We start from the raw sequence: 144,179 nt of genomic DNA, 5'->3' as shown, positions 1-144,179 counted from the left end.
AGGAAAAAATTCAAAAAAAGAAAAAATCCAAAAGAATCTATAGAACAAATCAAAGCATATGAATAATAAATATTTTTCTTGAGTCACTGCTGTCAGAGTCCTTTCCCTCCCTGGGAGCCACAGTCCTCCTCGCCTCCCTAGGATGCACTCTATCACTGTGCCGATCTCTGGACCTGCTGTGGGGGCAGCTCAGGTTCTAATTTGGTCCTACTCCTGTGTGTTCTTGCCTCCAGTGTCCACAACTATCAGAACTAGTGCATTTTCTTCTGTGGGAGCTCTCAATGACCTCTCATATATTCCACAGACACAGAGTCTGGCTAGTTGATCCTGTGGATTTAATCTGCAGCTTGTACAGCTGGTGGGAAGGGTTTGGGTCATCTTCCTTAGCCACGCTGCCCCTGGGTTCCAATTGTGGTTTTATTTCCACCTCTGCGAGTGGGTTGCCCACTGGGGTTTGCTCCTGAGGCTGCCCTGGAGGACCTGGGTTTGCCTTGGTGAGGCCCAGGTGTGGAGGTGGTGCAGCTGCTGGGGTCGTAGGGGTTCTGGCAGCACCAGGTAGGTGAGATGATGGCCGGGGCAGCAGGAACTATAGTGCTCTAGAAGGGTATGGCAACCAGTATTGGCCAATATGCTCCAGTATTCTTGCTGGGAGAACCCGCCTTCCTGACAGAGAAGCCTGGCAGGCCACAGTCTACAGGGTCGCAAAGAGTCGGACACTGCTGAAACAACCCTGTGCACATAGACACGAGACTTCCTTTGCCTGTGACAGCTCTGCCTCCGTGAGAGTTGAGGGTGAAGGTGGCACAGCTTCTTGGCTTGCGGGGACCCTGGTAGCACTAAGTATGCAAGGACACAGACTGCCTCCACCCCAGGGCCCTGTCAGAGCCTTTTTTCAAGCCTCTTGTGACTGGCGATCAGAAGGCCTCTTTGGCCAGTCTTTCTCCATAGCTCCGCCCATCAGGCACTTAGAGGGCTTCCTTGCCTGGGGTCCATCTCTGCTCTTCCATGCATCAGGCATATAGAGGGGACCCCCTGGCTGGGGTTCTACTCTATAGATCAGTGCATCAGGCATTCTAAGGGGCAGCTTGGTGGGGTCCTACTCTAGTTCAGTGCATCAGGCATTTGATGGGCCAGCCTCTCTACTGTTCAGCTGCCAATGCTGTCCTGTGGGGAGAGAGAGGCTATGGTGATGGCTCCACCCACTATGTGTGACTCAGCAGTATCACCTTGCTTCCATGGCTGCCTGGCTTTCCTCCACAGGCATGTCCCACCACAATCTCCTCCCTCACATCTCCTTGATCCATCTCTCCACAGTCAACAGCAGCCCTTGGCCTGGGATTGCTCCACAGTCCCTACACTCCAGCTCCCAGCTGCTGTGCCTTCCAGGGGAAGGCGTACAGGGTATGCATGTGTCCCTGTACAGGGTATGTATGGCTGTGGGAAGGGCTGTCTGATTCTCATTCCACTTAGGCTGCCATAGATCAGCTGTTTCACTCTCAGCCTTAAAGATTTCTCCTCTGACTCAGACAGTTGCCCAGATGTGGGGATCAGACCCCTGCTTCATTTGCCCTACCAACCAAGGGTAGGTCCAGTCCTACAGACACTCCTGTTTCCCCCAGTTCCTTCTTCCTACCGAGTTTTGCGTGGCTCTATATATTCTTTTCCTCTGGTAGGGTACTCCTGTCTGCTCTCAGCTGGTGTTCTGCATGAACTTCTGCGTCTGAAGGTGTATTCCTGATGTATCCGTGGAGAGAGATGTACTCCATGTCCACCTACTCCTCCACCGTCTTGTTCTCCGAATGTTGAGCTTTAAGCCAGCTTTTTCACTCTCCTCTTTCACTTTCATCAAGAGGCTCTTTAGTTCCTCTTTGCTTTCTGCCATAAGGGTGGTGTCATCTGCATATCTGAGGTTATTGATATTTCTCCTGGAAATCTTGATTCCAGCTTGTGCTTCATCCAGCCCAGCATTTTGGATGTATAGTATTATATCAAAGTTAATTTCTTAGTTTGGGCTATGTCCTCTAATAATGTAATGTAGCTTACATTATTAGAGGACCTTGCATTACATTACATTACAAGGGAATCTGAGTGAAGGATTTATGAAATCTATGCTGCTTTTACAACTCCTCTGTAAGTCTAAAATGATCTCAAAATAAAATAGAAATTAGTCACTAAAAAATAGGCAAATATTGTACTGAGTGCAGTTCACTGTATTCCCTTAGCTTACCTAGGATTAGACTTTGACTGAAAGGGATTAACTATAACTCTACTGTATATTGCCACCCTGCTTATTTAACTTATATGCAGAGTACATCATGTGAAATGCTGGGCTGGAAGAAGCACAAGCTGGAATCAAGATTGCCGGGAGAAATATCAATAACCTCAGATATGCAGATGACACCACCCTTATGGCAGAAAGTGAAGAGGGACTAAAAAGCCTCTTGATGAAAGTGAAAGAGCAGAGTGAAAAAGCTGACTTAAAGCTCAACATTCAGAAAACGAAGATCATGGCATCTGGTCCCATCACTTAATGGGAAATAGATGAGGAACAGTGTCAGATTTTATTTTTTTGGGCTCCCAAATCACTGCAGATGGTGATTGCAGCCATGAAATTAAAAGACGCTTACTCCTTAGAAGGAAAGTTGTGACCAACCTAGATAGCATATGGAAAAGCAGAGATAATACTTTGCCAACAAAAGTCCGTCTAGTCAAGGCTATGGTTTTTCCAGTGGTCATATATGGATGTGAGATTTGGACTCTGAAGAAGACTGAGCGCCAAAGAATTGATGCTTTTGAACTGTGGTGTTGGAGAAGACTCTTGAGAGTCCCTTGGACTGCAAGGAGATCCAACCAGTCCATTCTAAAGGAGATCAGTCCTGGGTGTTCATTGGAAGGACTGATGTTGAAGCTGAAGCTCCAATACTTTGGCCATCTGATGCAAAAAACTGACTCATTTGAAATGACCCTGATGCTGACAGGGATTGGGGGCAGGAGGAGAAGGGGACGACAAAGGATGAGATGGCTGGATGGCATCACCAACTCAATGGGCATGAGTTTAAGTGAACTCTGGGAGTTGGTGACGAACAGTGAGGCCTGGTGTGCTGTGATTCATGGGGCCGCAAAGAGTCAGACATGACTGAGCTACTGAACTGAACTGATTGGAGCATAAGATGTCAGGCTCTTGATAACTTTCTCACTACCCCTCTGAAACAGTAAAAGAACGAGACTTTTTACAATGGTGTGTAGGTTGGGATGATCGTTCATGTTGCTGTTGCTTTCATTTTGAGCGCACAGGAGTTGTGGAGAGGTTGCAGGGCTTCTGAGGCGCTAAAGTCAAGAGAAGGTGGTGTATCTCCTTTTCTTCCTCCTGTAGGGGCACTTTTAAAAATAACATTGATCTGGATTGAATCCAGAATCTCCCATTTGCTGATGTGTAGCTTTGGGGAAAGTTACTAAGTTTCTTCACCATCCTCCGTTGGAAAATATGGAGAGCAATGCAGACTTTATAGGGACTATTAGAATTGCATGAATGCACGTCACTGATTACTGATTATTATTATTAGTTGTAAGAATATGGAGAGAGCATAAAGAGCTTTAGTGAAAATAGGAGATCTCTCAGGGGAAATGCAGCCAAGAGTGCTTGTCCTGGTGAGTGAAGAGCAAGCTGGATTTTAGCACACACTTGCCTACTATCTACTGTCAGACAAGCACGGACATACAAAAAGGAGATGCTTTCTGACTGTGTTGTCTTAATGTCTCAAAAAATATATTAATAGAGCTATTTTAAAATGAGGTTCATAAGTGAGTCGGACAGGACTTTCCATTTATTTAGGCTTAATTTGCTTTCAGGTGTGTTCTGTCATTTACATTTTGATGTCTTGGGAATCGGTTATGTTTATTTCTTGCAGTCTGTTGCTTTTACTTAATCAAATGCATTGATACGTATTTTAACAACTTTGTTGAGGTGTAATCGGACTATAATAAACTTCCCGTACTTAAATGGTACTATTTCACAAGTTTTAACATATGTATGCAACTGTAAAACTATCACCACAGTCAAGATAATAAACATATATCTCGTCTCCCACAAGTTTTCCAGAATCCCCTTGTAATCCTTCCCTCTTGCCCATCCCCTTCCTGTCCCTAACCCACATACCAATGAGCTGTTTTCTGTCATGACATTAGTCTGTGTTTTCAGAATTCTACAAATGGACTCCTGCAATGCATGCTGCATTTGGGCCTTATTTCAGTATAATTATTTTAAGATGTATCCTTATTTCAATGTATGCCAATAGTTTATTCCTATATATTCCTAAGTAATATTCTATATCATACTGATACCATAATTTATCTATTTATTCTTTAATTAATATTTGGGCTGTTTCTATGTTTTGACTATTACAAGTAGGGCTACTAAGAATATTTGGTTACAAGCCTTTGTACGTGCATATGCTTTCCTTCCTCCTGGATAATACCTAGGAGTGGAATGGGTGGTTATATGATAAGTGATACATGTCTACATTTTAAAGAAATTGGCCAACTGTTTTCTTAGGCAGATGTGCTATTCTACTTCTCACCAGAAGAGTATGAAAGTTATCCCATGTCACTGTCAATACTTAGTTTGGTGTGGATGATCTGTTGTTTTAATGTTAGTCAACATAATGAGTATAGTTAGGTTTATCCTGCCTTTTTAAGAGTTATGCTACTTTCCTTTTACAAAAGATGTATGTTAGTACTTGTTTTCACTAACTGAAAGAAATTCAAATAGGATTTTCCCTTTTATAAAATCACCACACTAATGTGGGTCTTTCCAAAAAGCAAAATGACTGAACTCAAATTGTCAGAAAGCAGTGGATACTCTTTGCTCTATGCTGTTTTGACTCAGAAAAGGTTTCATAGGAATGTGCTGCTTTGAGATAATGGGAAAACCTACATCTCAACGTGGTTTTGCTTTCCCTTTCTTTCAGGAGTAACAACGGTGTGCTTATTTACCAGATGTGTACATTCTCTGATAATGTCTTTAAACAGTTTTTTGCTCTTTTTTTTTTACTGTATAACTTGTTTTCCTACTATGTGAGTATTTGAAAGATTGTTAAATACTATGAGAAAAATCTTTTATCATATATATGATTCACAATTGTTTTCTGGAAGGTCATATCTTGCCTTTTCATTCTCTTAACAGTGTCTTTCAAAGAATAGACCTTAATAACTTGATGAAATTCAATTTGTTCATTTTTTTTATTCTGCTGTATCTAAGAAATCCTTGCATAACCTGAGACCTCAAAGATGTTCTTTTATATTTTCTACCAGAAACTTTATACTTTTAGGATATATATGTAGATATATGATCATTTTGAGTTAATTTTAGTATATGCTATGAGATGTGGATCAAAGTTAAATTTTGCATACCCAAATCTAATTTTTATAAGGCATTGGTTGAAAAAATTGTTATTTCTCCTTTCAATTGCTTTTGAAACTTTGTTGAAAATCTATTTATCATATGCTTAAACTCACCCTCTTAAAAATGCATAGTGTGAAGTTTGTGGGTTAAAAATTATCTGGGGCAAAATGAGGACAAAGGCCCGGGAGACAGCATCTCAGAGAGCTCTTAGATACTGCTCCAAAGAGGTTGGGGGCGGTCAGTATAGCATGGGATTTTGGTGAAGGGGGAGTACACACAATAAGGCACATATTTTTTGCAGAAGACTTCTGATAGTCATGAGGAGCAGTCATCACCATGAATGATTTGAGAGCATTTCTATATAGGAGGAGATAGAAGAATTGTCCTCATAAAATCATCTCCTAAAACTATCTATCTGAAGACCTGTTCTGCCAGTTGTTCGCTGAGCACAGACTGCCTCGTTTTCTGCAGTCCACCCTGAACTCTTTTTAGGGGCTGTTGAGGTCAGCAGCTGCACTAGAGTGTGATTTTATCCTTGTAGAGGCAGATTGTGAGTGCCAATGGCAAATGCCAATATGTAGTTGACAGACCTATTTTTGAATTCTTTGTTCTGTTCCATTGATCTATCTGTCTACTATGATAGCAATACAACATTGCCTGAAACAGTGCAGCTTTATAATAAATCATGAGGTAAGATAGCTTGCTGCTGCTGCTGCTAAGTCGCTTTAGTCGTGTCCGACTCTGCCTGATCCCATAGACGGCAGCCCACCAGACTCCCCCGTCCCTGGGATTCTCCAGGCAAGAACACTAGAGTGGGTTGCCATTTCCTTCTCTAATGCATGAAAGTGAAAAGTGAAAGTGAAGTCACTCAGTCGTGTCTGAGCCTACCATGGACTGCAACCTACCAGGCTCCTCCATCAGTGGGATTTTCCAGGCAAGAGTACTGGAGTGGGGTGCCATTGCCTTCTCCATAAGATAGCATAAATGGTTCAAATTCATTCTCTTTTGAAGTTGTTTTGACTATTCTGGGTCTTTTAGGTCCTCTGCCTTTCCTTATAAATATAGAGTTAGTTTTTTCATTTCTAAAAGAAAAAAAAGCATGATGGGATTTTTGATTAATAGATGGAGAAATATACCATGTTCATGGATTGGAAGAATCGATAATAGTGAAAATGAGTATACTACCCAAAGCAATTTATAGATTCAATACAATCCCTATCAAGCTACCAACAGTATTCTTCACAGAGCTAGAACAAATAATTTCACAATTTGTATGGAAATACAAAAAACCTCTAATAGCCAAAGCTATCTTGAGAAAGAAGAATGGAACTGGAGGAATCAACCTACCTGACTTCAGGCTCTACTACAAGGCCACAGTCATCAAGACAGTATGGTACTGGCCCAAAGACAGAAATATAGATCAATGGAACAAAATAGAAAGCCCAGAGATAAATCCACGCACCTATGGACACCTTATCTTTGACAAAGGAGGCAAGAATATACAATGGATTAAAGACAATCTCTTTAACAAGTGGTGCTGGGAAATCTGGTCAACCACTTGTAAAAGAATGAAACTAGACTACTTTCTACCACCATACACAAAAATAAACTCAAAATGGATTAAAGATCTAAACGTAAGACCAGAAACTATAAAACTCCTAGAGGAGAACATAGGCAAAACACTCTCTGACATACATCACAGCAGGATCCTCTGTGACTCACCTCCCAGAATATTGGAAATAAAAGCAAAAATAAACAAATGGGACCTAATTAAACTTAAAAGCTTCTGCACAACAAAGGAAACTATTAGCAAGGTGAAAAGACAGCCTTCAGAATGGGAGAAAATAATAGCAAATGAAGCAACTGACAAACGACTAATCTCAAAAATATACAAGCAACTCCTACAGCTCAATTCCAGAAAAATAAATGACCCAATCAAAAAATGGGCCAAAGAACTAAATAGACATTTCTCCAAAGAAGACATACAGATGGCTAACAAACACATGAAAAGATGCTCAACATCACTCATTATCAGAGAAATGCAAATCAAAACCACTATGAAGTACCATTTCACACCAGTCAGAATGGCTGTGACCCAAAAGTCTACAAGCAATAAATGCTGGAGACGGTGTGGAGAAAAGGGAGCCCTCTTACACTGTTGGTGGGAATGCAAACTAGTACAGCCACTATGGAGAACAGTGTGGCGATTCCTTAAAAAACTGGAAATAGAACTGCCTTATGATCCAGCAATCCCACTGCTGGGCATACACACTGAGGAAACCAGAAGGGAAAGAGACACGTGTACCCCAGTGTTCATTGCAGCACTGTTTATAATAGCCAGGACATGGAAGCAACCTAGATGTCCATCAGCAGATGAATGGATAAGAAAGCTGTGGTACATGTACACAATGGAGTATTACTCAGCCATTAAAAAGAATACACTTGAATCAGTTCTAATGAGGTGGATGAAACTGGAGCCTATTGTACAGAGTGAAGTAAGCCAGAAAGAAAAACACCAATACAGTATACTAACGCATATATATGGAATTTAGAAAGATGGTAACAATAACCCTGTATACGAGACAGCAAAAGAGACGCTGATGTATAAAACAGTCTTATGGACTCTGGGAGAGGGAGAGGGTGGGAAGATTTGGGAAAATGGCATTGAAACATGTATAATATCATATATGAAACGAGTTGCCAGTCCAGGTTTGAAGCACGATACTGGATGCTTGGGGCTGGTGCAATGGGACGACCCAGAGGGATGGTATGGGGAGGGAGGAGAGAGGAGGGTTCAGGATGGGGAACACATGTATACCTGTGGCAGATTCATTTCGATATTTGGCAAAACCAATACAAGATTGTAAAGTTTAAAAATAAAATAAAATTTAAAAAAAGTAAAATAAAAAAAAAGAAAATACAATTTACAATGCCACTTATATTTGATAAATGGAAGCCCATGGCATCACTCACAGAACTACTTGATTCAAATCTGCAATATGTTCATGCTCTGTACTAGCAAGAACTTGTATGTTGTATTAAGGTCTTATTTTATACACTAGTATTGATCTGTTAATTATACTTGAAGTTCATGATTATACTGGATTTTGGAGACACATATCTACACACATAGATACACACAAATATTGAAAACAACAAAACCAGAAATCTAGCAAAAAAAAAAATGCTTTGAATCTATAGATTTAGGGATCATTGATATCTTAACTCATAGATATCATTTGATCAATAAATATGGACTATATCTACATTTACTTAGGTCTTCTTGAAGTTATCTGCAACCAACATCAGCAGAGGTTAAAAGAATGCTTAAGATCATCTAGCCTTCTTTTATTCCTAATCTTAGAAGGAAAGCAGTCACTCTTTTTGATTAAGTATGATGTTAAGTATAGATTTTTCATTGGAAGTACTGATGCTGAAGCTGAAGCTCCAGTACTTTGGCCACTTGATGTGAAGAACCAGCTCACTGGAAAAGACCCTGATGCTGGGAAAGATTGAGGGCAAGAGGAGAAGGGAGCAACAGAAAATAAGATGGTTGGATGGCATCACTGATTCAATGGACATGGGTTTGCACAAACTCCGGAAGACAGTGAAGGACAGGGAAGCCTGGTGTGCTGTAGTCCATGGGGTTGCAAAAAGTCGGACATGACTGAGCAACTGAACAACAAATACAGCAAAAGATTTTGATAAATGTACTATTGTTATAAACATGCTTTCCTTGATTTGAAGAAATACACAGAAGTAATTAGAATAAAGGACCACAACAGTCCCAGCCTACTCTCAAATTGATCAGAGATAAAATAACCTTTTGTGAGTCTCATACTTGGGAGTGTCTTGTGCTATCCTTGCAACATTTCTACAAGATGAAAATTTTACCCCCAAAAAAGTTATCAAAAACTCAAAAGAATAAAAAGAAAGCAATCAAAACCACATCCCCAAAAGAAACCATAACACAAAAGTCTGAGGTTTTTATTCTGTGTACCCAGAATACTACCTCTTATGTAGTTGCGCATTCGTATTTTTCAAAGAAAGAGCTTGAGACCTTGAGTTAAGAGGCCCAGAACATATAAAGACTTGTCCAAAATAGCACAACCATTCAGTGACAGAGCTAGCTCTCATATATAGGCCTCATCAAATCCCCTGCATCCCCCAGTTCTCCCTTATGTTCTTGTTACATGGCCAACCCCCTTTTTCTTCTCTTTTGGTATTCTCCATCCTGTAGTGTTTCAAATATTCAATTCCAAAATAAATACTGTCATTTTAAAAATATGTAGGGAGTTTATCTGCCAATAGATATTAATTTTCTAAATTCATTCATCCTGGTGCACATTTAGAAACCAGAAAGACACGCTAACTTTAATCAGAATCAGTATTTGATGACCATATAAGTTATCAGTTGGTGTCAGATTTCTGAGATAATTTCTTATCAAGATAACATTCTTGTCTAGGGGAGTTCAGAGTCTGAGGAACTAGGGCCAAGTTCAGGAAACAGAAAACTGGAAGCTGCCCACGGCACATGCTACAGGTGGGGAGAAGATGTTTAAGATGACTGCTGTATGACGCAGAACACTGGGTCTTTCTCCTTCATAAATTCCTTTGTGTGTGGATGAGAAATGACTTGCTGAAAGTACTTGGAACATCCTACCTACCTTGGAACCAATATAGAGGCTCCATAAGGAACGCTCAGCTGGTCAGGACGATTTTGTTTGTTCTTGGCTAATCCCTGAAATATGCAGACACAACACAGAAGGTAAAAGTTTGGAAATACTGGGGCTTCTCAATTTAAAATCCTGTGTTTGGGAATGTCTACAATGAATGACTTCCATACAATTTTGCAAACGAAGCAGCGTCTATCATTTCCACACTATCTGACTGAAACTTCCCATGTTTCAAAATCCAATCTCATAATTTCTGGAAGGTATTAAACTGGATATCATTTTTAAAATGATTCAGGACCTGGACAGGGTAAGCACTGTCTCCAGACTGACAGCAGTGTTCTGATGAGCAGTCTTTGCAAAAGTGAGGTGGCCCGTTGTAAATCTACCTTGTATTTCATAGCAGCCCCCACTTTGTTCCTTTCCAGGCCTACTTAAGAGTTAATAAATATTTTGAATCCTCACTAGGGCAGAGGTATTGCAAGAGGTCTTCTCTATTATCGCAAGTTTCTCTATTTCATCATCTTGTTTATTTCATTCAGAGCACTAATTACACGCTGTAGGGAGTTCTTTATTTCTCTCTAAGATTATTGTCTGCATTCTACATTAGAGGGTCATATTGCTGAGATCAGGCCTGCATCACTGCTTTACACCCAGAATTTAATACAAAGCACACCTTGGGCACTTAGTAAACCTTTGTTCAACAAACAGTGGCAGGACCATCTGTGAAAAGGCAGGCACTGCGTGTCTGTGAAACCGCAGTGCCGTGGTTAGCCGTGTTAGCCTCAGCTGCCTGAGGCTCAGGTTTAACTGAACTACTTTTCAGTTCTGTGGCTTGGATGATCTTCTGTTGGATATCTTTCTGTGTTTCAATGTATTCATCTCTGTAAATTGGTAATCACAATACTAACTTTCTTTTTCTCCCAAGATTTACTGAGATACTACTACCATAGGTGATGTTGTATTAGTTTAAGGTATATATCATATTGATTTCACCCACTTACATAATATAAAATGATGACCACTGTAACATGAGCTAACACATCCATCATGTCACCTGAATAACATTTCTTTTTTTGTGATGAGAAGGTTTAAGATGTACTCATTTAGCAACTTTCAAGTACACCATGTGGATATGAGGCAACCCTATGCACTTCCCTAGTGGCTCAGGTGGTAAAGAATCTGCCTGCAATGCAGGAGCCCTGGGTTCAATCCCTGGGTCAGGAAGATTCCCTGGAGAAGGGAATGGCAACCCACTGCAGTATTCTTGCCTGGAGAACTACATGGACAGAGGAGCCTGGTGGGCTTTAATCCTTGTGGTTGTAAACAGCAGCACATGACTGAGCGACTAACACACTATGCACTGCTGCTGCTGCTGCTGCTAAGTGGCTTCAGTCATGTCCGATTCTGTGTGACCCCATAGACGGCAGCCCACCAGGCTCCCCCGTCCCTGGGATTCTCCAGGCAAGAACACTGGAGTGAGTTGCCATTTCCTTCTCCAATGCATGAAAGTTAAAAGTGAAAATGAAGTCGCTCAGTCATGTCTGACTCTTAGCGACCCCATGGACTGCAGCCTACCAGGCTCCTCCATCCATGGGATTTTCCAGGCAAGAGTACTGGAGTGGGGTGCCATTGCCTTCTCTCTATGCACTGCTAGCAGGCACAAAAATGTGTTCAGCCAATATGCAAAACTGTACAGAGGTACGTCAGAAATTCGGGAACAGAGCTATCATTTGATCCAGAAATCTCACTCCTGGGTGTACCTCTAAAGGATATGAAAACAGGATCCAGAAGAGATAGTTGCATTCCCGTGTTTGTCACAGCATTATTCACAATAGCCAAGACGTGGAGACAACCAAAGTGTCCATCAACAGATGACTGGGCAAAGATACAGTAACATATATATATATATATATACATAATTGAATATTATTCAGCCATGAGAAAGAAGGAAATCCTACCATTTGTAACAACTTGGATAAACCTGAGGGCATTATTCTAAGTTAAATAAGTGAGACAGAGAAAGACAAATAGTGCATGATACCACTTGTGCGTGGAATCCAGAAAATGAACTCGTAGAGACAGAGTAGAATGGTAGTTATCAGGAGCTGGGAGGTGGGAGAAGCAAAGAGATGTTAGTCAGAGTACAGACTTCCACGTGTAGTCTCTTTTTATTTATTTTAATTGGAGGCTAAGTACTGTACAGTACTGTGGTGGTTTTTGCCATACACTCACATGAATCAGCCACGGGTGTACATGTGCTCTTGTATTATATACCTGATAGTACCTTTACCATGGAGTGATCTGATGCTTTACCTGAAACAGACGAAAGTGAAAGTGACGGTGAAAGTCACTCAGTCATGTCCAGCTCTTTGCGACCCCATGGATAGCCCATGGAATTCTCCAGGTCAGAATTGTGGAGTGGGTAGCCTTTCCCTTCTCCAGGGGATCTTCCCAACCCAGGGATCGAACCAGGACTCCTGCATTGCAGTCAGAATTCTTTACCAGCTGAGCCACAAGGGAAGCCCAACAATACTGGAGTGGGTAGCCTATCCCTTCCCCAGTGAATCGGCCCGACCTAGGAATCGAACCGGGGTCTCCTGCATTGCAGATGAATTCTTTACCAACTGAGCTATCAGGGAAGGCCAAAACAGAATGAATGGTAATAGATGGTTATCTATGATACAAGGAATGACGTCACTAGCTCAGGCTCAGAGATGAAGAAAGTGAAGTTGAGAGGGAGCAACTCAGAGGGGTGTCTGAACACACCCTCCTGTTGAGAGGCAGAGCCAGTGCTTGTACTTATGTTGGTCTGATGCCAAAGTCTAGGTAGTTTGTGCCACCCTCTGTGGTCTGCCAGCCTCCTAAGACTGAGAACACTGACCTCCAGCAGCTCAATGCAGGAGGATGTCATGGACACATCAAGGACTCAGTCACAGGGCAAGCTGCCATCTCTCCTGAAGAGGAGAAGGACTCCTGGCACTTAAAATAGTGAGGGAATAATCCCATGCAGGGGCTCCAGGAGTTATCTGGAAAGGAAGAGATTTGAACTGGTACAGGGGGAGAACCCTATCAAGTGCTTTTCAAAAATCAAGACTCTCTGCTTCCAAAACCATCCCCCATCCATCAGTCTAGCAACCCTATCAAAAACGGAAATGAGACTGTCTTTATAATGGTTTCCACATGTTCTCTTTTTATATGATTGTTAGGTGCCAAACCACAGGCATAGGCAGAGAAGTAGGATGAGGTCATCATTTTCATTTGCTCCTTTTTGTCTTTGCAGCTTGATTATGTGTCCATTCTGTATATAACTGCCCAGCATGAGTAGCCAGTGACAACTGTCCATATTTATTAAGCCTCTACCTATGTGCTGGGCACAGTTGTAAGATATTCATGTGTAGTAGCTCATTTATTCCTCATAACTACTAAATAAGACAGGTACTTAGTAGTATCCCTACTTCACAATGAGGGAACTGAGGTCTGGAGGAGGGTAGGCAACTTGTTAAGATCATACAGATAGACAGTAGGAACCAGGGTGTGAATTCAGGGAGCTGGCTGCTAAAGCCTGTGTGTGTAACCCTAAGCACTTTCTTCTGCCTCTGGTGAGCTCCTGAATCTTTAGGAGAATTAACAAATGCTCCTGAAGTTCAGTTCAGTCAGTTCAGTCGCTCAATTGTATCAGACTCTTTGCAACCCCATGGACTGCGGCACACCAGGCCTCCCTGTCCATCACCAACTCCCAGAGCTTGCTCTAACTCATGTCCATTGAGTCAGGGATGCCATCCAACCATCTCATCCTCTGTCATCACCTTCTCCTCCGCCTTCAATCTTTCCCAGCATCAGTGTCTTTTGTAATGAGTCAGTTCGTCACATCAGGTGGCCACAGTATTGGAGTTTCAGCTTCAGCATCAGTCCTTCCGGTGTTGCTGCTACTGCTACTGCTAAGTCACTTCAGTCGTGTCCAACTCTGTATGACCCCATAGACGGCAGCCCACCAGGCTCCCCCATCCCTGGGATTCTCCAGGCAAGAACACTGGAGTGGGTTGCCATTTCCTTCTCCAATGCATAAAAGTGAAAACTGAAAGGGAAGTCGCTCAGTCGTGTCCGACTCTAGCGACCCCATGGACTGCAGCCCACCAGGCTCCTCCATCCATGGGATTTTCCAGGCAAGAGTACTGGAGTGGGGTGCCATTGCCTTTTCCACCTTCCAGTGTTAGAGGCAAGCAAATGTAAGGAAAGTTAAGTCTCCTTGAAAGTTTCTTATGGTGGGACAGCACCTGTCCTTTCTTTTGGCCCCCTGTTCCTTAATCTTAAACAATGAGTTGACAATTCTTTGGGAGTAACTGAGAATAACTGAGAAAGAAAGTAACTGATGTGAAGAACTGACTCATTTGGAAAGACCCTGATGCTGGGAAAGATTGAAGGTGGGAGGAGAAGGGAACGGCAGAGGATGAGATGTTTAGATGGCATCACTGACACGATGGACATGAGTTTGCGTAAACTCTGGGAGTTGGTGATGGACAGGGAGGCCTGGCGTGCTGCAGTTCATGGGGTCGCAAAGAGTTGGACATGACTGAGCGACTGAACTGAACTGAACTGAACAGTTCAGTCTGACAGAGACAGACTTTGTATACTAGACACATTATTGTCTGAATCATCATTAGAATTTGCCCCCATTCTCTCACTCAGGTCACATGGGAATCCTGTAAGGACCAGCCTACCTGTTCATATTCAGTTTTACCCCCTCTAACTCATCCCTGAGTCTTCATTTGAGTTACAGCAAGGAACAGTTGACATACTCAAAAAATGACTTGAAAGTGAAAATGTTAGTCGCTCAGACATGCCCATCTCTTTGCAAGCCCATGGACTGCAGCCCACCAGGCCCCTCTATCCATGGGATTTTTAGGCAAGAATACTGGAGTGGGTTGCCATGTCCTCCTCCAGGGGATCTTCCTAACCCAGGGATCAAACTTGGGTTTCCTGCATCGCAGGTAGATTTTTTTTTTTTTTACCATCTGAGCCACCTGGGAAGCCCCACAAAAAGTGACTTAAAGAGAGTTAAGAGAGCAAGTATTTAGGGAGAGAAACCACTATACCCCAAGCCTACAGAGAAAGGGGAACAGAACATAGTTACTAGGATCTGAGGAGAGCTGTGGTTTCTTAATAGAGATGACCTTCCTAAAGCTGTGAGCATGGCAGGGATACACAACCACTGTGAAGACTGAGCACCTGTGGAGCAAGGACAAGGCAAGGGATAAATACCCCAACCTCTCTCTCTTCTCCCATATTCCAATGCCTGCTGGAAACCAGAGGGCCAGGAGCCTGATGAGATGGAGTCAGTAGAGACTGAAAGTGGAACTAGAGAGGCAAAAGGAGACTAACCAACAGAGGCTGCATGCGTGCATGTGTGCTAAGTCCCTTCAGTCGTGTCTGACTCTTTATGATCCTATGGATGTAGCAAGTCAGGCTCTTCTGCCCATGGAATTATCCAGGCAAGAATACTGGAGTGGGTTTCCAGGCCCTCCTCCAGGGGATCTTCCCAATCCAGGGATCAAACCCATGTCTCTTATGTCTCCTGCACTGGCAGGTGGGTTCTTTTCCAGTAGTGCCACCTGGGAAGCCCAACCAACAGAGGTCATTCCTCTTAATTTTTTGTTCTACTTGACTTCTTACAAAAAAATGTTATAATGTGGATCTTCGCATACTGGGCTTTTAGTTCTGCTAGATAGGTAATTACTTGTAGAATGGTCAACTCGGAGGGTGTTGGAAGTCTTAAATGTTTATAGTTGCTATCTAATTACCCCCCAAAACTATAGCAACTTGACAACACTGCATATGCACCATTATTAGCAGTAGATGCTTTTAATGCCTTAAATGTGTTGATCAGATGACACAAATTATTGCTTACTGTTTTATTCTGCATTCACTAGGTGACTAATGAGATCAGAAATGATGTCATAAGTATGCAATGGGATCACCTCAGTCAATTTCCTGTTTCTATTAGGGATATTTGGTTCCTTAATTGCCAATCTTTATTCAACTTGCCTTTCTTCTTTGTTTATGTAGCCTTTGCCATACTCTAGTTCGGGGTACTTTTTGTTTTTCTTACAGTCAGATTTCCAAAACATAGTGCAAGTGCGAGTCATTTAGTCGTTCCGACTCCTTTGTGACCCCATGAACTCTACAGTCCGTGGAATTCTCCAGGCCAGATTACTGGAGTGAGTAGCCTTTCCCTTCTCCAGGGGAACTTCCCAACCCAGGGATCGAACCCAGGTTTCCTGCATTGCAGGCAAGTTCTTTACCAACTGAGCCACAACATAAATCTGACCTTTATGTGAAGACTCAACCGTGGCTGCTACCTGCCTTCAGGATAAAGTCTAAATCCCTTTGCTGACTGACAGGGCTTTGAATGTTGTAGTTTCTAAAAGCCCCCAGTTTTATCTCTTGGTCCTGTGCACCAGCTCTGCATCCACAGCCCAGGTACAAGTACAAAGCCAGCATGCTCGTGCCCTAAGCCTCAGTGCACTGGCGTGTGCTGTTTTCTCTTCCTGAGATGACGATCATCACTTCCTCTTGGCCGGTTAACTCCTGTCCTTTCTCAAAGATTAACTTCCCCAGTGTCTCTTCTGCAAGGCTATGCTTGTTGCTTCCTCTGTTGTCTTCCTAGACTGAATCTCCGATGGCTGACAGGCATGGTGAACTGAATTAAAGGCAACTGATAAGCAGTATGCCAGGAGTGGAAAGTATCAAGATGAATAAGTCCCAGTACCTGTGTCCCAGAGCTGCACGGTCTAGTGGCTGAATCCTATCACCCACATGGAACAGAACAGCACTGGCAAAATACTAGCAGGGCTCTCTTTGAGTTTTCCTACTGGCAGTCTTTCCAGAAAAGACTCAAGGAGGTGATTGTTCTTGGAAAAGCCACATACCATTTGTCAAAGTCCCTTCATCATGACCTCAGTAGGCCAGCTGCAACATTTGAAGGTCACTCTAGGGAACCATGCAACTGCAATGAGATGTCCTCCAACCACCACTACCCAATATTACACTTTGGTGGCCTGGGATCTTGGGGATCCCCCATGACATAATGAACAAGGTTTTGCTGCATAAAGAAGCTCTATTTTCAAGCATCACTTTCTCAGCTGGCCCATTTCACCACTGCATGGTATGTAAATATACGCTGGACATTGTAGCTCTGTTTTTTATCCCTATTTATCTCTCCAGAAGTCCAATCCAAGCACTTCCTACCACCTCCACTTTAAACAAACCTCAGAATGAAAGTTCAGAGCAGTATGATATTCTTTCAAAATTAATTCAAATAAAAATTAATTTAAAAAAATCCTTCAAATAGCTAGTGCCCTATTACACTTAAACTAGGATTTGAGAAGTGCTGTGTCAAAGCGCACAATGAGAACAGCATGGGAGACCTATATAGATAAGGGGCCCTACCACTCTGAGCCTCAGTTTCCTCACCTGTAAAATGGAGATGATGTTTGCATTTCAGGACAGTGGTGAGAAGTAAAACAGCATGTTTATGACATACCTAGCACAGTCAGAGAGAAAATAGAAATAAACGGTAGACAATTATTTTTTTCATTGTTTATCTAGTTTCTACTTTCTCCACTATTCAATATGTGAAACAAGACACAAGAGTATCAGACCACCTGCTTTCTAGTCTCACTTTTGACATTCACTCACTTTCTTTATCTAACCTTTGTGTATTTAGAAGAATTTAAGATGATTCAGAAGCCAACAAGTAAGACAGTCCAGTGAGAAAATATTCATGTAATCAAATGTGGGCAGCCACATTTACCAAATCCTGCCTTGGAGAAAGTATTATATTTCTTAGAGAAAAAAAATACTGAAGAGCCCTGGGTGAGGTGGTTAACATGCCATCTATAAGATAAACACAGCTACCCATATTTAGTGAGTACCCTGATGGGTATAGGTCTGTATTTTGGAAGAGTGGTAAAAAGTAGAAGATTATGAAGTTGTTTTTAAATAATACAAAGGTATGAAAATTAAAGTTCAGTTCAGTCACTCAGTCGTGTCCAACTCTTTGCGACCCCTTGAATTGCAGCACGCCAGGCCTCCCTGTCCATCACCAACTCCCGGAGTTCACTCAGACTCATGTCCATCAAGTTGGTTATACCATCCAGCCATCTTGTCCTCTGTCGTCCCCTTCTCCTCCTGCTCTCAATCTTTCCCAGCATCAGGGTCTTTTCAAATGAGTCAGCTCTTCTCATCAGGTGGCCAAAGTATTGGAGTTTCAGCTTCAAAATCTGTCCATCCAATGAACACCCAGGACTGATCTCCTTAAGGATGGACTGGTTGGACTTGCAATTAAAGTTCAATTGGGACTATTATTGAAGGAGAATTAGGTGAAGAGAGTGTCTGAAAATTGTTATTTACTGCTTGCAAAATAGAATAAAAAGAAAAACATCCTGGTAGCGACCTAAAGGCAAAAGGACTTTGGGGAGAATAGACCTATATAATGAGAAATTTTGGGGGCTTCCCAGGTGGCACAGTGATAAAGAATCTTCCTACCAATGCAGGAGATGCGAGAAACGCAGGTTTGATCCCTGTCAGCAAGATCCCCTGGAGTAGCAAATAGCAACCCACTCCAGTATTCTTGTCTGGAGAATCCCAAGGACAGAGGAGCCTTAAGGGCTACAATCCATGAGGTCATAAAGAGCTGGACACAACTAAGCGACTAAGCACAATGAGAAGTTTCGGTCATATGCAATGTTTGTGTCTATCTTGAGAGCTTCAGTAAAGTCTACATCGCTTTGCAGCTGGAGAAGTCACGGTGGAACCCTGCTCCTGTCTGGTTTGGCATGGGGCTAAGGACAGCTGGTATAAATAGAGTAGTGGCCCCCTGAGAAAAGGGCAGCTGATCTAGGTTGTGTGCATTAAATAACAATTTACTGAGCTCATGTTGGGTCTCTGGCACTGTACTTGGGGTTTCAATAGGAGGGGAAAAAAAAACACAGTATGCTTTGATATACCATATAAGATATACAACAGACAAGATGCTCATCCTAAGGATGTACAGATGAGGGAAACATGTATTCTGTGTGGTGGTGATGATCCAGGGAGAGCTCCAGAGAGTAAAAGCATCTTACTAAGACCTAAAAAGATGAGTAAGAGTTTGCTTAAGCTGGTGTAGTGGAAAAAGACCAGCCTGGCAGAGGGAAGAGCTGGAGCAAAAGCAGAGAGCCTCACAAGTGGGGAGAGGGTGACAGAAAGACAAAGAAATGAGTCTCTCTGATGTGTGTGGAGACATGAGAAGGAGGAAAGATGCAAGAGTCATCCAGGGCTGTATTTTAAAGAGTTTTTCTCTGTTTGTTATTCTTTTTCTCCCCGCTCTGTTTTTCATTCTTACTCAGTAGGTCTGGAGACACAAACATTTTTTGAAGTTTGTTCCTTAGTCTAATCCTTTAGACAAATACAGCCAGTTTCTGATACATAACAATTATAAAATGTCTATGAAATTGAGCCAAACAAAGCCTTCCTGGCTCAAGGATCAATTTCCATGTGCACTTAAGCCATTTAAGATAGAGTTAATTGTCCCGTGGTCTTTGTCTTCACTCTGAGATGTTCCGTATGCCAAGACTTACACTATCCATCACTAGCCTCACAAGTGTTGTAATTCCCACCATTTTCAGGGTACCGATGGCCTCTGCAGGAGAAAGGGTGAGATGGGATGAAGAGAGAAGGGACTTCCTCAGGTCTTAAGAGTGAGTGAAAGTCACTCAGTCATGTCCGACTCTTTGCGACCCCATGACCTATACGGTCCACGGAATTCTCTAGGCCAGAATACTGCAGCGGGTAACCTTTCCCTTCTCCAGGGGATCTTCCCTGCCCAGGGATTGAACCCAGGTCTCCCACATTGTAGGCAGATTCTTTACCAGCTGAGCCACAAGGGAAGCCCCCTAAGGTTTTACAGGACTGACTGTTTTATAGAGCTCCGTGTCAACAGTTGTTGTTCATCAAGAGTGTATGGGAAGAGTGGCCGTAAACCATAGAAGAGAGGGATTATAGTTGTGTCTCAATGCTTGGGAAACAAAATACAAGAAGAAAATGTTCCATTGAGGTCATTCTTGGATAAAACAAGCCAACTCATGTGGTCTCAATTGCAGTAAACCTCTCTTTCCATTTTAAGAGAAAGAACCAGAGGTGACAGGTAGAGTCACAGAGCATCACATTTGAAGGGAACTTGGTCAAGGTGGTTAAATAGAAAGCATGTGAGGTTACGACTCCAAAAATGTAGGTTAAAAATCTCCATTTAAGAACATGCTAGTTTTTTTTTTTTTTTTTTAGGTTTTATAAATTTTATTATTTATTTATGTTTATTTCTTTCTTGTTTTTTGGGGACTGTTTTCTTTTTTTTTTGAGGTTTTATAAATTTTATTATTTGTTCATGTTTATTTCCTTCTTTACTTGGTGTTTGGGGACTGTTCCAGGTCTTCTTTGCTGCGTGTGGGCTTTCTTTAGTTGTCGCGAGGTGGGCTACTCTCTCGTGTGGTGCCCTTCTCACTGAGGTGGCTTCTCTTGTTGCAGAGCACAGGCTCTAGAGCACACATAGCTGTGGCGCACGGGCTTCGTTGCTCTGCAGACTGTGTCGTTTTCCCAGACCAGGAACCCATGTCTCCTGCATTGACAGGCAGATTCTTAGCCACTGGATCACGAGGGAAGTCCAAGCACGTAAGTGTTTTTAAAAGTATTCTGAAGGTCATCTGCTCTAGCTACAAAGTGGAAAGCAAAACAAGCTCTGAAAAGATATAGTGAAGGTTACAAATAAAATGAATAAAGGATCCAGTTCACGGTGGGCGTTTAGTAAAAGACAATTACTACTAAATTGACTTCTTCTATTTACTCTGTTCCAGGACTCCTCATCTGAGTGTAAATGTTGAATTACTAGGAATAAGTGCTCAGCACACATGGATCCTTTAAAAAATTGTTTAAACCATCTGAATCCCATGCAGATGCCCTATGTCACTTGGACTAAAAAGGTCATATCCCACACTACTGAAATGTTCCTTGGATTTGGTCTCCGTTGTAGGACAAGCACTTGGATTTTTTCAACTTTCATAGTCTGGACATCTTTTTAACCTTCTAAAGAACTTAAAATGAAAAATAGGTTCTGGGATGAATTTCTTCTTGATTTGTAAATATTGCACTTAGGGAAATAAGATTAAAAATGACCAAGTAATTAATCTCTTTGTTGTGCTAGAGTAACATAAGATCTATATGATCTAAACAACTCTGTTATAAGCATAATTTATCTGATTAACATTAATATTAACAGTTTGTATTCTTTTAACATTTTGCACTTTGCAAGTCATCTTTGAAATACATCTTAAGGAAAAACAAATATTTTAAAGAAACTCACTTGGACTTGCTTCACAAATCATAGAGCTGCATTATCTATAATAATACTTTTTCCTGTACATCTGGAAAATCTTGAAGTAAAATTTATTCTATTTGATTTCAGATGGAAAAAATACAGATTGATATCAAACAAAATGTTGGATTTAAATATTATCTTTTCCTCTGATGGATGACTATAACTGAGGCAGGTGATTTGACATCTGAGCCTCAGTTTTCTCATGGAAAATGAAAATAATATTCTCCATTTCATAGAATAATTGTGATTATAAAGCCCATAATACAGTATTGCATCTTAAGACAGGTTTCCTAAAGCACTGCTCTTTACACCTCTCACTTTTCCTTTGCTGTTTTCAGAAACTCTTTCTTGCTATAGACTAAAAATTCTGCTCCTTATGTGGCCTTCATATGCTCTCTATATTCTGACCTTGGCTATCTTTTTAAAAATTCTTATTTTATGTGTCCTATGTATACCCAAACTAAACTACTCACTCTCTGCCTCATATATCCCAGAAGGTCCTAACTCATGTCTTTGCTTTTTCTATTTTCTCTGACAATCATGCTCTATCTCCAGCATGTCAAAATTATGCCTAACCTTCAAGATTTAAATTGAAATGTTTCTACTTCCTTGACATTTTGAAATTTCCCCTGACATCTTCAGACTGAAAATTCCTGTTATTCTCCTCTCAACCCTCACAGATGTCAAGTCAGCAACCATTTATCATGTGCCAACTGTGTGTCCGGCTCTGTGCTAGTCACTAGATATATAAAGACAAGTAAGACACAATTCTTCTGTAATAATGAATAAGAGTTGATTTCACATCAAAGAACTTAAAAGAAAATCCTGACAATAACAACACATCACATTTCCCATCTTCTTATTTTATTATATATAATTGCTAATTACTGCCTGGACTGAGATAAACACATTTATAATATTAAAGTTAAACTTCTTCATGAGGAGGATTATTCCCATCTTAACAATGACAAAAATAATGTAAACTTCAGAGAGATTAGAAAACTTAACCTCTAGCTTTTATAACTGAGATCTGACTTCATGACTCATACCTAAACCACTCATATATGAGTTCATATTAAATATGAAGATGGCATGTTTTCTGGACTGAGGGAGAACTCATTTCATTACAAAGAAGGAACTGTGAAATTATGAGGTATAGTAATTTGGGAGCTACATTTAATTAATCTGTATATGCTTCCATAGCACTCAGTGCATATTTGATACTGGGTTAGTTAGTGAAAGTGAATTTTGGATGTGATCATTGTATTAGTTAGGATGAGTTAAGTTATGTTGCTGTAACAAAGAACCCCCAAATCTTGGTAGCTTACAGCAACACAGGTTTAATTTTGCTCACACTGCATGGTTGTTCATTATAGGCTTCTTCTGATCAGTACCTTGGTTGACAGAGTAACCACATCAGCTGCATGTTGTAGTTTAGGTATCAGAAGAAAAGAAATTTGGAAAGTTCTGCATTGAAAAACATTGGCCCTTTAAGACTTAGCTCATTCTTTGCTGTTGTTGCTGTTAAATAAGAACCTGTTGATCATCCATTGATCATGCCATGAATAAAACGGCAATCACTGGTGATAAAGCAAAAGTGCAGATGATAGTTGCTCAGTCGTGCCCAACCCTTTGTGACCCCATGGACTGTATCCTGTAAGGCTCCTCTGCCCATGGGATTCTCCAGGCATGAGTACTGGAGTGGGTAGCCTTCCCTCCTCCAGGGGATCTTCTTGACCCAGGGATCAAACCCAGGGGTCTCCTGCATCGCAGGCAGATTCTTTACCACTAAGCCACCAGGGAAACCTGATAAAGCAAAGACTAGAACAAACAAGGCACCTGCACGCCAGCAGATGAATTCAGTGTTAGAGAAATAGTTATCCTCAGATTCTTTATTACAATTGTGATGTTATGAAACAAATTGTGTGGAACCATAAAAGTATAGAATAAGGATACCTCATAGTCTGAGAGTTTAGAAAACAAGTGTCTAAAATCATATTTAATCTGAGACCTGAAAGAAATTAAAATAAGCCAGGTAAAATTGAAGGTGATGGGAGGGAAATGTAAGGAGAGTGAGGAATTTTAGAATCTTGCCCAATATATTCCCACAGAACTGGGTTAGTGTCCACACACAGCTATTGATATGTTCATAACCCATTGTTTCCATGTATTAGCATGTAACATATCCTATTAAAATGACTATTGCTAGTATGGTTGTTGGTCCCCCTACCCTAGGCTACATATCTTCATAGAATTTTATTTTCATTTCTGTATTTTCAAGGTTTGAGAGTCAATAATTTTCAGAAATCTTTGTCAAAGTGATAAAACATGATAGCTTGCTAGACCTGTAGAGTAAGCAGGTGTTGAATGAAATTTTAAATTTTTAAAAATATGTGTATTATATCATGTTGACACATAAAGATAATGTAATGTGAGTCAACACCAAAAGTTCCACCAGCACTTTACTTACCTGTCTTCATCTTGTTTCATTCTCCAATATATCCAATATTGTGCAAAAACAAAAGAATAGCTTCCCTGTTTATATATCTATCCAACTGTGGGCATCAACAGATTATTTCAGCTGTGTGTTCCTGCTAAGCAATGTCAAAATAAAATGAAGGTTATTAAGTTTTGAAAACGATTAGAAGGAAAGTATAAACTAAACTAACTGTATCTCTAATTTCCTAGGAAAAAAAGAGATCTATACTCAGAAATGAATAACTCGACCAATGAAAGACTAAACATATGAAATCAGTTAATGCTATTGAAAAGCTGGGGTGTTGAGCTATCAGGAAATTAATGTTCCACTCATTTATTTTTGAAAAGTGTTTGGTAGGACTTATTCCATTTATAGCAAGAGGAAAAGAGAGCTTACGCATTTCTGGCAAGAAAAGGGCTTCCCAAGCTGCAGATAAATATTGATATTGGCTTTAAGGCAGCAATAATCACATGCAAAATCAAGTAAAATAGACTATGGAAGATTTGAAAAACCTTGCAATATTGCATTCAGTATCTTTCCATTTAAGTTAGACTTTAATCAATATTTTTGCTGTTGAAGGTGAACCAAGCCAGCAATTTGGCTGTCAATTCAAGAAGCATACAGACTTTTTTTTTTTCTTAATACACATTTTTAAAGATAAAACTGAATTCTAGGAGATGCACAATCTTAAGTTACAATTCCATTAGTTTTGACAAATGCATCCAGGCATGCAACCTACATACCTATCTATAGAGTTTAACTGTCAACCTAGAATTTTCCCTTCAGTCTCTTCCCAGTTTAACTGTCCCCCAGAGGCACAGCTATTCTGAATTTTTCTTCAACTTAGATTAGTTTTGCCTATGGTAGGAATTCCTATAAATGGAATCGTGTATAACAGTGCCTTCTCTGTTGTGTCTGGCCTCTGTGCTCAGCATAATGTCTGTACAATCCAACTATATTACTGAATATACAAGTAAGGTGCTGGTGTTGTTACTTAATATTATTCCATTATGTGAATATACCACTGTTTGCTTATCCATTTCAGTTTTAGACTATTATGAATAAGGTTACTGTGAACGTTTTTTTTGCAGGTCATTTTGTAAAAACAGATTTTCATTTCCTTTGGCTAAACACTTAGAATTGCCAGGTCACACAGCAGAGGTTTGTTATAAGAAAATATCAAAACATTGTCCCAAAGCAGTTGTGCGATTTTACACTGCCGCCAGAAACATTTTAGAGTATGGTTCTCCCAACCTTACCGGTATTTATGTTACTGTTCTCTTAGTGGCACCTCATTGTGGTTCACGTGTGTGTTTATTTCCCTGATGATTAGTGGTGCTAAGATCTTTTCATGTGCTTAAGGCTGTTTACAGTTTAACCTTTGTTAGTACTGCTATTGGAGATGCCTTTAACATATTGATAAAGGTGTGTTCTATTCCTAGCTTGTTAAAAGTTTTTATCATGCATAGATATTAAATTGTTCAAAATAGCTCTTTTGAACTTCCTAAGATATTATTGGGCTCCAAGATGGCACTAGTAGTGAAGAGCCCATCTGCAGATTCAGGAGACATAAGAGACGTGGGTTCTCTCCCTGGGTCGGGAAGATCCCTTGGAGAAGGGCATGGCACCCCACTCCAGTCTTCTTGCCTGGAGAATCCCATGGACAGAGGAGCCTGGCAGGCTACAGTCCATAGGTTTGCAAAGAGTCAGATACGACTGAAGGAACTTAACATACAAGATATTATTAGTTTTCTCTTTTACTCAGTGTAATTGATATATGTTATATATTTATATATTTTATGCATATTAATATATATTAACAATGTAATTAATTTCATTGCTTGGTTTTTTAAATATGAAAGTGACAGAGGTCTTGGGACAGAGGTCTATTAATTCTTTTTATGTGTTTTAGATTTAATTTGGTAATGTTTTGGATGTTTCTCCTGGGTTCATTCCTGGAGGGCTTTAAAAAAAAACTGTTGAACATTGTTTTCACGGTTCCTGGTTCACTAGTTTTGAGGTGAGGGTAAAAAATTTTCATTTTAATACAGTCAGGTATGATATTGATAGCTCTGGTTAGGTGAGGGGCATAAAACCACAGTTTTAAAAGATAACTATTTAGTTGCAAATAATGCAACTGACAAGGGATTAATTTCCAAAATTTATAAACAGTTCATGCAACTCAATATCAAAACAAAATAAAACACCCAATCATAATTTGGCAGAAGACCTAAAGAGACATTTCTCCATAGAAGACATTCAGATGGCCTAGAGGCACATGACAAGATGCTTAACATCACTAAGTATTAAAGAAGGACAAAGCTAAGCTACAATGAGATGCCATCTCACACCAGTCAGAATGACCAACACCAAAAGACCTGCGAATAATAAATGCTGGAGAGGGTGTGGGGAAAAGGGAACCTTCCTACACTGCTGATAGGACAATTTATGGGAATATATGGAGGAGAATTTATAGGAATGGATGAAGGTTCTTTGATAAACTAAAAACAGATCTGCCATGAATGCTAAATTACTTCAGTCATGTCCCACTCTGTGCGACCCTATGGACTATAGCCTGCCAGTCTCCTCTGTCCTTGGGATTCTCCAGGCAAGAATATTGGCATGGGCTTCCATGGCCCCCTCCATGGGACCTTCTTGACCCAGGGGTTGAACCCACATCTCTTATGTCTCCTGTATTGGCAGGCGGGTTCTCTACCACTAGTGCGTATGACTCCTGGACATATATCCACAGAAAAACATGGCTCAAAATGATACATGCACCCCAATGTTCATCGCTGCACTGTTTACAATAGCCAAGGCATGGAAGCAACCTAAATGTGTATCAAAAAATGGATGGATATAGAAGAAGGGGTACAATGGAATATTCAGTTCAGTTCAGTCTCTCAGTCATGTCCGATTCTTTGTGACCCCACAGACTGCAATATGCCAGGCTTCCCTGTCCATTATCAATTCCCAGAGTTTGCTCAGACTCATGTCCATTGAGTCGGTGATGCCATCTAACCATCTCATCCTCTGTCATCCATTCTCCCTCTGCCTTCAATCTTTCCCAGCATCAGGGTCTTTTCAAATGAGTCAGTCTTCTGCATCAGATGGCCAAAGTATTGGAGCTTCAGCTTCAACATCAGTCCTTCCAATGAACACCCAGGACTGATCTCCTTTAGGATGGACTGGTTGGATCTCCTTGCAGTCCAAGGGACTCAAAAGAGTCTTCTCCAGCACCACAATTCAAAAGCATCAGTTCTTCGGTGCTCAGCTTTCTTTATGATCCAGCTCTCACATCCATACATGACTACTGGAAAAACCATAGCTTTGACTAGACGGACCTTTGTCAGCAACGTAATGTCTCCGCTTATTACTCAGCCATAAAAAGGAATGAAATAATGCCATTTGCAGCAACATGGATGGAACTGGAGATCATCATACTAAGTGAAGTATTCAGAGAAAGTCACATATCATATGATATCACTTATATGCAGAATCTGAAAAAATAGATATAAATGAACTTATTTACAAAACAGGAACAGACTCACAGACTTAGAGAATAAACTTATGGTTACCAGGGGCAAAGGGGAAAGGGGGCCGATAGACTGGGAGCTTGGAACTGACATGTACACACTGCTGTATTTAAAATAAAATGCCTTTCCATGGAAAAAAATACAGAGCTCTTTAGATTTCTTTTTCTTCTTGTATCAGCCTTTTACTAAGTTATGTATTTTTTTAAAGATTCTTTTTTCCCATTTCATATAAGTTGGTGAGTTTATTTACATAAAATTTTAATAATATTATTTTACTTTTTCTTCCCCATGTGGGGAATATTTAATGACATCCTCTCTCTTATGATAAAGAGAATTTATGTGTCTGTATTTTTCTTAATGAATCCTTGAGATTTATCAATGTTTTGTAATTTTCTAGAAAGCTACATTTGGCTTTATTAATTTTCTCTGTTGTTTTTCTATTTTATTGGCTTATGACCTTAATTTCATACACTTTTTTTCATTTACTAATTTGAAGTTTAGTTGTTTATCTTCTTAAGGTGGAAATTTAAGTAATTAATTCTGACATAAGCATTTAGTACTTTAAATACATCCTGACAATATTAACATGTGTTCCTTCTATGTCCTTTAGTTGATAATAATTTCTAGTTTTTCTCATTATTTTTCACTGGCCTATAAGTTATGTAGAAGCATGCTGTTTAGCTTCCATATATAAAGTACAGCATTAGTTATCTTATCTTTCAGATTCTTATTTAAATTCGCTGAGATCAGTGAATAAAGTCAGTAAGAAAGTGATTTCTTTCTATTTCATAGAGATTTTCTATGACCCAATACATTGTTTATCTGGGTGAACATTCCAAATACAGTTGAAGAAAATGTGTATTATGTAGTTGTTGGATGCAACTTGCTATAATGCCAGGCCAGTGGTGATTGACAGGGCTTGAATATTGCATAGCTTTAGTGATTTTTTGGGTCTAGTTCTTTTTTATTTTTTGATATTTACTTATTTATTTGACCGTGCTGGGCCTTAATTTTGGCACATGGAATCTTCACTCTTCAGTTGAGGACTCTTGAGATGCAGCGTATGGGGATCCAGTTCCTTGATCAGGGATAGAGCCCGGGCTCCCTGTAGGACTGAGGAGTCTCAGCGACTGGACCACCAGGGGAGGCCCAGGCTTTGTTCCTTAATGCTAAGGGAAAAGAGTTAAAATTCTTAAATCTAGTTGTGCATGTTCTTGCTTCCTTCTTCGGTACATACTCATAGATGAGTCCATGTTTTTCCAATGAACTGACCCTTTTATCATTACGAAGCATCTCTAATTCCTCTGGAAGTACTCTTTGCCTTAGGTTTATTTTAATATTTATATGACCACTCCAGCTTTCTTGTAATTAATGTTGGTAAGTTATACATTTTTTCCATTACTTTTTCCTTTTATTGTATAATTAGGCAACAATTTAACCTCACTTTCTAGCTTTACATGTATATACATTAGTAAAACCATATGGACTTGTTTTCCATCCATAGGTTTGGACATAGTATCCTGTAGACTAGAATATGCATCCAGCATTATTTTATCTATTTTTTGCTGCTCTGGACTGCAGCACACAGGCTCTCTAGGTACAGTGAGCAGCCTTCCCACAGCAGTGGCTTCTCTTGTTGCAGAGCCTGGGCTCTAGGGCTTCAGTAATTATGGTGTACATGGGCTTAGCTGCCCCATGTCGTGTGGGATTTAGTTACCAGAGCAGGGATTGAACCTGCATACCCTGCATTGGCAGGTGGCTTCTTAATCACTAGAACACCAGGGAAGTCCCCAACATAATTTAAAAATAATCACAATGATTTTATTAGAGTACATCCCCATCTATCATCAATCCTATTATATATGCTTTTACAGATTATTAGATTGTGTTTAGTACTGGTCCTCTCAGTTAAAAACTATTGAGTAGTTATTAACACGATATTCAGTTCAGTTCAGTTCAGTCACTCAGTCGTGTTCGACTCTTTGCGACCCCATGAATCGTAGCACTCCAGGCCTCCCTGTCCATCACCAACTCCCTGAGTTCACTGAGACTCACATCCATCGAGTCAGTGATGCCACCCAGCCATCTCATCCTCTGTCGTCCCCTTCTCCTCCTGCCCCCAATCCCTCTCAGCATCAGACTCTTTTCCAATGAGTCAACTCTTCGCATGAGGTGGCCAAAGTACTGGAGTTTCAGCTTTAGCATCATTCCTTCCAAAGACATCCCAGGGCTTATCTCCTTCAGAATGGACTGGTTGGATCTCCTTGCAGTCCAAGGGACTCTCAAGAGTCTTCTCCAACACCACAGTTCAAAAGCATCAATTCTTCGGCACTCAGTTTTCTTCACAGTCCAACTCTCACATCCATACATGACCACTGGAAAAAACATAGCCTTGACTAGACAGACTTTTGTTGGCAAAGTAATGTCTCTGCTTTTCAATATGCTATCTAGGTTGGTCATAACTTTTCTTTCAAGGAGTAAGCGTCTTTTAATTTCATGGCTGCAATCACCATCTGCAGTGATTTTGGAGTCCAAAAAAGTAAAGTCTGCCACTGTTTCCACTGTTTCCCCATCTATTTCCCATGAAGTGATGGAACCAGATGCCATGATCTTCGTTTTCTGAATGTTGAGCTTTAAGCCAACTTTTTCACTCTCCTCTTTCACTTTCATCAAAAGGAACTCCTTTTCACTTTCTGCCATAAGGGTGGTGTCATCTGCATATCTGAGGTTGTTGATATTTCTCCCGGCAATCTTGATTCCAGCTTGTGCTTCTTCCAGCCCAGCTTTTCTCATAATGTAGTCTGCATAGAAGTTAAATAAGCAGGGTGACAATATACAGCCTTGACGTACTCCTTTTCCTATTTGGAACCAGTCTGTTGTTCCATGTCCAGTTCTAACTGCTGCTTCCTGACCTGCATATAGGTTTCTCAAGAGGCAGGTCAGGTGGTCTGGTATTCCCATCTCTTTCAGAATTTTCCACAGTTTATTGTGATCCTCACAGTCAAAGGCTTTGGCATAGTCAATAAAGCAGAAATAGATGTTTTTCTGGAACTCTCTTGCTTTCTTGATGATCCATTGGATGTTAGCAATATGATATTAGGTGCTGCTTAAAGAAATTTATAAGTAATAAATTAATTTAACCCCTTTCCAACCCTATGAGGCAAGAATTTATAACTTTCTCTAGTTTTCAGTTGAGACACAGAGAGTATTGAGAAACTTGCCCAAGGTCACATATTTGGAAATGGCACAGTGGACTTTGGACCCAGACATTCTGGTTCCAGAACCTTCAGTCAAGACTTAGGGGTCATGGTGCATAATTCTTTTTTTAATGAATAAAGAAGAATGGAGACATATGAGACTGAAACGAAGGGAATAAAGAAGAGGAGGGGTGGAATGAAGCCAATGGAGCAAAGTAAGGAAGGAGAGAAGTGTCAGCAGCTGCCAATGCAACTGAGACACTAATCACATAGTAACAGAATGTTAGCCATTGGACTTGGCAATTGAAAGATGACGTTCATTAAAAAGTCTTGGTCACGTACAGGAGGAGGAGGTCCATGATGGCGGCATGAGGAATAAAGCAGAGGTGATGAATGCAGGGTGCAAGCTTCTGGGATGCTGGTGTGGAAATGTGTTTGAGGATGAATAGGGGTGGGAAAGGAAATTGTGGTTTGTGATCCTTTTGTTGAGAGGTGACTTAGCTCTTTTGTGTTTTAGAATGGGAGAAATGTGAGTGTGTTTATGGGCAAATGAAATGGAGCCAGCAGAGTGGAAAAGATATGTGCCTAAGCCCTATTACAAAATCATTGGGAAGACAACCAGAGCTGCCTAAAACAAAGAGAAAACAGCAGAGGGCTGTGCACAGCGGCAGAAGTGTGAAGCCACTTCACCTGCTTCTCTGCAGTTTCTCACAGGCCGCCTCGCCCTGGCATTCCCGACAGACCCCGATTCCATAGTCAAGTGCTAGAGGCACATTGGAATCTTTTTTCTCTGACAAAACTGTCTGCTGATGAATTAAGTGTGAATGAATCAGATGCAGATGGGGTGAGTTTCACTGAAAATAAACATGAATTACAAAACTGGAAGAGAAAAATGCCCAAAGAAAAATCACTCTGTGCCAAATGAAATTGTCTGGAATGTTGTTGTTTTTTTTTTTTTTACCTTGGCTCAATTTTCCCATCCACCCTTCTGCCGTCCTTTAACTTGTTCCCAATTTATCTGCAAAGATGACATTTTCAGTCCTTTGGGGACCTTGGGAACAGCTCTGGGGAAACCACGGAGGCCAGGACTGATGGGAAGCAGTGATACAAGATGTGTATAGGCATTTTTCAGCCAGCACGGGGCCAGTGGGGATGCTGGTGAGAAATTATTCTGGCATGCTTCAAGGATGCCCTTCCTCCTTTGCTAGACAGATTCAAATGTGGCAACACATCAGAATGGAAAACTCCGTGAGCTTCAGAGTCAGAATGACTCAGGTTGGAATGCTGGAAATGCCATGTATTAGCCATGTGCCCTTAATCAAGTGACTTGATCCCATAAGCCTCAGTTGCATTATTTGGAAAATGGGAATAACAAGTGATCTCTAGCTCATACAAATATTAGGCTTCAAGGAGGCTGTGGCTTCACAAAACAAACAGAATGCGCCTGAAAAATGCTATGAGTGCAGGAAGTATTTCCACCCAGAGGGGGATCACAGGGATCTCCAAAGGCATTTAAAAAGTGACTTTATACCTACAATTCATAGGTCTATTCCAAGGGATAAATGAAATAATACAGAGGGAGGACATTGACATCACTGACATTCAGTAAATGATGGCTTTGGTGTGACGATATCAGCAATTCAACTAAAACCATTAACAGGGAGTGGCCATGTGACTAGGTTCTAGCCAACCAGACATAAGCAGAATATTTGGTAGGGTTTTGGAGGATGGTCTTTAAAAGGAGGCTCTTCCCAGGTGGCTCAGTGGTAAAGAATCCACCTGCCAGTGCAAGAGACATGGGTTCGATCCTTGGGTTGAAAAGATCCCCTAAAGAAGGACATGGCAACCCACTCCAATATTCTTGCCTGGAGAATCCCATGGACAGAGGAGCCTGGCAGGCTATATAGTCCCTGGGGTCATAAATAATCAGACACAACTGAGTAACTGAGCACGCACACGAGATTTAAAAGGAGCCCACTCGGCCAGCATGTACCTTTTATTCATGCTCTTCCCCTCTCTGTCTAGGTCATGGTTGTATTACTGAAAGTGGTTCAGCCATTTCGGTGGGATAGCATGTGATAAAGAAGGGCTGGGGAAAAAGACAGAAGCAGCCTGTATTCCTATTGGCATCTCAAAATAGCTATAGAAGCCCTCGATTGCTGACTTCCAGATTTTTGTTGTTGTTGTTGTTGTAATATATTACATGTGTGCACGCTAAGTTGCTTCAGTCATGTCTGACTCTTTGCAACCATATGGACTGTAGACCACCAGGCTCCTGTGTCCATGAGATTCTCCAGGCAAGAGTACTGAGGTGGGTTTCCTACGTCCTTCTCCAGGGGATCTTAGAGACCCAGGGATCAAATGCAAGTCTCTCATGTCTCTGACTTTACAGCTGGGTTCTTTACCACTAACGCCACCCAGGAAGCCCTATATATACATATATCCTATTATATTATTATAATAGGAAGAACACATTTCCTGATTTATTTGTGACATGTGATTTTCAGTTTCTCTTACTAAAAACCAAAGCAAGTCTTATTACATGAACTGACACAAAGCCATAGAAAACACGGAGTTCAAAATACTATAGGATTAATACCGTATGCTGACACTTGTCTGTGGAATATAAAAAAGCCAAACTCATAGAAACAGAGAGTAGAATGGTGGTTACCAAGGGCTGGAGGTGGGAGAGATGGAAAGATTTTGGCCACAGGGTACAAACTCCCAGTTTAATAATGAATAAGTTCTGGGAAAGTAATGTACTGTATGATGATTATATTTAGTAAAACTCCAGTACTTTGGCCACCTCATGCGAAGAGTTGACTCATTGGAAAAGACTCTGATGCTGGGAGGGATTGGGGGCAGGAGGTGAAGGGGATGACAGAAGATGAGATGGTTGGATGGCATCACCGACTTGATGGACGTGAGTCTGAGTGAACTCCGAGAGCTGGTGATGGACAGGGAGGCCTGGCGTGCTGCGATTCATGGGGTTGCGAAGAGTCAGACTGAGTCAGACTCAGTCTCGACTGAGCGACTGAACTGAATTGAACTAAACTGATTATATATTTTAAAGTTGTTTATAGAGTACATCTTAGATGGTCTCACCAAAAAAAAAAAAAAATGGTAATTATGTGAAATGTTGGAGGTATTAGTTAATACTATAATGATGATTATTTTGCAACATGTGTTTCAAATCAATTATATCACAATAAACCTGAAAAGAAAGGAAAACACCATAGGATAGATTTCCCTATATATATTGGGACTCACCTTGTAAGACCCTGAAGTAGGTTGTTTCTGATTTCTAGATAAGGGAAATGACGGTCCAATGCTGTTTGACCCAGGCTGGCTTACACGTGAGTTAAGTACGAGCCAGGGACACAGTGATGGTCAAGCTCTGGCGTCTGGCTTTGGAATGGATGATGAGTAGAAGGCTATCCACTGGGGCCAGAGGCAGATGCAGCAGTAAGACAGATGGGTGCCTGAACAGGTAGAACGATATGGTGTCAGGAGAGTTATCAAGAGAGCATCCAGAGCTTCAAAAATTGGGAGAGGCAGGCTACTAGGTAAAAACTCTCATTGACTCAGTGTCTACATTGTTGAACAACTTCCACGAGAGGCCATGTGGCATAATGAGAGTCAGAGCATATAGTTGTGGGGAAAATGTAGACCCTGAAGAATATTCTAGACAAGTTTGCATCCTGGCTTACTCAACTACCAACAATACCAAGTGATACCATCTCTCTGTATTCTAGTCTTCTAACCTCTCAACTGACATGGCAATGGCTACTTGAGTGTGTCATTCACAGTATTATTGAATATGTATAAGCATTATATATATATATATATATAGGTTTGTATATATTGAACATGTATATACATACATATGTATATGTATATATATATGCCTACTTCATTATTTCAGAAACAGCCCTGAGTGCCTACTATTATGCCATCCATAAAGCTAGATGGTCTGACTTCAAGTAGTGTGGAGAATTCTCTAAAAAATGAGACACTGATATTTTATTTATTTATTTATTTTTTGGAAATCAACAAAGATCATTTATTATAAAACCATAGAAGATTTCCTTAAAAGATTGAGCTGGCAGTCACTCGAAAGGGACAGAATTAAGAACAGGTGCCCCCATCCCTACCCTCATTGGCATCTTTCATGGTGCTCACAGAACTGGATGGAGCCTTAGCCTCCAGACCTCCAGGTCAACATTCGCACAAGCCGTGCTTTCCCTGTCTTCTGGATTAGGGGGCCGGGGTCGGCCCCGCCTTAACCCTAGCGCCTCCAGGCCCGCGTAGAATTTAGCAGCTGTCTGGTCCGAGCTCTGGCTCGATTTCGGCAGACCCGAAGCTGGAAGCATATTGCCACGATGAGGAACTTGGTCACATACTGGTAAAGGGGCGATCCGATGATAAAGACCAGGACTCCACATCCTGGGACTGCGCTGACCACGAGGGAGACCCTGAACCACCCGTAGAAGGCCGCCAGCATCTCGCTGTCCTGGCCAAATAAAAAATCGAGACACTGATATTTTAAAATAAAATTCTGATCAATTCATACTTCTCAAGTTATATTGGGGATTCCTATTGTTCCTAGAATAAAAACATGAGATGCTTAAAGTGACACATAAGAACGTGTATGATGCTACGTTGCTCCTGCTTAAAATCAATCTACTCTAAAGCCACCCTCTACTATCTCACTCCAGCATCTTGGTTTTATATATATATGCTGTGCCTACATGCTTAGTCATGTATGACTCTTTCTGACCCTTTGGACTGTAGCCTGCCCGGCTCCTCTGTCTATGGGGTTTTCCAGGCAAGAATACTGGAGCAGGTTACCTTTTTCTTCTCCAGGGGATCTTCTTAGGGACTGAACCTGTGTTTCCTGCGTCCCCTGCGTTGCAGGCAGATTCTTTACCTGCTGAACCATCGAGGAAGCCGATATATATATATATATATATATATGTGTGTGTGTGTGTGTGTGTGTGTGTGTGTGTGTGTTTATGGTTATCTATTATGTTTGTCTCTTTCACTAGATCTGAGCTCTGTTTGGCAAGAACTCTTATCTGTTTCCCTGATGGCTCAGATTGTAAAGAATCCACCTGCACTGCAGGAGTTCCAGGTTTGATCCTTGGGTTGGGAAAACCCCCCAGAGGAGGGAATGACAAACCACTCTAGTATTCTTGCCTGGAGACTCCCACAGACACAGGAGCCTGGTGGCTATCTATGGTCCTTGGGGTTACAGAGTTGGACACAACTGAGCAACTAACACTTACTTACTTACTTACTTACCTGTTTCGCCTGCCAAAACCTTAAACTAAGCAGTATTCCTGATAGTTAGCAGCCAGTCAATAAAAAGTTCTTAAGTAAATGGAACAATGAATGACCTCTGAAAGCTACTACGGCAGATCCAGTTATCCCATGCAATGGGAGCATGGAGAGAGGAATGGCAAAGTCTGCTTTGGAAAGAGGAAATGGATAATCCTTCATGGAGAATAGGACAATGAACGTGGCTTTAAAGCACACCACACAAAAATTATCCAAGTAGAGAAGCTATTCGGTGGGAAAACTCCCAGAAGCTACTGATTGAATAAGCTTCATTTTTTTATCTATAAAATAAGGTATTTGATATCTATCATAAATAGAGGTTATGAGTATCAGCTGAGATACATGATGTAAAATTGTCCAGCCAGCATATATAAAGTATTATGATCAGTCTGTACTTTTCTCAGAAATCCTGCTTCATGAGTATCTTAAAAAACTGAAAAGTCTAACAAAAACAACAACAAGAATTACTCTGTTGATTGTCTACTGTGTACCCAATACTGGATATACAGTTTGTTACTCTAATCCTACAACAAACTCTCACAATAGCTAATATTTTCTTCAATTTAAAAGTAGAAAAGCTGATGTCCAGAGAGTGCAAGTGACCTATGTAGTACCACAGAGTACTGATATCCTCTGTGAGATTTCGTCTTAGAGTGAAGTGTTAATACAATGGCCAGAGGTAGAGGCATTCAACAAGTAGAGGTTCGTACATATTGTGGAGCAGTCCATTGTGCTATGAGCTGGGGAAGCAATGTATATAAAAAAGACAAACATTCTGCTTCCATGGAGCGTACCATTCACTGGGATAAAACCTATGGTTGAGATCTGACTGTTGCTGTTTGGAGCCACACCATCAGGCTGTCACCTCTTCTCTGCATGGAGGCCTATTTCTCCAGATTGACGGCCACTCATTTCAAACTGATGAATGTCTTGGTATTTCACCTTGATGCTTAATCTCCTCATGTCAAGAAGCCAGTAGGATAAAGGAGGAATCAGAACTGAACATGGTTAATTGGTGAGACCATTAGCAGAATGACATCCTCAATTCTCAGGTTGTATTATCCAGACAAGAAAGAACAAGGCTGGAGTCAGACCCAGATTGTGCACATTTCCTCCCAATCCATGTTCAATGAAATAGACCATGTAAGCTATATAAAACTATGTAAATTATGGGCTTCCCTTGTGGCTCAGCTGGTAAAGAATCTGCCTGCAGTGTGGGAGACCTGGATTCCATCCCTGGGTTGGGAAGATCCCCTGGAGAAGGGAAAGGCTACCCACTTCAGTATTCTGGCCTGGAGAATTCCATGGACTACAGTCCATGGGGTCGCAAAGAGTCAGACACAACAGAGCGACGTTCACTTTCTTTCAAATAAATTATAGTATTTATAATTTGTATAGTGAATGTTCTAATTTATAGAGCAAATGCTATGAAATTAAACTGACACCACTACCACCACCCTGAGCTGGTTTTAAACCCTGACCAGCACACCACTGGTGTAGCATCTCTCTTCAAGTCTCAGTTTCTCCACTTGTAAAAAGGGTAGAAGAATGAAATAATTTAAAAACCCCAAGAAGCCTGGGTGATGTATTTGGAGAAACCATGGTTTGAAACAGCACAGAACTAGATAAGTTCTAGATGCTGGCCCTGTGTTAACTATGGACATTCAGAGAGTCATTTGCCTCTCTGAGGCTCAGTCCCCTCCTGTGTAGAATGAGGCTGCTAACTCCCACATCATTAGGTTTTTCTGTGCATCAAATGTAACAAAACTTACAAAAACATGGGACCTATCAGTTTTTCAGTTCAGTCGCTCAATCGTGTCCAACTCTTTGTGACCCCACGGACCGCAGCAGGCCAGGCCTCCCTGTCCATCACCAACTCCTGGACTTCACCCAAACTCATGTCCATTGAGTCAGTGATGCCATCCAACCATCTCATCCTCTGTTGTCCCCTTCTCTTCCTGCCCTCAATCTTTCCCAGCATCAGGGTCTTTTCAAGTGAGTCAGCACTTTGCATCAGGTGGCCAAAGTATTGGAGTTTCAGCTTCAACATCAGTCCTTCCAATGAATATTCAGGACCGATTTCCTTTAGGATGGACTGGTTGGATCTCCTTGCAGTCCAAGGGACTCTCAAGAGTCTTCTCCAACACCACAGTTCAAAAGCATCAATTCTTCAGCACTCAGCTTTCTTTATAGTCCAACTGTCACATCCATACATGACCACTGGAAAAACCATAGCCTCAACTAGACGGACCTTTGTTGACAAAGTAATGTCTCTGCTTTTCAATAATAATAGAAGCTAATAAATGTTAGACTTTCCCTATTCCTGCCACCTCCATGAACTATGAATGAAAAATAAATGAATGAATATTTTTTCAGAGTTGCTTTGCTTCTTCTCTACTTTGATCACTTTTAATATATTGATTTTGCTTAAAACATACCCATCATTTACTGAGGATGTTTTGTTGTTGTTCTTATATGCTCTAAATTCCTGTTCTACAATTCTAATATTTTAAAGGATCTTCTAAACACAACAATCTGAAGCCAGTTTCCTTTGGAAGGGACAGGTGAACATGAATTTATGCAATAGCTATTTGGTAGCAGGCATTGTGTTGGCAGTTACATATTTCGCTCATGAAGCCTTCCAATAAAGAGAGAGATCTACATTTCAGAAAAACGTTTTCTTTGGGCATCTGCAGAATCCTCCTTGTACCACCAGGGAGCAGTAAACAGCCACAGTTGAGGATTTTGAAAACCAACTGCTCAGTATCAGATAACTGCACTTCTCTTGGGATACAATATGCTGACATACCTTGAGTAAGTCTCTCCTGGCCAAGTTGTCACCTGAGGGTAAATGATGAAGGTAGAGACCTGTGAGCCAGAACAAGGTCACTCCCAACCATAGACATGGAAACCATAAGAGCTTCAGGGAATTAAATACAATGTTTCAACTGAGAGAGGAGATGATATATACAAGCCCCTGTTTGTTAGAGAAGGGGAGACTGAGGCTCAGAGAGAAAGAGATATATTCAAGGTTATCCAGTGAGTAGACAGCAGAGCTGGAGCCAGAACCCATGAACCCATGTTCACACACAAACTTACTCGTTGACAAGTAGGTACGTATGTGTGAGAGATTCTGATACCACTCGTATATAGTATTATTAAAGAGGAGACTGCAACTTTTCTTCCTGGTGGGGCTTTCCATCCTGGGACTTTGTAAAGGACTTTGCATGTAGCACTTCCATCTGCATTGTTATTAGGCAAGCCTGGGTTTACGGCATCTCGGTAGAAGAGCCACAGATCCAGGTAACATAAAAATGGATCTACTAAAGGAAAATACAAATGTCTTTTTTCAGAAATATAATTCTTGTGGCCACAAATAAAGGCTCATCCTCATTTTGAATGTGATACACAGAAAGGATTCTAGCAGGAGATCAATGCACTCATTTATTCTTTTTCCTTTCATTAAATAATACTGGAGTCCAACTCTGCCTTAGGATCTATATTAGAAATTATGGAAATGAATACAAATAAGAAGTAATGCCTTGTGGCTGTACACGAGATATAGTTCCGCAACCTAGTGGCAAACCCTGGCAAGAAACTAGATAGCTGCAATAGAGAATCATAAATTTTGTTTTGTTAAGATACATCCCAGAGGTTACGTTTCTGTTTTCTCTTCTTTTCGCTAGCAAAATATCTACCAGGAGTCCATTTCGATTTCCCAAGAGTGGTCTCTCTTACAGGAAGTCGTGAGCAGAGTAAGGCACCTCGGAGGTATGGCTGCACATATAGATAGGTTGGAATCAATTGATTGGAAAGGCAGTCACTCCTGAATTACCTAGATTGCTGGTGTTGCTGCTGTTCAGTCACTAAGTTGTGTCTGACTCTTTGTGACTCCATGAACTGCAGCATGCCAGGCTTCCCTGTCCTTCACTGTCGCCTGGAGTTTGCTCAGATTCATGTCCATTGAGTCTGTGATGCCATCTAACCATCTCATCCTCTGCCACCCCCCTTCTTTTGCCATCACAAAAGAAAATTGGAAACTAAAGCACATCTCTTGGAAGGATGAGTGTGGAGCTTCAACAAATGGGGAAGGATAATCGGATCCTATGTACATGAAAAAAATCTACCTTTCTTCTTAAACTTATTCCCAGGAAAAGGACACGGGGATTCCAAAGTGGTGAAATATCAGATTTCATACTCAATTTGACCAGAATTTTTATGCATAGCTGATAACCTGAGAAGGGCTGAGTATGTACTTGAATGAACTTAGCATGAAGGTTTTCAAGCAGAGAGCCAGCCATGGAGCCTCTTGGCCTTGGCTTAGTTCAGAGGGTGAGAGCATGTTCTTCTTGCAAGAATCGTAGCAGGTGGCACAGAGTTTGGACAAGGGAGGGCTCATGAGAAGATTAGCCCAGGATGGCCTGTCAGAGTAGAGATAAGGGATTTCCCAAAGGAAAGATTCAGCAGCTCTGCAAACAAAAACGTTCCTATCTGATGCCACTCCTCTTATTTTTGTTAATTTTATTGAAGTATACAATGTCATGTTCTTCTTATTGGTTGTCTATGTTATTCATAGTATCAATAGTGTATACATGTCAATTCTAATCTCTCAATTCATGCCATGCCCGTTTCCCCGTTGGCATCCATACTTTGTTCTCTGTGTATGTGTCTCTATCAGTGCATGCATACTTTATTTCAGAAGCTAAACCGACCTGCATTTTGGATTTTATAAGCCCAAATTGTGTTTGTTTGTTGTTGCTGTTGTTCAATTGCTAGAGCATGTCTGACTCTTTGTGACCCCACGGATTACAACATGCCAGGCTTACCTGTTGATGTTATTGTTTGCTTATTTGGGGGAAAATAAGTCTTTGGGAAAGGGTATTCTAAAAAATCAATTCTGTGTAATAATGAAGTAATACTGGGTTGTTATAACATCTTATGGAAAAACCCTAGCAAACATTTTGGCTAACCCAATATAATGGAGTAGTATGCAGTAATGAATCAAATGGGGAACTGAGGGTCACATATGTGACCATTTTTTAACTTTGCATTTGAGAAGCAATTAGTAGAAGTTAAAATGATACTGAAGGTGCAGTTTGCTGTGGACATGTAAGGAAGGACCCCAACAGTGGCTGTACCACATGTCAGGAAAACCTTCCCAAGGAGAGAGGCCTGCAAATGAGTGCAGATGAACTCAGGAAAATTATCAAAAGGAAGGAGTTTGGGCGGTGAGTAGTTTTCCATCTGAAAATCAGATCCAGGTCTCAAGTCTTTTTCATTAACCTTGTATTGTTGGGGGGAATCAAACTTTTAGACTAGTGGAGAGTTTAATTCTATTCTGCTTGTTTGCTTTGTTTTGTTTCTGGCACACTAGCTTTGGAATTTTGTATGGCCAAAGCATAGGGTTCATGAGCAGAAAGAACAGCGGCTACTGGCCTTGCTCACTGGGTTAGAGTCAGAGGTTATCTTCCAGGCTGCGGAAAACACCAAAGTGGAAGAACCTCTTGGCTTCCAGAATAGCCTCCCCACCCCCAGAACATGGGGCACTGATTAGTATCTCCATCCTGTGCTGGAGACCTGCAAGGACAGAGCTGGTCAAGGAGTGCACCATCACTTTCCAGGCACTGTTGACTTGCTCCTCATCACCATCCAGGAGGTCAACAGGGCAGGGCTACTCCCCTTTGATGGGGGAGGAACATTCGCTCCAGAACATACTGTGCCTGGGAGGGAAGGACAGAACCCGGACTCACACCAGAAGCTGCAGGTGATAAAAGCAAACTGTGTTCGGATCATGCTTTCTGTCATCTCCCCTCTGTTATCCTTATTGCTTTCTTTAGTCTACTTCTCCCCTGGAGAAGGAAATGGCAACCCACTCCAGTACTCTTGCCTACAAAATTCCATGGATGGAGGAGCCTGGTGGGCTACAGTCCATGGGGTGGCAAAGAGTCGGACATGACTGAGTGACTTTGTCCATTTGGTTGCAGAATCTGACTCCAAGCACTTTCTCCTCCTGCTTCGTTTCCTGATACTCATACCCTGCCACCCCACTCCTAGTACCCCACCTAAGCCTAAGTCATGAATACCTTTAAAGTCTTTGCAACCATCAGGTGCAAATCCAGTCTTCCAACCTTAGCACATTTTCACTTCATCCAGAAAACAATCCTTTCCATTCCACATACCATTACTGGAGAATTCCCATTCTTTGCTCCAGTCTTGGGTTAGACATCACCTCCTCCAGAAATCCTTCTCCGACTCAATGAATAGACCTGCTTCTGCATCCTCCCTGTGCTTTCCTAGTGTGCTTCCTTCTTCCCTTGCACTTAACCATGATGTACTGGAATTGCCTGGCTATTTACATCTTTTTCATCAGAGAAATAGACTCTAGCAACTGTAGGGAGACCTCTCCTACTCTCCATCATCTCTCCAACACCAAGTGTGGCATTTGATAATCATGCATGTTCAAAAAGTATATATTGATTAGATGAGTAGATAAATGGATGAAGAAACTAGCACGGACAATTTGCAAGAATTTAAAGGGAGAGGGGAGGAGAAACATACCAAGTTTCCAGTGGAATACGCACCTGTTTCCATGGCAGCTTGGAGTGCCTCTGTTCTGTCTCTCACAGCCATGTTCCCACATTCTGCCCTTGCTCAAGGGGTCAAGCAAGGTCTACTCAAGAAAGAAGCCCGTTTTCCTCTGAAAAGTGTTCCCTGCTTCTACTTTGCATTCTTGCGTCTCTGATGTTGTCGGTGAAGCCAGGAGCGTCTGGGATCTCTATTAGCACCAGGCTGTGTGAACAGACTCCGGGCCAGAGCTGCAGCTGGGAAGAATGCCGCTGGTGTGCAGGGGCTGCTCTGAATACACGTGGAGAGAGCAGGAAGGATACGCAGGTGTAAAGGACAATGGATGAGAACCGAAGACAGGGTGCCCCTCAAACACAAGGGGACTCTGTAGAACAGTGAGCTTCGAGTGTGGAGGGAGGTACCCTTCCTGGAGTGAGAAGGCAGGTCTGCACTAACGATCAGGATGACCTTGGACAAGGGATTTATCTTCCGAACTCCAGCTTCTTACCTATTAAGTCAGACTAATCTCAGTCCCCAATTCTTAGGCATATTCAAAAGATGAGATGAAATGATTCCCATGGGCTGCTTCAGTGAGGGTTGAGTAGTCAGTAAGCTTGATCTGTCTGTCTCTCTGTCCATGTTCTCCAAGAAATAGAGCCAATGGAGCAAAGGGAAAGAGACAGAGACAGAGAGAGAGACTGATTATAAGAAATTGACTCATGTGCACAGGGAGCCCAAGAAGTCCAAAAACTGCAGGGCAGCCTGGTTACCTAGAGACCCAGGGAAGAACTGCTGCTGCAGCTCTGGTCCAAAGTCAGCCTCCTGGCAGAATTCTCTCTTTCTTGGGAAAGGTCAGTCTTCTTCCTTAAGATCTTCACTTGATTAAATGAGGCCCACCCACATGATGGAGGGTAATCTGCTTTAAAGATAACTGATCTAAACACCAATCTCATCTAAATAATACCTTCACAGAAACATCTAGAATAATGTTTGATCAAATATCTAGGTACTGTGGCCTAGCCAAGTCGACACACAAAATTAACCATGACCCTATCTATCTATCCAGCTATCTATCATCTATTTATTACATCAAATGTATGAATGAATGGGGAATCCTACATCCCTTAAATATAGTATGAGCCCACAATTCTTAAAATTAACACACAAAAAAGAACACAAGCAGGTCATTTGCAGAGACATAGATAAACCTAGAGACTGCCATGCAAAGTGAAAAGAGAAAACAAATATTCTATATTGACACATATATGCAGAATCTAGAAAAGTGGTGTGGATGATCTTATTTACAAAGCAGAAGTAGAGGCACAGACATACAGAGAACAGATGTATGGATGCCAAGGGGGAAAGTGGGTGCATGGGGTGAATTGTGAGATTGGGATTGACATATATAGACGACTATGTATAAAATAAATAACTAATGAGAACCTACTGTTTGCAGAGGGAACTCTACAAAAAAAAAAAAAAAATTAAAACAGCATCAAGGGCCTTCATTCTATTTTAATCTTCCACTGTAAATGCCCAGGAAACAGTGACTTTGGTCTCAAAGGCAGTGCCAAGCACTCATTGTATTAAAGGAGTCTATACATTACCTGTAGCCTGGCATGCTGAAGTCCATGCGATCACAAGAGTCGGACACAGCTTAGCAACTGAAGAGCAACAGCATCTTACCAGTTCTCTGCCTCCAAAAGATGCAGATCAGCATCCATTAAAAGAAATGCTTAATCTGGTTTTCTGGAAATGTAGGCAAGTAGCAGCCCATGCAATAATGGTGCCAATTACAGGCTCTCAGCTTCCAGAAATGGAGACATCAGAGAAACTCTGATTATTCTTTCTTCTCACCCTGCCTTCATCCAGGGAGAGTAGGCAGTAGTGAGATAAGGAAGTCAGACATGTGCCATTACCATGACTGCTGGTTGGAAAGCCTGGATCTATGTCTCCAGCAGGCAAGCCCAGTCACCCTCTGTGTTGGCACACTGTCGCCAAGGTACACAAAGTACATTCTAAGGAGACTCTACCTGCACTGAGCTTCCTCTTGGGCCAAGGCCGGGGGAGCGACCCTGGGTTGGCTGTTTATTTTGGACTTCGGTCCAGCAGCACACATCTTATCCCCGCTCTCTCTCTAGATGTAAATGGGGCCATACTTGACTTCCTAGCCAACTCAATGGGAGTCATTTCAAGTTTTCTGTGCTGCTAAGTTGCTGCTAAGTCACTTCAGTCGTGTCCGACTCTGTGAGACCCCATAGACGGCAGCCCACCAGGCTCCGCCGTCCCTGGGATTCTCCAGGCAAGAACACTGGAGTGGGTTGCCATTTCCTTCTCCAATGCATGAAAGTGAAAAGTGAAAGTAAAGCCGCTCAGTTGTGTCCGACTCTTCGCGACCCCATGGACTGCAGCCCACCAGGCTCCTCCGCCCATGGGATTTTCTAGGCAAGAGTACTGGAGTGGGGTGCCATTGGCTTCTCCGTTTTCTGTAAATCTTGCTAAAAATCTATTTTGCATCAGACAAGAGATATCCCTTAGATGTAGATATCAGGAATGAAAATCACTAGAAGTCCCCGTTTTTAGCTTATTGGGTTATTGTTGTACTGACACAAGCTAAGAAAACAGAGTAGGAACAACATACACCGAGCATGCTCTATTGTGGTATTCATATTTTTCTTCTACCCAGTCTGACTGTTCAACCCGCTCTGCCTGATAATGACATCTCTTCCTATAGTAAAAGTGTTCCTCAATCTATAAGGCCCTGGTGGAGGAAGGAACCTTTTAGCTCCCAATTACCCAGTCACAGGGAAGTCTAGGTTGCATCAGGAATAATACTTGATCTCCTTGATCAGAGAACATACCAAAGAGGGATGTGTATGTATGAGAGAGAGAGAGAGACAGGGAGACAGAGAGCAGAGAAGAAAAAGGAGGAGGAGGGGAGGTAAGGTGGGGGAGGAGAAGGAAAAAGAGGAGAAGAAAGGAGATTATTTAAGACTTAGAACCTATAGAATCTACCATAACTGAAGTCAGTTACACTCCCTGGACAGCACAGAGTATTACGTGTGTGTGTTGGAATTATAGATAGTTCATGTTTTCTTTGGCTTTTTAAAATTATTTTTTGAAAAATGCAAACAACAGAAAAAAAAAAAGGCTAAACTAAAGTATTCTGACAGAAGGAATTCAATGTTGCAATTCAATAAATGGTATTTGCAGCATAGTTAAAAATAATGATAATGGTAAAAAACACTAATAGGAGGAATCCCACAAATATAATGTCGAGGTAAGGAACTCAGACCCCAAAAAGTACATGATGTATGATTCCATCAATGTAAAGTTCAACAATAGACAAAATGAGTGGATTGGAACCTATGATATCAGCAGTGAGGAGGGTGATCACGCTGGTAGAAGTCCTGGAGGGATGTAGGAGAATGTAAATGGCAATATTCTGTATTTCTCCTGGCTACAGATGTGTGTTCCATTTGTGAACATTTATTAATCTGTGATTTGTGTACTTTTCTATACGTATGTTATATTTCCATGGAATCTAAAAACAATTTATTTTTTTAAGTAAACCTTTCCCTGAATTGCCTACATCAATTGCTTAGGAAAGATAGCTAAGTTATTCCCATAAATGTACGGTGATATAATACATATCGTTTTTTTAAAAAAAATTCTGAACTAGTCCTTACTGGTTTGAAAATTAATGACTTTTGCCCTTGCATTCTTCCATGCTTCCTCTCTTGCAATCTCTCAGTGGAATGCTTCTGAATCCACGCTTCTCACAAATTACCATGATATTAAAGGCATGTTTTTCTGGGCCTTAGCCATGCTCTGTGTTCTGAAAGGGTCAAGAGACACCAGCTCTGCTTTCTCTGAATGATAACATAGTCTTGCCTGTTTATGGAAGGAGGGAGCAGTAATTACTGTGCTGCTCCTTTATTTACAGAAAGCAAACTGAAATTCACCTATGCAAAACATTCCCAGATGTATTATGTGTATGTAACTAGTAAAGCAACATATTGTTGTTGTAGGAACCAGCACCATTTGCCTCTTTGGGAGTAAATTTTCTTTTATCAGGGAAAAGTCCCTTAATATGTGACTGTGATAGAAATTGAAGTACCAAGGGCCTTGACGTTGGCTAATTCTAGGACTTCAGAGAAAAACGGCAAAGTAGCCCATGGAAAGAATGGAACAGCAGTGGATTTGTGGTTCTTTAGAGAAAGAGTGAAAGCTCAGAAAAGATGAGAAGGTCTTTGGTGGTATGAAAGAATATTTTATTTCATTGGAAGAATATTTCTAAAATGAAGATACTCCTATATTTCAGTTCACTACTTGAATTAATCTCACATGAACCCTAACTTTAAACTCTACTGGGTCAATAGCTGACTTGTGTGAATATGGTTTTATGGAACCTGAAGATAGGGCTGAGTTTCTCATTTTATCAGAGAATCAGACCAGAAAAATAAGGAGTTCAGGAGGCAGAGGAGACCCTGAGAAAAATGAGCTGGGTGTCTACTGAATATTTGGTTAAGCCTTTGACTTCCATGGAAATACACAAATCATGGAATCAGAAAGGGAGGAAGATGGGGGTTCAGGCAGGAGATCAAGTGACAAATGAGTTATATAAACATGCATGCCTGCTTGTGAAGTCACTTCAGTCGTGAGTGACTCTTTGTGACCCTCTTGACTATAGCCTGCCAGTCTCCTCTGTCCATGGGATTCTCCAGGCAAGAATACTGGAGTGGGTTTCCATGCTCTCCACCAGGGGATTTTCCTGACCCAAGGACTGAACCCACCTCTCTTACATCTCCTGCATTGAAAGGTGGATTCTTAACAACTAGCGCCACCTGGGAAGCCGCATATAAATGAGAAAGTGAGTTACCTAGAAATTATGCTTCTCACCACATGGTGGGTAGAGTTTTGGGGTCGCAAAGAATCAGACACAACTGAGCGACTATCTCTTTCACTTACTGTAAATTAAATACACAAACAGTTCCCAAGTGGATCAGTGGTCAAGAATCCACCTGCGAGTGCAGGAGACACAGGTTTGACCCCTGGGTCAAGAAGATCTCCCGGAGAAGGAAATGGCAACCCACTCCAGTATTCTTGGCTGGGAAATGCCATGGACAGAGGAGCCTCGCAGGCTACAGTCCACGGGGTGGCAAAAGAGTCAGCCGTGACTTAGCAACTGAACAACAGCAAGGGTCCGCAAAACTTCTGTAGAAGGGAGAGTTTTGCTTCCTTTCACAAAAGTAAATGACGCATCACAGATTGGAGAACTTACAATTTTCCAAAAAGAAAAAGGTGTTGGGGATACAGTGATGAACAAATCAGACATGGCCCTGGCTTATGTTCTAGCAAAAGCAACAAAAATGAAAGATATTACCATGTAAGTGTCATGTTCTATTAGGGAATCAAAATCCTATGAAAGTCTGTAATAGGAAGCAAAAACTTCATCTGGGAAATAAAAATCACATCTTGAGGAATAAATCAAGAAGGCAGACAGTGTATATCAAGTTGCCCTAAAGACCAAAGAGAACTGTTAGGAAAAGGTAGATAGCCATTGATATAAATCTAATTGTCATCGATGTAAGATCTGATCTGGTTCCTCCTAATCCATCTTAGGTAACTATTCAATAACTTAATAGTCAGTCACATTCCTTAGCAGACCTGTCTTCATGGGTGTGTAGTGTTATACTTGACAAGTTAAAAAATTGCTCTAAAGTTTTATAAATAATTCTCTTGAAAAGTTAATGTCATTGGCTTTTTCTTTCTAGAAACAAAATGTTACTTTCAAAAGTGGTAAAGAGTTTCTGCCTGACTTAATATGAAGGTCAAATAAATAAAATACCATTTGTGTTCTTGCCTGGAGAATCCCAGGGATGGGGGAGCCTGGTGGGCTGCCGTCTATGGGGTCACACAGAGTCGGACACGACTGAAGTGACTTAGCAGCATCCTATACCTTAAAATCTTCCTATACCATCAAATCTTCTTATGAACAGATAAAGTAAACAAGATCTTTAACATAAATATGTCTATGTGTTTAAAGAGCTAAAAATATAACACTACAAAGAGATTTTTCCCATTAGAATGGCAATATTTAAAAATATAAAAAATAACAAATCATGGCAAGATAATGTTGAAAGAGGAACACTTGCAGAGAATTTAAATCAGTACTCTTTTTAAGAGGAAAAATATATTTTTAAAAATTTGCATCAATCCTTTTATCCAACAATTTTATTTTTAGAATACTACATAGAATTATTTTCAATATCACATACAGATATTCTTTTCTATTGTAGCATTTTTGTTATCATTAAAAGTGGAAAGACTAATTCTAAGAGTGGAGAAAAGTTTATATTGCATTAATCCTTAAGGATTCTTCCTATGAGAACAGTGCAGCCTTCACAGAGAAGAGAACATTTCTAAGATATAAGATTAACTGAAAAGAGCATGAATGCCAGTACTATGCATAATCTATGCACCCATCTTTCTGTTTTTCTGTTTCTGGTCCTCTTATCCAGGGAATCTCTAACTTACGTGAATCCATAATCGCATCCTGTGCATTCTGTGTGTGTGTGTCTATGTACTTTTTTCACACATACGAAAAAGCTCAGAAGGACAGGTATTCAGGGTTGCAAAAATGAGATGATACTTATGCTTTTTCACCTATGTATTTTGACAGAGTTGAAATTTTTTGAATGAGGATGTATTCGTGCTTTATCAGTTAATTGAAATGAAATACAAAGAAAAAAATGTGACTGTGTGTCTTGCCTGGTTGTCTTCATCTGCCTCGGTATTAAGAGCACTGCCCTGTTTGTGAGCCGTCACCTCTGTCTAGAGAACAGAGGTTGTTTTTTATCCTATGCCTAGAAGGCAATGGCACCCCGCTCCAGTACCCTTGCCTGGAAAATCCCATGGACGGAGGAGCCTGGTAGGCTGCAGTCCATGGGGTCGATAGAGTCGGACACGACTGAGCTACTTCACTTTCACTTTTCACTTTCATGCATTGGAGAAGGAAATGGCAACCCACTCCAGTCTTCTTGCCTGGAGAATCCCAGGGACGGGGGAGCCTGGTGGGCTGCCTTTTGTTGGATTGCACAGAGTCGGACACGACTGAAGCAACTTAGCAGCAGCAGCAGCACCTAATAAGGGCTCAGTGGATCCTTGGGGGCTGGAGCAGTGACTTCTCAGCATAGACTACATATTTCAAAAATATAAGGACATCCAGAAACAACTTAAATGCCTATCAATTTAAGAACTGGTATAATGCAAAGCATAGTTTATCCAAATATCCAAAGAGAGAATAACATGCAGCTGTTAAAAGCCATTTTATTTTTTTTAATTTAATTTTATTTTTAAACTTTACAATATTGTATTAGTTTTGCCAAATATCGAAATGAATCCGCCACAGGTATACATGTGTTCCCCATCCTGAACCCTCCTCCCTCCTCCCTCCTCATACCATCCCTCTGGGTCGTCCCAGTGCACCAGCCCCAAGCCATTTTATAAGAATAGTGAATAATCTGGCAAGGTGTTCCAAATAGATTAAGAAGTAGAAGTTCCAAGATAGAGCTCACAGCTAGAACTCAGGGTGGCAACTGAAAGAATCTCCCCTTTCCCTCATTCCATCCTTTACCCATGGGCCTTCTCCCCTTGGAGAATGCCAGCAGGAGCACTTTTAGCCTTTGCTGGAAGAAAAGTCTCTGTCTGTCTTATGAATGTAATAAAGAGTCTGACTCCACTTTTTGATGCTTGCTCATGGTGGGCGCTTTTCCCTTCCACATCTGAGAAGACTGATGAGAACACCTGGCACTCCCTGATTTGGGGCCCATGGAGAATTCGAACCATGCAAGCCCCTGTCATAGGGGGGCCTCACTCCAGCCCACCCTGTGACCACATTAACAACCCAAGCCAGTCCCCTTTGTCTGCACCTGAAGTTTATTTCCAGATCAGCCTAGGATCATGTTCTACTCTCCCCAGAAAACTTAATTCTGTGAGTTAAAAAATAACCTGTTGATACCTTCTTGGTGGGCATGGGACCATCAGCCTCTACATCAAAACCAGATTTTGGGTGGAGGTCTACCCTGTCTCTGCAGAATGGCTGCAATGCCAACCCTGGTGTCCATCTAAACCCTGAACTGTGAGTCTGGGGTCTGGATTTTCCAAGCCACACCTCCCCTTAGCCACTTCTCCTCCCATTAGGCTCTAGAAGCCGCCTTGGTCTGGGAGGGGTAGGCACTTATTCCTTATGGATGACTTACTTTTCTCGTTAGCTTCGCTCTAGCAATGACCCCTTGCCCGAGTAATGATAAGGATCTAGCTTCTGTATTTCCCCCACAACACAGTCAAGAGACAGTTTCATCCTGCACCCTGAGAAAGACTGGCTGCAGCCAGCCCTGCTCTTCTTGAGATCTAAGCCATAGATCTTTAAGTTCCTTCTCCAAGCTCCTGATATCCCAGTACCTGCTTGCCGGAGCCCACAGGATGGGATTAAGCTCAGCCTTTTCTCTTTGTGTCTCTCACTCTGGTATCTGTTTCCTACAGTTACTTTTTTATTACCTTATTTATTTAATTAGTTTTACTTTTTCCTTTTCCAATTCCCTCTATTAAATCTCTCTGTTAAAATGACTATTATGTTCTCTGTTTTCCTAACTTAAAAAAGAATATTTATCTGTGTTGCAGCTTAGGGTCTTAATTGCAGCTCACTGCATCTTCTTTGAGTCTCATGGGATCTTTTGTTGGGGCAAAAGTTGTGGTGCGGAGGCTCAGTAGTTGCAGTGCTCAGGCTTAATTGCTCTGTGGCATATGGGATTTTTGTTCCTTGACCAGGGATTGAACTCGTGTCCCTTGCACTGCAAGGTGGATTCTGAACCACTGGTCCAACCAGAGAAATCCCTGTCTACTTTCCTGATTTGATTCTTCCTGATGCAAATTGGAATCTACACCTGTGGGGGACAAGGTTTTGTACCACACTTTAGAAATAAGCAGTCATCTTTCTCTGAAATATTATTTCTCTGTTTATATTTGGAAGAAGATATGGGTTCCTCTTTGGTTTACCTGCTTTTAATCTAAGAAGACCTGGAGATGGACTGAGGGTCAGCCTCCTATAGATGAGCTGAAGGTACCAACATTCACCCATTTCCTCAGCTGTCCATTCTTTGTGAGGCAGATAGCATTTCCCGTGCTGCTAACTGTGTGAGTATAGTTGATGTAATTTTGCCCAGAGTAGCCTTGAAGGCACATGTCCCATGGACAGGCTACTTCAGACCTAAGATCCATTCTCCAATCCTGCCTTATAAAGGAGCCCTATAAATAGAGCCACTATTAAGTCTTTATTATTATTATTATTAGCTCCACATTTACTTCTTGAGCTTCTTCCTAATCTTCATTGTAACCTGGAAAGGAAGAACATTAAATGAGTGGTACCCTTAGCTTCCACAGGAGAAATGAATAGTAAAAATCATAGAGAGACTGTAATAGAATTCCCCAAACTACATGGAATGATCCCTGGATGATGTTTATAGCTCTTCTTTCTCTTTTATACCTCTCCACATTTCATTTATAGTGAATTTACAGTATAATTCTGCTAAAGGAAAATTATAATAAAATTCGAAAATGAGGATAAATTAAATCTAGGCAGAAATTATATGAAAAAAAATGAACTTTCAAAAGCATGAAATTTGTAATCAAGTGATGTTGCCTCAACCATGTCCCCAGTTTCTTGTGTGTTCTCCTGGCCACGAGGAGATGTGTTGGTCCAAAGGGCTGCCATTTCCTCCTCCAGGGAATCTTCCCAATCGAGGGATCGAACCCAGGTCTCCCGCTTTGTAGACAGATGCATTGCTGTCTGAGCCACCAGGGAAGTCCAAGAAGAAATTACCAAAGCAAAGGATGTGAAGGGCTCTTTTAAGAAGCATAAGGAAAGGAAAATGATCAGGTAGAGGATCGAAGGAGATGTGAGCTGGAGAAATGAGGGGTGAACAGGAGGAAGGAAAAAGCACAGAGTCGGCATACGGAGACATTCAATTCACCACCATCTATGGAGATTTCCTCTGAAAAGAGGGTTGGCTCCTGGCCCCAGCAAGCAGCGTCTCCAATCTAGCTCGCATGTCAGATGTCTGTCAGCACTCTGCGAGGACCACTGGAAATTAAGGCCATTCACAGTTTGTCTTGGACCTCGTCAAGTCCTCCCACCCCTACCAGCTACTGAAAAGGGAAGGGGAAAAAGTTATAAAGTTTCTCTGGCCTTGGTGAGAATAGCCAAAAAGGAAACGAGAAAAAGGCAGCATTAGCAAAGGAGGCATATTCCCAGGACTCCTCATTGTCAAAGTCCCCCTTTATTCATTCCCCCAAGTATTTGTTGAGCATCACTGCGTGCCAAGTGTTGCAGTAGGCACTGGAGACCATTATCAATGCCAACCTGAGCTAGGTGTTCTTTAGCTCGCTGCATGTTCTTCTCCCAAACAAACCACAGTGCCTGGACCTCAGCCTGCTTCCAAGCCCTCTTCAGATGTTTCCTTTCCCCTGAGGGCAGAAGGTAGATTGTACTGAATATGTGCCTAGATGTCTCAGGAGGGGAAACAAGACAAGGAGTTGCATCTCCAATGTCTTAGCTCCAAAAGGACACAGAGTCGATGCACAATACTGGATGCTTGGGGCTGGTGCACTGGGATGACCCAGAGGGATGGTATGGGGAAGGAGGAGGGTTCAGGATGGGGAACACATGTATACCTGTGGTGGATTCATTTCGATATTTGGCAAAACCAATACAATATTATAAAGTTTAAAAATAAAATAAAATTTAAAAAAAAAGGACACAGATCTGAGCAGCAATGCTTTCACCTGCTTTTCAGCTGACTCTGAAACTTTCTCCAACCTCAAAGTTGAATATGTAATCTAGGTGTCATTCTTCAAAAGCACATCCATATGTACCTGTTTTTCACATGTTAACACCTTTGTCCATGATGTTACCCTCTGGATTTTCCTTTATCTTTTTTCCTATTTGCTGGCAAACTCCTAGTCAATTTGTATTTATTTTTCCTATAAAATATTATATATATATATATATATATATTTAGTTAGTTAGTTAGTTCATTAGAGAAGGCAATGGCACCCCACTCCAGTACTCTTGCCTGGAAAATTGCATGGATGGAGGAGCCTGGTGGGCTGCAGTCCATGGGGTCACTAAGAGTCGGACACGACTGAGCGACTTCCCTTTCAGTTTTCACTTTTATGCATTGGAGAAGGAAATGGCAACCCACTCCAGTGTTCTTGCCTGAAGAATCCCAGGGATGGCAGAGCCTGGTGGGCACTCCAGTACTCTTGCCTGGAAAATTGCATGGATGGAGGAGCCTGGTGGGCTGCAGTCCATGGGGTCGCACAGAGTCGGACACAACTGAAGAGACTTAGCAGCAGCAGCAGCAGTAGTTAGTTAGTTGCTCAAGCTCAGTCGTGTCTGACTCTTTGTGACCTCATGGACTGTAGCCCGCCAGGCTCCTTGGTCCATGGAATTCTCCAGGCAAAAATATTGGAGTGGGTAAGCCATTCCCTTCTCTAGAGGATTTTCCTGACCCAGGGATCGAACCTTGGTCTCCTGTGTTGCAGGCAGATAATTTACCATCTGTAGCCACTATATAAATATATCTAATGCATGTAGATAGATGATAGATAAATGGATCAATCAAAGAAAATAAAGACCATGTATACTTCAATCAGCTTCAGAAACAGAACATTACAGAGCCTTTGAAGCTGCCTATGTGTCCCTTCCTACATGTATTTCATTATCGGTCCCTCTCCCAACCTCCAGAAGTGACCACTGTTCTAAATTTTGTGTTTTTTTGCACAGATTTTTCCCACCAATATATCCCTCTGTTTAGGCAGGGGGGAAGGTGGGAGAGGAAGGAGAGGGCAAGAGAGTAACATGGAAACATACATTACCATATCCCTCTGTTTATTGTGCCTGTTTTATACCATTACAAGGGTGGAATCCTACTGCATATATTTTCCTCATGAATTACTGTTTTCAATTAATCTGGCATCTTGAAATTAATCTGCATTGATTTTTTGTACTGTAGTTTATTTTCTTTCTGCCGCATGGTATTCTAGTGTAATGACTATGCTACAATGCATCCATTCTACTGATTATGGGAATTTGCTATTTTACAAGATTTTGCTAGTAAAATCAATATTGCTGGAATCATACTTACTGAATGTGTCCTGGAATACATGTACAAGTTTTTCTAGGAAATATTCCTAGGAGTATAATTGCTGAATTCGGGATTTTTGAAGTTTAATAAGTTATGCCAATTTATTTTCAGTGTGTTGGCTTAATTTACATTCCATCAGCCAGATATGAGAGCTGTTTCTCTACACCTTAACAGCAATCAGTATTATTAGACTTTCTTTTTTCACTAATCTCAAGTGTACTAAATTGTTCTCTTATGCCATTTTGGGAGCATCTCCTTTATAACTAATGAGAATGAGCATTTTTTCAAAAAGTACACTTATGTTTCTCTTTTCATGGTGTCTGTCCACATCTTTGTTCACTTTAAATGTGGTTTCATTTTCTATACTTTATATATTCTAGATACGAACACTTTTTATTGTTGCTAAATTTCATGGATAAGTTTTCCAATTTGTAGCTTTTTTTTCTCTTTCTTTATGATGATTTCTAGTAAACAGATTTTTAATTTTAAAATGTACTTAGCTTTATCAATCTTTCCATTTCTGATTTGTATTTATGTATATTTTTATACTTTAAGATCATATATATATTCTTTTCTAATATGTTAACATTTTAATTGATTTTTACATGTAGTATAAATGAATATGTTCTTTAATTTTACCAGTGGCTAAGCCCATTTATTATAATAATTATACATATTTTCCTCTATTGTTCAGCAATGTTGTTTTTGTCATAAACTGTTTATATAAATGCCTGTACTATTGCTTAATTTTCTGTTATTTCCATTAGTTTATATGTCTATATCTGCAACAACCCAAAGTGATTTAATTATATGGTTTCAAACAAGTCTTACCATATGCCCAGGCAAATTCCTCTCTCATTTGTCTTCTTCAGGAGTGTCTCAGCTTCTGTTAGCCCTTATATAAATTTTAGAATTAGTTTGTCAATTCCACAAAAAAATAGAGAAAATCATGCAGAGATGTTGACTGGTATTCCATTAAAATTATCTAGTCAATTTGGGGAGAATTAATTGGGGCTTCCCTAGTGGCTTAGAATCTTCCTGAAATGTGGGAGACCCAAGTTAAATCCCTAGGTCAGGAATATCCCTTAGAAAGGAGAATGGCCACCCACTCTAATATTCTTGCCAAGAGAATTCCATGGACAAAGGACGGCTACAGTCCATGGGGTTGCAAAGAGTCAGTATTTCTACCTGTGAATATGTCATATTGATCAACTTATTTAGGACTTTTAAGTATCTTTTAGTACAGGTTCTTTAAAAAAATTTTTCTACACAAATGTCATTTGATAGATTCATTTCTAGGCAACTTGTCTATTTGTTATTAGAAAATATTTTTAATTGAATTATCTAACTGTTCTTGAGAGAAGAAAACACTTTGATATCATTATTAATTTTATCTTAAGCAAATGTCTTATATTTTCTTATTCATTTTAAACATATTTGTCTATTTCTGATTCATATATAGAATATATGACGAGCACTTTTATTTCTTATTTACTAGTTTAATTGATTAATTGGTTAGTTAATGTTGCCTTTCTGAAATGACTAGGCTTGCTAGTATATCATTGAATCCTGTCTGGTTCTTGGTTTCATGGATAAAGTTGTTTTAATGTTGTACCATTAAGCATGAAGGTAGCTATATAATTTTTGTAGATTCCTGCATCATTATTTAGGGGCTTCCCTGTGGCTCAGACAGTAAAGAATCTGCCTGCAACACAGGAGAACTGGATTCAGTGCCTGGGTACGGAAGATCCCCTGGAGAAGGGAATGGCTAACCACTTCAATATTTTTGCCTGGAGAATTCCATGGACAGAGGAGCCTGGCAGGCTCATGGGGTTGAGGAGTCAGACGTGACTGAGCAACAAACACTTTACTTTTAGGTTTATACACATGATAAGGGGTTGAGTTTCCAAAATATGCAAAGAACTCAGAAATTCAATAGCAAAATAATAATAATACAATTAAAAAGCATGTTAAAGACTTGAATATTTTTTTCTAAAGAAGACATACAAATGGCCAAGTACGTGAAAAGGTATTCCAATCATCAGGAGCGTGAAAATCAAAACCACAATGAGAAATCACCAAAAGCCTGTTAAGACAGCTTTAATCAAGAAAACAAAAGATAAATGTTGGCAAGGATGGGGAGAAAAGGGAACCCTTGTGCACTCTGAGTGAGAATGTAAAATCAATACTGTCATTAGAGAAAAAAATTATGGACAGTTTTCAAAACATTAAAAAATAGAACTACTACATGATCCAGCAATCCCACTTCTGGATATACTTCTGAAGGAAATAAAATCAGTATCTGAGAGAAACACATGTATGCCCAAGTTCATTGCACATTATCTGCCATAGACAAGATGTGGAAAGAATCTAAGTGTCTGTCAATGAATGAATGTATAAAGAAAAATATGATACAGCTTTTATATATAATACATAATGCATTACATTATAATAATATTTTGTATATAATAGAATATTATTCAGTCATGAGAAAGGAAGAAATCCTGTCATATATGTTATGGGTGAAACTGGAGGACATTACGCTAAGTGAAATCAACCAGAGAGAGAAATACAAATACTGTATGATCTCACTTATTTTATTTCTGATTAAAAAAAAAAAAAAAGCCAAACTCATAGAAACATAGAGGAGAACGCCAGAGGGAGAAGGGTGAAGGGGAAAATGAGAAGACATTGATCACAGGGTAAAATTTTGCAGGTATACGATGAATTAAGCTCTGGGAATTAATGTACAGCATGGTGACTACAGTTAATAAAATGTACTCAGTTCAGTTCACTCGTGTCCGACTCTTTGTGACCCCATGAACCTCAGCATGCCAGGCCTCCCTGTCCATCATCAACTCCCGGAGTTCACCCAAACCCATGTCTATCAAGTTGGTGATGCCATCCAACCATCTCATCCTCTGTCAACACTTTCTCCTCCTGCCCTCAATCTTTCCCGGCGTCAGGGTCTTTTCCAGTGAGTCAGCTCTTTGCATCAGGTGGCCAAAGTACTGGAGTTTCAGCCTCAACATCAGAACCTCCAATGAACACCCAGGACTGATCTCCTTTATGATGGACTGGTTGGATCTCCTTGCAGTCCAAGGGACTCTCAAGAGTCTTCTCCAACACCACTGTTCAAAAACATCAGTTCTTCGGTGCTCAGCTTTCTTTATAGTCCAACTCTCACATCCATACATGACCACTGGAAAAATCATAGCCTTGACTAGACGGAAAATGTACTATATACTTGAAATTAGTTAAAAAGCTGGATTTGAGCATCTCACCACAGCAAACAAAAGGGTAACTATGTGAGGTGATAGACAAGTTAATTAACTGGATTGCTGTAATCACTTCATAACATATATGCATATCAAATAATCAAGTTTGTACACTTTAAATATATACAATTTTGTCAATTATACTTCAATAAATCTGAAAGGAGCAATAGGAAAAAAATTATTACTTTTTATTGCTTCTTGAAAATTGACATTTTTATTCGCTAGTAGAGGTTAACTTATACTGAATATTTTTCTGCCTTTATTGAGGCTTATTTTTATCCTTTAATATCACTATGATAAAGCATCTTAATAGATTTTATGTTGAATCAATTTTGTTGTCTGAATTAGAGTGTGTGTGTGTGTGTGTGTGTGTGTGATCGGTCATGTCCAACTCTTCGAGTCCCCATGGACTGTAGCCTTCCAGATTCCTCTGTCCATGGGATTTTCTAGGCAAGAGTAATGGAGTTGGTTGCTATGCCTTCCTCCAGGGGACCTTCACCACCCAGGGATCAAACCCGCATCTCTTGCATCTCCTGCCTTGGCAAGTGGACTCTTTACCACTGTGCCAACTGGGAAGCCCCCTGAATAAGAGTGATAATGGATTAATGCTGCGCTTAGATCATGACTTCTTCACAATGGTCATCAAACTGTATGGCTGAATGTTTACTTTTTTTTTTTTTTTAAGCCTACTGATTTACTCCCCCAAACATCTTGTATATCACTAGTATTATACATACCTCACATGAAATACTGGGCTGGATGATTTCCCAACTCAGTTTTTTTCTTTTTTTTTTTTGTTGCTATAAGACATGTAGTATCTTAGTTCCCTGACCAGGGATCAAACTTGCATTCCTTGCATTGGAAGCATGGAGTCTTAACCACTGGAATGCCAGGGACATCCCTTCCAACACAGTCTTGAATTTAAGAGTCCAGTGAGTGGTACAGATGAATGCTGAGTTCAAGAAGAGGGCTTTCTGGAGGTAGTGGGAATTCTTAGCTAAGTCAAATCCTGGGAATAGTAAAGAAATGAACTCTATATTCTCTGAGACTGTCTAGCTGAATTCTGGCCAATGAACAGACATAGTATTAGCAAAATAAATATTTATTTGATACTTAAGTTTGCCAGGAGACTTACATTCCTGAACTTTACTCTAGATTTTATGGATCATTAGATACAACCAAATAATCAATCTACATTCACAGTTAGTTGGCATCTGACAAGAAACTCAACATGAAACTTCTTGTGTGTCTGCTGTTACTGTCTCACCAATGTCAAGGTTGCTCATGAGAACGTAGTCAGGATTTTATGGTCGAGTCATCAGGAGCAAGACATTTCTCCAAATAGTGTAGTACTGCACAGGACAGTAAAGTGTGTCCTAAACAGCTTCAGTTCTTGCTTGCCCAGTAGACCCAATATTCGGAAACCCAGTGACCCACTCTTCACCTGGCACCGTACTGTCCCCTGTGGGTGGGAAGCAGTTTGCTTGGCTGTTTTTTCCCAGGAGAAGAAGACAGCTTGCTTTTTTCTGTTCCTGTTTATTTTGCAGCAACTGAAGTCTTTCCAAACAGCAGTTAATGAACATTTCAGAGACATCACCCCAGACTGTCTTGGAAAAGCTGTAAAATTCAACCGCCACCTGAGTTAAGACTTGAAGCATGTAAATAGCAAGCATGTCACAGTTTCTGAGGGGTGCGCATCTGATCCATGATGACCCAGCCAGCATCTCTCTGTGTTGCTCAGTAGGAGACATAGAACGGAAGACCTGGTCTTCTCGCAGCCTTGCCTATAAGGTGCAGTGATTTTTTTTTTCTTTTTTAAGTGGTTATCTGTTAATTTAAAACTGTATCTGACTCTTGAAAATCTGCTTTATAAGCCAAGAAAAAGATGATTTAGATATTAGCTGTTCACTTTTTACAAATAACCGCATATCTCTAGTTTAAATTATTTTAATTCTAGTCTCTGATTTGCCATTAATTTGCTATATTTCTTGGGTTAGTCAATGGCACCCCACTCCAGTACTCTTGCCTGGAAAATCCCATGGATGGAGGAGCCTGGTAGGCTGCAGTCCTTGGGGTCGCTAAGAGTCGGACGTGACTGAGCGACTTCATTTTCACTTTCACTTGGGTTAGTTATTGATTTGTCTGTCTCAGTATACCTATGACAACAAAGAATTAAAATAATACAAAACGATTACCACAAAACAAAAATGGGATTAAGTAATCAGTAGGACTGAAGCGACTTAGCAGCAGCAGCAGCAGGATTACTAAAGATGTGTAGTTCTTGATTGGAAACTAACATCCAACAAGTCTTTTTTTTTTTTTTTTTATTGAAGTCCAGCTGATTTATAATGTTGTGTTAATTTCTGCTGTACAGCAGAGTGACTCAGTTATACATATGTATATTCTTTTCCTATTTTTCCATTATGGCTTATCTCAGCATATTGAATATAGTTCCCTGTGCTACACAATAGGGCCTTGTTTATACATCCTGTATATGCTAGCTTGCATCTGCTAATCTTAAACTCCCCCTCTTCCTTCCCCACCCACCCTCCACCTTGGCAACCACAAGTTTCAACAAGTCTTCTATCAGCTATCACTCTCTAAACGTCTACTTCCAGGGACAAGTCTTCTGTGGGGATTGATTCTCAGAAACAGTCTCTGATTCATGCCCAAGACACGGGGGAGCTGCCTGATGTGAACACACATCTTGGGAAATTAGTGAGCCAAGTGAAAATAGGAAGTTGAGATATTGCCCAATTCCACCATTAATGTACCTCCAAAGCATATACATGAAAATAAACATCAAATTTTGAAAATTCAGATGTTCTGTCTAAACAGAGCAAGGGCAGTGTGAACAGCTTAACCAAGTAAACCAGGGGGCAGGGGTGGAGAAAGACTAACAAACTTGGGAGTTTCAGAGGAGAAAAAATCACAACTTAAACTTTAGAGGGCTGAATACTAGTCTTTGACTCTACCTTTTACTGGCTTTGTGACACCAGATGGGTTGCCTGACCAGGGCCAGCTTCATGGACATGTGCCCTGTGTAATCACAAAAGACCCCGCACTTAGAAACATCCTGTCCTTGGTTGAATGCCCTCCATTCTGCCATCTTGACATTCCCAATAATTTTTTTTAACAAGAAGCCATACACTTTCACTTTTCACTGGGTCCTGTAATGATTTAGCCAGTCCTGAGCTTAATCTTTTCAAAATGTAGCTTTTCCATCTCTTTTTTTAATGAATTTATTTAATTACAGGCTAATTACTTTACAATATTGTAGTGGTTTTGCCATACATTGACATGAATCAGCCATGGGTGTACATGTGTTCCCCATCCTGAACCTCCGTCCTACCTCCCTCCCCATCCCATCCCTCTGGGTCATCCCAGTGCACCAGCCCTGAACACCCTGTCTCATGCATTGAACCTGGACTGGCGATGTATTTCATATATGATAATATACATGTTTCAATGCCATTCTCTCAAATCATCCCACCCTCACCTTCTCCCACAGAGTCCAAAACTCTGTTCTTTACTGAGCTGGTTGGGAACTTTCATAAATACGTCACTTAATCCTTAAGAGAATCCTGGTGGCAGGGGGGGAGATGCTGTAGCTTTTCCATCTCTAAATGAGAATACTTGTTGTTCAGGATTCTCTTATGGATTAAACGATGTATTTATGAAAGTTCCCAACCAGCTCAGCATATGATGTGTTTGTTAAATACATGGTAAGTCTTGTTCTTTACTTTGATCCATTTTGAGACCTGCATCTAACTCTTCTTCTTTAAAAGGAGACATAAGACTAAGGGTTTCCTATTTCCTCCTCACTTTATTTTCACAGACTGGTGCAGTCCATATGTGGGAACGTAAAATCATCATGAATAAAAGTTGTTTTGGGCCAGCTCAGAAATATTAAATGCAATAAAACTTCTCGTGTGTTTATGACTGGGTCTGTGGCCTCACATGGACTGGTAGCTCTGATAAAGCTTCTGAGAATTTCAGCAGCACATGGCATTTCAAAAGTGCAACATGCCCCCAAAACAATTAACACTGAGCTTGACCCTTTGCACATATTTTCCAGACAAATAACCCCTTAAATGGCCAGTATCTTACTTCATTGAGTCTTCTTAAGTTATGGGGAAAATATGAGTTGTTACTATGGAGAAGTTGCATCATTTATTTCCCTTGAACTCTCCATTCTTGAGACATTATTAATTTTTAAAGAATGAGAATTCTTCGATTTTAGGAAAGGTCTTCTCTCTTCACCTCTTGATGAAGATATTTTGATGAATATCTTCCATTGTTTGATCTTGTTTTCATGTATACATTTTCTTTATTTTAAAATAATTTGGCATTATGGTTGTGTAGTTTCATTTTTACCTAGAATGGAGTAGAATTGTGCATGAGAGTCGAGGGATTTCTAACAAAATAAATAATAAAATCAGAATGATAAGCCACAGCTAATGAACTATGCACTAGTATTGTCAAGAATTTAAAATGCCTTTTATTCGGAAAAACTTATATATGATTATCTCCCACAGACAAATGCAGAAAATAGAGTTTAATGAGGGGAAGCAATTCGACTACAGTCACATTAACTGTAGCATGAGACTTGAATCCATGTCTGTTGAACTCCAGGGCCTGCATTTTAATCCTTATGATGTCCAAAGCAAAAATATCAGATCTGTGAGGACATATCATAAGGAAAGAAAAGTGCAAGTGAACTGTCACTCATTCATTCAAGAATCTAGCTGATATTCACAGAGCATGCTCTGAGTCAAACACTGTCCCAGGCCACGGGAACGCAGTGCCTACAGTAGAATAATCCTCACTTCCAGGGGCTTAGAAAGTGAAAGGCACAGCAGGCCAGGTAAATCTGCTGTTTGAGTTGTGCTAAATAGTATGAAAGAGAAGTGTAGGGTACTTGGTGAGTGTATAACCAGAGAATGGATCCTGATCTGGTATGGAAAAAAGGAGCTTTTCCTTGGGGAAGTGATAGCAGGGTTAAGACTTGAAGAATGAGTAGGAGTAGGTGGGAAATGAGGGTGTTCGTCTAATCACTCTGTCAATGGAAGTGCCATTACTAGGGTGGGGAAACCTAAAACAGGTTACAGTAGACACAACGGTCAGGGAGAGAAGTGGAGGGAGAGATCTCTTTTGCAGGTACGAAGCCTGAAATCCTTGTGATACAGCCAAGCAGAAGTGTCAAGGAGACTATCTTATATTCAGGTATAAAACTCAAATGAAGAGTTTAGGCTGGAAATACAGATGTGGGGCTAATTGACAAAGTTATTACAAAAGGGTGATATAGGAAGGGATGGACAACAAAGGTGGAAAGAGTAGACCTTTGAAAAGTAGAGGGAAACTTTATCTTGTGATAGTGGAAAGAGAAAAAGAACGTAAGGACACAGGTAGATACAGAAGTTATGTTGTAGTACAACATGTAAGTACTATACTGGTGACTTGGACAAGGGACAACCAAGGCAGGTAGGAAAATGAACTGCTGAACTTCGTGCGAAAGGGGAGAGAGGATTAGAGAAGCAGCAAGGGCAAAGGAGGGTTTCCCTGGTTTTTCAGACAGTAAAGAAACTGCCTGCAATGCAGGAGACCCTGGTTTGATTTCTGGGTCAGTTCAATCCCTAGGTTGGTTCAATCCTTGGGTTGGTTCTATCCCTGAGTCAGGAAGATCCTCTGTAGAAGGGAATGGCAACCCACTCCAGTATTCTTGCCTGAAAAATCCTATGGACAGAGGAGCCTGGTGGGCCATAGTCTAAAGGGTTGCAAAGTGTTGGACACAACCGAGCAACTAAAAATTTCACTTTCTTTCTTTCACACACAGTGAAATATTTGAAAAGATGAAAAAGCATTAACTAGGCTGATCTGTTGCTAGAATTAGCAAGTAGATTACGTTATGCAATATTTAGGACAAACTTATACTAAACTTTTGTTGTTGTTTATCTGAAATTCATATTGTGCTGGGTATCCTGTATTTTATCTGACAGTCCTTTAGGCAGAAAAGTTAGGAAAAAGCACTACTGCAGAGGGTACAAAAAAATTAAAAGCATGAGTCCTGACAAGGCATGAAGTATTTAGGGAATCACAAATAGCTCATAACAAGCAAACTAAGGAGCAATGATAACACAAAGATATTCAAGGGTCATAATATGATGTTTGTTTGCAGGCTTACTTTAGGTGAACAGTTCTGTTTGATGTTCACCAGGTAGTTCAGCCTGTAGCTTGAGAAGCAGGTAGGCAGGTAGGTGTCATATAGGAACAGGAGCATATCAGTTCAGTTCAGTTCAGTTCAGTTGCTCAATCATGTCCGACTCTTTGTAACCCCATGGACTGCAGCACACCAGGCCTCCATCACCAACTCCTGGAGTTTACCAAAACTCATGTCCATTGAGTTAGTGATGCCATCCAACCATCTCATCCTCTCTAGTCAGTCCCCTTCTCCTCTCACCTTCAATCTTTCCCAGCATCAGGATCTTTTCCAATGAGTCAGCTCTTCGCATCAGGTGGCCAAAGTATTGGAGTTTCAGCTTCAACACCAGTCCTTCCAATGCATATTCAGGACTGATTTCCTTTAGGATGGACTGGTTGGATCTCTTTGCAGTCCAAGGGATTCTCAAGAGTCTTCTCAAACACCACATCAATTCTTTGGTGCTCAGCTTTCTTTATAGTCCAACTCGCACATCCATACATGACTACTGGAAAAACCATAGCCTTGACTAGATGGACCTTTGTTGGCAAAGTAATGGCGTCTGCTCTTTAATATGGGAACATACACTATGGTCAAATTTAAGGAAGGAAGGAAAACATACAATTGTTTGAACACCTCTGGTAGATCAGTTCCTTTTTGACATTCTCAATCTCTCTTTCTGTCTCGCTCTCCAGTGGAAGCTTGAGGGAGGTAATTTCAGCAGTATGTCCCTTTCCCCTGCAAGGGTCTTTGCACAACTGTAATGGGATGCAGTTTCTTTCACTAGGATCGTGAGACTCCATGCAGACATGAAACGTGCTCTTTACTGACGGGAACTCTAATCTAGAGAAGGAGTCTCGTGAATGGCTGAGTCTTCTTTCATAACTCTGAATACTTCAAAAACTGCCATCACCTTCCATGAAGCAAACACACGCACATCTTCTTCCCTAAATGCTCACATTTTTCTGGAGAGTCCTATCCTGTTTACCGTAAAACCAAACAACTTTGAAGGTCCAAATACGTGCAAGTTCTTTAAAGGTTTAAACATGATTCTTCCCCTTGAGATTTATGTGTGTGTACACTCACGGTTTCCAAGTGTTGGCCATTGCCTCGGGGAATAGGACAGCTTGTTTTGGCTACAGTTTGGGAACAGCACAATTGAGACATTGCTCACATAAATGACACAAACCCCACTGGTGATGTCATGGCTTTGCATGGAGATGTTGCAAAGGAGTCCATTTAAAGGTATTGAAAAGGAACACTTGGGTTGATCTTTATCTTGGGCTTCTGAGAAACTGGATCTTTATTATTAATATAACCTCATTATTTTAGGTAACTTGACTACGACTGTGGGTCAGATCACTTTCAGAAATGCATATTTCACATCTACTGTGAACCAGGCATGGGGTTTATTGCTAACATTTTCAGAATGAACTAAATACTATCCCTGTGTATCTCCTTTCTCTCCTGCTCTTTTTCCTCCACTGCTTCATTTTAATTTTTTCTTGCTTTAGTCACTGAAAGATACAGTTTGAAATACCCCTTAATTACCATGTTTTATGGACTTCAGAAAAGTTTCCTTTCAGTTCTAAACTGCCTTAAAGATAATGAGTAGAAGGCTGGGTGCAAAGGTCATTTCAAGAAAATGTTTTGTTTATTTTTTAAATCCCATGACAAAAATGGGCTTAAAGCATCTTTTCATTGGGTGGTAGGTAATTGGACCCTGGGTGGGTCAATTTTGAACTGCCAAAATGGCTTTTGGAATGTCTGGCATATTTTGTAAAGTGTTGTGATAAAGGAAATATAAGTGGAAGGTGATGTGGGAGCCTAAAGAGGAGCTCTTGATTCAGACTGGAGCAGGGATGTCGGTAAAGATGTCTGAGAGTGAAGTCTTCTGAAAGGAAGCAGTGCCTGAAGGATCAAGAAGACGACTTTACAGAAGGGATGAAGAAGAGAGATATTTCAGGCAGGGGGAATCCTTTGGATAAATGCCTGATGGTGTGAAACAGCAAGATGCTTAAAAAGTTACTCCAAGGCAAACTCCATCATTCTGCAGACAGATTCCTGGCCTCTAGAGAGGGATTGTGGGTTGGAGGTACTTACCTGAAGTTTTAGAACAGCTGTCAGAGCAGAGACCAGAACCCTAGCTTCCTGACTCCAGATCACTGGTCTTCTGTGCCAGTGTGAGCCCTTTGTTCCGCATGTTTAGACTACATTCCAAGACCTTAATGCTGGTCAAAGTTCCTGTAAATATCCCAGTTATCCCAAGCAACAATACTTACCACAAGTTCCGTGAGAAGTCCAAGACCACCCTATTTGCTAGATGAAGGATTCTCTGGAGGTTTTTTTACGGGATTAACAAACCGTGGAATGTCTCTAACTTTCTAATGGGGATGGGTCCTGGCTACTGTTATTTTGAAAAATTCCTTCAAGTAACTTTAAATTGACCCAGGTGGGTCAAAGTTGAAACTGACCCAGCTTCCTCCTACTCCCTCTTTTTCTCTGTTTTCTGCCCTGCTATTGCATTCTCAAAAGTCACTTAAAGACAATTTCTGTTTTGAGGGAGTATATAATTTAATTACCATATTACATAAACTTCCAGAGAGTTCTACTTGACTTCTATCCTTCCTAGAGCCCCTGGTAGGAACCCGGGATATAAGCTGTTTGACCTTGAGCAAACCACTTTTTCAGTTCCATTCTTCATATCTGCCTAAGGAGACTGATCGGACTGGCTGACTTTTCAGATTTCTCCCAGCCCTAAATTTTAATATTTTATTTTTCTAAGTAGTTGCTGGCAGGAAGATTAACTTTCTTGCAAGTTGCTTTCAAAAATTAAATATGTTCCAGGAGTTTGATCTAAGGAAGAGCTAAATTGCCAAGCATGAGCCTTGATGGCTTCCACAATCCTCCCCTTGGTACTTTGGGCCAAAGAACATGACTGCCTTTTCCTAACTCTTGAAGCTCTCTTCATTCTTCTTGCCCAGCTTCCCGTACATCTCCTTGGATGGCCTGCCGTGTTTCTCCTGCTGCCAAATGAAAACAAAAATAAAACAAAGCCAAAACAGCACTTCTGTAATTTTGTAGAGGGAAATCATTTGAAATAGCTCCTCAGGCTTCAGTGTTCTAAAGCAGCTCTTCAATTTCTCAAGGACAGTTTGTCACGGTCCCCACTTTTCCACCGTCTAAGTGAAGTGATCAAGTAAGTACAAGTCTAAAGATATAGGGATGGAACTAATTTCTCATTAGGGATTGCCATAAAATGGGAATTTTTTCTTCTCTGATCTCGAAATGTGGCAACAATATTTTCCAACAAGGCTAGGTGGGAGGAATGTTGACATCTCTTCATTCCTCCACTGTAAGATCACCACATCCTTTGGACAAGTGATAACACACTTCAATTCATTCCCACACATGAGAAGAATTCCTTTTTTCACAGTGGCACAGTTGGAGGGTTCTGAGAAAATGCTCACAGAAGTCTGCCATACCCGCCTGCTATAGCACAGTTTATACTGGCTTCCTCATTTCATTGCCTCTGACTTCTTACCTTTTCCTTATGTTCCTGTAATAGCATTCTGCTTGGAGTTCCCCAAAGTCCCTATGATGTCTTGGTCCAATTCCTGGCACTTCATGGGAAAGCCCCTCAAGTCACTTGTCCTGAGGATTCTGTCCATATATCCATGAGTTGAATTGTCATCCTAACTCCAATTCCACCTCTATCATGACAGTTCTTACATTATACTCCAAAAACTTGTAAGTATATGCCATTCTTGGAGGAGCGGGTCTCCATCTGATTCATCTGAAAACACTCAGCATGTGCCCAGCGAGGCTCTGGAGAGTGCTGGATAGCCCTTAACTAAGAACTAAGCAGGTATACTGTGATAAATATATCTTCCAAACAAAGATGAGCACATAGTAGACCTTCAATGCATGTGTTGAAATGATTAATAAAACACTCTTAACTAGAAGAAGATAAAATGTAATAGCTTGTAAGGGCACGTGTGGAACAAAAGGTCTGAATAAGAGGGAACTCCTCCTGCCTGTCTGCCTTGAGCTAGGACATCATTATCTTCCTGCCAGAACATCAGATCTTCTTGGGTTTCAAGTATGCTGGCTGGTTTCCAGAATGGAACTTACTCTATCAGCTCTCGCAGCTCTCAGGCCCTCAGATTCCAACTGAATCTATACCATTGTCTTCCCTGAGTCTCCAGCTTGCAGAAGCCCTGAATTTTTTTAGCCTCCATAATCACAACACAATTCCTTATAACAAATCTGTGTGTGTATGTGTGTGTGTATAAGATAAGATTGCTGCTGCTGCTGCTGCTAAGTCACTTCAGTCGTGTCCGACGGATTGTCTAATAGCTTGGTATTTAGGAACAGTGTTTACTATGCAGAAACATTTATGGTGGGCAGGGGAAGTTCTATTTGGATTAGAAGGCTAGCGGTGTGATGCTAGACTAAGACATCTGAACTTTCACCTCAGGGTATGGAAAAGCTTTGGAGTGTTTTAACTAAAGAATAGATGTATCTGATTTACATTTAGAGACATCCCTTTGGCAATGATGTGGATTATGAATTGGGGGGACCAAACTAGAGGTATTTGATATTCCACCTTCAAAACACTTGGTTGATCTGATGTATCCTCAGTACCACGTACGTGACAGGCGTATTGCTGTGAGCTAAGGTTGGGACGAGGACAGAGAGTGGAAACAGTGCATCAGATTTCCCTGCCTGCCGTGATGTCACCGTCCAGGGCAGTAAAATTATTGGCATGTTTTCAGAAACACTTTAAAGTTCTTTTCAGGCTTAATCCCGGACTCATGACAATTCCTCAATAATATGTATGGACTAAAATATGACTGAGAAAATAAATAACTAAATAAAGTATAGCTGTCACCTTTTGCCCAAGATTTCAAGTGAATAAAACATTAATCAACAATTTTAAAGCACATATCCATTTACAAAGAATTTTCTCATCCCCTACCTTTATGATTCTAAAAAAGCAATGAAAGTAGGTAATCTTTTTGATCACATTTATTTATTGCATGAGGTAATAGACTTTACAGAAGTTAACATTATTTATTCATTATACAGCCAAGTGTAGACTTGAAATTGCATTCTCTAATTTCAGATACATTTTTATTTCATTAGCCTCTCTATAGTAGTTAATAATATGCATCCCCTGAAGGTAGTCTGTAGAGAGACTTGAGCCCTGTAATAGTCTCCCCGAGGAGGTACAAAAAGTGAAATAAACGGAAGAACTCACTAGCCAAGGAAAATCCACGCTCAGGCTGCTGAATCACCTGGGAACCAAGCTGACAGGCAGGTGGCTTTACTCTTGGTGGCAGACCAATATACTTTGCAGGAACTTAAATGGCTTCTTGACATAGACTCTGTTCATGGATTCTCCTGGAGTCATTCACTTATTCATTTACATACTCATTCATTCAGGATGTCATCCAGCTTTTTAAAGCAGGCCAGGCCCAAAAGGATGATCTCATCCTGTCTGGGGAACTCAGACCCTGGAATAGGGTCTGGCAAGAATTTTCTCTCCGGTGTAAGTGGGTCAGGAGGCCTGGGAGATTGAGAATAAGAGAGCTGTCTGTTAAATAGCCCCTCGGAAGGGAAAATGGCCCCTTCTGAGGCCCACAAGGGGACCATGTGTCTGTCTGTCCCAAGTCTCCTCTGGGCCATGTCTGTTTTAAGTTCTGTGCCTGTCTGTTTTAAGTTTTGGAAATAGGAAAATCAACTCATACTCCACCTTCTTTGTACCGAGCAGAGGAATTTCACATGAAACATAAATTCAGTCTAACACCAAAAAGATCCACAGCTTTCCAATTGACTTATGTAAGCCCCAGAGTGGCCTGTTACCAATGAAGGGAATAAGGCTTTGAAGTTAGAGAAAACAGGGTTCAAATCCCACACTGAACATGTTGTGTGAACTCCACCAAATAAGTTATCTTCCCCAAGCTTTACTGTGCTTATTTGAAGGATGGAGAAAATATTAACTTCAGAGCATAGTTGGGAGCAATGAATGGAAAAAATTCAAAGGATATTAAAAGCAGAACCATTTGTTGTGTATTACTCCCTGCCCTACTTATAATTTCTAAAATTGAATCATCACAGAATTCATTTGACTAATGAACCCTGAGATGGAAAGATAATACAGGACTTTCCTGGACGTGACAACCACATCAGTGAGAGAATCCAGAGTTCCAAGTCAAAGCCAGCCCATCTGACTCTACATTCACGCCTATGAGCTTGATGACATAGAATTTCTGTGCTCTTCTCTTGCACTTTTTTGCTATCCTCCCCACAGCTTCCCTTCTCTACCTTCTCTTTCTTCATCACTGAAAACAATCCTGTGGTTCAGTTTAAGATGAAGACATGCAAGCTTGTGGTTTAAATCCAATACAGCCCAACACCAGTGTTCTGTGGTTCTCCTACTCCCGAATCATCCAACTCCGGTCATATATTCAGCACCCAGTAGGTGTTCATCTGTATTTCTTGACAGTTGGTTCCGGAGTAAAAGCGTATCTGAGACTTGCCCACTTGAGAACTGGCAGCTATGACTGTGTGTAGATTGGAGGACATTGTCCAAGATGGAGAGGGTGAGTAGGGAACTAGAGCCTGTGACTGCAGGAGACTGGACGGTATCCAGAATGTTCACCGCAGTTTACACATGTGTCTCTGGTGGTGGCATTTTCCATCTGCTGCACCACCCCTCTAGGTTTGGTTCACAGCAGTAGGGCTTCGGGGAGGCATCAGTACAAGTCTTCCCTTCAACGCACTCTAAATGAGAAGAGTGGAGAGCCACTCTCTACCCCCACCCACATTTAAGGCAGCAAATGGAAAGATGTCAGGAGACCTGAGTTCTTTGTGTACAGTTCCTTTGGTGAAGAGACTATGATGACACTTCACATCTATTGTCACTCTGCTGCCAGAGCCTAAGAACTACACTCTCTAATGCTGTATCTGCACCCCTGACTCCACAGAGACGGCTTTTCTCTGCCCTTCCCAGCATGCAGACACCAGCCCTTTAGCACATCCACTCCCCTCACCTAAGAAACTGGTCTTAAACCATGTTCTCATTGTCCTCTGCATCCAGATTCACAATGTCACAGGGAGAGTGATGCTGTCAAGAACGGATACAGATGCCTTAGCAATGATGATGGTTTGACAAGGACGGGACATGTAGTCTGTTAGAACCAGGCTGCATGGGGTCAACCATTCTCATCCTGTGCTCTATATTCTCATCCTGTGCATATGCTGCTTCCTCTGCCTAGAATGCGATTTACCTTCCTTTGCTGATTTTATTGATCCATCTGCTTTTTGGTGGTTAAGGTGTTTGGGTAAAATATTGCTACACTCTAATTGTTGCTAAGTTAGTTTCCAATGAAGGGCAGTTCTTTACGCTACTGTACACCAAGCATTGTGTGCGGTTCACAACGATGGTATGATATGATGGTACGAACTGCCACAAGGGTCAACATGCTAAGGTTCAAAGTGGCAGAACAGTGATGGTTGCTCGTGTCACCCAAATTTATTTAAAGTGCTACTTTGAAGTGGGAAATGTGAAAAAGGCAAACTTCAGAGGTGGACAGTTGAGCCTGAGTCAGCAATTTCAGTTTTAAAATCCTCAGGAGCTTCTGTGGACACCCCTCTCCCTTTTTGGAGGGACAAACGTGTCAATGTATCTATATTGAAGCTATTTCATAATATTCACTATACATAGATACAGGGGTTAATAAGTACATGTGTATGGTAAAAATTAAATAGTTGACTACTGTATAAAGCAATGAGTCCAGTGTTTTTAAGCATGACCTAATTTAACTTTCATGGTAATATATAGGAGATGAATTTTTCCTTTGCCAATGCAGAATGAATCTCAAAGAAATCATTCTATTTGCTTGGAATAACACTTCTCTGGGGATTTTATCTGTCAGGTCTGAAAATCTATGTTCCTGCTATTTAATAAAATTTGATATTGATGATGGCTTTTCTCAAGGCCCTCTGCTTTTTAGAGGCCCTTGACTTTTTAGCTCTTTGTAGAGAAAAATAGGGAAGCAGAGACTCGGCTGTTTTCCAGATGAATGCTCTCAGACAAAGAACTCCCGGCCAGTTTGGGAGTAGATACCTGCTTGTCTCAGGCAGACCCACCTCTTGGGCCAAGTCCAGAGGCTGGGTCCATTCTCTTCTGTGACGGTTTCCTCCCCCCTGATGACTGGTTGTGTCCGATTTTGTCAAAATGACATCTGGGCACCGTGAGCAGTAGATGCGGTTGTCTGTAGAGCCTGAAATTAGTAGCCACCCAGTGAATGGCCCGCCTCGCTGCTTCCTCTGAAAGGACTTCCAGAAGCGGGGGTGGGGTGGGTGCTCCTGGACTTTAGGGCGAACAGTGTGCCCCGCGGTATTTTATTGCCCCTCTCCTCCATGTCAGCCAGCATGTCCATGCACCCAAAGTGTCCCTTGGCTCCTGGGACCCTGGATATTTGCTTTTTGAGAGGTTGCATGAGGGGATGGTTGGCAGGTCTCTCCCTGCAGTTACTGGTTGCTAGGAAGTTGAATCCTGTTCTTCCACAATCATGTGGTCTCTCTCTGTGTTTTGGAAACAAGAGTATTAACTTCAAGCTTTTTTTTTTATTACTGCCGCTGTTGTTGTTGCTTCGGTTTTTCGCCTTTTCAAAGATTCATTAGGTTGGAGCAGTTTGTTGGACCATGCTCGCGCCCCTGTTCAGAGCTAAATGACTCTCGAGGCGTTGAGTGTGACCCAGATTTTTAATTTGAACTTTGAAAGTCACTGTTGTCTGAACCCTGTGTATTAGAGGGAAAACGGAGAAAAAAATCTAAATATGGGTCCCTATTGGTAGAGACTCGTAGCAGATGAAATAGACGGGGGAGATGCCAAGAGGCAGCAGTACATGGTAGGTCTGGGACAGAAGACAAAGACCCCAACTCCAGACAAGTGGCTCCCTGCCTGTCTGATATCAGCGGAGGAGCCTGTTCCGCTGGCTCTAGGAGCTCACTATCTTAACAGGGGAAAGAGCAAGGTCAAGTTCGTGTGTGCTCGTTGGAGAAGTGAGGGGACAGGGGTACTGGGAAAAGTCTCTCTGGGAACCTTAGAAACCAGCAAATTCAGCACCCCTGATTCACAGATGAAATAAGCTAAGAATCTACCCAAGAGTGGGATGAATTGGGAGGCTGGAATTGGATACACACACACACACACACACACACATATATATACTATTGACAGCATGTATAAAATAGATAAGTAATGAGAACCTACTGTAGAGCTCCATGGTGTCCTAAATTGGAAGGAAATCCAAAAAAAAAAAAAAAAGATGGGATATGTGTATATATATGACTTATTCACTTTGCCATACAGCAGAAACTAATACAGCATTGTAAAGCAACTATATTCCAATAAAAATTAATAAAAAAGAAAAATAGATTCAACTAAAAAAAGAATTTACTCCAAGAAACAAAAGAAAAAGATCTTTAAAAAATATTCACTGTAGATGAGGATTTAGTGTACCCACTCCCTTCATTAGCACATTCGTTCACTCAGCTCAACATGAATCAGTGGACCAAGCACTGACCCAGGTACTGATGAGGATCCAACCCTGAGCAAAACAAATGGAGTTCTTAGAGTTTTGTAGGGGAAACAGGCAAATGAAAGTAAGCAGATGCCTAATATTCTATTACAGTAATTGCTATAATGGAAAAATAAAACCAAGGTGCTGAGAAAGAAGGGTGGGGATGAAGGAAATCTCCTGGGGCAAAAGTGTTCAAGGAAGATCTCAGTGAAAACTAAAGGATTTGAGTGATAACTAAGCTTGTGGATCTCAGAGCAATAAACATGTCTGGGAGAGGAAACATTTTGTACTGAAGTGCTGAGGGAGAAAGAATTTGGAAAGTTTTTGGATTTGGAGGGAAAAAAAAATACCATTTGCCTGATTGCAGTTAGGTCATTCTGCATCAGGAGACAGGGGGGACGATGATGAAGCAGAAGCAGTTGGGGGTGGGGATCAAGCACAGCCTTGAAGACGATGAATACTAGAATTTTATTCTGAGGACGCTGATAATTATTGAATTTTAACTTACCTTTTGAATAATTAGTACATTCATATGTTCACACAATTCATAAACTTAAGCAAGTATCCATGGAATGGGTCCTTACCATCTCTACCCCAACTGCACAGCTCCTATCTGCACCCTGCCCTTCACAAAGATTGATTGCAGTTTCTTATCTTTCCCACATAGGAAAGGAAGCAGGTGCATATACATTCTCTGTAAGCTCCTAAATCCACACACAAAACACCCTGTTCTGCCACTTGCTTAATCAGTTAATATGTCTTAGAAATCTTTCTCTGTAAATGTAAAGAAATCTCCTTGAATGTTTTTAATATGTACAGGGCACTCCATCTCAGAGTTATGCCATACTTTGTTTCACCAATGGATTTGCTTTTATTTTGTTTTGTTTCTAGTTATTTACTGTTATAAGCAACGCCAAAAACTAATGGCTGCAGGCAAACATCTTTTTGCCATGTACACAAGTCCACCAGTGGGATAAATTCCTAGAAATTTGTGAATCAAAAGGTGTATGTTTTTGAGGATGTCGTGAGAGATGGTAGGTTAGGGAGTTCCAAAAATTGGTCCTTTTACTGAAACAATCATAAGGGGCCAAAACTGACAGAAGCAAACCTTTGAAAAACTCTGGAATCTAATAAAAGTCTTCTAACAACCAGGGGAGTGCTTAATGAAGAACAAAGGCGGCGAAAATTGTTGGTGAGAGAGAGTTGCGGTGCTTTTTCTTACCTGTCTACCATCCCCCATTTCGCAGCTTGCTGGCAGCCGTGGGAAGATGGTCCACATTTCTTGAAACTGCTGGTGCCAGGGAACAGGGAGCAGTGCAGACTGTGTTCTCCAGAGTTTGTATATTTTGACCTGTCTGGCAGCTCCCTGAGGGACTATCACTGAGACTTGCTTTTGTTTCACCCCCATGCAGACTGGGTGGCATCTGTCGAAAACATTAAAGGTTAATTATCCATAGCTGCCTGGGGCAAGGGATGACATGTGAGACAGCAGCAGACAGATCCTAAACTGGGGAGGAAGAAACTGAGAAGGAAGGTTCTTGTGGAAATGATGGTCTGAAAGGCTGTCATGATACAAGGGGATCCCAAGTACAATATGCATGCCATGTTCAGAGCTAAACACAAGGTCTGAAAAGTCCTTTGACTACTCTAGGCTTGCATCTCCTATTGATCTTTGGTTTCTTTACAAGCAAGAGTTGAAGGCTAAGGCAGAGTTGTAGGCAACACTGGTAAAGCACTGAAGGAGTATTTTAGCTCAGAGCCCATCTGCAAAGAAAGACCAGAAGCGTATTTTTATTTTTTGTCTTTTGGTTCCAAGGATTTAAGGAAATCTCTGGAGGTCACTGACTAACTACCAAGATAATGAAACTGAGACTTTAGAGACTAAAAATGACAAGTAAAATAATTTAGAATAGTTACTAAGCAAATAGATGACTGCAACCCTCAGTGAGCAATAATAGCAAACCCTAGGGAGGGAGAGAGAATATGATTTTCAGAGCTACCACATTAAAATACCCAAAAGTATAGCTTTCAACAATAAAAACTTAGAAAGCATACAAAAACACAGAAAAGTGTAGCTCATTTTTCAGAGGGAAAAAAAGACAATGACAGGAACCCTGAAGAAGCCTCAAAATTAGACTTGGCTACATTATATATTTATACATGTAGTTACCTTTTTTCAAGGCTCTTTATTTCTTTTATTGAGTTACTGTCAATGATCTCTTCATTTTCACCTGAAGAACTCCCTTTTGATTTCTTGCAGAGAGGATCTCCTACTGAAAAATGTGCTCAGCTTTTGTTTATCTGGAAGTGTCTTAACTTCTCCTTTAACTTTTAATTAGAGTGGTTTTTGCTGGATATGGAATTCTTGGTTAGCAGTGCTTTTTTTTTTTTTTTTTTTTTTAACACCTTGGTTATGTCAGCCCGCTGTCTTCCACTTTTTGCTATTTTCTGAGATATTATTTGTTAATCTTACTGTGAACCCCTTGAACATGACTATTCACTTCTCTCATGCTACTTTCAAGATTGTCTCCTTGTCTTTTGATATTTTTATTGTGTCTCAGTGTGGATCTCTTTGTGTTTTCCCTTCTTGGGGATTATTGAGATTCTTGAATGTATAGATTTGGGAAATTTTCAGCTCTTAGTCCTTCAAATATTCTTTCTATTCATCTCTCCTCTCTTCTTCTAGGATTCACATTATACGTAAGTTGGTATACTTGATGATGTCCCACAGGTCTCTAAAAATCTTCAAAATATATTCCAATATTTACTAATGCATTTATATGGGAAGAGTCTTCCAAAGGACTCACAAAATGGCTAAGATTTGTTCTTCGAACCAGATGTGCAGCAGGATACCTCACATGGGGATGCAGGGATACCCGATAGTAGAATGAATGCCCCAGAATTGGCAGAGACTATGACAAGAGTTCTGGGCTTTCAGAGGCTATGGTACTGTCAGGGAATCATCTCAAGTCCTCTGGGACTCTGAAGGACAGATAGTCCCTTCCAATATCTGAGCCACAGTTGTATCAGAAATTGATAGGGGCTTAAGAAAAAATCAGGGCTTCCCTGGTGGCTCAGTAAAAATCTGCCTGCAATGTATGAGACATAGGTTCAATCCCTGGGTCTGGAAGATCCCCTGGAGAAGGAAATGGCAAGCCACTCCAGTATTCTTGTTGGAAAATCCCATGGATAGAGGAGGCTGGCAGGTTACAGTCCATGGTGTCACAAAAGAGTAAGACATGACTTAACTGTGTGGATCACAATAAACGGTGGGAAATTGTGAAAAAGATGGGAATACCAGACCACCTGACCTGCCTCTTGAGAAACCTATATGCAGGTCAGGAAGCAACAGTTAGAACTGGACATGGAACAACAGACTGGTTCCAAATAGGAAAAGGAGTACGTCAAGGCTGTATATTGTCACCCTGCTAATTTAACTTATATGCAGAGTACATCATGAGAAACGCTGGGCTGGGAGAAGCACAAGCTGGAATCAAGATTGCCAGGAGAAATATCAATAACCTCAGATATGCAGACGACACCACCCTTATGGCAGAAAGTGAAGAGGAACTAAAGTTGGCTTAAAGCTCAACATTCAGAAAACAAAGATCATGGCATCTGGTCCCATCACTTCATGGGAAATAGATGGGGAAACAGTGTCAGACTTTATTTTTTGGGACTCCAAAATCACGGCAGATGGTGATTGCAGCCATGAAATTAAAAGATGCATACTCCTTGGAAGGAAAGTTATGACAACCCAGATAGCATATTGAAAAGCAGAGACATTACTTTGCCAACAAAGGTCTGTCTAGTCAAGGCTATGGTTTTTCCTGTGGTCATGTATGGATGTGAGAGTTGGACTGTGAAGAAAGCTGAGTGCCAAAGAATTGATGCTTTTGAACTGTGGTGTTTGAGAAGAGTCTTGAGAGTCCCTTGGACTGTAAGGAGATCCAACCAGTCCATTCTAAAGGAGATCATCCCTGGGTGTTCTTTGGAAGGAATGATGCTAAAGCTGAAGCTCCAGTACTTTGGCCACCTCATGCGAAGAGTTGACTCATTTGAAAACACCCTGATGCTGGGAGGGATTGGGGGCAGGAGGAGAAGGGGACGACAGAGGATGAGATGGCTGGATGGCATCACCGACTCAATGCACATGAGTTTGGGTGAACTCCGAGAGGTTGGTGATGGACAGGGAGGCCTGGCGTGCTGCGGTTCATGGGATCGCAAAGAGTTAGACACGACTGAGTGACTGAACTGAACAACTAAACAGCAAAAAATGAAGTACAAAGTCACAATGAATGACCAAGATCCAGAGAAATCATTGTTCAATAATGTGGAGATCAGATGAGTTGAAAAAGGAGGAAGTTGCTTGAGTCTGTTGAATTCTAGTGCTAAAGTAATATGTTGAAAATGAATGGAGCCCAAGCATAGTTTCCAAAGCCCTGGGATAAGTCTGAGTGAGAAGAACTGAATTACATTAGGTGATTACAGTCACCTCAATGCCCCTTTATTATGTTTTATGTTTCTCTGTGTTCTGCTCCAGCTTCCTCACCATACTTCTGCCTGTGTGCTCACTGACAGCTTGATTCTCTCTACCTGTATTCTCAGATATGCTGGAAAGATAGACCCTCTCCGGGATGGCTCCTTCATTACCAAATATAAACTGACTAAGGCTATTCGAGGCTGGCCCTGTGCAGAGTACTGGAGATTCAGCGATGATTGAGACATGGCCCTTGCCATGTAGAAACTGAATCTATAGTGATAAAAATCTCATCAGTACACAAATATAACAAGCACATATATAATGCTTTCTTGAAGAAAGCTTGGAAGTTATTTATTCACTCTTCTAATCTTTATTGAACATCTACAGAAGGCAGAGTCTGGTGTAGGACAGGAAGTTCACTGGAGAACAGGAAAAAATCAAAATGCTTGAACTCATGGAGCTTTCTTGCTTTGTGTGTTTGCAGGAGGTGGGAAAGAATACACAAATCAGATAAATGGGGAAATAAACCAGGTAATTTTAGATCATGTGAAAACTAGGAAAGGAATTCACTATATGTTACTTAATATGGGTAGAAAGTAGCATTTATCTGTCTGATGAAGAAACAGCTACTTGATTCAAGAGGGCCAAGCCATGCTTCAAATAAAATATTCATGGAAGTTTGATACAGATAAATCCGTAAACTTGTATTTACAAAGTGATTCAGTTCTATTATTTACTATTTATAAAACAGCACTAGCCTCTTTTAAAAACAATGTAAGTGCCATTATTTTCACTTTATATTCCCAGTTAGAATTGTTACATTGTGGAACTTTGATTCTTTACCTGAGTGATTTATATTTACTACTTTTTTTTTTTTTTCAGAATCTTAATTTCCCCATTTGAAAAAACAAACAAAGAAAGGTCAATGAATTCTCATCTTACAGCATTGTTTGAGGATTGAAATCAGTGGAATGGGACATACAACGAAGTGCTTACGAGTGGTATTTAGTAGATTTCAATGAATGAGAGACACGTTATCAAGGGTCGGTTATGTCTTGAAAATTTTGATAAGTGCTAGACCTTCATCTTTAGAAATATCTAAGCAGTTGTAGGTTCTCTCCATATTATAATTACTGCAGAAGAGATTCCTAGATTGGGTTGGGCCACTAGATTGAAAATTTCAAGACAAAGATTCACCTGACATTTTTATTACACTATTTCTAGGACTCAGTTAGATATTGAACCAACTAGTAGATAATTAACAATTGTGAATAGAATAAGTTAAAGTGATCAACAATTTTGAATTTATTTGGTGCGTTTGACTCTCCTGGCCCCTATTACTCTAAACCGTGATTCCTATATTCTTTAACATTTTCCTTGTGTTAGCATTTGGCAAAATAAGTGATTCTACAATTTTTCAATCAGGCAGTACTTATGCTAAAGGTTTACTCTCAGGGAAGTGCTCCAGGGTACTTCTTTCTTCTCAACAACATTCCGAAGTACGGGGAATGTGTATGTCCCAATCAAAGTAATGCTAGTTTTCAGGAGCCTCTGGAATATTAGATGTTGATTAAAAAGTACTCGTGGAGTATCTAAAAGCCCTTGCCAAGCATGCCTAGGAACATATGAAAACAACTAACAAAATTACACCAAATCTGACCTACTCTAGGGATTAGGTGTTCTTCAAGGGAAAAAAAATTCCAGGATGATTTGTTTGGGATGATTTCTGTTCATTTTCTTTGGAAGAGGAGTCCTGTTACTTCACAGGGTTATTTGTTCTGTGAGAGGTAAGGGCTTGTCAAGCAATATTCTCAGAGAAGGGAGTTATGAACACAATTTAAAGAGCACCAAAAATGCAAAATCATCTTCCATCATCATATATTTCAGGATCCCAATGCTCAGAGCTGTCTTGTATATTTTCTTAAAATGGAAACTATTAAGGGGTGGTCTTTGAGCGCAAGTAGGAGCATTTCCTCTCATAAAATTTTATAACTTTTTATAAATGTCACATCAGAATAACAAGTCATTCTGAAAATTCAGGTGGCCTTAGAGAAGGCTTTGCTGGAGGCTATAATCACTTTTTTTTCTTCTTTTACTATCTCTAAAGAAACAGTGTTGTGTGCATACAGAAAAGCACTGGGCATATTTTGCCAGGATCTCTCTGTGGTGTTTTTGTGTTGCTTTTTGAAACCTTTGTTTACATTGGGAGTGGAGTTAAATGATTGAAACCCGAAATTGCAATGGCTACTTGCCTTTTGAAAAGACCAAGCACCTAGAAACCAAAGGCTTGGGTGCTTGTCCTAACTTTATCACTCCTACCTCTTAGCTTCTGGACATAAATCCTCATCGCTCTAAACGATGTATGGCCCTCTTTACTAGGGGCATGATACTACTCACCTCGTTAAATTCACTCACTGTGAGAATTAGCTGATTAATAATTATGGAAGAGCTTTAAAGAAGGTGAAATAGAAGTAAAGCCACTCACTCTATTGTTTATGAAATTTGAATTAGGAGCTCACAGTAAGCTCATAGCCTTTGCACAGGATTTGCGATTTTAGTTAAATCAGTCTACATAATGTTTTCTCTCTCTTCCATACTCTACTCATAAATGCCATTCATCCTCATCTTTGAACCTGCTTGTTCTTTTATTATGTGTACTGTCCTGGAAAATTTCTAACTACACAAATCCCACTTATTCTTTGAATCCTAGTGTAAGTACCAATCTTTCAAGATAGTCTGGGATTCAGCCTGAGGGTGGAGGAAAGAAGGACTCGCTCCAGTCTAAAACAGTGTTTAGGCACAGGTGTTGCTAGACTTGGGGGCTTCCCAGGTGGAGTTAGTGGTAAAAAACCCACCTACCGATACAGGAGACTTAAGAGATGCAGGCTCAGTCACTGAGTCAGGAAGATCCCCTGGACGATGACATGGCAACCCTATCCAGGATTCCTGCCTGGAGAATCCCATGGACAGAGGATCCTGGTGGGCTACAGTCCATACTGTCTTGCGCAGAGTTGGACATGACTAAAGCAACTTAGCACGCACCCACACACGTTGCTAAACTTAGCAATATCTCGAGTTTTCCAAATGCAATGGTTTCATATGAAATTCTGAAAATTAAAATTCCAGTGATTGAGAATCTCTTTGGAAGTTTATGGATTTAACTTGCTATTGAGTCTCTGTAAAGGGGTATTATCATTCTTATTCTTGGAAGGACCAGTCAAACACTGATGTTCTTCAAAATACTGACTAATCTTTAACACAGGATGCCATTTAAGGAACTGCACACAAATCCCTTCCTTTTGAAGATTGTGTTGTAAACACCCCCACTAATTTCCAATTAACATTTACTAATAGTTTTTAGCCCATAGATGAAAAATGGGCATGCAGCCTTGAGGTGAAAGCCTGTCTCCAAGGGACAACTGAAATACAAGTCCTGTTTCTCACCAGTGTCGTGAAAGGATGCTACCAGAATGGTCTCTGGCCAGAACTCAGCAAGGGTTGGTATGAGAACCATGGCATTACCCTCCAAGCCAGCACTCCCCACAAGAGTACAGCCAGCACAGAGCTGGCTCTCCGAATTTAATCAATGTGTATGCCAGGTGACCTATAGTGGTTTATAGATTTCTTTTTGTCCTGATGTCTGAGGGCACGATTCCAAGTGGAGAAGAAGGGAGCCACTCACTTCTTTATTTCCATGACCACTGTGGAGGTTCCACTGTGTTGATTTTGGCCTGAGGAAACCGAAGTCTAAAGCTTCTTACACCAGACTGAAGTCTGGAGAGGGAATGTGACCTGGCTAAGGCCCCACCATTCATTAAAGTGACAAAAATTTATGATTTTTTGACATGCATGTCAGAGTCCAGATATATGAAATATATTGTTGTTTTCCTAAAATTTAATACGAATTATTCAAAAAGTCCCAGAGGCTCCCCTTATTATCACATTCGTGCCACCCACAAAATTCCTGCTCACTTCTTATTGAATGTGATCAGAACCTTAACACTCTACCTTCAAGTTTAATCCTATGGTTAGAGACTACGTCCCAGTCTCGGTGCTTGGTTTTAGTTTCACTGTAAGAAAACTGATTTTGTCACCTGAGCTAATGTAACAAATTTATTTTAATTAATTTTTATTGGCATATAGTTGCTTTACAATGTTGTATTATTTTCTATTGTACAGCAAAGTGAATCAGTCATACGTATACATGTATCCATTCTTTTTTGGATTTTTTCCCTATCTAGGTCACTGCAGAGCACTGAGCTCCCTATGCTATACAGGATGTCCTCATTAATTATCTGTTTTACACACAGTATCAATAGTGTATAAATGTCAATCCCAAGCCTCTGTGATTTTGATTTTGTCCTTCCCTTGTCCTGAATTACTCTACTTGCCAAAATCTTTTAATGATTAGCTCAGACACCACCTCTAGTTTCTCATACCTGTTTTAGCTGATTAAGTTACTGTAGTTAATAAAGAGTTTATAGTTTTTATTTTGTGCAATAATCATATCTTTACTTTTCCCTGCCACTATAATGTGATTCCCAGAATCTGAGCAATGTGCTTTCTTCATCTTGATAGCCTCTACAGTCCCTGACACCAGTCAACATTCTATAAATGTGTGTTGAATTTGAGCTTGCCATTGGCCAAAATCAAAGACAAACTAACATTAAAAAAATAATAGCACCTCAATCTTCTGAGAACCAGCTCTGGTCTTTTCCCCATTTTAACTCGAAAGCTGGCTTTGACTTCTATTTTGACCTTGAGTGAGGACCTCCCTCCTGTCCCTGGCTTCACAGTGGATGCTCCAAGCCAGCAGTGCACAGCTTGATTTAGAGTAAAGGATGAAATCATCCTTACTAGTCCTGGGACCTTGGGAAGTCTCACATCTGCCAGACCCAACTGCAAAGTCCAAACCCTCCATCTGGGAGTCCATCTGGCATTTTGAAATCCATAAATGTCTTTGTCAGCCCAAATTGCTGCATCCTACCACGTTGCCCCTCTAATCCCCACCCATCAAGTTCTCAGAATACTCAGGCTGCAATAATTGTTTCACTTGTTGCCTGTCAACATCTGAGATTTAATCATGGCCAGCTGGCAGGAACGTGCAACAAAAGACTCAAGGACAATAAGATGCAATGCAGAAAGACACAAGGGCCTGTACCCACAATTCAGGCCCTAGGATTCAAATGCTTACACCCTAGAAACTCTAACAAGTGTCATCCTTCCCTTGGTGGTGTCATGGGCTCTTCATGTGAATCACTTGTAGTATGGAAGTAAAATTTCTGCTGTTTCTGATGGAAATACCATTTGACTTGCCTGAGGGAAATGGGAACCAGTCCTAATGCTTGAGCTTCCTGGACACCAGTGGCTGGTTAAAGACAAGTTTGAAAAGATTTATCTGGTGTCTTTAGAATCCTTTGTCTATACTGGGGCCCCTTGGCAAACTTGGAGGAAGCTCTTCCATGATGTAATATGTGGCTCCCCAGAATGACTTCCTGAGAAGACTCTTTCCATGGAATGTTAATAGGTATATTAAACAGAACAGTAATGCTGCTAAGTAAATGCAAGCCCTGGGTTAAACGCAATCTAACCTTCTTCAACCACTGTTTAGTTGAAGACAATCTTTATTATAATAATCTACTTTGTAATTGCCCCAGAGAACAAAATATGTGGCTTAGTTAATAATCAAAGCACTTTTCTTTAACATTGACACTCTGGAAAAACTAATAGTAACTAGAATATATTTAAAGAACAAAACCAAAATAAAACAAAGCAGCCAAAAGACTCTGATCTAGTCCTGCTATCTTTTTCTTCTTTTCACACCAGCCTGATGTAGTTACTTCTCTCTTTTACATTCTCTTTTATGTTTGACCTCCAGTTACTTAGCTGATTTATAAGAAACTATCAGGCAGCTTCTTCCTTTAAAAATGCCATTTGTAATATTGCCTCCATGTGCAGTTCTGAAGTAGCAAGAGCATGGCCTTGAATTCAAACAAATATGAATTCAAGTCCTTGCTCTGAGTCTCACTGCCTGTGAACTAAGACCAATCTTCTTACTTCTCATGGCTTCAGCTTACTTTCTGTTAAATGAAGAAGGAAGCATACAGCTCTCGGGATTACTGCAAGACTGAAGAACATGTATTTATGGAGCACAAACAGATCCTCATTATAAATATATGTGAAGCATTATCTTTAGTATTGCTATTGCTGTGTTGATAGCAGGGTTCGCAATAGGAATAGAGAAACTAAAATGCCTTTGAACCATCATACCATATAAACGTAATAAGACGGTGCTATTTTAAGTCATGAGGTGCAGTCTAAGCTTTGATAATCTTCTTCTGCTCCCGCTAAAAGTTATCCTAATTGTCATTGCTCCTTAGTGGCATTTAGGAGGCTGTAGAAGCAAGGCATGCAGGGACATTTTATTCCTCAATTCTTGGGATGGCCAGATCCCTTGGACTGGTCACTTCAGTCCTCAAAGCAACTTCTTCAGTTAACCCCTTGTTTTATATAAATATGATAATTATTAACTCAGGGTACCATGAAAGTGAAAATGAGAGTGTTGGTCACTCAGTTGTGTCCGACTCTTTGAAACCCCAGGACTGTAGACCGGGGTCTATAGTCTAGAAACCAGACTACAGTCTACAAACCCCAGAAAGCAGGACTGTAGCCTGCTAAGCTCCTCTGTCCTTGGGATTTCACAGGCAAGAAAACTGGAGTGGGTAGCCATTTCCTTCTCCAAGGGATCCTCCCAACCCAGGGATTGAACTTGGGTCTCCTGCATTGCAGGCAGATTTTTTTTTTACTGTTTGAGTCACTAGGAAGGCCCTTGATATAAAATCGTATAGAGAAAAACACACTGGTTAATGCCATGATGTCAAAAATACAGTCACAATGGCACAACTAGCTTTTATTGTGGAGAAGGCAATGGCACCCCACTCCAGTGCTCTTGCCTGGAAAATCCCATGGGCGGAGGAGCCTGGTAGGCTGCAGTCCATGGGGTGGCTAAGAGTCGGACATGACCGAGCGACTTCACTTTCACTTTTCACTTTCATGCATTGGAGAAGGAAATGGCAACCCACTCCAGTGTTCTTGCCTGGAGAATCCCAGGAACAGGGGAGCCTGGTGGGCTGCCATCTATGGGGTCGCACAGAGTCGGACACGACTGAAGCAACCTAGCAGCAGCAGCAGCAGCTTTTATCAAGTGATCAGTTTAAGCACTTTATTCAAAATCAACCAGGGATGTATACCCATGGATGATTCATGTCAATGTATGGCAAAAACCACTACAATATTGTAAAGTAATTAGCCTCCAATGAAAATAAATTAATTAATTAAAAAAAATTTAACCAGGGTTTCAGCTGTCACTGAGCAACCTTTTGTTTGGGGATGTGGCTTAAACATCATTTGTCATTAGAGAATGAGATGAAGATCTGTAAAGATTCTTTAGCTATTGAGATAAATTAGATTTTATCAATCGCTTCCAAATTCTGGCTAACTGCATGGCCCTGGACTTCGCAGTCTCTTGTTTTCCCACTTGACAGCTCAGAAATAAAGGTCAGAGTCTCTTTCACTTGCTTCAGTTTGCTACTCAGAGGCAGGTTGAAGTCTAACAGGCAAAGTAGGAGGAAAGTTAAAACTTCACAAGAACAAGAGAGTGGCTGACGGGCTCTCTGATTTATGGGGCTTGGTCTGTGTCAAGCGTTTTTGAACCAGAAGGGTTCAAATTAAAATCCCAACTCTAGATCTGTCTCTGAGCCCTAGCTATCCATTCACTGAATGGAAATGGCAAAATGAGCAACTCTGAGGATAAAATCGGAAAAACGTTTTGCAAATGGTGAAGTGCTGTGAACATGTCACTTGCTGTACTCCACTGGTCTGGATCTGGAGGATTGGTTTGGGCGAGTGGAGGCTGAGCCAAAAAGGCAGCGTTTTCAGCCCAGGCCTCCCTTCTGGCCTCCTGCCTTTCCCATTTTCACATTCGCACTTCGGGGCTCAGACCGAGGGGAGCGCGCCCTAGAGACTGGTGGTTTCCATTAGAACATGAGCTCCACGTTCCATGGCAATGGGATTCCCAGCCTCTGCACATGTTGGCCCAGACTCTCCAGCCCCCCAGCTCCGCTCCCTCAAATTGTTATCAGTCCCCACGGGATGGCTTCCTGCAAAGCATTGTTTTGTCTGTTCCCTGTTGCTATAGCAATCCAAGAAAGATGTGTGTTTCCAATTCTCCGGAACAGAAACATCTGTGTGCAATTTTGGAAATCCTTGTCGGGGTCCCCGTTTACTATTTTGATCAGTTCTCTCTGACATGTGGAATCCCCAGAGAAGTTCAAAGGGAAAAGACCCCTCTAGGCAAGCAAGTGCTTCCCATAAGGGCAGGCTGTCTGTGGATTCCTGTCCCCCACTGAATGAAAGCACATGGCAAAGCCACGAATGCCCGGACCCTAATTCCGTCCTCCTCTCCAGCCGAGTCTGAGAAGGAGAGGGGTCAATCCAAAAGACTGAGGTTTGGAGCCCCTTGAAGTTCACTTCCATGAAGGGGAGTGTCTCTTACCTTTCCATGGAAGCCCACGTGAGTCCTCAAAACTCTGCCCCTTATACATGCCCCATTTTGAGGAGTGATGGGAGATGACCCTGGTTAGTATTGGATGACAGAAATCCTGGGTTTCACTCCCTGTTCTAATTAACCACGTGACCCTAGGTGTCAGAGTCACATCTGGCTTCAGTTCTCTCATGTGCAAAATAAGCTGGGTGGATGTCCCTGGCTTCTTTCAAGTCTCGGGGAATTCTGTGCATAAAGATGAGCCAGGAGAGAGGCTTCCACACACCTGCTAACCCCAGGCAGAAATTTACCATTTTACTCATTGGACTATTTCTGGGATATTGTTAAAGGGTAATATTTGTAGCTCTACAATGGAGTGGAAGATTCATTTAGATCTTAAAGTCAAGACCTAAGTTTAAGCCCTAGTGGGCCACTCTTAGGGAACGTGGGCTGGGGCAATTTATGTGAGGACCCTAGGGAAGTGGCAGCAGCCTTATAGATAACTCATGAGAAGTAGGTGAAGTTAACAAATGCAAAGTATGAAGTACAGTGTAGGAACCGAAGCAACATATCTGTAAATCCCCAACCCTCTCTTTTTTTGCAGTCAATCAACTTTCTTCTCTCAAGTTTTCTGAAACCCAAGCATAAACAGACATTTAAAGTCCTTATTGCATATCTGTATACATATGCTTGCGTGTCTGTGTATAACTGAAAAGTCACCCAAACTAGACCCTGAGGATGGATTTTTGCTTAATTAGAGTTAAAACTTTCAAGAAAAATTTTTAAATGTAATTTAGCCCTTTTTTTGCGGGGGGAAGGGTAAGGTGTTTATAGAGTATATTCAGTTTTTTCCTGAGTACCTGAGCATTCTAAACCTATTTTTTTCCCTTGGATTTTCAAAGACAACATTTATGTTATTTTTCATCATCATTTTCTCATTTAAATTCTTTTAAAATTGAAGAATAGCTGCTTTACAGTGCTGTGTTAGTTTCTGCTGTACAATAGCACAAATCAGCTATACGTATACATTTATCCCCTCCTTCCTGAGCCTCCCTCCCACCCTCCACCCCCAATCCCACCCTCTGGGTCATCAAAGAGCACTGGGCTGAGCTCCCTGTGCTATATGGCATCTTCCCACTAGCTAGCTATTTAAACATGGTAGCGTGTTATGTCAGGGCTACTCGATGTGATTTTTTAAGATATGTAGCATACTGATGCTCCCGTCAGGGCAGGGTCCATGGTTGTTCCTACACCAGTGAGCTCTCTGCATTCCTCACATCTTGCCCGGCTGTGAGGCTCAGAACTGTTCTGCCTTCCACTACTGTCAAATCCCTGCCCCCAACAACTCTTCCCCCTCCTTCTATTTGATGCTTCTCATTTGTGACACACCAAGTTCGTGGAAGTTTTGTTAAAATAACTTTGCATAGTCTCTGGCACCATGAAAGTTTGGGGCCTTTTGTTTAGTTTATAAATACCATCTGTTTGAATGGCTCTGAAATCTTTTGTTTCTTTTCTCCTTAGCCGTGTTCTGTATTTATGAAATTATTAGAAGACAGAGTCTGAGTAGGTACATTTCCACCATAGTTATGACTCTATGTCCCTGGCTTTTAAGGGTCCCTGAGTTAGTTTCCCAAGGCTCTTTAACAGATAAGCACAAATTAAGTAGCTTGAAACTAGTAAGTGAAAGTGTTAGCTGTTCAGTCATGTCCAACTCTTTGTGACCCCATGGACTGTAGCCCACCAGCCTCCTCTGTCCATGAAATTCTCCAGGCAAGAATACTGGAGTGGGTAGCCATTCCCCTCTCCAGGGGGTCTTCCTGACCCAGGGATAAAACCTGGGTGTCCTGCATTCCAGGCAGATTTCCCACCAAGGAAGCCCTAAATAGCTTAAAACAATGCAAATAAGTTATCTCATAGCTGCAGAGCTCAGTTTAAAATGGGTTGCACTGGGCTAAAACCAAGATGTCAGCAGGACTGAGTTCCTTGAGCAGGCTCTAGAGGAGAATCTGTTTCCTCTCTTTTTCTAGATTCTAGAGGTTGCCTGCATTCCCTGGCTTTTTGACCTCTTCCTCTACTTCCGTGGTGGCTCAGATGGTAAAGCATCTGCCAGCAATGTGGGAGACCCGGGTTCGATCCCTGGGTTGGGAAGATCCCCTGGAGAAGGAAATGGCAACCCACTCCAGTATTCTTGCCTGGAAAATTCCATGGACCAATGAGCCTGGTAGGCTACAATCCATGGGGTCTCAAATTGTCGAACATGACTGAGCAACTTCACTTTCACTTTTCAGTTTCCTCTGTGTTCCAAACAATCAGCAGCATGCGTATCTGAATCCCAGTCTCTCGCTCTCTTTCACCACAGTTTCTATCTTCACATCTTATTCTATGACTCTAATACCCCTTCTTCCCTCTTAGAATGACCCTTGTGACTATATTGGGCCAAGCAGGATAATCCAGGATAACCTTCCCATTTTAATACTGTATTACATCTTCAGAGTCCCATTTCCTATGTAAGATAGCACATTCTCACATTTTAAGGATTAGGACATGGACCCAACCAGTCCATTCTGAAGGAGATCAGCCCTGGGATTTCTTTGGAAGGAATGATGCTAAAGCTGAAACTTCAGTACTTTGGCCACCTCATGCGAAGGTTTGACTCATTGGAAAAGACTCTGATGCTGGGAGGGATTGGGGGCAGGAGGAGAAGGGGACGACAGAGGATGAGATGGCTGGATGGCATCACTGACTTGATGGACGTGAGTCTGAGTGAACTCTGGGAGCTGGTGAGGGACAGGGAGGCCTGGCGTGCTGTGATTCATGGGGTCGCAAAGAGTCGGACACGACTGAGCGACTGATCTGATCTGATCTGATCTGATGCTCTCTATCATAGTTACCATATAGGATTGCCCTAAGCCATCCCCATTCCACTATGCTCCCTCTTGCTCACCCAACCAACTTGGCAGACTGGAAACGGGCCTTTGGGATAGTTACCAAACTAAACTAGCATTTAAACTGGGCCAGTCAAGAAGACACTTCTGCTGCTTCTCCAGCTATAATATTATGGAGACCTGAATATCTTAGACTCAAGATCCCAAATTGAACCATCTCTGTACAGTTATTAAAAACCAAGCAGGTTTTATATTCAGAATGGATAGCCAGCAAGAACCTACTGCACAGGACATGGCACTGTGCTCAGGGTTAGGTGGCAGCTGGATGGAAGGGAGTTTGCAGGAGAATGGATATAAATATATGTCTGGCTGAGTCCCTTCGATGTTCACCTGAAACTATCACAACACTGTTAATCGGCTCTACTGCAGTACAAAATAAAAAATTAAAAACAAACAAGTAGCTTTCCCCATTGTGATTCACTCCAAGCTCATGGTATCACACCTAGAAATGTTACAAATGGCAGCGAAACCAGTGGGGCAAATATAGCACCTAACTCTTGCCTGGCCCAGAGTGAGCAGACAAAAATATTAATATTTCTTTCGTACTAGAAAAGCTAGACAAAAACTTCAGAATTGGAGGCTTCCTTGCTCATATTGACAAATCCAATAAGACCCCTCTGAAGGGGAGAATAGTGTAACAAGTGGTATTTCTCGGGCTCTTAGTTTTGGCCAGACACTGTGTGAAGTGTGGGTATGTATTTTCCTATTTACTTCTCATCTGCACCTATATGATGTTTGTACTTTATTAATCCATTTTTATATATTATGAAGCAAGGGTTTAAACAAAGGTGTTGACCAAGTTCAGGCAATTAGTGAGAATCATTTCTAAGATTCCTCACTATTTCCTAATCTCCCAAATGATTGTCTTCTTCAAAGTTTGGTTCATATACCTCTTAATGCTCACTCCTACAGCAATGACACTGAGAATAATAGCTTTAAAAATGATTTATATACAAAGTATCCTTAAACTTTTGGGAAGGAAATGGCAATCAACTCCACTATTCTTGCCTGAAAAATTCTGTGGGAGAGTCCGAAGTGTTACAAGAGTCAACAAACACAACTAAGGGGCTAAACGCACACATCCTTAAACTTAAATCTCCAACCCAGATCTCTCCAAGGAACTCCAGACTCATATACATCCACTCATTTATCACTTCAATTTCAAGATACATTAGACATCTCCAACTTGTATCTAGAACCAAATCCCATTTCCCATTCTCCCAGTATATTCCCAACACCTCCAGTGATTTCCATCTTAGAAAATGTCACCATCCTTTGGTGGTTACCTTTTACACCCTTGCGTATTGTCCTTCAGCAAATCCTGGTCTCTCTACTTTCATAAAAGATTCAGAATTTAAGCAGACTTCACCATCTGAATCTAAACTAGGATGTCCAGTAGAAATATAATGTGAACCATATGTGTGATTTTAGAGCACTGGGACGACCCAGAGGGTCGTATGGGGAGAGAGGAGGGAGGAGGGTTCAGGATGGGGAACACATGTATACCTGTGGCGGATTCATTTTGATCTTTGGCAAAACTAATACAATTATGTAAAGTTTAAAAATAAAATAAAATTAAAAAAAATAAATTTATAAAAGTAAAAAGAAACAGTTAAGGACTTCCCTGGTGATGCAATGGAGAAGAATTCACTTTGCAATGCAGGGGACATGGGTTTTAATCCCTGGTCTGGAAAAATTCCCCATACCCCAGAGCAACTAAGCACCCTACTAGCCACAACTACTGAGCCCTTGTGCTACAGCCACTGAAGCTCACACGCCTGGAGCCTGTGCTCCACAAGAGAAGCCCCGTGGAGTCAACGAGAAGCCCAAACACTGCAATGAAGAGCAGTGCACACTCACCCCAACTAGAGTAAGACTCGAAAACCAATGAAGACCCAGTGCAACCAAAAGTAAATAATAAAATTAAAAAATAAAGATTAAAAAAACACAGTTGAATAACATATTTTATTAACATACTTAATAACATTTTATGTAATTATTTGAGCAAAATATTGATATTATCATTTCAGGATGTGATTAATACAAAATAAATATTAGTGAGGTATTTTACAATCTTTATTTCCTACTAAGCCTGTGAAGCCTGATGCTTACTTTACACTTACAGCCCATCTCACTTTGAATGAGTCACATTCCAAGGGCTCAGTGACCATATTTGGCCAGTGGCTTCTGTGCTGGATGGTGCAGACCCAAGATCATAATCCCCCTGGAATTCTACACCAGCCTTCTTACAAGTCTCCTTGCTTCTGTTCTCATTCCCCTGAGTCTGTGAGTCACACAATAGCTTTAAAAATGTAAATCAGATGACTGTGCCACTATATCGCTCACAATATCTCCAAAATATCCCATTAACAATAAAATAACTCCTAAGTTCTTCCAGGACCTGGTCCCGGGACGCCTCCTTGATGCAGTTTTCAACCGCTCTGCTCTTTTCACTGTCTCCGGTGACCTGGCTCTAGCAGACCAGTGGACACCCCAACACGGTGTCTTGGATCACTCTATTGGTTTTCCGTGTTCATCCTCCAGCCTCTGGGAGCCGTACCCTCTAACAGCTGACCCATGAGATCTTCTTTAAAAGACTGCCTTTGTGTGCCTAGGACTTAACCCTTTGGCCTGTCCTGACAGAGTCCTGGGAAGTTTACTTTCTCCAGACTCCTTGGGGTGTATTATAATCCCCAGGAAAGATCAAGCTGAGGCCAAGACTTTGCCTGAATTCTTACCATTTCCTTCCCCCCCCCGCCCCCATACTCCCCTTATAGCTTCCTTCTGAGTGCACTTCCTTAATGAATCACTATAAGGGAATCTGAGCAACCCATCCTAAGCCACTGGCCTTGGACACACTCTCCCAGCTGGGCTGTCTTTGTTCGTGCTATCCCTAAGTCTAGAACTCTCTCCTCCCAGAGAGGAACATAGCCGGCTACTCTCCCTTCATGCAGGGCTCTTCCCAAACATCACTGCTTCCAGAGAAAGTTTCTGTTCCTTTGTTTCTCCTTTCCTGCTTTATTTTTCTACATAATATTCATCACCAATGGACATATATAAGCGGGTTTTATTGTTTTTTATAGCTTTGCATATATTTTTTCCCTCACTGGAATACAACTTCATGAAAGAAACAATTTTGTTTTATTCAAATGGTATCCCCAGTACTCAAATATGTGCTCACAGACACTGTGATTTGAATGTTGTTGAATTAATAAATGAGTGAGTGAAGGCTGGAATGAATGAACTGATGGAGACAGGCCCAAACTAGACAACATAATTCCAGCATTCATACTGTGTATGTTTAAAAAGCTTAATCTGCAAAGAGTGTTGCATATTGTCTCTGTGCCCATATGTGTTGTTGTTGAGTCGCTAAGTTGTGTCCAACTCTTTGTGATCCCGTGGACTGTAGCCCACCAGGCTTCTCTGTCCATAGGGATTTCCAGGCAAGAATACTGGAATGGGTTGCCATTTTCTTCTCCAGGGTCTGGGCCCATATGTTCTTCCATAAATGTTTGGCATCATTGATCCTCTATGCCTCATGTGGCATACCCCTCCACCCCTGCTCTGTAATAAGGGAATAAGATCTATCTCCTGGGGCAAGGGGAGCCGAAGCATATATTACCCCCGAAACCCTACCAGCTATTAGAAATCCTAGCCTCTCACTTTTCAGCCCAGCTGAGACTTCAACCAATAATGCAAACATCATTAACCAATGTCAAACTGAACACACACAAATTCAGGTTGAATAAATGAAATAAACACAAAATGCGTAGCACAGTTCCTGGAATACAAGATGCCCTTTATTCCCAGTAGCTATAATTACCGTGGCAATTATTTACACCCTGACATCGTACTTAAAATCTGAGTCTGAAACTCAGTGACATCAATGAGAAGGAATGAGGTCTGATGGGGAACAGAACTGGTTCTCAGAAGAGGAAACTGATAAAATGTGCAGAGCCACGTTTCCAGAATGTTATGTGCTAAGCACTGAGCACTGTAACCTGCACAGTAGAAGCAAGAAGTAACAAGCAAGGGGAACATACGATTTCCCCAGAGGAAAAGAATTATCATCTCTGTAGCTTTAGTAACAAGGCTACTCAGTAAACTCGGTTGGTAGTTTGCAGCCTGTCTGAAAATACTAGTACATTCTTCCAGTGCCCCAGCCAATATTGCTTTTGGAATAGAGATTATTGGCAGATGTGAAAAGACTGAAATAGCTTAGAAATGAGTTCTCTCTTGTGCTAATCACCCCAACCTTTTCCTGTTTAAGTAAACCAATGTAGTGAGCATGCACTCTGTCCTTAAATGTCAGTTAGCTTGGGAGTCATTTGATTCACCAAGGAAATGTAATCAAATGACAAAATAATGATTGCATTAAGATTCTTATTATTAATATCAAAACCGCAAGCAACATAGCAAATACCACGACATTCCTGGGAAAATGAACACCCACCATGTTCCTGCCCAACCAGAAATTGTGCTCATAGTACTAACTCACAGTGCACATGCATTGCTTTGGTTCCCTGGGTGCTTCAGCCCTTGGGATGGGATGCTGGGGAAGGCCCAGGAGCAAGAGTGAACTGGGCGGCTTGAGGCTCATGCTTCTTGCCCTGTGTTGTCCTACTCGCTGTTGTAATGAACAACCACAAACAGCAACAAGCTTTAGTGGCTTAAAACAACACAAATTAATTATCTTAATATTCTGGATAGCAGAAGTCTGTGTTGGGTCTTATGGGGCTAAAATCTAGGTGTCCACAGGGCTGTGTTCCCTCTGAGGCTTCAGAGGAGAATTTATTTCCTTACCCAGTCCAGCTTCTAAAGTCCATTTCCTTCCTCGATGAGGCCCCTTAGGCATTCTCAGAGTCCACAGCATCTTCTGATCGTTTTCTCTCTGGGACCTCTGCTTCTGTCATCACATCCCCTTCTCCAACCCTGACACTTCCTCTTATAAGACCCAACCAGATAATCTAGCATCATCCACTCATCCCAGAGTCCTTAACTTAACCACATCTGCAAAGTCCCTCTTGCCCAGGAAGGTAACATACTCTCAGGTTCCAGGATTAGGATGTGGATGTCTCTGGAGAGGTTATTCTGTCTACCACACACCCTGCAATAGCACCTCCCTATTCCTTCCGTATTCCCTGCTCTTTCTTATGTGAGCTGTGAACTCCCCTGTAGCACAAAGGTGTTGCCCAAACACTGTGCTAAAATATTTAACCAAACTTTAGTGTGGCTTCTACCTACACAGGACTGTGTCCCTAAAGATGATGAGTCTCTGCTCAAGAGAATGCAAGGCTACCAAACTCACTTCACTTTTCTAATTCTTGGGCTTCCCTGGTGACTCAGAGGGTAAAGAATCTGCCTGCAATGCAGGAGACCTGGGTTCAGTTCCTGGGTTGGGAAGATTCCCTTGGAGAAGGGAATAGCTATCCACTCCAGTATTCTGGCCTGGAGAATTCCATGGACAGAGGAACCTGGCAGGCTACAGTCCATGGAGTCACAAAGAGTCAGACATGACTGAGTGATTTTCACTTTCACCAAACTCAAAAGGTATGTTGCCCCAACCCACCTCGCCAAAGCATTTTCAGTAATACTCTGCTTGATAGTGATAGTGAAGTCGCTCAGTCGTGTCCGACTCTGCGACCCCATGGACAGTAGCCAACCAAGCTCCTCCGTGCATGGGATTTTCCAGGCAAGAATACTGGAGTGGGTTTCCATTTCCTTCTCCAGGGGATCTTCCCAACCCAGGGATGGAACCTGGGTCTCCTGCATTGTAGGCAGATGCTTTACCATCTGAGCCACCAATACTCTGCTTCAATTCAGTTCAGTTCAGTCGCTCAGTCGTGTCCGACTCTTTGCGACCCCATGAATCGCAGCATACCAGGCCTCCCTGTCCATCACCAATTCCTGGAGTTCACTCAGACTCACGTCTATTAAGTCAGTGATGCCATCCAGCCATCTCATCCTCTGTCGTCCCCTTCTCCTCCTGCCCCCAATCCCTCCCAGCATCAGAGTCTTTTCCAATGAGTCAACTCTTCTCATGAGGTGGCCAAAGTACTGGAGTTTCAGCTTTAGCATCATTCTTTCCAAAGAAATCCCAGGGCTGATCTCCTTCAGAATGGACTGGTTGGATCTCCTTGCAGTCCAAGGGACTCTCAGGAGTCTTCTCCAACACCACAGTTCAAAAGCATCAATTCTTCGGCGCTCAGCCTTCTTCACGGTCCAACTCTCACATCCATACATGACCACAGGAGAAACCATAGCCTTGACTAGACAGACCTTTGTTGGCAAAGTAATGTCTCTGCGTTTGAATATGCTGTCTGGGTTGGTCATCACTCTCCTTCCAAGGCATCTAACTCCCTTCTAAATCTTCCACTTTTACATATCCCTCTAATCCTCTTTTGTTCTCCCCTTTTCACTCCTCCATAGGTCCTTTTGGTTCCCTATCTGTTCTCTCTTATAAAAACCTGTTTTTCCACCTTTAATAAGTGTCCAGAGCTCTGTTTTATTGGCACCTCTATCACAGCAAACAACAAAAGAGAATCTGATATCAGCCTTTTGCAGTTTTATGTCTCTGTGTTTTCTCACAGAAATAGGGATCAGAGTTTGTAAGATACTGAGAGATCAAGCAAATTTACATGTAGGGAGATGCTCCTAAACACAGGACCCTTGGCCTCTGCTCCAGGCAAGGTAACTGCATGGATTAGGGCTGGTAGATTATCAGAGACCCTTCTGGGAAGAGATGGGATTTAAGTTAAGACTTGAAAAATCTTCTGGTGGAGGGATGAGCACAAAGAAAGGACAGAAGACAGAAGAGGTCTGACAAGTGGAAGTGATTCTGTCCAAGTATTGAAACTGAAGAGAACCAAGTCACACATAATAAACCTGCTCTATGAGGGTGTCTAGGAAAGTCCTCACTCCCCCCTGCCCACACATTCTCTTTGTTTGTTTTTGTTTCTTTGTTTTTGGCCACACCATGCAGCTTGCAGGATATTAGTTCCCTGACTGGAGATTAAACCTGGGACCCCAGCAGTGAGAGTGCCAAGTTCTAACCACTGAAGTGCCAAGGAATTCCCACTTTTTTTTTTTTTCAAGTACCATTTCCTTGGCTTATCAGTTACTTTTAGATCCACCCCTGTTTATATTCCATTTTCTGTGGCTCATTCTCCCTTTACAATCTTTATATGGCTACAACAAGCAGAGTTGCTTATATTCTCCACCAAGATAGATTGTCTAGCAGTGCTAGATGGAGAAATAACAGATGGAGAGACACAGCACTGCTTGGGTTCTAGTTACCTGTGCTTTCTTCCACACAGTGTGAGTCATCAAAGACCCTCTACTCCCAATAGCAGAATTAAGAACTAGATTTCCCAGGTGGAGCTACTGGTAAAGAACTCACCTGCCAATGCAGGAGATGCAAGTGACATGGGCTAGATCCCTGGTGGGGAGGATCCCCCAGAGGAGGAAATGGCAACTCACTCCAGTACTCTTGCCTGGGAAGTCCCACAGACAGAGGGGCCTGGCGGGCTACAGTTCCTGGGCCCGCAGAGAGTCAGCTGGGGCTGAGCGACTAAGCACACACAGTACAGCTCTGTTTCAAGGGTTAGCGTTTGTTACACCTGAGAGGCCAAGAATACAAGGATGGCTGACTCTTGATCTCTTTTGCTCTGCATATTTTTTCTTGCAAAAACATGCCTTCCATGTCCAGAAACAGAGTAGAATGATAAATGTTAGAAATACAGGCATGACTTCCTTCCCTGATGACTAATCTCCAATCAAGACTTTCGTTGGAGCAAGATTTACTAACAGCCCTAGCCCCCAGGTATCTTGGAATCAACCTTCAGCTGAATCCTTCATAACCACTTGCTGTTTTACAGTCTGGCCACCAACAAAGACTCCAGTCATGGGCTGTTGCCTTCTTAATGGGCCAAAGTTAAACTTCCCTCAAATGCTCTTACATCTGAATAATAAATACTAGTTTTCCACAAAAAAAGATACATATTTATTAAGCTTCTTAAAACAGTAATAAAGAACCAGATCTGCATAAATAGAGGAAAAGAGATTATTCCCCTCTAGTATCTGTAGTGTCTAGTCCACAAAAGAAAAATGATAAAAAATAAATATAATAACATACTTTCATAAAGCCACAATAAGCACATAGGAAAAACATTGCCTAGGTAACCAGGTAAGGTATTCAGAAGAGGTTACAGTTAAAGTGATGCTTTATGGTGAAATAATATAATCTTGCTAGATGTAGGATTTTAAGGGGAAGGTCATTTATGTAAAGAGAATAAAATTAGAAAAGAATAAAAGACTATGGCATATTTATAAAATGCCAGTTATTCAATGGTTTAGATTTTGGGTGTGAAAGGGTTCTTAAGAAAATAAAATTGTAACAAGAGAACAGGATGGATCATGAGAAACCCTACACGCTGCATGTAAGATTTAAGTTTTGTCCTCTAGTTGATGGAAAGTGACTGAAAAACTTGGCACAGGAATGACTGTGCCCAGTCTTATAACTAAAAGTGATGGCTTGGTCAAATAGCATAAAGAATGTCGAGGAACATAGTGAGACAATAGTGAAGCAAAGAGACTGAACTTCAGGCACTTATAGTAGTCCCAGCAATAGTCCAGTCTAACAGAAATGTTCATAGTAAAGAGATGCAAAATATAAGAAACAAAAACTTACAGTAGAATGGACTGGACATAGACAGCAATTGATTGGGGAACGAAAGAGTGTGGAGATCTTTGGTTTGAGTCACTGGGATGCATTGGTACCATCAACTGGATGAGAGGTGAGATACATGAAGGTTTCTCCAAAGGCGTTTCCACCACTAACTTATAGAACTGTTTGGAAATAGTTCCTATGTCTGGGCAGACCCCAAAGCCATTGAAAGGCTGTGACTGCTTATAGAACTCCTCTGTAGGAAGCGGTCACCTTCGTGATGTAGCTACAGTGCTTAAATAGATGGAAATGCTGAAACAGATCGTCTGGAAAATATTTCACCATTAGAAGTGATCTAACTGTGAAAGTGTCTGTTGGAACCAGCCACAATTCCCAAACTCCTTAAGGCCTTTTCCCCTCAAGAGGAAAAGTGAAATAAGCAAGACTAACTTCTTCCCCACAGGCTTAGGAATTTTGCAAGAAGAAATGCTGGGAATAGCTCATTCATCTATGAAAGTGAAGCCCAGCTGGAATGGCCGGGGTCTATGGAATCACTGCTTCTAAAGCTGAAACAAAATTGAAATGGAATCTGTCAAGAGTGTAGTCTTTCACTGACCAGATAATATGAAATCTTTGATTGGTGACTCTGGGACAGACATTGGGAAGAAAAAAGTGGCCAACTGAGTGATATAAACAATTTGTCTGACCTTTTTAAGATATGTGAGTTCCTTTTGAAATGGAAAATAACCAAATCCTGGAGCCAGGTCACAAAATAGAGATGAGCTTCAATAAATCTCATTTTACAAATAAGAAAGTTGGAATCTAGGAGATATTAAAACAGTTGTCAAAAACTAAACAGAAATTTGAAAGTGGAGACCTGTTGACTCATATGATGGACAAAGTTTGAAGGATTTGAATTAACACATAGTTTTATGCCTATAAGTGAGTAACATCCAGTGTGTATTTGCTCTGTGCATGGATGTCTCCCAAGTTCAAGATATTTGAAGTATCAATGATAAGTTCAGGTCAGTTCTTGAATAATAAAATATTTCTGGACAGGTTGGGTAGAGTAAAATTTTCATTACTTAAATCTATTTTATGATTTAAAATTCTGTTAATCAGCCCCTAAGTCTATGTTCTCTGCAACAATAACATAAATCCTCAGAGATCCTGCAGTACATCAGAAACTACATTATTATTATCATCATCATTATCATTGCTGATATTTATTCATTCAGTGCTTTTTATACATGGAGGACATAGCACTAAACATTTTACACACATCATCTTATCTGTTCCTCAAAATCATCTTTTGTTTAGGCTGGTATTATTATCCCACAGAAGAGGAAAATTAAGCTGATAAAGAAGTAATATGTCCAATAATCCTATAGCTCTTTCACGGCAGAGCCTGAATTAAAGACCATAAGATTCAGAGAGGGCTTTGAAGTCATATCTGCCAAAACTCTGCATACTTCTCAGCAACAGGACATTAATCTAGGTCCTGCTTGAAAGCACTCAGGGATGGGGCTTCATTACCCCCAGGGACAATTTGTCTTCATTTCAGACATCTGTAACTGCTCTTCCCTATAAAGAAGCTGAACTCTGTGTCTTTGTAACATTTAATCATTAGTCTTGGTCACGTCCCCTTGAGACCCTCACAATACTTTAAGAGTGTCATCCATCTGAGAGCTGTTCAAATATGCAAAGACACAGTCTTCTCTCTCCAGTATCATTTTTTTTCCTTCAGTTACTTTCATATGTCTGACTCTTGAATCTCTTACCATTTTTATTATCCACTTAGAATTTCTCTTGCAGCCATCAAGAATTCCAAAATACTCCAAAAGTAGACCAACAGTCATTTAGATAACAGAATTAACAATAAAACTTTAAAACTGAATCAACATAGGAAGAATTTGTGTAGGGGATCATGTTTAAATCCTGACTTTGCATTTTGCTTAGATTCTCTGAACTGCAATCCTCACCTGTTTTTAATAAATTGAGATAATGATATCTTGCCCATTGTTTATCAGGAACAAAATAATGTACAAAAAATATCACATTGCTGGATACAGCTCTAAAAGTAAAGTCTAAAAATAGTATATCCTACTGTGTTTGGAGGTAATAAAATTAAACGTTATGCTTTAAAATTATTGAGAATGGACTTCCATCTCCAGGAAAATGGAGTGGACCTAATTTTTTCCAAGTACATACAACTAAAAAATCTAGACATTAAATGTTAGACACACATAAGAAGACTTTGAAAGTTGAGAAAAGGAAGGCAGACAAGCCGGAAGTTGAAGACTCAAGGAACAATAGGATAAGGCACTCCCTGAGTTTTCTTTTTGCCTCATGTCTCCAAAAGTGGGAGATAAGCCAACAACTTGGAAACACCAATGGACACAGACAGAAAACACCAACAAAGCATGTTCTCTTAATCAGAGGACTAGAAACAAACTAGACTGTTAAGCAATAAGCAGTGCACTAAAGTCAAATACCACAGAGAAACAGCAGTCCACCCGTATCCACACCAGCAAATGGGAAGCAAGGAGAGGCCCAGACTTCCATCCTCACAATGCTGAAACAAAACACTGCAACACCCAAGGTCGAGGTGGTACCAGAAGGCAAGAAAAATAGAGTTAAAACAGAAAACAAAAATAAAGTAGCCTAGTTAAACCCTGAAATATCAAAAATTATAATGAATGTAAATAATTTAAGTACATCAATTAAAAAACAGAGATCAGCAAAGAATCTTTAAAAATATTACCCAGTTAATTTTGTCTATAAGAACTTACCTAAGTGTGATATATACCATTTGAAAGTAAAAGGATAAAAAACATATACTATGCAAATATTAATCAAAGGAATACAGGAGTGACTGTACATGCGTGCTGTTTTTTCAGTCACGTCCGACTCTTTGCAACCCTATGGACTGTAGCCCACCAGGCTTCTCTGTCCACAGGATTATCCAGGCAAGAATACTGGAGTGGGTTGCCATGCCCTTCTCCAGGGCAAGAGTGACTATGTTAATGTTAAATAAAGCAGACTTCAGGGTGAAGAAAATCATCAGAGATAGAGATTTTATACGGTTAAAAAGGAGTCAATCCAACAAGAAGAGGTAGAAATCTAAAATGTGCATGTACCTAACAGCAGAGTCACAAAACATGTGCAGCAGAAAGTGATGGCACTAAAAGGAAAAAGAGGCAAATCTATGAGTATGCTTGAGGACTTCAACAATCCACTAGACAGAAAATCAGAAAGCATTTAGAGGAGTTTACAGCATCATCAAACAATAACATCTAAAGAACATTTTGAAGATTACCCCAACCAACAACAACAGAATACACATTCTTTTTAAGTGCCCATGGACCCTATATTGAGATAAGTACTTTCTTGGGGCAAAAAAACAAACCCCAACAAATTTTAAATACTTGAAATCACCCAGTATTCTCTGACCACAAAGTAATCAAACTAGAAATCAAAATCAGAAAAGTACCTGAAAAGTGAGCAACAATACACATCCAAATAGTTCAGGGTTCAAAAGGAAGTTCAAGGATATTAAAAAAATTTGACTTAATGAAAATAATACAATATAAAATAATTTGTGGGATACAGCTAAAGGAGGAAATGTATAGCATTAAATTTATACACTATAAGAGATGAAGAGTCAAAGAAAACCAAAAGCAATGAAGGAAATAAGATGAGAGCAGAAACCAATGAACTTTAAAAGAGAAAAATAGCACAGAAAACAAGTTAACAGAAAGATGGTGTTTTGAAAAGATCAATATTACTGACAAATTTCTAGTGAAGTTGACAAAGGAGAAAAGAGTGTTGATGCAAATTAGAATACCAATATCAGAAACGAAATAAGACTTACCACTACAAGAATGTCAAACATCGAAAAGCCTGTGAGCAACTCTGGAAAACAGTTGGGCAGTTTCCTTAAAAATTAATCATTCAGCTGCCATATGACCCAGCTTTGCACTATTGGGCATTTAACCCAGAGACATGAAAATGTATATTCACACAAAAATCTGTATACTAATGTTTGTATTAGTGTGTCACTCTGCTTATTTAACTTACATGCAGAGTACATCATGAGAAACGCTGGGCAGGATGAAGCAGAAAATGGAATCAAGATTGCTGGGAGAAATGTCAATAACCTTAGATATGCAGATGACAATGCAGATGACACTACCTTTATGGAAGAAAGGGAAGAAGAACTAAAGAGCCTCTTGATGAAAGTGAAAGAGGAGAGTGGAAAAGTTGGCTTAAAGCTCAACATTCAGAAAACGAAGATCATGGCATCTGGTCCCATCACTTCATGGCAAATAGATGGGGAAACAGTGGAAACAGTGGCAGACTTTATTTTTGGGGGCTCCAAAATCACTGCAGATGGTGACTGCAGCTGTGGCATTAAAAGAAACTTGCTCCTTGGAAGAAAAGTTATGACCAATCTAGACAGCATATTTAAAAGCAGAGACATTATTTTGCCAACAAATGTCCATCTAGTCAAGGCTATGGTTTTTCCAGTGGTCATGTCTGGATGTGAGAGTTGGACTATAAAGAAACCTGAGCCCTGAAGAACTGATGCTTTTGAACTGTGATGTTGGAGAAGACTCTTGAGAGTCCCTTGGACTGCAACGAGATCCAACCAGTCCATCCGAAAGGAAATCAGTCTTGAATATTCATTGGAAGGACTGATGTTAAAACTGAAACTCCAATACTTTGGCCACCTGATGTGAAGAGCTGACTCATTTGAAAAGGCCTTGATGCTGGGAAAGATTGAAGGCAGGAGGAGAAGAGGATGAAATGGTTGGATGGCATCACCAACTCAATGGACATGAGTTTGTGTAAACTCCGGGAGTTGGCGATGGACAGGGAGGCCTGGCATGCTGCAGTCCATGACGTCGCAAAGAGTCGGACCCAACTGAGCAACTGAACTGAACTGATTAATAATTGTCTAAAACCGGAAACAACCCAGAGGCCCTTCAATAGATGAATGGTTAAACAAAATATGATATGTTTGTATCATGGGACACTACTCAGAAATAAAAAGGAACAAATTATTGATGCATTTGACAATCTAAATACAGTTGAATTATGCCAAGTGACCCAAATGACAAAAGTCAATTTTAAAGGGCAGTATAATATGTTAGTCCATTTATATAACTTTTTGAAATGACAAAATTTTAGAAATAAAAAGCAGACTAGTTGTTACCAAGAGTGAAAGAGAGAGTAGTGGGTTTGTCTCTTTACTATACCCATGTCAATTTCTAGGTTGTAATATTGTCCCGTAGTTTTGCAAGATATTATAATTGGGAGAAGCTATGTAAAAGGTTTGTGATGTCTCTTATTTCCTGCCATTTTATGTTACAACTACAATTATCTTGAATTTTTATTTTATTTTTATTTTTTAATATAAATTTATTCATTTTAATTGGAGGCTAATTACTTTATAATATTGTATTGATTTTGCCATACATCAACATGAATCCTCCACGGGTGTACACATGTTCCCCATCCTGAACCCTCCTCCTACCTACCTCCCCATACCATCCCTCTGGGTCATCCCAGTGCACCAGCCCCAAATAATTAAAATTTATTGATAAGAATAGCATGTATCATAATTCCTTGAAAATCTTTAAGCTGTGATATATGTTCTGGATTAACTTGTTTCTCACTGTGAACAGAAGGATATCTGTAACTCTTCTACTGAAAGATATTTGTCATTATGTGTGTTTGGAAAATGCTGGCTTAAATTCATTTCTCTTTTTCAAGAATTCTCAGAATCTTGATTATGCTTCTTGTGGTTTTTCAAGTGATTAGTCAAATAAACAGCATTTTTCCTAATGTCTTAATCATTGAGACATATCCCCTCCCCTTCTTCCTAAAACACATGCTCAAGACATCAGAGAAACTTTTTGAGAAGAGTATCCCATGGAATTCACTCAAGAAAATGCCAGTGTCAAAGGGCTTCCCAGGTGGCTCAACAGTAATCCTCCTGCCAATGCAAAAGACTCAAGAAACACAGGGTCACTCCCTGGGTCAGGAAGATCCCTTGGAGGAGGAAATGACAACCCACTCCAGTATTCATGCCTGGAAAATTCCATGGACAGAAGTCTGGCAGCTGCAATCCATGGGGTCACAAGAAGTCTGACATGACCAAACACACACACAGACATGGAATATCCTATTTGGTGCTCCAGCTTTACAATGGAAGTAAGGAAATACTAGGCAGAGACAGTAACTTATCAGAAGACACAAAACATATAATAGTATCTATTTCTGAGGGCACGGGACTATGCAGAGGGCTCAAAGAAGAAAATCAGGAGGGATGTGAAGTGGCCAGATCCTGAAGGAACTTAACTACCAAGCCAGGGAGTTTAGACTTTGTCCTGGAAGCCATAGAGTCTCTACTTAAGCCTCTGGGTCTATACTTTTATTCTACAGTGAGGACATTGAGACAGAGTAAGTTTGATCCATTTATATATATCTGTGTAGATCTGACTTTATGAATTCTAAAGATGTGAGTAGAGCTTGCTTTAGCCTTTGACATCAGTAATTATGGAGCACCTATAAAATAGCACTTAAATTCAAAATATGCTTGTGTATACTCTCAGTATCCTCTATGTATGGACAGTAGCTTTGCAGGAATTCTTCCTCAAATATCCTTAATTTTGTAGAAGGGATGATAACCCCAGAATAATAGAAACAAGGCAAAACCCAGTCTTCTGTCTTCCAGACAAAATCTCTTTGTATTCTCCATTTTTATTTTTTCTTTTGAGGGACCTTTAGCCTGTACTCAGACGTAACCCTTAGAGGAGTATTGTCTTGCACCTGAGTTTCTTCCAGAGGAGGCAACCCTGGGCGACATTAGAATCCTACACACTGATTAAAAGCATTCTTAGCACTGCAGCCTCCTTTATGAAAGCTTCTCATCATGGAACCTCAGTTAGAAAAATTTGGTCAACAGTTCCCATTTCCAACCTGTATTTTGAGAACAGAAGAGCAGATCTGTCAGTAGGAAGGAAGGATGGGGGTTGGCAGTGGGAATTGTTTTTCCATGGCTTTGGTATAAAATAATCTGGTTTGAATTGTTTTAAAGTACAAAACCAAATGGCATTCAGCCGTGAATCTTAACTCACAATATCAGTTTGAAAAAATGTTGTTTTCTTTTACAACTTAATGGTGCATCACGTTGGGCACCTGGGCCCCATTACAGAAGTCCCCAAGAGGGAAATGTCAGCTCAGACATAATTTACAATCCCAAGTACATTTTTTTGCTAAGGCCTCTCGTGGCTCTGTCCACATTCCAAATGACAGGCCTTCAAACTAAAGTCATTTACACTCTGGCCTGTCACATCCTAAGCTTTCATATATTTTTGTGGCCACTCTGCAGCTTGTGGGATCTTACGGCCCCAAACAAGGGGTAGAACCAGGCCCCAGCAGTGAAAATGCAGAGTCCAAACCACTAGACCACCAGGAAATTTCCAGATTGTAACATCTTTAATTCCAGAGACTAGGATAAGTCTTCTCAACAAAAACTGTACTTATTAATATAATACCAAAGATTTCTGTTACTATAGTCCCTGGCAAGGAAAAAGGGGCGTGGGCTAATATTAATTTATTCAATGTCATTATAAAAGTTCAAAAAACTAATAGGAGTGATTGCAAACTGGTTCCTGCCATGGGAATAGCAGCTGCCGCTGCTGCTAAGTCATTTTAGTCGTGTCCAACTCTGTGCGACCCCATAGACAGCAGCCCACCAGGCTCCCCCGTCCCTGGGATTCTCCAGGCAAGAACACTGGAGTGGGTTGCCATTTGCTTCCCCAGTGCATGAAAGTGAAAAGTGAAAGTGAAGTCGCTCAGTCCTGTCCGACTTTTAGCGACCCCACGGACTGAAGCCCAACAGACTCCTGCATCCATGGGATTTGCCAGGCAAGAGTACTGGAGCGGGTTGCCATTGCCTTCTTGATTTCAAATAAGCCTGAAAGGATACACATGCATTATATGCCACGTTTGCACGCAAAACCGTCTGAACATACTAAGTCTGAAAGTTTCCACTGCCCTGTTTTTCATTCAAATTTGACCTATTTGTACAATAAGACAGAGAGATCAGCTTCCACTAGAAGAGCCATGTCTCTAACATAAAGTTGTGTCTTTATGCAAATATCTGAATCAGGTTTTCTTGAATACATTTCTTTTTCTAAACTCTTGTTAATTCCACATAGCCCAGAATGAATGGAGAAAACATGACTATGTAATTAGAGATATTTAAGTTCAAGCCCTCACCTGAAGCAATAGTTATCTTTAGGCAGGTTATTTTAACTTTCGTGAGCGATTTCTGTGGTCATAAAATAGAGCTAAGGATGTCTATTTCAGAATCTTTGTGATGATTATGCAGCTGTGCTTGTAAAATGTCTGACTTTATAGAGGATGCCTTCCCTCCATCCAAATAACCCTGAAAAATCCCTTTGTCTATACTTTTCCTTATATTATCATCATTTATGTACACTATTTAGGCTGCACGCCATGAGTTGCTTGAAGAGAGGTGGTTTTTCGGTAAATGGTGCAGGTATAAAGGTGTGTCGTTTGTGCTTTAAATGCAGTGAGTATCACACAATAGAAATTCACACAACAAACGGAGTAAGTCATTGAAATAATTGGACATATTCCATCCCCTCTAATTTGTGCCTTGGGTTCTGAGAGTCCTGAAGGTAGTGATAATGTCTTACTTATCTTTGTACCCTATGTTCCTACTTCCCTGGTGGCTCAGATGGTAAAAGTGTCTGCCTACAATGCAGGAGACCTGGGTTCGATCCCTGGGTTGGGAAGATCCCATGGAGAAGGAAATGGCAACCCACTCCAATATTCTTGCCTGGAAAATTCCATGGACAGAGGAGCCTGGTAGGCTACAGTCCATGGGGTCACAAAGAGTCGGACACGACTGAGCGACTTCACTTCACTTCACTTCACTTATGTTTCTAGCACAACAGTTTGCATATTCTTGGTGATCAATACATGTGTTGCTTTGAATATAACATACTTGATATTTCTTAATTCTCTTCCACCACCTCTGATTCTGGGCTGAGTATATAGGAAGTTCTCAATAGAGCTCAGTACATCATTTTACTTAATGAACTCATGGACACTCCCTGGGGAAGCCACAAATCTCATCACCCAAGTAGTGTACCATTTGTGAGTTAAGTAGACACACCACATTAATCTTGTCAATCTGGGAACAGATCCAATTTGTATTGCTTCAGTTGCACAGGTTGTAAGACAGAGAGGCCAAAATATACAGAGTCACAAGTAATGCCTTCTTTTTATAGCCTGCCATGCTCTTCATGACTCTTCTCCCTACAGCCTCATCTCCCACCCCCAACTCACTTGATCTCCCCTGCATTCCAATTCCAGCCATAACATTCTCTCCTGCATCTATAGACTTGTATGAGCAATTTCCGTTGACTGTAGTGCCTTCGTGTTCTGTCTGATAGACAGCCTCCTGCAAACATGGCATGAGTTGCACAGCTCCTGTGCAATAGTCCCCCAGGTTCCTAAGCAGAGTTACACAAGCTGTCCTCTCTCCACTCAGCATGACTCTCACATTACACTTCACAGCACTGGTCCTATAGCTTCACACCCTGTTCTCTAGTAAAATCATGAGCTACTTGAAAAATATAGTTTTAGGGCACAGCAATCCCTGGTGGCTCAGATGAATCTGCATACAGTGAGGGAGATCCAATTTCCATCTCTGAGTCAGGAAGATCCCTAGAGAAGGAAATGGCTACCCCACTCCAGTATTCTTGCCTGGAGAATTTCATGGACAGAGGAACCTAGCAGGCTACAGTCCATGGGTCACAAAAAGTCAGGCATGACTGATCGACTATCTCTTTCAATGCCTGGCACACTCAGTTCATTTCAGTTCATTCGCTCAGTCGTGTCCGACTCTTTCTGACCCCATGGACTGCACCACGCCAGGCCTCCCTGTCCATCACCAACTCCTGGAGTTTACTCAAACTCATATCCATTGAGTTGGTGATGCCATCTAACCATCTCATAGTCTGTTGTCCCTTCCTCCTCCTCCCTTCAATCTTTCCCGGTGTCAAGGTCTTTTCAAATGGGTCAGTTCTTCGCATCAAGTGGCCAAAGTATTGGAGTTTCAGCTTCAGCATCAGTCCTTCCAATAAATAATCAGGACTGATTTCTTTTAGGATGGACTGGTTGGATTTCCTTGCAATCCAAAGGACTCTCATAGAAAATGTTGAGTAAGAATTTTCCAGATTCACAGAGAAAGCAAAAGTGAGTAGCCAGGAAAAGGAGGAAAGAGAAATTAGCTCAACAAGAAAAAGATGTTAAGCAGTGAATATATCTTAAATTTCTCTAATGCCTTAATTCAACAGCTATTTCTTTACTGATTTAAAAATTATATAAGTGTATACTATTTACCAATAGATAAACTTCTAGATCTATTGAATAAAGGAGAAAAATTTGAACTTTACTTACTAGCAAATTTCATATTTTTAAATCTAAAACTCATTTTCCAGAAAAGTATTCTAGCCTGCTTTTGATTATTTTAACAATGGCAAAGTGGAAACCAGAAAGCTTAAAAAAATGCTATCTAAGTGTTCATCAGATTTAAATAAAAAAGAATCCTTATGTTTGTAGTTTTCATTTTTCTTTGTTTTTAAAATTGGAGCATAATTTTAAATGTGTTCATTATTATTAAAATGTATACATATGTGCCCTCCCTCTTGAGCTTCTCCCACTCCCCCGTTCTACCCCTCTAGTTATCACAGAGCATCAAGCTGAGCTTCTCTGCTGTAGTTTACTTTTACTTTTGTACACATTTCAAGACTATTTCAAAGTCACCCAAGAGAACTCAAATCTGTAATTAGCTCTCTTTTTCTGGCTGTTCAAGCATTCTGTAATTTCCAAGTTTCTAGTTTTAATAATTTGTCAGTGATCTGAGGGTAACGCACGCACGCACTCAATCTTTCATGAGTCATCTTCAGCCCCAAGCACAGTAGCTATGAGGATAACACTTTTTTTCCTGTCCTTGACATTTCAGTTCTCAACTTTGGAAATCTGTCTGCAGTTGGATTAAGTTTAAATATGATGTCAAGTTTTCCACTATCTCATGAGAAAAACATGTCTCTCCTAAGTCTAAATTGTGTTTAAATAAGTCTAATTGTGCTTACTCTTGTATTAATTTGGGGAATTCCTAGATTCCTTTTCAGAGAAGGGAAAATAACAGCGTCCTAACTGCAAATGATAAGAGAGAAGATCACAGAATGATACATGTCAGCCATCAGCAGTGCTTCTTCATGAGCAAATTAAGATACAGGAGGGTAGGAAGAGCTGAATTGCAGAGGTTATAGACAGCACTGGGGTGAGAAAATGCAAGAATAGCCATTTTAGTGGGCACTGTTTTCTTAACATCTAAAATACTGCATATGGTATTTGTTCAAAAATATTTGTTAAAAAACAAGTACATCAATGATACTGCTTCACAGGGAGAGATTTAGTATATGTGAATGGCAGGAACTTCAAGGAAAGGAAATTTTTGCACAATGATGGAAGTGAAGTGAAATGAAGTCGCTCAGTCGTGTCCGACTCTTTGCGACCCCAGGGACTATAGCCTACCACGCTCCTCCGTCCAAGGGATTTTCTAGGCAAGAGTGCTGGAGTGGGTTGCCATTTCCTTCTCCAAAGCTGTCCTTTTTTATTTTTCCACCAAAAAATGCTCTTGAGTAGTACAGATGAACTATGTTACTTTGTTTTATAATATGAAACAACCATAGAATTGCTGAAGAAGACTTAATCAAAAGGTCATTGCCCTCTTAACCACCCTTTCTGCTCCAAAACACACCATCCCCACACCAGTAACCACTGAACAGTTCAGTGACCTTAGATTCCTTAAAATCACTGAATCTTTGTTCTCCTTTTGTATGTGGGAAGAAAATACTTTTTCTCTGTTTGTGTTATATATTACTCCTCATTGTCTCTACAACCATAAGTTTTTTTTAAAAGGTAATGACACAACAGTGTCATGCTATCAGAGGTTATTAATATAGAGTAGAAAGTTTCATTTATACTCCTAGTGAACTAATCTAAAGAAGTGAGGATCCAGGCTAAACATGACTAAGAGCTTGAAAACAGATGGTGGTGTTAAGATGTTTGGGGACGCTGAGAGGGAAAAAGAGGGAAGGGAGAAAAAGAGAAGACAAAGAAAGTGAGATTTATGAATGTCTAACTGAGGTGATCTATGGAAAACAGTAAATAACTACAATGCCTACATTTGCTCATGAATGGTCATAAATAACACTGGAATCTTTCTGGTACTGAGCAATCCAGACTTCTCAAGTGTAAGTGTAGAGTTATGCAAAGTAAAGAAAAGAATATAAGATCACTATAGTAGAAATTAATAACTCTTACTATATCTGGTTTTCTTCTCTTTCTGGGGAGTATGGGAAGACTTCCCAGAGTCCCTTGCAGTTAGGCTGAGGTCATGTGACCAGTCTTGGCCAATGGATTGTGACAAGTATGACTTTCAATGGGAGCCTTTTAGAGAAGCGAGGATGAGATCCCCATACTTTCTCTTCTCCAGATGCAGTGATCAGTAAAACATGTTGATGCCAGAATCACAGAGTGGAAGGACCCTGGCTCCCTGCATTGTCACATAAAAAGCTGTCTAGAGTAGCTGCCTGTTTGCCATCAAACTTGGCATGAATAAAAGACAAACTTTTGTTGTGTAAAGCCATTTAGAGTTAGGGGTATATTTGTCACTGCATTACAGCCTAGCTTATCCTAACTGGATTGCTTAAATAATTGTCACAAGAATTAAATGAGAAAGTATTTTTAAGTGTTCTGAAAACAGTAAAGTATTTTACTTAAAAAGTAAAGTATTTTAAATAAGAATAGTTAATAATTTTGATGAAAGTCTCTCTTGTGGCAAGTTTTTATTACCAAATATCTCTATGTGAAAGTAAAAGTCACTCATGTCCGACTCTTGCGAGCCCATGTACTATATACAGTCCATGAAATTCTCCAGGTCAGAAGACTGGAGTGGGTAGCCTTTCCCTTCTCCAGGGGATCTTCCCAACCCTGGGATCAAACCCAGGTCTTCCACACTGCAGGCAGATTCTTTACCAGCTGAGCCACAAGGGAAGCCCAAAAATACTGGAGTGGGTAGCCTGTCCCTTCTCCAGGGGATCTTCCTGACCCAGGAATTGAACAGGGTCTCCTGCATTGCAGGTGAATTCCTTACCAACTGACCTATCAGGATCTCTATAAATATGTGACAAAGAACTTTCCAGAAAATACTTGCTATAGTTTTTCATCAAGTAATTGTGTCCCATTTAGTCTCAAAACATCTCTATGGCATATTAGCAATGAGATGTGTTTTTTGACTCTAACAGATACATGTGTCAGTATTTACCTCTGTCATTTATTGGCTTTAGATTTTGGATTGAAGTAGTCAAATTTCCTAAGATTCATATTTTTTCTTCTGTGTGATGTGGTGGCAGGAGGTATGGAGTGGGAGAGAAAAATGTTTTGATTTGATCACTGTGAGAATGAAAATTAAAGTGTATGTGCCCAAGAAATTCCAGTGCTCTGTACATAAGTTCAACAGTGGGAAAGATCCAATTATCATTATATATGTTTGATTATTGCAAATTAGAGTGAATGATAAATAGCTGACAAATATATCTGGTCTTTGTATAATCTTATCTTGTGGAATACAAAGAGGAGAGAAACATTAAGAAACCAAGTCAGTAGAAGGTTCTTATTGTGATCCACCTTAACAGAAAGTTTGAGAAGAAGATAGGTGTCTTTCCATTGACACCATATTGGCCTAGTTCAATGTTGACATTACCTAGTTAAGAAGATGGACTTTAAAGATTGGCTTATATTTAGACATTTAAAACTAACCCAACTGAATGATGCGAATAAAGGTTGTCCTCTGGGGCCAAGATGTAGCTGTCATCAATCAGACATAAACCCAGGATGGGGTGGATCTTTGCAGAAAATATTTATGTCGGTTACTATGCACTTGGGTTTTGTGGGATATGTCTGTTTTTCCAACAGTTAATGATGTGGTGTTCAATGTGCTCAGGTTAGCTTTAACTATTTTCTCTCTTTTTTTCTCTCTTTTCTTTCTCTTTTCTCTCCCTTCCTTCCTTATAATTCCTAAAATTCCTATTCCCATATATTTTGCCTACTTATCCCGTTTCTGATACACAAATGGCTAATATTTTTAGATTCCCTTCTTACCCTGAATCCTGGCTTTGCATTAATGTAAAAAAAAAACTTTACAAAGTGTCAGAATGATCTTTAACATGCCCTACTTAGTTCCTACTTAGTTGTTTGATGGCATTATCCCCAACTGGTATTCAACTCTAGCCCTACATTCCAAAGTAAGTTCTAAAATTTATCTTCAACTGATATCCTAGAAATAGTGGATAAAAAGCTTTGGAAATACTTAAGAGTTCTTTTTATAGGTGAGGAATCTGAGACTCATTTTATGTGATCCAGAGCTACTGGATTGACAGAACTAAGACTTGTCCAAATCCCAGGATTCTGGTGAGCCCAGTTCTAATCATAACTAGCCATGCCTACATCTCCCTCAGGGTAACACATGTTTTAAAATGCATAGGCAGAGAGCTATAAGAAATATTGCTTTCTTGGTCTATTTCTCCAAATAAAGTAATCTTGATAGCTCTGTGACATCATAATTTTCCATAATTCTCCATAATAATACCTTTTCTAGGTTAAAGTGAAACTTCTTGGGAGTCTTTAGGTTTTTATATCATTTTTGTTGTTCAGTCACTAAGTCATGTCCAACTCTTCACAACTCATGGACTATAGCACACCAGGCTCCTCTGTCCTCCACTATGTCCTGGAGTTTGCTCCATTCATATCCATTGAGTTGGTGATGCTATCTAATCATCTCATCTTTTGCCGCCCCTTTCTCTTTTTGCCTTCAATCTTTCCCAGCATCAGGGTCTTTTCCAATGAGTCAACTCTTCACATCAGTGGCCAAAGTATTGGACTTTAGCTCCACCAACAGTCCTTCCAATGAAGAGTTGGTTTCTTTAGGATTGACTGGTTTGACCTCCTTGCAGTCCAAAGGACTCCCAAGAGTCTTCTCCAGCACCATGGTTCAAAAGCATCAGTTCTTGGGTGCTTAGCCTGCTTTATGGTCCAACCCTCACATCCATACATGACTACTAGAAAAACCATAGTTTTGACTATACAGACCTTTGTCAGCAAAGTGATGTCTGCTGTTTTCTAATACTCTATCTAGCTTTGTCATAACTGTCCTTCCAAGGAGCAAGTGTCTTTATTTCATGGCTGCAATCACTGTCCATAGTCATTTTGGAGCTCAAGAAAATAAAATCTGTCACTGCTTCCACTTTCCCCCCTTCTGTATGCCATGAAAGCTTCCCAGGTGACACAGCTGTAAAGAATCAGTTTGCCAATGCAGGAGATGCAGCAGACAGGGTTTGCATCTGTGGGTTGGGAAGATCCCCTGGAAAAGGAAATGGCAACTCACTCCATTTATCCTCCCTGAAAACTCCCAGGGACAGAGGACCCTGGCAGACCACAGTCTATGGGGTCACAGAGTCCGGCACGATTGAGCAACTGAACATGCACATGTGCTGTGAAGTGACAGAACCAGATGCCAAGATCTTAGTTTTTTTGGTTTTCAGCTCTGGCTTCCCTGACAGCTCAGTTGGTAAAGAATCTGCCTGCAATGCAGAAGACACTGTTTTGATTCCTGGATTAGGAAGATCTGCTGGAGAAGGGCTAGGCTAGCCACTCCAAGATTCTTGTGCTTCACTCGTGGCTCAGTTGGTAAAGAATCCAACCGCAATGTGGGAGACCTGGGTTGGATCTCTGGGTTGGGAAGAAACTCTAGAGAAGGGAACAGCTACTCACTCCAGTATTCTTGCCTGGAGAATTCCATGAACTGTACATAGTCCATGGGGTCACAAAGAGTCGAACACGACTGAACGGCTTTCACTTTCACTTTAGCAGGATTTAATTTATGATGATCAGTTCAGTTCAGTTCAATCACTCAGTCGTGTCCGACTCTTTGCGACCCCATGAATCGCAGCACGCCAGGCTTCCCTGTCCATCACCAACTCCCGGAGTTCACTCAGACTCACGTCCATCGAGTCAGTGATGCCATCCAGCCATCTCATCCTCTGTCGTTCCCTTCTCTTCCTGCACCAATCCCTCCCAGCATCAGAGTCTTTTCCAATGAGTCGACTCTTCACATGAGGTGGCCAAAGTACTGGAGTTTCAGCTTCAGCATCATTCGTTCCAAAGGAACTGGAAGTGAGAAATCCCAGGGCTGATCTCCTTCAGAATGGACTGGTTGGATCTCCTTGCAGTCCAAGGGACTCTCAAGAGTCTTCTCCAGCACCACAGTTCAAAAGCATCAATTCTTTGGCGCTCAGCTTTCTTCACAGTCCAACTCTCACATCCATACATGACCACTGGGAAAACCATAGCCTTGACTAGATGGATCTTTGTTGGCGAAGTAATGTCTCTGCCTTTCAATATGCTGTCTAGGTTGGTCATAACTTTTCTTCCAAGGAGCAAGCGTCTTTTAATTCCATGGCTGCAGTCACCATCTGCAGTGATTTTGGAGCCCCCAAAAATAAAAGTCTGCCACTGTTTCCACTGTTTCCCCATCTATTTCCCATGAAGTGATGGGACCAAATGCCATGATCTTCATTTTCTGAATGTTGAGCTTTAAGCCAACGTTTTCACTCTCAACTTTCACTTTCATCAAGAGGCTTTTTAGTTCCTCTTCACTTTCTGCCATAAGGGTGGTGTCATCTGCATATCTGAGGTTATTGATATTTCTCCTGGCAATCTTGATTCCAGCTTGTGTTTCTTCCAGCCCAGCATTTCTCATGATGTACTCTGCCTATAAGTTTAATAATCAGGGTGACAATATACAGCCTTGACATACTCCTTTTCCTATTTGGAACCAGTCTGTTGTTCCATGTCCAGTTCTAACTGTTGCTTCCTGACCTGCATATAGGTTTCTCAAGAGGCAGGTTATGTGGTCTGGAATTCCCATCTCTTTCAGAACTTCCCACAGTTTATTGTGATCCACACAAAGGCTTTGGCATAGTCAATAAAGCAGAAATAGATGTTTTTCTGGAACTCTTTTGCTTTTTCCATGATCCAGCAGATGTTGGCCATTTGATCTCTGGTTCCTCTGCCTTTTCTAAAACCAGCTTGAACATCTGGAAGTTCACGGTTCACGTATTGCTGAAGCCTGGCTTGGAGAATTTTGAGCATTACTTTACTAGCATGTGAGATGAGTGCAATTGTGTGGTAGTCTGAGCATTCTTTGGCATTGCCTTTCTTTGGGATTGGAATGAAAACTGACCTTTTCCAGTCCTGTGGCCACTGCTGAGTTTTCCAAATTCGCTGGCATATTGAGGGCAGCACTTTCACAGCATCATCTTTCAAGATTTGAAATAGCTCCAATGGAATTCTATCACCTCCACTAGCTTTGTTCATAGTGATGCTTTCTAAGGCCCACTTGACTTCACATTCCAGGATGTCTGGCTCTAGGTGAGTGATCACACCATCGTGACTATCTGGGACGTGAAGACCTTTTTTGTATAGTCCTTCTCTGTATTCCTGCCACCTCTTTAATATCTTCTACTTCTGTTAGGTCCATACCATTTCTGTCCTTTATTGAGCCCATCTTTGCATGAAATGTTCCCTTGGTATCTCTAATTTTCTTGAAGAGATCTCTAGTCTTTCCCATTTTGTTGTTTTCCTCTATTTCTTTGCATTGATTGCTGTAGAAGCCTTTCTTATCTCTCCTTGCTATTCTTCGGAACTTTGCATTCAGATGCTTATATCTTTCCTTTTCTCCTTTGCTTTTCACTTCTCTTCTTTTCACAGCTATTTGTAAGGCCTCCTTAGAAAGCCATTTTGCTTCTTTGCATTCTTTTCCATGGGTATGGTCTTGATCCCTGTCTCCTGTACAATGTCACGAACCTCAGTCCATAGTTCATCAGGCACTCTATCTATCAGATCTAGGCCCTTAAATCTATTTCTCACTTCCACTGTATAATCATAAGGGATTTGATTTAGGTCATACCTGAATGGTCTAGTGGTTTCCCCTACTTCCTTCAATTTCAGTCTGAATTTGGCAATAAGGAGTTCATGATCTGAGCCACAGTCAGCTCCTGGTCTTGTTTTTGTTGACTGTATAGAGCTTCTCCATATTTGGCTGCAAAGAATATAATCAAGCTGATTTCTGTGTTGACCATCTGGTGATGTCCATGTGTAGAGTCTTCTCTTGTGTTGTTGGAAGAGGGTGTTTGCTATGACCAGTGCATTTTCTTGGCAAAACTCTATTAGTCTTTGCCCTGCTTCATTTCGTACTCCAAGGCCAAATTTGCCTGTTACTCCAGGTGTTTCTTGACTTCCTACTTTTGTATTCCAGTCCCCTATAATGAAAAGGACATCTTTTTGGGGTGTTAATTCTAAAAGGTCTTGTAGGTCTTCATAGAACCGTTCAACTTCAGCTTCTTCAGCATTACTGGTTGGGGCATAGACTTGGATTACTGTGATACTGAATGGTTTGCCTTGGAAACAAACAGATCATTCTGTCGTTTTTGAGACTGCATCCAAGTACTGCATTTCAGACTCTTTTGTTGACCATGATGGCTACTCCATTTCTTCTGAGGGATTCCTGCCTGCAGTAGTAGATATAATGGTCATCTGAGTTAAATTCACCCATTCCAGTCCATTTTAGTTTGCTGATTCCTAGAATGTCGACGTTCACTCTTGCCATCTCTTGTTTGACCACTTCCAATTTGCCTTGATTCATGGACCTGACATTCCAGGTTCCTATGCAGTATTGCTCTTTACAGCATCAGACCTTGCTTCTATCACCAGTCACATCCACAGCTGGGTATTCTTTTTGCTTTGGCTCCATCCCTTCATTCTTTCTGGAGTTATTTCTCCACTCATCTCCAGTAGCATATTGGGCACCTACTGACCTGAGGAGTTCCTCTTTCAGTATCCTATCATTTTGCCTTTTCATACTGTTCATGGGGTTCTCAAGGCAGGAATACTGAAGTGGTTTGCCATTCCCTTCTCCAGTGGACCACATTCTGTCAGATCTCTCCACCATGACCCGCCCATCTTGGGTGGCCCCACGTGCGTGGCTTAGTTTCATTGAGTTAGACTAGGCTGTGGTCCTAGTGTGATTAGATAGACTAGTTTTCTGTGATTGTGGTTTCAGTGTGTCTGCCCTCTGATGCCCTCTTGCAACACCTACCGTCTTCCTTGGGTTTCTCTTTCCTTGGACATGGGGTATCTCTTCATGGCTGCTCCTTACCTTGAACAAGGGGTATCTCCTCACCTCTGCCCTTCCAGACCTTCAACGTGGGATAGCTCCTCTAGGCCCACCTGTGCCTGCGCAGTGCTCCTTGGATGTGGGGTTGGTCCTCCCGGCTGCCACCCCTGGCCTCAGGCATGGGGTTGCTCCTCCTGGCTGCACTCTTTGTGATGATCTCATGAGGATAATTCTGGATGAGAAAAGAGCTGATGAGCACTAATCAAGGAAAGAAAAGAAAGTCACAAACACCAAGTCTTTGAGAAGAAATACCAAGAGTAAACTTCTTTGTCAGCATTTTCCTAGGGCCATCTTGACATTTAACAACCATATTTGTATTCACTTTATTTATCAAACTTTTTTTTAGTAGAGAATGGTAAGAAGTTTCTGGGACCTTATAGCTAAGTAGCCAGCCTATCTCATGTCATTTAAGTAACACAGTGATAAACCAGAAAAATATATTTATAACAAAAGACAAACACTCAACACTTTTAAGGAGTAGAGACATTGATTTTAATAGGGAAATGGTGAAAATGGGAAAGAATTCCTTGAGGATGTGACATTTAAATGGGACCTTTTAGAGTCAACACTAGGGAAAAGGAATTCTGAAGATAAAAGAATGCCATACCTAAATATCCTCGCAGTTCAGTTCAGTTCAGTCACTCAGTTGTGTCCAACTCTTTCTGACCCCATGGACTGTACCATGCCAGGCCTCCCAGTCCATCACCAGCTCCTGGAGTTTACTCAAACTCATGTCCATCGAGTCGGTGATGCCATTCAGCCATCTCATCCTCTGTCTCCTCATCTCATCACTTCTCCCACCTTCAATCTTTCCGAGCATCAGGGTCTTTTCAAATGAGTCAACTCTTCCCATCAGGTGGCCAAAGTATTGGAATTTCAGCTTCAACATCAGTCCTTCCAATGAACACTCAGGACAGATCTCCTTTAGGATGGACTGATTGGACCTCCTTGCAGTCCAAGAGACTCTCAAGTGTCTCCTCCAATACCACAGTTCAAAAGCATCAATTTTTTGGCACTCAGCTTTGTTTATAGTCCAACTCTTACATCCATACATGACAACTGGAAAAACCTTAGCCTTGACTAAACTTTTTTGGCAAAGTAATATCTCTGCTTTTTAATATCCTGTCTAGCGTCATCATAATTTTCCTTCCAAGGAGTAAGCGTCTTTTAATTTCATGGCTGCAGTCACCATCCGCAGTGATTTTGGACCCCCCAAAAATAAAGTCTGCCACTATTTCCACTGTTTCCCCATCTATTTGCCATGAAGTGATGGGACAAGATGCCATGATCTTAGTTTTCTGAATGTTGAGCTTAAGCTGACTTTTTCACTCTCCTCTTTTACTTTCATCAAGAGGCTCTTTAATTTGTTTTCTGAATGAGCTTTAAGCCAACTTTTTCACTCTCCACTGTCACTTTCATCAAGAGGCTTTGTAGTTCCTCTTCACTTTCTGCCATAAGGGTGGTTTCATCTGCATATCTGAGGTTATTGATATTTCTCCCGGCAATCTTGATTCCAGCTTGTGTTTCTTCCAGTCCAGCGTTTCTCATGATGTACTCTGCATAGAAGTTAAATAAGCAGGGTGACAATATACAGCCTTGATGTACTCCTTTTCCTATTTGGAACCAGTCTGTTGTTCCATGTCCAGTTAGAACTGCTTCCTGACCTGCATACAGGTTTCTTGAGAGGCAGGTTAGGTGGTCTGGAATTCCCATCTCTTTCAGAATTTCCCACAGTTTATTGTGATCCACACAGTCAAAGGCTTTGGCATACTCAGTAAAGCAGAAATAGATATTTTTCTGGAACTCTCTTGCTTTTTCCATGACCCAGAAGATATTGGCCATTTGATCTCTGGTTCCTCTGCCTTTTCTAAAACTAGCTTGAACATCTGGAAGTTCACGGTTCACGTATTGCTGAAGCCTGGCTTGGAGAATTTTGAGCATTACTTTACTAGCGTGTGAGATGAGTGCAATTGTGCGGTAGTTTGAGCATTCTTTGGCATTGCCTTTCTTTGGGATTGGAATGAAAACTGACCTTTTCCAGTCCTGTGGCCACTGCTGAGTTTTCCAAATTTGCTGGCATATTGAGTGCAGCACTTTCACAGCATCATCTTTCAAGATTTGAAATAGCTCCACTGGAATTCTATCACCTCCACTAGCTTTGTTCATAGTGATGCTTTCTAAGGCCCACTTGACTTCACATTCCAGGATGTCTGGCTCTAGGTGAGTGATCACACCATCGTGATTATCTAGGTCGTGAAGGTCTTTTTTTACAGTTCTTCTGTGTATTCTTGCCATCTCTTCTTAACATCTTCTACTTCTGTTAGGTCCATACCATTTCTGTCCTTTATTGAGCCCATCTTTGCATGAAATGTTCCCTTGGTATCTCTAATTTTCTTGAAGAGATCTCTAGTCTTTCCCATTTTGTTGTTTTCCTCTATTTCTTTGCACTGATCATTGAGGAAGGCTTTCTTATCTCTCCTTGCTATTCTTTGGAACTCTGCATTGAGATGCTTGTATCTTTCCTTTTCTCCTTTGCTTTTCACTTCTCTTCTTTTCACAGCTATTTGTAAGGCCTCCCCAGACAGCCATTTTGCTTTTTTGCATTTCTTTTCCATGGGGATGGTCTTGATTCCTGTCTCCTGTACAATATCACGAACCTCAGTCCATAGTTCATCAGGCACTCTATCTATCAGATCTAGGCCCTTAAATCTATTTCTCACTTCCACTGTATAATCATAAGGGATTTGATTTAGGTCATACCTGAATCATCTAGTGATTTTCCCTACTTTCTTCAATTTCAGTCTGAATTTGGCAATAAGGAGTTCATGATCTGAGCCACAGTCAGCCCCCTCAGTCAGTCTCTCCCATCGGGAAGCTTCCATAAGCCTCTTATCCTTCTCCATCAGAGGGCAGACAGACTGAAAATCACAATCACAGAAAACTAACCAATCTAAGGCTATGGTTTTTCCTGTAGTCATGTATGGATGTGAGAGTTGGACTGTAAAGAAGGCTGAGCGCTGAAGAATTGATGCTTTTGAACTGTGTTGTTGGAGAAGACTCTTGAGAGTCCCTTGGACTGCAAGGAGATCCAACCAGTCCATTCTGAAGGAGATCAGCCCTGGGATTTCTTTGGAAGTAATGATGCTGAAGCTGAAACTCCAGTACTTTGGCCACCTCATGGAAGAGTTGACTCATTGGAAAAGACCCTGATGCTGGGAGGGATTGGGGGCAGGAGGAGAAGGGGACAACAGAGGATGAGATGGCTGAGTGACATCACCGACTTGATGGACGTGAGTTTGAGTGAACTTCGGGAGTTGGTGATGGACAGGGAGGCCTGGTGTGCTGTAATTCATGGGGTCGCAAAGAGTCGGACATGACTGAGCGACTGAACTGAACTGAACCAATCTAATCACATGGACCACAACCTTGTCTAACTCAATGAAACTATGAACCATGCAGTGTAAGGCCACCCAAGATGGACGGTTATGGTGGAGAGTTCTGACAAAATGTGGTTCACTGGAGAAGGAAATGGCAAATCACTTCAGTATTTTTGCCTTAAGAACCCCATGAAGTGTATGAAAATGTCCTTTAGCATCTTAAAAATATTTATTGTGTTCTTTACTGAGCCTCAAGTCTATAGCTAAAAAAGACATAAACCTTGACCCTAGGAGCTTTCTGCATCATGTCAACCTTTGGAGAAAACATTACTTTAATATGAGGTAGCAAGAAGTAAATGTGTCCTTGGGTTAGCTTATTTTTCTCGAGCAAATAGTCCATCTAGTTTATTATCTACTGATGGTGTTTCTTGGGTTATATTTTCTCTTTTTCAATAATGGTAAAGGAAAGCATAGCTTTTCTTATTCAGATCTGTTGTCCCTCCCTATTCTCCTTCCTTCTTATGTTCAGGGCACAGGGGTGGTCATCTACCTCTAGAATAAATGTTATTTTTTACCCTAAGTTTTGATGGTTTAGTCCTGTCGGAAAAACTATGTTTCTGGAAGCCCCAGACCAGGCTCCTGCTGCTTATGTATTGTTTGGGTTGTTGTTGTGTTAAGTCACTTCAGTCGTGTCCAACTCTTTATGACCCCATGGACTGTAGCCCAGCAGGCTCCTCTGTCTATGGGATTTTCCAGGCAAGAATGCTGGGTTGAGTTGCCATGCCCTCTTTCAGGGGATCTTCCCTGGTTTAGGAAGACAACTGATCTAGATTATGTGGATTATGGCTTGGTCCCTTGGAATATCCTGTGTCGTAATGCTCTGTGACGTCAGAGAACTCACTATACCTCTCTGAACTTCAGTTTCTCTACCTATAAAATGAAGATAACTTGATTGTATGTGTGTTTGTGTATGTGTGCACATGTACACATTCATACAAGGTACTTTGTAGGAGAAAAGCAGCTGCTCTGAAAATCTCAAATCTATCTCTGGCTGTATCCCTAATTTTTATCAGGAAAATACGTTACACCATGTAATGCCTAAGTTTTCCATTTAAGGGGAAATACAAGAAGATTGAATTTAAAGCTTATCAACAATGCAATCAAATAAGCCAGTTTGGTAAGGAGACAAGGGTAGAAAGAGGCCAGTTGATTGCTTGACTGAATTACTATTTGATTTAGTTGACCAGACTAATCAGAACCATACATCTAGTAGCCAAGGGTATGTACACACATCAAAACTATTTCAGAAAAGGACGTAGGAACATTTGGACTAGTGTATACAAAATATGATTGACCAAATGCTTTTGTATCTTTTAATCCTAGTTGAAACTTTTAGGCAGGAAAAAACAGTATAATGAAATACAATGGGCTTTATTAAGCCTTGGAAAGTAGATAAAATTGTCCCTACATATTTATTTAAGAGTTCTGATGTCCCTTCATGATTCAAATACAAACTCAATCTTGTTATCCTGCTTTTTCTTTATATGAGATCAATGTTACCATGATATAATAATAATAATAAAGATAACAAAGAAGCAAAAAGAAAGGAGCTCTCTCTTTTCCCCTTTCTGCTCCACTTAGCATGGTTTGTCATATTCTCATTTCCTTGTTCCTCTCACCCACTTCTTCTCCAGACTAACATTTGGGTTTTCATTTCCTGGAAAAGAATTCATCTCTTTTACTCTTTGGTCACTTTGTCAGTCCCCACAAAGGCACTTTGATGCCTCAGCTCCCATGACAGCCTCATCTTTGATTCAATCAGCAGCAGCCTCTGACTAGCTCACAGCCACTGGTACTTTTTTAACAGGTGATTGGAGAATAGAAGCAAGCTTGAGAAGCCTGCCTAAGATGCATCTATTATAAGTAATTTGTCTCTGGTTACAGAGCAAATCCACTGTTGAAGAAGGATTGGGGTCTGTCTGGATCTGAAGTTCAAGATGCTTTTTAGTTTGAAGACAGACCGTAACGATTTCTCCACATGTCTTGGGCATCTAACTTTTAATTTAGGGAGCCTTAAGCTAAATTAATCTTAGACAGGATGTGTACATACTCAGGTCACGCGTGTTCGGCTCCCATTTCATGATTACCATACTGATAAACATAATGACGATGATGATGGTGGAGGTAACAACAGCAATCTACATCTACAGAACTTTTACGATGTGCCAGACATTGTCCTAAACTCTGTACGTGTGTAAACTGGATAGACCCTCACAACAACTTTATAAGATCAGTGTGACCCTATGATCTCCCTTTCACAGATAAGAAAACTAAAACATTGTGAGGGGAGTGGAAGCTGCCAGGCATTTTTATTTCACTCAATATTTTATCAGAAAATTGTTGAAGAATACATGATAAATTCACTGTAAACAAGAAAATGTAAAATAGGATGTGTCAAATTTTAATGGCACAGATTTGAACAATAACCTCAGATAGTGTGCTTATAGTTTACTATGTGCTTCTTTTTTTATAAGTCATCTAAACAATTGCAAAAAGAACAAAATGATATCAAATCCCCTTTCTTTGATAAAAACTGCTAAAAACTGAAGTCACTGCCCCCACATTTGTGGGGCCAGGTCTCAAGTCAGTGATACTGGTCTCTGATGATTTCAGAAGAGGGACGACCTGGAGCACTTGAATATTATAATGAGCTTCCTTGTTTTTTTTCTTTAGTAAGGCATGTCTGACTCTTGGCAACCCCATGGACTGCAGCACGCCAGGCTTCTCTGTTCTTCACCATCTCCTGGAGTTTGGTCAAACTCATGCTCATTGAGTCAGTGATGCCATCCAACTATCCCATCCTCTGTCACCCCCTTCTCCTCTTGCCTTCAGTCTTTCCTGCTGTCAGGGTCTTTTCCAGGGAATCAACTCTTTGCATCAGTTGGCCAAAGTATTGGAGCTTCAGCTTCAACATTAATCCTTCCGATGAATATCCAGGGTTGATTTCATTTAGGATTGACTGGTATGATTTCCTTGCAGTCCAAGGGACTCTCAAGAGTCTTCTCCAGCACAATTCAGAAACATCAATTCTTCAGCACTCAGCCTTCTTTATGATACAACTCTCACATCCATTCATAGCTTCTGGAAAAACATAACTTTGAATATACAGACGTTTGTCAGCAAAGTGATGTCTCTGCTTTTTAACACACTGTCTGGATTTGTCATAGCTTTTCTTCCAAGGAACAAGTGTCTTTTAATTTCATGGTTGCAGTCACCATCCATAGTGATTTTGGAGACCAAGAACACAAAATATGCCACTGTTTCCATTTTTTTCCTATCTATTTGCCAGGAAGTGATGGGACCAGATGCTGTGATCAGAATTTTTTGACTGGTAAGTTTTAAGCCAGCTTTTTCACTCTCTTCTTTCACCTTCATCAAGAGGTTCTTTAGTTCCTCTTTGCTTTCTGTCACTAATGTAGTATCATCTGCATATCTGAGGTTGTTGATATTTCTCACGGCAATTTTGATTCCAGCTTGTGATTCATCCAGCTTGGAATTTCACATGACATACTCTCAGTTCAGTTTAGTCACTCAATCATTTCCAACTCTTTGTGACCCCATGGGCTGCAGCATGCCTGTCCATCACCAACTCCCAGAGTTTACCCAAACTCATGTCCATTGAGTCAGTGATGCCATCCAACCATCTCATCCTCTGTCATCCCCTTCTCCTTCTGCCTTCAATCATATCCAACATCAGGGTCTTTTCAAATAAGTCAGTTCTTCGCATCAGGTGGCCAAAGTATTGCAGTTTCAGGATCAACATCAGTCCTTCCAATTAATATTCAGGACTGATCTCCTTTAGAATGGACTGGTTGGACCTCCTTGCAGTCCAAGGGACTCTCAAGAATCTTCTCCAACACCACGGTTCAAAAGCATCAATTCTTCAGCACTCAGTTTTCTTTATAGTCCAGCTCTCACATCCATGCATGACCACTGGAAAAACAATAGCTTTGACTAGACGGACCTTTGTTGGCAAAATAATGTATCTGCTTTTTAATATGCTGTCTAGGTTGGCCATAACTTTTCTTCCAAGGAGTAAGTGTCTTTTAATTTCATGACTACAGTCACGATCTGCAGTGATTTTGGAGCCCCAAAAAATAAAGTCTCTCATTGTTTCCACTGTTTCCCATTCTATTTCCCATGAAGTGATGGGACCAGATGCCATTATCTTAGATTTCTGACTGTTGCATTTTAAGCCAACTTTTTCACTCTCCTCTTTCACTTTCATCAAGAGGCTCTTTAGTTCTCCTTTGCTTTCTGCCATAAGGGTGGCGTCATCTGCATATCTGAGGTTATTGATATTTCTCCTGGCAATCTTGATTCCACCTTGTGTTTCTTCCAGTCCAGCATTTCTCATGATAACTCTGCATACAAGTTATATAAGCAGGGTGACAATATACAGCCTGGACATACCCCTTTCCCAGTTTTGAATCAGTCTAGTGTCCCATGTCTGCTAACTGCTGCTTCTTGATCTGCATACAGGTTTCTCAGGAGGCAGGTAAGGTGGTCTGGTATTTCCCTCTCTTTAAGAGTTTCCCACAGTTTGTTGTGATGAGTTTTCTAGTGCTGCCATAACAAACTGCCACAAATTTGGTAGCTTTAAGCAATGAAATTTATTCCTGCACAGTTATGGAGCCCAGACACCTGAAATCAATGCATCAGCAGGATGACACCCCTTCTGAAGGCTTCGTGGGAGAATTGGTTTTTCCAGTTTCTAGTGGCTCCATGCAATTCTTGGCTTGTGCTGTTTATATTTTCCCCACTGTCCTTGGAGATAGCCCTCACTAGGGTAATTTAGGGTGCTTGCATCTATCAATCTTTAATTTAATCATGTATGCAAAGACCTTTTCCCAAATAAGGTCACATTTACAGGTTTTGGGGATAGGACAGGGACAAATTTTGGAGTGGGAGGCACCAAGCAACCCACTATAGATAATTAGGGGAGTTCTTTCAGGGCTTTCTCAAAACTTGGTGGTGTTCAATACAAAGTTCTAAATTGTTAACTTATAATAGAGATAATTTTCCAGCACTTCAAACTGAGTACCCTGGCTCATTGTCAAATAAAGGATCCTCACCCAGAAAGAGAAAAGATTTTTAGAGAGGGAGAGGCTTATTTTGATTTAATAGGGCAAGAATTGAATAGACTTGTAAACTTCCACTTTCTCTAAAGGAAAATACTAACCTTTTTAACTACAACTTTGAATCAGCAAAACACTCATTCAAACATAATTAAGATCATATGTTTTAGTTTTCAGTCTTTGACAGGCTTTAAAATGTCATTCAGATGTGTGAACTTGGCAAAAAAAATAAAATTGTAGAGAAAATGCATGAAAAGATTTTAAAAATGAAAAAGCGAAATAAGTTTTAAGGCTAAAGATAGATTTGTATATTACTTTCACTACTGGAATATGTTCTCACTTAACATCTAACATTTTCAGTTCATACCTTTATGAGTATCAGAAATTTTAAAACCTCAAGAAATTTTCATTTCAAAACTGGAAATAGTTTGAGTCCTTAGAGAAAAAATGAGATTCTGGTTGTGGAGATATAATAATGCCTTTGAGAAATGTCCTGAGGATTTATCTGAATATCTCTTGCTGTTGACTGAATGTTTGTGTTCCCCCTAAACTCGTATTTTGAAATCCTAACTCCCATTATGATGGTGTTAGGAAGTGGGGTCTTCAGGAGATGATGAGATGAAGATGGTCAGCTCTCATTAGTGGAATTAATGACCTTGTAAAAGAGACTCCAGAAAGATTGCTCCCCTCTTCTACCATGTGAGGACCCAGGAGGAAGGTGGCTCTCTATGAATCAGGAAGTGAACCTCCACAATATTTGGAATCTGTCAGCATCTTGATCTTGGACTTCCTAGGCTCCAAAAATGTGAGAAATACATTTCTGTTGTTAGTAAGCCACCTGGTCTATGTTAATTTGTTATATAGTTTTAATGGATGAAAACATCTGTGAATCTCAAGTTGGAATGGTTACAGGGTTGTAAGAGTTTGGCAAGATTCTAGGGCATTTTGTTCCTTGTCCTTGGGAAACTGAATTTCCCAAAGAGTAGTCTATAACATAACCGCATAATATTAAATCTCTTAATTCTAACACGGGGGTTTCCAGCCTCTGGGATCTAATGCCTGATGATCTAATGTGGAGCTGGTGTAATAATATTAATAGAAATAAAGTGTATGATAAATGTAATGCACTTGATTCTTCCTGAAACCATCCCCCTCCACCACTGTCTGTGGAAAAGTTGTCTTCTAGAAAGCCGGTCCTTGGAGATCTAACACATACCCACCCTCCATTTCAATGTCTCTGAAATTAAGCTACCCATTACACAATGTCAAAGAATATCTGTCAGCAGCTAGAGGCTCCCCTGGTGGCTCAGATGGCAAAGAATCCAACTGCAATATAGGAGACATAGGTTCAGTCCTGGGGCTGGGAAGATCCCCGGGAGAAGGGAATCTTTCATTTTCACAGGCCTTGCTTGGGCTGCCTTAGCTGTACATGGATGATACCTTTCATCTGATGATCACTTTAGTTGGGTTAATACATTTTTTTGTACATCATGCATGGGTGCATGCTCAGTTGATAAGTTGTGTCTGACTCTTTTGTGACCCCATGGACTGTAGCCTGACAGGCTCTTCTGTCCATGGAATTTTCCAGGCAAGATTACTGGAGTGGGTTTCCTCTTCCAGAGGATCTTCCTGACCCAGGGACTGAACCTGTGTCTCCTACATTGCCAGATGGATTCTTTACCTCTGGGCCACCTGAGAAGCCTTTTGTAACTTGTGTGGCTAAATTTAACTTGAGCTCTCAATTGTTGCTTATAAAAGGTTACACTTTAATGTTGCATTGAGATGAACATTTTTATGAAGCCAGAAGATTGACAGTCAAATAACAAGTCACCCAATTTAAGGTGGTAGATATTGCCAAACTCCTAATATAGAAGATAAAATGCTGAAAGCTGGGAGAAGTTGATGTGATTCATTTAGTCATCAAACTGCTTTATCTGTCAGTCTTCCACCTGAATTTTAAGAGAAGCTAATCAAATTCTAGAGATACATACTTAAATTAAGTAAATAATAGGAAAAGCATATAAATCCCTAAGGGCCTTTCATTTAACATAGAATTATAATGTCAATCCTGAAGATGTTAAAGAAATCAATATGATGAGTATAATTTATATAAAACAGCATGTCAATCTGATGTTGAAAATGTGAAAGTAAAAAAGCCTTAGACTGATGAAAATCTTTCTTTTTGAATTTCTAAAGGTGTATTTGCTTATTAAAATCTCTTTAGTATCCTATAATAAAGAAATATTCTTACCTTTGTTTTTACCATCTGCTCTAAACATACGTGAAACTAGAACTCTCCTCACCACACACACACACACACACACACACACACACACACACCAGCTACTACTGTTTACCAACGCTGCATCCTGGTAATATACCTTAAGGCATATTACCCTATAGAAAGATTATTATGTTTATTTACCTGATTTTCATTTTAGTGAATGATAGGCACAGATACAAGCAAAAGAATAAAAGGTTGTAATTCAGGAGACCCTACTGCTATTTTTTTTTTTTCATTAATTTGCTTTATGGTCATGAGCAGGATTCTCTTTCTCTGCATTGATTTTGCCAACTCTTCAATAAATATACATCAGCTGTACAAAATAATCCACAATTCCCTTTACTGCCCTACCCTTGTGTGTGTGTTAATTGCTTAGTCGTGTCCAACTCTTTGCAACTCCATAGACTGCAGCCCACTAGGCCTCTCTGTCCATGGGATTCTCCAAGCAAGAACACTAGAGTGGGTTGCCATTTCCTTCTCCAAAAGAAACTATAGAAAGAAAGTGAAGTCACTCAGTCATGTCCGACTCTTTGCAACTCCAAGGACTGTAGTCTACTGGGCTCCTCCATGCATGAAATTTTCCAGGCAAGAGTACTGGAGTGGGTTGCCATTTCCTTCTCCAGGCCTACCCTTTGATGCCTGCAATGAGGTCCATTACACGAGGACAGAATACAATCTCATTGGTTAAACATATTTCTGTAAATCTTTTTGCAAAGCATAAAACCACAGCTTTTTTGTGGTTTTCATTAATAATGCATAATTTTGTTAGATAATTTTTTTTCTTTGAGATCACACGCTCATCTAATACCACATTCTGAGAGCCCTATGCCAGCCATCAGAGAGAGAGCTATAAATTCAAATGTACCATTCAGTGTTTATCAAATTCTTTTCATGTGCTGATCCTATTCTTTGCATTGAGTAGAGCCATATGAGGTTGGGCTTCCCTGATAGCTCAGTTGGTAAAGAATCCACCTGCAATTCAGGAGATCCCTCTTCTATTCCTGGGTCAGGAAGATCTGCTGGAAAAGGTATAGGCTACCCATTCCAGTATTCTTGGGCTTCCCTTGTGACTCAGCTGGTAAAGAATCCACCTGCAGTGTGGGAGACCTAGGTTCGACCCATGATTTGTAAAAAATCCCCTGGAGAAGGGAAAGGCGACCCACTCCAGTATTCTGGCCTGGAGAATTCCATGGACTGTATAGGTCATAGGGTCGCAAAGAACTGGACACGACTGAGTGACTTTCACCTTCACTTTCATATGAGGTCACAAAGTGGAAGAGGGGCTTGGTGACTTGTAATCTTGACCACATTTTCCACTTTGGAGGAGATGGTGTTGCGGGTAGTGATTGTTCCCCTCTTCTTTTTCATCACTGCCATCATCATCACCTTCACATCTCACCTCCAATTCACCTTCTATATTACTTCCTATAAGATGTGATCCTGGCATGCCCCTGCCTAACGCTTCAGATGCTTCCCATCACCTCAGGGGTGAAGTCCAGTCTCCTTGCATGGTTTTTCCCTTTTTATTCTCATCTCTTACCATTTTCCCACCAATAACTCCATTCCAGCCAAGAATGTTCCTCTTCGACTCTTTGAATGCGCCATGCTCTCCTCCACTGCTATGCTCTGAACATGCTGTTTCTTTATCCAAGGAAGTTGTCTGTATCCCCATCTTCACCCTTAAGTATCTCCATTTGGTTGTTGTTTCAACAAGGTCACTTCCTCTGGGTGACTCAGTGATGCCTTGATCACTGGTCTTGCAGTAGATGGCCCTCCTCTCAGCTCCTACAGCGTCTCACACTTCCCCTCCTATGCCACTGCCAGCAGTCTGTTCTAACTGCCTTCTTCCTAGTGTATCTCCCACTAAATGTCAGTCGTTTTCAGCTAAGCAATTTCAGATGGCTTTTCAACTAGATGATTTCAGATGGTATAAAGGTCCTATAAAACTCCAGAGCCCTGCTTGGCAGTGCGGCTGGATCTGACTTCTACTGTCCGAAGCATAGATATGAAAAAATGAAGGATCCAACCTGTTTGAATCATTGTGGGTGACATGACCTTTTAAATCCCACCTCTCTAATGTTATAGCAAAACAAACCTTTAACAGAGAACTGTATGGACAAAACCACAGCTGTGACAGATGTCATGCTTCAGAAGCCATCCCCGGTTGCCCATGGACCGGCTTATACTCCAAAGTATTCTTTCCTAGTTTAGAGATCTGAAAACTTCTCTTTACTATTCTAGCTTCCCTCAGACACATATGTCAACTGACCATATATCTGCCTGGAGAGTGAGTTTCTCTCTCATCCCACCGCTGAACTCGGCTTTCCTTTTGAAGATGCGAATCAAGCTAACTCTCTAGCAGCTACTAGAACCATAAGGCACCACATGTAAGGGTCGTAGGATCTAGCAAGCAAGTCTTTTGTAACTACAATTTAATAGTTTACTAATAAAAAGGTAATGATGAAAAATTGTGACATTTTCTGAGTCCACTGTGATCTAGACACCTTGAATATATTACATAAATTAACCCTCTCCAATCATCCTGGAAGTAGATATTACTGTATCCATTTCACAGATGAAGAGACAAAGTCTCAAAGCTTAATGGCTTGTCCAAAGTTATGCAGCTGTAAGTGTCAGAGTTGATGTTGATAAAAAGAACATATCCTTCTGATTCCAAAGCCTGTGTTCTTTTTATTCCATGGAGATGATTCTCAATATTTCAAAGTGGGATATGCAGTACTTGAAGAGTCAATAAAGAAAATGAGTTACCTGAAAACACTTGTTTTTCATCTGCAGTGAAATGAAGTGAAAAAGACTCTCCTTCTGGAAGAGCCTTTCTCACTGGTGCCTGAAGTGGAGAACTGCTTAGCCATCCTACCAACAAGATTACATCTGTGGTGGGTGGGATCACTGGGATTCACTGCCCTCTCTTCTAAGGGTGTTGTTGTTTTTCAGTTGCTAAGTTGTGTCTGACTCTTCGCAACCCCATGGACAGTACACCAGGCTTCTCTGTCCTTCACTATCTCCTGGAGTTTGCTCAAACTCACCCATTGAGTCAGTGATGCTATCTAACCATTTCATCCTCTGCTGCCCCCTTCTCCTTTTGCTTTCAATCCCTCCCAGCATCAGTGTCTTTTCCAATGAATCAGCTCTTTGCATCAGGTGGCCAAAGCAGTGGTGCTCCAGCTTTAGCATCAGACCTTCCAATGAATATTCAAGGTTGATTTCCTTTAGTGTTGACTGGTTTGATTTCCTTTTAGTCCAAGGGAATATCACGAGTCTTGTCCAGCACCAAAATTCAAAAGCATCAATTCTTTGGCCCTCAGCCTTCTTTGTGATCCAATATTCACATCCATACATGACTACTGGAAAAAACCATAGGTTTGACTATATGGACTTTTGTCAACAAAGTGATATCTCTGCTTTTCAGCACATTGCCTAGATTTGTCATTGCTTTCCTTCCAAGGAGCAAGTGTCTTTTAATTTCATGGTTGCAATCACCATCCACAGTGATTTCAGAGCCTAAGAAAATAAAATCTGTCACTGCTTCCACTTTTTCTCGTTTTATTTGCCATGAAGTGATGGGACCCAATGCCATGATCTTAGTTTTTTAATGTTGAGTTTCAAGCCAGCTTTTTCACTCTCCTCTTTCACCCTTATCAAGAAGCTCTTTAGTTCCTCTTCACTTTCTGCCATTAGAGGGGTATCATCTGCACATCTGAGGTTGTTAATATTTCTCCCTTGATTCCAGCTTGTGATTCACCCAGCCTGGCATTTTGCATGATGTACTCTGCATAGAAGTTAAATAAGCAGGGTGACAATATACAATCCTGATGCACTCATTTCTCAATTTTAAATCGGTCAGATGTTCCATGTCTCATTCTAACTTGCTTCTTGACCTGCATACAGGTTTCTCAGAAGACAGGTAAGGTAGTCTGATGTTCCCATCTCTTTAAGAATTTTCCATAGTTTGTTGTGATCCACACAGTCAAAGGCTTTAGTGTAATCAATGAAGCAGAAATAAATGTTTTTCTGGAACTCCCCTTGCTTTCCCCATGATCCAACAAATGTCGGCAATTTGATCTTTAGTTTCTCTGCCTCTTCAAAACCCTGCTTGTACATCTGGAAGTTCTCAGCTCACATACTGTTGGTGCCTAGCTTGAAGGATTTTGAGCATGATCTTGTTAGCATGTGAAATGAGTGCAATTGTATGAGAGTTTGAATCTTCTAAGGAACATTCCCTAAATAACCCTTCCATTCCATCTAAGCAATTCATACGCTGACACTTTCTGGGAGCTGACAGAGCACTGGAACTAGGGTTGAGCTGACCAGAGTTAGAGTCATGACTCTGCCACTTAACACGCAAGAGAGCTGAATGACCATTAAATGACCACATCTCACAAAGGGGAGCGGAGCTCTCACAATGTTAGGTGGGGAGCCTCATGGGTGAAATCCTGCATATGAGGGAACCCTGGAAACTGTGAAAGTGTCTGAAATCCTCTTCTGTGCTTTGAATCTGATGGCTTAGTTGGGTTTTGATTTGTTTTCTATCACATGTGCATAATAATGTTAACAGCAAATTTTATTAAGTGCCAGGCAAATCATACTGTGGGGCTTCTCTGGTTGCTCAGTGATAAAGGATCCACTTGCCAACTCAGGAGATGAGTGTTCAACCCCTAGGTCGGGAAGATTGCCTGAAGAAAGGAATCACTGCACACTCCAGTATTCTTGCCTGGAGAATTCCATGGACAGATGAGCCTAGCAGGCTACAGTCCATGGGGTCTCAAGAAGTCAGACATGGTTGAAGTAACATAGCACGCAAACACACAAACAGAATTAGACAGCAATCCTGTGTCTGTTTCATCTGCAGTCCTTGATAGAGAAAGGAACTGAACTCAGGGCCAACTGGAGCCCTGATGCAGCCTCTATATCATGATGTGACTTTGCTAAATTTTGACCTTCAAGTGAGAGAATGTGGATTAACCATGATTGTTTTCTCCAATTAACCAGAGACCTGCATAGAGTAATTAAATGAATCTTTCCAGATTCCTCTTCTGCAAAAGAGAGTTAGAAAGAGTCCCTAGCTCATGAGGTTGCATGAGGGGAAAATGATAAATATATAAAATGCTTAACAAAGCATTTGTCACACGTCAAAATTCAGTAAGTGAGTGGCTATTACTACATATTATCTTTGACTGACATTTTCCTTATTCCCCTCCCTTCCTTTGAGCATAGCATCCTCAAGAATAGTGTCTGTGCTAACGTTCCATTTTTTGGCCTACATAGAAAGCACACGATCCATAGCACACGAAAGATGTAATGGACAGAATATAAGGCCCAGGAGGTCTGCTGGGACCCCACTCACAGGGCAATCAGTTTGTGGATCAGAACCCATGACCACATGGAAACAATTTCTCCCAGGGGAACAGCACTCTACAGTTTAGAGTCAAGCAGTACAGCACAGTGGTTGGTGACATGGACTTTGATGTCAGCCTGGATTGAGACAAACTAAATCCGGTTATTTCTCTTTGTTTAATTAGGACAGATTAAGTGCTCTGTATACACCAAACACTGGGAAAGAAACTTCACACCCACTAGCTTTGTAAACCCAAGCAGGTCAGTAAATCTCCCAAGCTTCAGTTTCCTCATCTGTAAAATGAGCATAACACAGTCCATCTCAAGGTGTTGGCACCTTTATAGGAAAGAGTATACTGACGCTTCTGAGAACAGTGCCCTGTGAGGGCAGCTCTAACTACTCGGCATCTATGTATGACCTCTTCACCTCATTTGATTGTCACAGTCATCTGGAGCAATATTTGAATACCATGGAGCAATGACCATTTTAAAGGTAAGGGAATCAAACTGACTCACTCACGTGTCTCATCTGTTCTTGTGGGCAGCATGAGGCACCTACAGGGCAAGAGTACGAAGAGCAAGTATTCACCAGTGCTCCCTGAAGGCGACCTAAGGATGACTGGACTGTGCAGGTTGCCCAGAGGCTGCAGAAAAGCACATCATCCCTGCCGTCTCTGAATCTTCCCACCAGTGAGACCTAAGCACCAGACAGGTCCACGTGAATTTGCTGGGCTTCCAGGAGCTGAATAGACGTGGGAAACCTGCCAGACTTGGCCTAATCCCTAGAAAATCCTGTCACCCCTCGCTGCCAACTTAGACGCTTGTCATATTATTCATGCATGCGGTGTCTTTCCCAAGGAGCACTGGCTCCCCAGAGGCTGGCATGGAAAGGCCAACATCAGGAGCCCAGAAATCCAGACCAGCAGTGGAAAAGTCTGGTGTGAACTTGGGGGCCTGCTGGTCTCATCAGCATGTGTTGATCTTGGGCAAACCAAGAAAGGCCCCCTACGGCTGGCATCCTCAGGCCCAGCCCATCAGTCACACCAGGGAAGCCAAGCACTGGGCTAGACACTGTGGACAGCAGGGAGGGAGAGGTCTTGGTGTGCTCAGGCTTCCATGACAAAGTGTTGGGTGGCTTAGGCAACAGACATTTATTCTCTCAGAATCCTGGAGGCTGGAAGTCTGTGATCAGGGTGCCTGCCTCGTTGGTTTCTGGTAAGAGCTCTTTCTGGCTTGCAGATGGCTGACTTCTTGCTGTGTTACCACACAGTGGAAAGAGAGTAATCAGCCTCTCTGGTGTCTCTTCTTATAAGGGCACAAAGCCCATCGTCAGGTCCCACTTTCATGACCTCTAAATCTAATCACCCCCAAAGTTCCCATCTCCAAATACCATTACATTAGATGTTTGGGGTTCAACATTGAAAGTCTGGTGAAAGTGGGGACATAGTTCAGTCCATAGCGGGACCTAAGCATTTGGCTACATTTGGATTCTGCTCAGTTTTCAGTGATGTATTTAAGGGAAACAGTGACAAACTAGAAAATGCAGAGAAGAGAAAGCAGAGTAGTAAAGGATCCTAAAGTCATGTTATACAAGAAAAAATAGCAAGTCAACCATAAAGAAACCCCTGGGGGGCTATACTAGTGTAACAGGAGAAAGTGAAAGTTGCTCAGTCATGTCCAGCTCTTTGCAATCCCATGGACTATACAGTCCATGGAATTCTCCAGACCAGAATACTGGAGTGGGTAGCCTTTCCCTTCTCCAGGGGATCTTCCCAACCCAGGGATGGAACCCAGGTTTCCCACATTGCAGGTGGATTTTTTACCAGCTGAGCCCCAAGGGAAGCCCATAACAGGAGAACATAGTTACAAATGTTAAAATGCTAAAGACAGATACAGGAGCCCTACCTGCAAAATTATCAAGGTAATAGTTAAAATTTACCATGGTATTTACAAAACATTCAGTATTTTTATTATAATTTTAGGGCAAAAGCTATTTGGTGAGAGTGTCCATTCCAATAGCATAGATTATTATTGCTAATGACTAAAGCGCCCATTTAGTAATTAGCAGATTACAAATTCAATCTTTCTGGTCAACCCTTGTAATAAAACTCAAATTATTTAAGCAACTTTTTTTTTCTTTTGTGTGCACTCACAGGTGAGCAGCCATGCTGCTGCTGCTGCTAAGTCACTTCAGTCATGTCCGACTCTGTGCGACCCCGTAGATGGCAGCCCACCAGACTCCCCCATCCCTGGGATTCTCCAGGCAAAAACACTGGAGTGGGTTGCCATTACAATACTACAATTCAATATTGACCTTTTGTGGCAAATGAAACAAGACCCCAAGTGAACCCTCATGCCAGAGGCCTTTCAGTCATTTGGTTGAGGCAATCCTAATCCACCTTGAATGTTCATTGGAAGGACTGTTGCTGAAGCTGAAGCTCCAATACTTTGGCCACCTGATGGAAAAAGCCAACTCACTGGAAAAGACCTTGATGCTGGAAAAGGTTAAAGGCAAAAGGAGAAAGGGGCAACAGAGGATGAAATGGTTAAATAGAATTACCAGGTCGGTGAACAAGAATTTGAGCAAACTCTATAAGATAGTGGAGGGCAGAGGAGCCTGGGGTGCTAGAGTCTAGATCTATTGGGTTGCAGAGCCAGACATGACTTAGCAACTGAATAACAACAAGGACCCAGTTCAGGAAAATTGCAAACGCTTTCCTCAGAAAAATGCATTAAAGATGGACAAATGGTTTTAATGATGTACAGTTTCAGAGAGTTAATGGGATCTTAGTTGGTGGTCAGGGATTATTTGTTGAATGGCTTAATGAATGAATGTGTTGAAACCTGTTTTATTTTACCTTGGGTCAAGGCTATCTCATACATATAGTTGGGTACCACTGTCCCTTCTGAGGCAGAGGCTCTTTCCAGAGGTTTCCAGTCATCACGCCTCGTGATGTTGGTTGGGTCTTGTTGGGCTCTGCTGGGTGTGGCTTCCAGCTGGAGGTCTGAGTCAGGTCTATTCTTTCTTTCTCATTGTGGAGCCCAGGCTACAGGGACAGGACACACCAGGCCTTTGTGCTCATGGTGATGACGGAGCATTAGATGTCCTGCCATGTTGATGACAAACCAAGGCCGAAAGTCACAGAGTGGAGTATACACTCCAGCTATGCTGAGGCCATCACAAGGATGTGGATGGTTAATACCATTATAGGGAATTGAAGAATAAAGACTAATAAGTCAAACTCCAGCCCTTCCACCTACTTCATGGAACTTAGCTGAGCTGAGTTTTGAAGGACATATTGAAGGGAGTAGGAAAAAAAATATTAGGAAAGGAAACAAAGATGAAAAATTACAAATAAATAAATGGATAAGCAAAGAAAGCAAGAGAGAGTGTGTGAGAGGGCATCTGAAAGAACAAACTGGTAGGAAATTCCAGATAAATACTATCATGGTTTGAAGTGCTTTGTTGTTTGTTGTTGGAGAATTCCTTGAAGTTCGGAGTCCTGGAGAAGGAAGGTGGGGAAACTGGAATGAGTCCCAGTCCTAATATTATGGGCACTGAGTCAAAGCTACTCCTCTTTCATCTGGTTTCTCCATTCGCAAAGATGAAGGATTCTCCCAGGTGAAGTCAAGAGTCCCTTGCAGTTTTGAGAGTGTTCGTATTCTAGTCCACCCAGAACCAAATTGGTCCTATTCTGGGATTGACCTCTAGAACCAAGAGAGAGGAGAAAAGGAGGAGTGATTAACAGCCATGCTTAAACCAATGCAGCAGTGGAGACTGGCGATAAACAAGATGGCACTTTCCAAAAGACAGGACAACCATCTGGGAAATCCATGCTGGAATATCCCTTCCAGGTTGGCCCTGGAAATCCCTGATGGTAGAGCATTCCTACCTCCAAAAGGTTGAAGGGGCAAAGGGAGGGCGAGCCTACATCTTATGCCAGATACATAAAGGCCATTCCAGTTACTTAATGGAATCCGCAGCTTGAAAAAAGAGCAACTTGTTTTGCAAGCAATTCTAGGGCACCAGCTCCTATGTTTCCATTCACACCACATGACCTCAGGTCAGCAGAATATGGAAAGGACGGCCTCAGCCAATGCTGCCAATAGCCAAGGCTAACGAGGCTCTAGGGGAAAGGCCTTCAGAGAGTCCACTGATATTACTTACCGTGTCCGCCAGTGAGAATTTTGACCAAAACAAAGTGGGGGCGCTGGGTTGGGCCAGGCAGCAGGAAGTGTGAACATGCTGCATTAATGGCCATGGGACTATGGACACTCCTAAAGGCTGCCCTTTTGAGGTCTGGATCAGCTATGAGGCTGTGCTGGGGAGAGCCACTGACACCCAGCTTCTCCAAAGCGTTAGGGAATCTGGGAAGTTAAACAATCTGCTTATCATCCCCCAGCAACAGGCATTGCTGAAAGATACCTGGGTTCTTCCTCTGAAAGAGCCACTCCACTCCTGTGTGACCCTGTGTGGGTTACTGTCCCTCTCTGGGCCTTGATTTTCTCATTATTAAAGAAGGAAGTTGGATTAGCCCTAAAGTTTTGGGGAATACACAGAAGTGAGTTTTTCTTTAAGCAGGCAATATGTGGCTGAAAATTTACCTGCTGATGTGTGTGCGCCTGTGTGCAGCAACTTTATAATGGTGGAAACTAAGGCTTAGGGAGAGTCATTTTCTAAAGTCAGTTAGGATGGGTAAACAGGGGTTTATTCATTAGAAGGATTGATTCTGAAGCTGAAGCTCTGATACTCTGGCCACCTGATGCAAAGAGCTGACTCATTGGAAAAGACCCTGATGCTGGGAAAGATTGAAGGCAGGAGGAGAAGGGGACGGCAGAGGATGAGATGGTTGGATGGTATCACCGACTCAATGGACATGAGTTTGAGCAAGCTCCAGGAGATGGTGAAGAACAGGCAAGCCTGGCATGCTGCAGTCCATGGGGTCACGAAGAGTCAGATTTGACTTAGCAACTAAACAACAAAATGTGGGTTAGTCACGTTGCTAGGTTCAGGAAGTAGGAGCATGATTAAGGCTCAGTTCTTTGCTTCAAGAGACTTCAGTTGGTGCAAATTGTTTTTGTTTAGTCACTAAGTCATGTCCAACTCCTTGTGACCCCATGGACTGCAGCATGCCAGGCTTCCCTGTCCTTCACCATCTCCTGGAGCTTGCTCAAACTCATGTCCATTGAGTCAGTGATGCCATCCAACCATCTCATGCTCTTCAGTCCCCTTCTCCTTCTGCCTTCAATCTTTCCCAGCATCAGGGTCTTTTCCAATGAGTCAGCTCTTCACATCAGGTGGCCAAAGTATTGAAGCTTCAGCTTCAGCAACAGTCCTTCCATGAAGGACTTGGTGGCAAGACAGACCTGTAAAAAGCTAATCATAGCACAATGTGGTGGGAGCATCAGAGAATGTAACACAACTGATTGGAGATAAAGAAATAAGGTAGGGGTAGAAATAGAGCCTCTTGCCCTGAGTGGTGGGAGTGGAGACTGGGGGAGAGACTTGTCAGTGGGAAAAAAAAAATTCCTGAATTGTCCTGTATGACAGTTATGAGTTGTCTTTAAAAGTGAGTGGGAGTGGCTGGAAAAAAAGGATAAAGAAGGCTTTCCAAGACAAAAGGCAAAGCATAAGGCATGGAAATGTAAAAGGAAGAGCTCAGCATAAGATCTCACTAGAAACCCTCTGATTAACGCTATGTTGTTGGAATGTAAAATAGAAAGAAGTGAAACAGTGGCTAATCTGGGCTCAAGCAAATATTTTCTCAAAGCAAGTCCATCCTTCTTCCATTAAATCACTTGGCTTCTTATTTCACTTTGTTTGAAAATACCGTATAAAATATTCTGATGCACGAAACGTTACAAAGAATAAAAGAACACCATATACTTACCATTCAGTTTAAGAAATAAAACATGGAAACATCACCATAGAACCTTGCCGTCCCCACCATGAGCACACTTAAGGAAGCAGATCTGTCTCTCAAAGTTGGCATCACAGTAACGGAACTCTGAGGACTGGGACATAAAGTTGGAATTTTAATTTATTAATTTCTATTGCAAAATCTGTCACATGAACTGAACTATGACTGTCTCTGGAGTTAGTACATTCCTTCCTTGTACCAAGCTACAGGGTACACCACATCTTCGTCAAAAGTCAAGTTGTCAGTTAGCAGTGAGAAATTCCAGACAGCCTGACCAATTTATTCTTTCCCAGTGGCTAGTTCCTCGTGAAATGTCAAATTATAGACAGATGTTTTCTTGGTAAATCTGAAGTCAGATGAGCCAAAGCTCTAATGGCAGAATCCTGAGGTAGCCTGATTGATATCAGGCTCCCTCCCAGCCTTCCTCTTCCTTCCTCTTCCTCCCTTCCTTCTTTCCTCCCTTCCTCCTCAGATTTGCAAGATAAAATACAGAACACCCAGGTAAATTTGAACTTCAGGTAAACAGCAATTTTCTTGTTCATTTTATGCAAGAATAGTGTCATTGCAGTGCTGTGATATACAGTAGGACCTTGCTGTTTATCCACTCTACATGGACTAGTTTGCCTCTGCTAATCCTACACTCCTGTTTCTTCCCTCTCCCTTCCCCCTCCCCCTGGGCAACCACAAGTCTGTTCTCTGTGTCTGGGAGTCTGTTCTTGTTTCATAGACATGCTGATTTGCACTGTATTTTAGAGTCTGCGTGAAAGCGATATCAGTGTCATGCTCCCGTAAGAGAATATAGAGTACACGTCCCTGCGCTGCACAGTAAGCCTTATTAGTTATTTACATGTGCATCTCGGTCCCAATCTCCCAGTGCACCTCTCCACCCACCCTTCCCTCTGGGCAACCGTAAGTTTATTTTCTACATCTGCAACTCTATTTCTGTTTTGGAAATAAGCTCATTTGTACCATTTTCTTTTTTATATTCCACATGTAAAAGATATCATATTTGTCTTTCTTCATCTGACTTACTTCACTCAGTACGACAATCTCTCGATCCATCCATGTTGCTGAAAATGGCATTATTTTTCTTATTTATGGCTTAATAATATTGCTATATATATACATATAAATGTATATGTGTATATATATATATATATACATATATATGGACTTCCCTGGTGGCTCAGATGGTAAAGTGTCTGCCTACAATGCAGGAGACCCAGGTTCAATCCCTGGGTTGGGAAGATCTCCTGGAGAAGGAAATGTCAACCCACTCCGTATTCCTGCCTGGAGAATCCCATGGATGGAGAAGCCTGATAGGCTACAGTCCATGGGGTCACAAAGAGTCGGACATGACTGAGCGACTTCACTTTCACTTTCATACATATATATACACACACACCCACACCCACACACACACACATATATATATATATCTGTATGCATGTGTATATATATATATATATATATTTATGGGTTTCCCTGGTGCCTCAGCAGTAAAGAATCTGTCTACAACACAGAAGATGAGAGTTCGATCCCTGGGTCAGGAAGATCCCCTGGAGAAGGAAATGGCAACCCACTCTAGTATTCGTGCCTGGAAAACCCCATGGACAGAGAAGACTGGGGAGGCTACAGTGCATGGGGTTGTAAGAGTCGGACACGAATTAGCAACTAAACCACCACCACAATATGTACGTATCACATCTTCTTGAACAAATAAATTTCTAGTATAACCATGTCCCAAATATTGCATGAGACAAACTTATTTTTAAAAATCATTCACTTTTTTATCTAAAGTTCACACTGATCTGATTTTTTTTTTTTTTTTTTTTTTTGCTAAACCTGGAAATCCTCTAGTTCTCCCTTCCTTTGGTAGATACTTATTGAGAATTAATCACACATAAGCAAATAGGACTTTTTTGTATTTTCTTGCCACCCAGCACCTTTTGAATTTCCATTTGTTTTCAGGAGTTTCTTCCTTTCTGAATCTGCCTCACTATGGTAGAATGGGAAGAATGCCATTCCCCATGCCTGTGAAGCTGAGTCACGAGCAGGTCACGTGCTTTACCAACAAGAGTAACTATTATTGGTTATTAAATGTGACTGGGGAGTCAGCTCTTATGGAAAATTTCTTAGTTTTGACAAACATGTCATTAATGTAAGGTGCCAACATTAGGGGAAACTGGGTAAAGGATCTATAGAAACTCTTTGTATTAGTTTTGCAGCTATTCCATAAATTTACCATTATTCTAAAGTAAAAAAGGTTATTGAAAAGATAGAAGCAGGAAAACTTGTTAAATGACTATGCACAGTTGTCTAGGCAATAAAATGATCTATATAGGAAGGGCATTAAGATAGCCTGAGAGAGGCAAATTGGGGCTTTGCTTTTTGAAATAGAATTGACTTCTTCAGAATGCCCTTCTGATATTAAGAAAAGGCTTTCCAACCACAGGAGTGCAAGACCCATAAACAAAAGCCTTAAACTGATCAAGGCTTTACAAAGTGACCAAGTGCCCCAGCAACACATACCAGATGTGTGCATGCCCCAAGTCCTGACAGATTTCCAGTCCTCCAACCCCCATGGAGAATAATTTTTTTTTTCAAATCCCAGAAGCTCCCCCCTTATACTTCTTATTTAGCTGATTTATAAATGTTTGGTTTTTATTTGCATCAAATAAATTGTTCCCAACAGTGAGCTGGTGATTCAGCCTGGGTGGGAAGCTCCCTCCTGTCCTAGGGCCATATTCCTGCTAATTGTCATTCTGCACATGGCCTTAGGAAGCCCTTCATTTATCCTGTAGTTAAGTACAGCAGTTATCTCTTCAACTGTTAAAAGCCTGGGTGGAAATGAAATGAATGTCTTCTTTCTCACTGCACAATGGTTTTGATAGGTAACTGGAAAGAGCCCAAGAAGAGGGATTGTATATATGGGCAGAGGTGTGGTCATTCTCTGGCCTCCCCACATGCCCTTGAACACCCCTTCTGGTGGTCAGCAGAGGCTGTTGGATTTCTGATCATACCCACTACTATACTGTAATCCAGACCTCCACCATTTTTTCTTCCTGGGTTCCTATAATAGCCTCCTCACTGGTTTCCCTGTTTCTTCCCTTGACTCATCCCAGTTCCCAAGAATTTGTTAAAACCAGAAGCCCATGCCCTTCCTGACTCTGCTCAGAACAACTGGGCAGCTTCTGTCCTCACTCAGGATTGAAAGTGAAAGTCCATCATCTCTGATTTGTCCACTCCAGCCCTGGTGGGCTGGCTTGGTGTTCCTCAAATACATCAGGCATGCTCTCACCTCCAGGCCTTTGCCTTGGCATCTCCCATCATCTGGAATGTTTTTCTCCTAATATCCTCATGGCTTACCCCTTCACCTTCTTCATCTCTTTGCCCAAATGCCACCTTCTTGGTGCCACTCCCCCTGCCCCCTAAATCTAAAATTGCCACCTGCTTTTTTCCAGGCAGGATGTTTTATCTCATTTTTTGGTTTTGTTCTTTATTTTTGTGTTTGTTTGTTTGTGCTTTATCTCCAGTGCCTATCAGTGCTCAGCAAATGTTTGTTAAATAAAAAACACTGATGGTGAATATTTACTGAATGGATGCACAAGTAAATAAATCTCACCACATCACTGATGGTTCTCCATTGCCCTAGAATACAGTTTAAATTCATTAGAGAACAGGACCTTTCAGAATCTCTTGACTCTCTCTTGAGTTTTGCCTCTCAACGGCGAGCACATCACAGCTCATCTACACTCACATACCCTGCGTCCCACCCACACTTAAATACCTATTTAAAGTGCGTACAAAACTCTTTCTGTCTTCACAGTTACTTTCAAATCTTCCTTGGCTTATCATATTGCCCATGGATGGAAAGGGTGGTTTTCGTAAGGCTGCTCCAATGCCTCCTCCTTTTCCACTTTCAATATCTAGCAGCTTGTATTACTTTACTATAATTTTCTACTTCTAAGTCTCCACAATGAGACTGACAACCCTGAGGCCAAACTACATATGTCCCTGGCCATTGTGCCGCCAAATCCAGCACATTGGCCAAATCGGTGTGATTCCTCTCTACCAATACTTATTTTTTCACTGCAAAACATTGCCTCTATCTTGGGTAACCTGTAAAGCCCCCACATTTGGCCCATTTCAAGCCCTTGGCTCATATAATCCTCATTT

The sequence above is a fragment of the Bos grunniens genome, chromosome 8 (assembly GCF_055505025.1).
Source record: "Bos grunniens cultivar Pamir isolate PY7600 chromosome 8, Bosgru_T2T1.0, whole genome shotgun sequence".
In the NCBI taxonomy this organism is placed as follows: domain Eukaryota; kingdom Metazoa; phylum Chordata; class Mammalia; order Artiodactyla; family Bovidae; genus Bos; species Bos grunniens.
This window is presented reverse-complemented; position numbering follows the sequence as displayed.